The sequence below is a fragment of the Sturnira hondurensis genome, unplaced genomic scaffold, assembly GCF_014824575.4.
Source record: "Sturnira hondurensis isolate 20B ecotype Veracruz unplaced genomic scaffold, ASM1482457v3 Scaffold0006413, whole genome shotgun sequence".
Taxonomy (NCBI): domain Eukaryota; kingdom Metazoa; phylum Chordata; class Mammalia; order Chiroptera; family Phyllostomidae; genus Sturnira; species Sturnira hondurensis.
Window position 1 is genome coordinate 21,573,853 of NW_028079044.1, and position 144,179 is coordinate 21,718,031.

At 43.2% G+C, this 144,179-nt stretch overlaps 2 protein-coding genes across 3 annotated transcripts; one reads left to right on the top strand and one right to left on the bottom strand.

Annotated features, from left to right (window-relative positions):
• Window positions 1-22,797: 22,797 nt before the first annotated feature.
• On the bottom strand, window positions 22,798-89,480 carry LOC118988520 (high affinity cationic amino acid transporter 1). 2 transcript variants are annotated; one of them, XM_037048218.1, is made up of 14 exons: window positions 89,280-89,480; window positions 88,494-89,074; window positions 57,575-57,674; window positions 44,901-45,284; window positions 41,939-42,097; window positions 40,134-40,305; window positions 36,693-36,814; window positions 35,863-36,085; window positions 34,963-35,102; window positions 31,980-32,082; window positions 30,109-30,326; window positions 29,692-29,858; window positions 28,900-29,008; window positions 22,798-27,359 (listed from the first exon to the last, which is right to left on the bottom strand). In XM_037048218.1, the coding sequence occupies exons 4-14, from the start codon at window positions 45,268-45,270 to the stop codon at window positions 27,256-27,258; spliced, it is 1,887 nt and encodes a 628-aa protein (XP_036904113.1). In that variant the 5' UTR covers window positions 45,271-45,284; window positions 57,575-57,674; window positions 88,494-89,074; window positions 89,280-89,480; the 3' UTR covers window positions 22,798-27,255. The 2 variants fall into 2 exon arrangements, with proteins under 2 accessions (XP_036904113.1, XP_036904112.1); XM_037048217.1 differs by lacking the exon at window positions 88,494-89,074.
• LOC118988521 (60S ribosomal protein L17-like) lies at window positions 81,561-82,184 on the top strand. Its single transcript, XM_037048219.1, is given in 3 exon segments — window positions 81,561-81,881; window positions 81,884-81,910; window positions 81,913-82,184. Coding segments are annotated over 3 exon segments (513 nt in total). The 5' UTR covers window positions 81,561-81,610; the 3' UTR covers window positions 82,128-82,184.
• Window positions 89,481-144,179: the final 54,699 nt, after the last annotated feature.

A 144,179-nucleotide genomic window follows, 5' to 3' on the forward strand; every position in this document is an offset into this window, starting at 1 on the left:
TTAAACTAAATAAAAACAGAACAGACAAATATATGACAAAAAACAGAAGTGTTGAAGGATGGGAGGCAGGAAAGAAAAGAAAAGCAACCAGGGGTCTAAATTTAGTGCTTGAACATTTCTATCTGTGAAATCCTCACATTAAAAGGCCAAGCAGGCAGCAAAGTGTAGGTACAAGTAGGCAAGGAGAATCTAAAATCTAGAAAGAATGTAGTAAAAGCAGGTAAGAGGAATTATAAATTCTGAACTTAAAAATGACTACAGGACATATGAATCCAGCCAAGTAGGGCCCTTCCCCACCTGCAACGGGGTTACTCACCTCTCCAGAGATCTCTCTGCGTGGCCCCAACCACGCATTCTTCTCTAGTCCATGCCTTCCCTCTTTAGTCAGCTTCAAGACTTCTGTGCTGCCCTCTCCCCACAACCTTTCTGATGGTCACCATGAAGATCAACCACTTCGTGATGTCAGAGCGCAGAAAAAAAACAAGCTGCCACAGAAGTACAACATCCACTTCATGCCTATCCACAAGGAGGAGGTGGTCCAGGTGGTTTGAGGACACTACAAAGGTCATCAAATTGGCAAGGTAGTACAGGTGTAAAGAAAGAAATATGTCATCTACATTGAGGGAGTGCAGTATAAGAAGGCTAACCATGCCCCTGTCCATGTGGGCATTCACCTGAGTAAGGGGGCATTACCAGGCTAAAATTAGACAAATATTGAAAAAAATATTGAATGCAAAGTCAAATCTCGGAAATTTGGAAAAGAGAAAGGAAAATACAAGGAAGAACCTATTGAGAAAATGCAGGAATAAATATAACCTGTTACACAACCATAGTTTAGCTCTAGATTCTTAGCCTGGTGTGCATTCCTTTGAAACTTTTCAAGATATCTCTGGAATATTTTGTTTCCTTCTAGTTTTGTAATTGATATGGGACTCTGCAAATGTTTTGTTGCCATTTTGATTAATTTTATGAATAAAATGAAAACTGTTTCTTAATTCTAAATGAATAAATAAACAAATAAAAATGACTGCAGCCCTGGCCGGTTTGGCTCAGTGGTTACAGTGCTCTCTCTCTCTCTCCCCCTACACCTTCCTCACTCTCAAAAATGCAATGAAAAAAAATGTCCTTGGGTGAGGATAAAAAAATATAATTGCAAATTTTCTGTCCTTTGTTTTCTTTGTGTGTGGGCAGGTAAGAATGTAAAGGCTACACTGCTGGTGCATCCTAGCTACTACATAGGGGCAGAGGCTAGGCTAGCAAGCCCAAAAGTTTACTGAGAACTAGAATCACCTGGGCATTTATTTGAGTGCAGATTCCTGGATTCCAAATCCTGGGGATTGTGATTCAGTTGGAGTGCCGGAGAAGCCAGGAATCTGAGTTTTGACTGGTACCCACATAATTCTCATGCATGTTTGGCTCTATGGAAAAAATGACCATCCAGGGGATTCTCAAATTAAGATCTGAAATTTTAACACTTCAGAAGTCATTTTAGGGCTTCTGGTCAAGAAAGCAGCCTAAGTAAATGGTATACTATTCTCATCTTCCCATTACCTTTCAAAATTACAACCAAACTACAGAATAACTATCATTCAGAAGTACCTGAAGACTAGCTAAACAGAAGTATTTGTGTTGTAGTTTAGTTTAGTACTTGTGCTCCTCCACTCTGAGGAGCACGGGGTCCCCCAGATCAGGGTTCCTTTGCCAGGAAGAGAAGTTCCTATAACTTCTGACTTTGAAAACCAGTGGGGGTTAAGGCTGAGTGAGACAGAAGACTGCTGGTACCCCAGGAGTTCCTCTTAAAGGGCCAACTTTGGACTAATTCTGACTCACGTCCTTTGAGCTCCAGCACTGGGGCAGCAGCTCAAAATCCAGGGGACATACTAGGAGGAACTGAATTATCTAGCTTCAGGGTGAAGGCTGGAGGGGCAGCTTTCTCCCAATAGAAATGCTGGCAGAGGCCATTGTTCCTTTGATGGGCCCTCCCTCCACCCACACCCCCTAGCCAGCAACCTGGCTAACCATTCTCCCTGCTCCACCCAACCTACCAACTTAACCAAGCTCTTTCCAATGGCTTTTCCACACAAATGGCCTATCTTGGCTCATGCTGAAGATTCCTAAAATCTCTCAAAGACTGAGAGATTAGCTAGAGGTACAAGACACATCGAGGTTGGATACACAGACAACGTGTATCCAACCTCGATGTGCCTTGTACCTCTAGCTAAGTGATCCCAGGACTGGCACTGGAAACAGCCAGCCTTGGGTCCTAGCTTAGCCTCTATCAGATATCTCAAGGGTAAGGGGCCCAGGAGAAGTAGAAGGGTAAGGGGCCCACCTGTAGATTACTTTGTAGGACATTCTGAGAGGTCCTGGGCTGGGTACAGGTGGCAGCTGCACCTTTCATGAGACCCCAGAACCAACATACCTGGTTACCATCTGCAGGCAACTCCATAGCACTACCCAACACCCTGCACAAGTGACACACTCAAAGGGTAGATGCAGTAGGCATCAGAGTCCTGATAATGCGAGTCTAGGAAGCCCAGAACTATGAAACACTTTATGATATGCCCAGAGAAAAGATAAACTCTTGGGAGCAAATCAGTTGGTTATGCCTGTCAGTTATGAAGAAAAGACATTTGCACTGTGTAGACATTTGTTGGTTGTTTGTGTAGGTATGATAAGGGACTTAAGAGTAGGGGAATTTTAATTTAAGGCAAATAGTTATAAGCCAGTAAGTAATGCATATGTTAAAGCTATTATTTCAGAAACTACAGATAAGGCCCATTCTGGCTATTGAGAGAGAAAACCGACCTCCAGTGGCACAGCTAAAGACCACTGCCTGGGGCATGGCTGTAGACATCTGAGCCACTGTGTTTCTGGGAGAGACAGATGACCACCTGGGAACAGCTAACTGCCCAAGGTAAGAATACTGTAGTTTTGAAAAATGTAATTTTCCCTGAATTTCAAAACCGCTCACTGTACTATAAAAAGTACACTTCTGTGTTATAAAAAGCTGGCTTGGAAGAAAATGTAAGATGGTCTGTTAGGGTATGAAGCCACAATTTTCTCAGATTGCGGGCCATCTAAATAAAGCACCCATTAATATTCAATCCCTGTTTCTGCTTATTGGGTTCTGAAAGTGACAGGCAGCACAAATGTCAGTCTTTACTAGTTTAAGTTAGGCGACTTATAGAAACAAATTACACCTGTAAATTAGAAGAGGATTGCTAGTGTTTGCATTTCCTGAGCACACTTTGATAAAGGTACAGGTAGAAATGTATTTTCTTTTTCTTAACTTATACCATCTCACATAATTTTTTCAATATACAATATTTTATTAATAATATGCATTATTCTTTAAGTGGGGCTGTTTTTCTGCTGGAAAAAAATACTTAGAAACAAACTGTAATGTAGAATCTCATTCTGCTTCAAAGATCATGTAGCCCTATGCTAGCATTCATATATTGGCTGATGGAAAATAATTTCAGTAGCTCTTTGCTATCAATCAATCCTAAATATTGATATATAAGATAGATACTTCAAGAGAGTACTGAAAACATGACATACTATGGGACACCACTCATTTCATCTTGTAAGGAAATGAGTACAGTCATAAGGCACTAAACTGTGTAGAAGGCTTTTGCTGGAAAACTGCTTCATTCAAAATGTATTCGTTCTGCAGGAATATAGAGAAGTGCAAACTCTTCACTACTATATTATCAGAGTGGAATGCTCCTGGAGCCCCATAAGTGTATTTTAGTTTTCTATCCACATAAACTTTCACAATTCTGTACAAGGTTACATAGTACAGACTACATGCACTTTCTACTCCGGCTATGCTTTTCTCCTAGTGAAAAATCTCTTGGGGGAAAACTGCGATATGGATGCTTACAGCATTTCATAAGTGACATAGTCCTATGCTGCGTTCACGCATTCATTGGCAGAAATGTAATTCAGGAGCCCTTTCGCTATCAAACACACAACAAAAGTGGCATTTCGGGAAAATACTTCAACAGAAGGGCTGAAAACACTATTTTTAAAAACAAAACACTATCACCGCAACTACCATCATTTCAACTTGCACTGAAAGGAGTACCTGGACCTAGGGTGATGAACACTGCTCGCAGAGTTTGCTTTACACTCCCTGAATAGAAAACACGCTCATTCCTGAGTTGTTTGGAAAGGTTCTGACAATTCATTAGTGTTCTCTCAGAGAGAAATGCACCTGGTGATAGAAAGTGGACTGTAGTTTCCTATTCATTTTGATATTGACTAAACGGTTTTGCCCAAGTCAAGTGGTAGTCCATGTGTGTCTCAGCTTCCCTATGCTTTAGATGAGATAGAATACTTTGGAAGTAACTGTACTGCGGAAGTGCTTTCTACTTCAAGCTGACAGTCTTATGCATCTGTTCACTGATTTGGGGATAGAAAGGTGTTTCCAGAAGCTCTTTCACTATTAAACTCTCCACAGAGTCATATTTCACAAAGATACTTGGACAAAAATGCTAAAAAGAGTATGCGTTGTGAGAGACACCCTTCTTTTTATCTTCTACTGAAATGAGTACAATCATAAGCCAATAAACAGTGCAGATGGCTCTTGTTGAAATTCACTCCATACGGACTGTTTTGATTCCTCAGTAATTCAATAAAGTGCAAACCCTTTACTACCATATTATCAGTGTGGAATGCTCTTGGAATCCCAAAAATGTACTTTTAGAATTCTATTCACTTAGAAATTCACAATGTCGTTCAAAGTTACATAGTACAGTCTACATGCCTTTCGTAGTTAGGCTTTGCTTATTTCCTGGAGAAAATCTATGTGGGAAACTGTTGTATGGATGCCTACAGCATTTCACAAGTGTCACAGTCCTATGCTCACGTTCACATACTAGTTGACAGAACTGTGATTCTTGTTGCTATCAAAATTACCACTAAAGTAACATTTCAAAACAGAAAAGCTGAAAACACTCCATATTGCCACAGACACCATTCATTTCAACTTCTACTGAAGGGGGTATATTGACCTAGCATGATAAACACTGCACACGGAGTTGGCTTAAAACACTCTTCATAGGAAACATGCTTATTCCCAAGTGATGTGCAAGGGTTCCAACAATTCATTAGTGTCCTTTCAGAAATAAATGGACTTGGTGATAGAAAGTGGACTGTAGGTTTATATTCACTTTGATATTGACAAAGTGGTTTTGCCCAAGTCAGGTAGTACACACACAGTCCATGTACATCTCCACTTCCCTATGCTTTCACACCAGGTAGAATACATTGGAAATACCTATACTGCAGAAGCTTTTTTGAGCACAAAATGGCAAAGACTTATGCACCTGTTCACTGATTTGAAGACAGAAAAGTCTTTCTGGAAGCTCTTTCACTATCAAACTTTTCACAAAGTCATATTTCAGAAAAAAATACTTGATCAAAAGTGCTAATAGCGGTCTATATTGTGAGTGACACCATCCCTTTTGTCTTCTACTTTAATGAGTACAGTCATAAGCCATGAAACAGTGGAGATTCCTTTTGTTGGAACCCATTTCATGTGAAGTATTTTGATTCCTGAGTAATTTATTAAAGTGAAAATCCTTCACTACTGTATTATCAGTGGGGAGTGTTCTTGGAATCCTGAAAGTGTACTTTTAGGTTTCTATCCACTTAGACCTTCACAATTCTGTACAAAGTTACATAGTACAGACTACATGCATTTCCTACTTAGGCTATGATTTTCTCATAGAGAAAATTTATTGGAGAAAACTGTGCTATGGATGCTCACTGCATTTCATAAGTGTCAAAGTCCTATGATTGTGTTCACACATTAGTTGAGAGAAATGCAATTCAGGAGACCTCTTGCTATCAAACTTACCACTAGAGTAACCTTTGAGAAAAATACTTCAACAGAAGTGCTGAAAACACTATGTGTTACTGTAGACCCAATTAATTTCCACCTCTACCACAAGAAGTATATTGACCAGGCATGACAAACACTGCAGAGTTTGCTTAAAAACTCTCTTCATAGGAAACATGTTTATTCCCAAGTAATGTGGAAGGGTTCCAAGAATCCATTAGTGTTCTCTCAAAGATAAATGAACTTGGTGACAGAAAGTGGACTGTAGGTTCATATTCATTTTGATATTGAATAAATGCTGTTGCACTAGTCTGGTAGTACACAGTCCATGCACATCTCAGCTTTCCTATGTTTTAATATGGAAGGGAAGACTTGGGAAATACCTGTACTGCAGAAGCTCTTTCTACTTCAAGATGCAACAGACTATTGCATCTGTTCACTGATTTGGGGATTGAAAGGTGTTTCCAGAGCTCTTTCGCTATCAAACTTACCACAAAAGTCATATCTCAGAAAGATTGTTCAACAGAGTATTAAAACAGTCTGTGTGATGAGAGACACAATTTGTTTAATCTTCTACTGAAATCAGTACCTTATCCTGGGGTTAGAAATACCACTGAGTGTGCATGATTTGAACATGCTATGTAGGAAATAGTCTCATTCTGGAGTGATTTATAAGGGTTCAAAAGATTCATTACTATTGTATCGTGAAGAAACACACTGAGTGACTGAAAGTAAACTACTAACTACATGTTAATTTCGACACTCCTGAAACTTACTGTCCTACTCACAGAGAAGGCTGTGCTTGCACATCTTAGAGGGGTTATGTTTTCCAGCTGGAAAAAAAATACTTTGTAGAAAACTCTAGGAGCTCATTCTTTCTCAAAGGTCACACAGTCCTATGCTAGCATTCACACATTTGCTGAGGAAAATAATTTCACTACGTCTTTTGCATTTTTCACTTCTGTTCAAGTATTCCCAAATCGTCACTTTCTAACTAAGTTGGAGATTAGAGAAAGAACAGCTAAAATTACGTTTTCTTTCTGAAATGAGTCAGCAGATATGTAAGACCACGTCACTTTAAAAGTAGGGAAGCTTTCACTGAAAGGTTCCCTACTAATCATTCTTTTGCTGTAGAAAATAACAAGGAAGAAAAGACATTCATGTACTGTGCAGTACCTGACTTGAACAAAATCGTTTGTGAAGGTCAAAATGTGAAGGAGATGAACAGTTTACTTCTTTCAAACAAGTGAATTTCTCTCTGTTCTAACTATTATGAATTGTTGGAAACCTTCGAAATCACTTGGGAATGAACAAGTTCCTTACAAAGCCTGTTTGAGGAAAACTCTGTCTGAATTGCTTCCAACCGTAATTCAAGGAACTCATTTTACAGGTACACATATGCAATGCTCTTTCCACAACTTAGACTTTTCCAGCACTTCTGTTCAGGTGTTTTTCTGCACAGTCACGTTTCTGGTAAATATTATTACACCAAAAGTTTTGCCAAATCACTTGTGCCCAGTGTATGAATGGTGCACAGGAGCATGCTATCTGTCAGATGGGGGAAACTTCTAAACCATACTTTTCTCCAATTCATTTTCTTCTATGAGAATATCACAGAATAATTGAGAAATGTAATTTTGCTGTACTACATAAATTGGCCTCTACAGGTTTGTGAGGGTTAAGTGAATGTAGAAATAACAGTCCACGTTGCACGCTCCATGGGCATTCCATCTGATTACACAGTAGTGCTGAGACATCCATCCTCCAAATCACAAAAAGGAACAATATTTTGTATGAAGCGGGTTTTCAGCAAACATCATTGACACTCCTCATCATCATATTAGTGTTCTCATTTGAGTAAAATATGAAATGAGAGGTGTATCATATTGGGCCATCTCTATTCAGCTCTTGGTTGAGGAATCTTCCTAACATATCAGTTTTGTGGAGTGAGTGAGATAGAATCAACTACTAAAGTCTTTTATTGATAGCCAGTTGGTAAAGGCTGGCATAGGAATATGAGATATTTGAATGACAAGAATCTTCTATAATAGTGTTTTCTCGTGTGTTTCTGTTCCAAGAGGAAAGCGTATCCCAATAAAAATGTGCAAGTAAGTGTGCTTTGGACAAGAGAGTTTTGTGATGGTTGAAATGAGTGTGAAAGGAATGCTTGATTGTCTGTCACCTAGTTCATTTTCTTTGGATAGAAGAGTAGAGGATTGTTGGAACCCTTCCAAATCACGCTGGAAAGACGCGGAGTTAATACAACCATTTCTGTGCACAGCTTTTTGACAGTGTTTACAAGTCGAGGGCAATAGTCCTATTTCAGACTAGGAAAAGGGAATGATGTTTTTGATCATACACATTGCATTTTTCAGTTCTATTCAAGTATTCCAGAATAGTCGCTTTCTTACTAAGTTGGAGATTAGAGAAAGAGCAGCTAAAATCACTCTTACTTTCTGAAATGAGTCAGCATGAGTAAGACCATGTCACTTTAATAGTAGGGGAGCTTCCACTGAGAGGTTCCCTGCAAAGCATTCTTTCCTGTAAAAAATAACAAGGAAGCAAAGACATTCATGTACTGTGCAGTATCTGACTTGAACAAAATTGTTTGTGAAGGTCAAAATGTGGAACAGATGAGCAGTTTACTTTTTTCAAGCAAGTGAATTTCCCTCTGTTCTAACCATTATGAATTGTTGGAAACCTTCAAAATCACTTGGGAATGAACAAGCTCCTTACAAAGCCTATTTGAGGAAAACTCTGTGTAAATTGTTTCCAACCATAATTCAAGGAACTCATTTTAGAAGTACACATACACAATGCTCTTTCCACAACCTAGACTTTTCTGCCACTCATGTTCAAGTGTTTTTCTGCACGGTCGCGTTTCTGGTATATATTTCACCAAAAGGTTTGCCAAATCCCTTGTGGCCAACATATGAATGGTGCACAACAGCATGCTTTTTGTGAAATAGAGGAAACTTCTATATTTTTCCAGAGAAAGCATATCTGAATAAAGATATGCAAGTAACTGCTTTGTACACAACAGTTTTGTGATGGTTGAACTGAGTGTGAAAAGATGGCTCAATTTTCTGTCACCTAGTTCATTTTCCTTGGATAGAAGAGTAAAGATTGTTGGAACCTTTCCAAATCACACTGGAAAGACACGGAGTTAATACAACCATTTCTGGGCAAACAATTTTGACAGTGTTTATAAAATAAGCTCAATAATCCTATTTCAGACAAGCTAAACAGAATGTTTTTGATCATACACATTGCATTTTTTACTTCTGCTCAAGTATTCCCAAATTGTCACTTTCTAACTAAGTTGGAGATTAGAGAAAGAGCAGCTAGAATCACGCTTTCTTTCTGAAACGAGTCAGCAGATATGTAAGACCATGTCACTTTAAAAGTAGGAGAGCTTCCACTGAAAGATTCCCTGCAAAGCATTCTTTCCTGTACAAAATAACATGGAAGTAAAGACATTCATGTACTGTGCAGTACCTGACGTGAACAAAACCGTTTGTGAAGGTCAAAATGTGGAGGAGATGAACACTTTACTTCTTTCAAGCAAGTGAATTTTCCTCTGTTCTAACTACTATGAGTTGTTGGAAACCTTTGAAATCACATGGGAATAAACAAGTTCCTTACAATGCCTGTCTGAGGAAAACTCTGTCTGAATTGTTTCCAACCATAACGCAATGAACTCATTTTAGAGGTACACAGACCCAACGCTCTTCCCACAACTTACACTTTTCCAGCACTTCTGTTCAAGTGCTTATCCTGCACAGTCACGTTTCTGGAAGATATTATTACTCCAAAACATCCAACAAATCACTTGGGCCCAACATATAAATACGTGCACAAGAGCATGTTATCTTTGAAACAGAGGAAACTTCTAAACCATAGTTTTCTCCAATTCATTTTTTTCTAGGAGAACATCATAGCCTGACTGAGAAATGTAACTTTTCTGTACTACATAAATTGGCCTCTACAGGTTTGTGAGTGTTAAGTGAATGTAAAAGTAAAAGTACACGTTGCGGGCTCCATAGGCATTCCATCTTATTACACAGTAGTGCCCAGATTTCATTCCTCCCAATCACAAGAAGGAACAATATGTGGTATAAAGCGCATTTTCAGCAAATGCCATCTGCACTGTTCTTCATCATATTAGTGTTCTCATTTGACTAGGAGATAAAATGAGAGGTGTATCAGATTGGGTCGTCTCTTTTCAACCCTCGGTTGAAGAATCTTCCTAACATATCAGTTTTGTGGAGTTAGTGAGACAGAATCAGTTACTGAAGTTCTTTATAAATAGCCAATTGGTGAAGGCTAAGATAGGAATATAAGATATTTGAATGACAAGGAGCTTCTACAATAGCGTTTTCTCATGTGTTTCTTTTCCAAGAGAAAAGCATATCTAAAAAAAGACATGCAAGTAAGTGTGCTTTGGAAAAGAAAGTTTTGTGATGATTTAAAGTAGTGTGAAAAGAACGCTTGATTTTCTGTCACCTACTTTATTTTTCTTAGAGAAAAGGGAAAAGAATTGTTGGAACCCTTTGAAATCTTGCTGGAAAGATGCAGTTTTTATACAACCGTTTCTGAGAAAACAATTTGGGCAGTGTTAATAAGTCCAGGACAATAGTCTCATTTCAGACAAGCTAAAGGGCACAATGTTTTTTTTTATCATAAACTTGCATTTTTTTTACTTCTGCTCAAATATTCCCAAATTGTCACTTTCTTACTAAGTTGGAGAGTAGAAAAAAAGCAGCTAGAATCACGTTTTATTTCTGAAATGTGTCAACAGAAGAGTAAGACCATGCCATTTTTAAAGCGGGAGAGCTTCCACTGAAAGGTTCCCTCCAAAGCATTCTTTTCTGTAGAAAATAAGGAGGAAGCTAAGATATTCATATACTGTTCAGTAACTGACTTGAACAAAACTGTTTGTGAATGTCAAAATGAAAGGAGATGAAGAGTTTACTTCTGGCAAGCAAGTGAATTTCTCTGTGTTGGAATCATTATGGATTGTTGGAAACCTTCAAAATCACTTGGTAATGGGCAAGTTCCTTACATAGCCTATTTGAGGCAAACTACGTCTGAATTGTTTCCAACCATAATGCAAGGTAATCATTTTAGAGGTACAGAAACGCAATGCTCTTCCCATAACTTAGACTTTCCCAGTGCTTCTGTTCAAGTGTTTATCCTGCATGGTCACATTTCTGGTAAATATTATTATGCCAAAAGATCCAACAAATCATTGTGCCTAACATATGAATGGTTGCACAAAAGCATGCTATGTGTGAAATAGAATAATCTTCTATTTTTTTTCCAAGAGAAAAGCATACCTAAATAGAGACATGCAAGTAAGTGTGCTTTGGATAAGACAATTTGTGACTGTTGAAATGAGTGTGAAAATAATGCTCAATTTTCTGACACATAGTTGATTTTCTTTGGATGGAAGAGAAAAGAATTGTTGGAACCCTTTGAAATCATGCTAAAATACAAGGTTTTCTTACAATCGATTCTAAAGTAACTATTTGGGCAGTGTTTATAAGTCCAGGACAATAGTATCCTTTCAGACAAGCTAAAAGGAATGATGTTTTTGATCATACACATTGCATTTTTCACTTTTGCTCAAGTATTTCTGAATTGTCACTTTCTTACTAAGTTGGAGAATAGAGAAAGAGCAGCTAAAATCACGTTTTCTCTCTGAAGTGTGTCAACAGAAGAGTAAGACCATGCCACTCACTCTTAAAGTAGAAAAGCTTCCACTGAAAGGTTCTCTCCAAAGCATTCTTTCCTGTAGAAAATAATGAGGAAGCTAAGACATGCATGGACTGTGCAGTATCTGACTTGAACAAAACTGTCTGTGAATGTCAAAATGAAAAGAAGATGAACAGTTCACTTCTTCTAAGTAAGTGTATTTCTCCCTGTCAGAACCATTATGGATTGTTGGTAACCTTCCAAATCACTTGGGAATGAACAAGTTCCTTACAATGCCTGTTTGAGGCACACTCTGTCTGAATTGTTTCCAACTGTAATGCAAGGTAATCATTTTAGAGGTACACAAACGCAATGATCTTCCCACAACGTTGTAGACTTTTGCGGCATTTCTGTTCAAGTCTTTTTCTGCACAGTAACATTTCTGGTAAATATTATTACACCAAAAGATCCAACAAATCACTTGTGCCCAACATATGAATGCTTGCACAGGAGCATGCTATCTTTGAAATAGAGGAAACTTCTAAACCATAGTTTACTCCTATTCATTTTCTTCTCAGAGAAAATTGTAGCCTAACTGAGAAATGTAAGTTTGCTGTACTACATAATTTTCCTCTACAGGTTTGTGAGTGTTAAGTGAATGTAAAAGTAAAAGTACATACTGTGGGTTCCATGGGTATTCCATCTGATTACACAGTAGTGCTGAGCTTTCGGTCCTCTCAATCACATGGTTGGGGAACAATATTTCTTTCTAAGAGGGTACTCAACAATGCCATCTATACTGTTCATCATCGTATCAATGTTCTCATTTGAGTAGGAGATGAAATGAGATGTGTCTCAGATAGTGCCATCTGTTTTCAGGACTCGGTTGAAGAATCTTCCTAACATATCCATTTTGTGTGTGAGGAAGAAATAATCAGCTACTGAGTTTCCTTATTGATAAGCAATTCGTGAGCACTAGAATAGGACTATGTGATATTGGAATGACAAGAAGCTTCTAGGGTAAAGTTCTCTCATGTGTTTTTTTCCCCCAAGAGACAAGCATATCCCAATTAAGACATACAAGTATAGTCCAAGAGGTGCTTTGGACAAAACAGTTTTGGGAAGGTGGAAATGGATGTGAAACAAATGGTGGACTTTATGTTACTCAGTTCATTTTCCTTGGAGAAAATAGAATGAATAATTTGAACCCCTCAAGATCACTCTGGAAAGACACTCTTTCAAAACAACTGGTTCTGGGCAAACAACTTTCTCAGTGTTTCTAAGTCTAGGACAATAGATTCATTTCAGAAATGCTGAAGAGAATGATGTTTTTGATTGTACACAAGCATTTATCACTTCTGCTGAAGTATTCCTGAAATGTCACTTTCTTAATAAGTTGGAGAGTGAAAGAGCAGCTAAAATCATGTTTTCTTTCTGGAATGTGTCAACGGATGCATAAGACCACGTCACCTTTAGAGTAGAACAGCTTCATGGTACACTTTGCTCCAGAGCACTCTTTCTTGTGGAAAATAATGGGGAAGGTAAGACATGCATGTACTGTGCAGAACCTGTCTTGGACAAAACAGTTTGTGAATGTCAAAATGAAAAGAAGATGAATGCTTTACTTCCTTTAAGCAAGTAAATTTCCCTCAGGTAGAAGCAATATGAATAGTTGGAAACCTTTGAAATTACTTGGGAATGAGAAAGCCCTTGCAGAGACTGTTGTAGGCAATCTCTGTCTGAATTGCTTCTAAAGGTAAGACAAGGAACTCATTTCAGTAGTACACAAACACAATGCAGTCCATGAAACACAGATTTTCCTAGTGCCTTTGTTGAAGTGTTACTTCTGCTGTGTCTCATTTGTGGTAAATATTATAGCCAAAGATCTACCAAATCACTTGTGTCCCAACATCTGAATGCTTACATAGGACTATGCTATCTGTGAAACAGAGGAAACTTCTAACTCATAGTTCCCTCCAGTGCATTTGATTTCTAGGAGAAAATTGTAGCCTAACTAAGAAAGGTAAGTTTGCTGTACTATATAAGTTGGCCTCTACAGGGTTGTGGGTATTAAGAAAATGTAAAACCAAAGGTACACGTAGGGAGCTCCATGGGCATTCCATCTGATTACACAGTAGTGCTGAGCTTCAGTCCTCCTAATGACAAGGGTGGAGGACAATATTTCTTACCAAGCAGGTACTCAACAAATGCTGTCTACACTGTTCATCATCATATAAGTGTTCTCATTTGAGTAGCAGATGAAATGAGAGGTTTCTCAGATAGTGCCATCTCTTTTCAGCACTTGGTTGAAGAATCTTCTTAACATATCCATTCTGTGAATGAGTGAGAAAGAATCAGATAGTGAATTTCTTTATTGACAGCCAATTGGTGAGAGCTAGCATAGGAGTATGTGATATTGGAATGACAAGAAGCGTCTAGGGTAAAGTTTTATCATGTGGTTTTTTTTTCCAGGAGAAAAGCATATCCCAATTAAGACATGCAAGTACAGTCCATGATGTGCTTTGTACAAAACAGGTTTGGGAAGGTCGAAATGGATGTGAAATGAATGGTAGATTTTCTGCCACCCAGTTAATTTTCCTTGGTGAAAATAGAAGAGAACGGTTGGAACCCTTCGAGATCACACTGGAAAGACACTCTTTCAAAACAACCGGTTCTGAGGAAACAACTTTGGCAAGTGTTTCTAAGTCCAGGACAATAGACTCCTTTCAGAAAAGGTGAAGAGAATGATGTTTCTGATTGTACAGATGCATCTGCTGAAGTATTCCTGAAATGTGACTTTCTTATTAAGTTGGAGAGTTGAAAGGGCAGCTAAAACCACGTTTCCTTTCTGAAATGTGTGAATGGATGCATAAGACTATGTCACCTTTAGAATAGAACTGCTTCCAACTGCTTTCCTCCAGAGCATGTCTATGCGACAGATGGCACTTCCCTGAAGGGGGCAGAGGGCTGCAAACAGATCCGGTGTTGGCAGGAAGTCTCTAGGAATGGATGTGTTGGCAGGACAAGCGGTAGTTATGGTTCACCAACGTGGCGGGTGGCAGTGGTTTGACTCACCCAGTTTTCCCCACAGACATGGGCCACCTTCTCCCTTTATCCGGCATCCTTAGCCTGGCAAATCTGGCATGAAGGCTGCTTGCTTGATCGTGTCTTCTTCTCCCAACGTAGACAGCTGTTGGAGGAAAATGCTAATCTCCAGGAGTACATGGAAAAAAGAGACCCAGGAAAAGAAGAGGGTAAGCCGTACTAAAGAAGATCTGCTCTGGAAGCTCCAAACTGGGGACCCAACCAGCCCAGTTAAGCTCTCTCCCACATCCCCTGTTTACCACAGCTCCTCCTCTGGACCCCCCTCACCTGCCAGAGTCGGCACGATGCCCAGATGATATCACCACACAGCCCTCCAGAGCTGTGCCTCCTACTGTAACCCATGCTTCCACCTGAAGGGAGTCTTGACCGGCGCCTCCCACCGGGAGTCCTGTGCGCATGCTCAGTAGCTGCAGAGTGGCAACCTCAGAGTCCTCCGACCTTGGTGTAAGACTGACCTGGTATTGACACTTAGGAAGGTGTTGACCTTACTTAGAGACAAAAAAAAGAAATGCCCACTGCTCCTCAATGATGAATTTCACTGCAGAATTCCACTTTAGTGACAAATAGTTTGGTTTGAAATCTATGCTGAATAATCATTGTGCACTGTGCCAGAGTGTGTGGATCTTTAGATGTACGCATTTGCACTCGCAATGGTTCTGAATTTCATTTTGTATAACATGAAATGCTGACATATTTTGGTGAAGGTCAGCAGCTTTCTAACTTGTTAGATTCTTATTATCCCCTAAGAATAATAGGGAAATGAAAATGCATTTCTATCTAGCTTCCCAAGAATATTTCTATCCAAAATAGAAAAAGGGGGAAAAAAAGATACAGAGAAGAGGCACCTTTCAACCTGCCACCAAATGGTACTGTATTTAACACGGACACCAGCAACTTGTGAATGGTAGCTGCCTTTGGAATGATCACAATCAGCTCTCTGTCAGCATGCTATGAAGTCACCATAATTCCATTCACAGGTTTTAATTGTTAATGCTCCTGTCATGGGTGGGTAAGGGAGAGAGCCATGGGGAACCCTGTGGGGTTTAGCAGCTTCTCGGACATCACTCATGACAGCAAATCATCTAGTCTCATAAACACGTTTTGCTTTTTCCCAAATGGCATCTTGGAATCTCTCATTCAGCTGTTGCATCCTTGGGAAAATATGAAAGAGTGTGCCTGCCCTTGTGGAGTGAGGGTGAGGATGGTCTTGGAGTTGACCTAGGCCATTTGCCCTCTGGCCTCAAGAAAGACTGATGGGGTGTGTACTTGGACCAAGCACAGAGTAGGGAAGCTCTGGCCTTCTGTGTGATTTGCTCCAATCTGATGCTGCAAAGGGTCCCCCACTGCTGTGACCTTCAGGACCCCATTTCATAGCAACCCCCCATCCAGTTCTCCACTTCAGTTCAACAGCTCAGGCCCATCACTGTACCTGGAGACGGCTCAGGGATTCTAGCAGGGGTTTCTAGAAAACCAGTTCTTCCATCTTTGGGGACCAGTTCCACACTGTGCTAGACCATCCCGTGACCTCCTAGGAACCCAGGAATATTTTCTGCAGGATCATCGAGCAGTGCCACAGCCGACAGTGGTCCGATCTTAGACCAGGAGGTTCTTCCACACAGAGGGGCCCATCAAAGCAGCCAGCCAGTGGGCACTGGCTACTGGACTGGCATCTGTCTCTGAAATGATAGAATTAGAATGTGAAAGGTATCTCTGCAGTGCTGTGGAAGGTTAGGAGCATGACGCCCCAAAGAGAAGTAGTTTTAACAGTTGATATGGTGATGGTAATGACACCTTTGTTTCCTGTTTGTGACGGAGACCCTGCGCTTTCCTTCCTAAGGCCCCTGGAAACCGTCCTGAGCATAGGGCTATCTCTGAACATGACCAAGGCAAGTAGACCCATGCAGGGACATCCATGGTGGGGAAGAGATGGTCCTTGGAAGGAAAGGGTTGGCTTGCCAAGGGCCCTGCATGCTTGGCTGGCATGAAGACAGACCTGGTCTGTGTTCCCTGCTTGAGCAAAGGTTGGCCTTTGTGGCCTCAGGTCCATCTCATTTCTAGGAAACCTCCAAGGGTCTTTTTCCCATCCAGAGGACATCCATAGTAGGTAACCATTGAAGAAACATTTCTCTTTATCTTTTATGCTCTGCAAGATGCTGTGATATTGAATTTGGCAGTCCATTAGAATAGATCATGCCAGGTTGACAAAGTACACAGTTATGTCTTCTGTTAGTGACACCACCTGCAAACACGGGTTCCGTGGTAGCTCAGCTTTCCACCTTAGGAACTGCACCTATAAGGGCATCTGCTAAATGCAGTTACACAGCAATACAGATCTTGGTGTCCTGTTAGGATGTGCTACAGTGTGTTAGCCTAGTGCAGTCACAGGTGTAGTGATGTTGGCACCAGGTGGACTGGAACTCTGCTGTGACTGGCTCTCACCTTGGGCACTTGCACTCACTCCTACATTGCCATGGATTCATCCCTTCATCGTGGACACCCACCACATCTGGCTCTTATCCTGGAACATGATGGGTGGCTGTTGGGCCCCTCTTGCCACTCCACCCATGCACCATTAGAACGTGGACTTCTCTCAACGTGGAAGTCCTGTCATCCACCTCCCAGGCTGGAGCTGTTTGCACATACGAATGCTGCAGCCCCCCACCTGCCTCAGACAAACCCACCAAACCTCACCAACCTCTTGTGAGTCGGTGTTCTTCCCACCCTCGGTCCCCATGGCTGGGGCGGCATTCTGGCTGGGTGTCAAAGTAGGAGAAGAGCTGGTCAGCTGGCACACTGCGTATGACTGTTTGAATGAGGTCACACATTTCTTACCTGGACCCAGCACTTCCTGTGTTGCATCTTTGTGTCGAAGCATATTAAAATTAATTTGAAGGAGCTCCTGTGACATGCATTTCATGTAACATAGACTGGCTGGTTCAGGCTTCAGAAAATTTAGGCTGGAACCCAAGGCAGAGCAGCCAGGGAAGTGTTTGGCAGGCTGGGTTTCTTTTCTGTGTTTGTGAGGGTCAGCCACAAGCCTCCAGACCCCGCTGACTCCACAGGCCACCGTGTTTGCAGCCTGGGGTCCTCAGCAGCCCAGCTCTAACTTTGGGGAGCTCAGTGACTCTGCTCTGCCCAGCTGTCTTCAGTAGGCTGGGAGGGCTGAAGTCTGTGGGAAATAGGACACATAACATTGAGAACAATCCCTTCACCCTCAAATTCAAATTCAGACCTAGATGGGGGTCTGTTTCCACCCCCAGTGAAAGCTAAGTCCTGTCAGTTCATGCCCTATGGCTGCCAAGCTCTCTCACAAGAGGCAGGGGAGGTGCCCTGGTTCAGTGGCCTCGGTCACAGCAGTTCCTTACCTCATGCACAGACAACCTGGCAGGTTTTCTCACACCAACAGGGCAGCACAGGATGCTGGACAGCTCTGCAGCTCTTCCTACAACACTCCTGCAGCCAGCCCACTTGCTCAACCTGAAAGCACGTGCTCCCCGCATCCTGGCCTCTGGTTGGGTTGCAGCCAGTTTGGTCGGCCTGCCCTTGCTTAGGGTCACAAGGGAGATCCCCAGCTGTCCAGAGGATCTGGACAAGGGACATCACCCCAGCTGATCCCCCTGTGGTGGTTTTGCAGGGTGTACTGGAGTGGCAGCGACTTTAGGGAGACTGCAGCAAGTCTGCTCTTCTGAACAATTGTGGAACAAATCACCTCAAGTCATTTCCAGGCCTGCAAGGACCACAGGATCCCTACTGATGGCACCTACCTATTTATTAATGATTCATTTGACAACCTGTCTCAGCCCGTTAGTGTTTTAGGGCTGTCTCGTGACCTCCACTTTTATAGTAATCATCTTCCATTTCCTTTCCCCCACATGGGAGTCCTCACCTTCACTGCACAGAAGAGCAGACAGGAGACTCAGCCACTGGCATGTGCAGGAAGCAACATTAGAACTGCTTCCTCCTCTCTGCAGAGAGCCGTCTGCTCCCACAGCTGATCTGCAGCAGGCAGAGGAAACTTCTGAAGCCAGCCAACGCATCACCTCCTCTGTGAACCATCACCTCCAAGGAGCCTTGCACAGCCTGCTCTCCCTGCATGGGGGACATGGGTCATCTCAGCAGGAAGGAGTGATGCTTCAGCAGGCAGAAGCCCAGAAAGTGGGTACAGGCATACCTTAGAGATGTTGTGGGTTCGATTCTAGACCACAATTAAGCAGATATTGCAGTAAAACAAGTTCTAATCTTTTAACTGGTGGAGGGTCTTGCCTTCAATTTGTAAAAAACGCAACATCTGTGATGCATGATGAATCAAAGCACATGGTGTGCCTGTGCTTCTCACCTGTTTGCACAGCTGCTGCTGCCTCAGAGCACAGGCATCAGGCCAGACCTCTGGGGCTGCACCCAATTAGCGAGAGTCAGGGTTCTTTCTGCCCACTAGAGAGTTTGGGTCAAATGCTTAAATACACACAAAAACACCCCCAAAGGCTGGTATGCTGTCTTGGTTGTTAATACAAGGGGAAGTAAATCACTTAAGTTTGCTTATCTTAAATCTCTTTTTAAAAGTTAAATTAATTGGGGAGACACTGGTTTGCAAATACATACGGGTTTCAAGTGTACAACTCATTAAAACATCATCTGCACACGGCATTGGGAGCCCATCACCCCAGGTAAACTCTTTCTGTTCCCATAACCCCCACCTCTGCCCCCCCTGCACCTACCCCCCACCCCTTTTCACTTTGGCTATCACCACACTGTTGCCTGTGTCTTTTGTGTTATGGAGGTCTGTCCAGGAAGTATCCAGCCACATGCTATGAAACATAGAGACATTTACTGAAGAAGATACAAGATTCAAGAAACATTGTACATAGGACAGTGATGCTTCTGTCCTTTTCAAACTAGGCATCTTGGGACCTCACACTGTTCTCCTTCCCAATCACCATTAGCTACCCTGTTGTACTTTCCTGAATCTCATTGGTGGTGTGTAATCTCTTCCCTTTCAAAGGTGATTTCAGTTTTGGGAAAAGCCAGAAGTCATAGGACGTGGGGCTGAGTCACCTGGGTGACGTGATGTTTTACCAAAAGACTCTGCCTGAGACATAATTCATGGGTAGGTGCATTGTTGTGGTGAAGCTGCCAATCACCAGTTGCCCATAGCTGCAACCTTCTGAATCATCCAAATAGTTTCCTCAGAGAAATATTCAAGCTTAACCCAAAATTGGATGCAGATTTGTTGCTCTACTCACTCAGTCATTTTGAATGTGACGGCCACACAGTGCACATGCTCACTCAATGGCATCTACTGCCCCCACTGACCAGTACAGTGAAGTCGTCATTGTTCATTGTTCACATATTCACATTCCAGTCCACTCTCCTTGGCTGCCAGGTTACATCGATGTTATGCAAACTGTTCTTATTACACTAACAATGGCTGGACTTTTCCCAGACAGACTGTGTACCACATTTTTCCATGTACAATGCATTCCTGTGCATGATGAACACCCATGTTTTTGGCCCAAACTTTCAGGAAAAAAATCTTTCATTTTAATTTTTTAATTCAAATTTTTGGTTATTTGTATTTAGAAACAAAACTAATTATCATATTCCAGGGTATTATTTTGCATACAGATAATGTTATTGCTTTCCAGAGTAACACTTTTAATGCATAAGCATAAAAAAAGAATTAAAAACATTTATATAGATATGAAATTAGCACTACCCATGTATAACTCACATCCTTATTTTTCCCTCAAAAGTTGGGCAAAAAACTGCGCATTATTCACGGCAAATTACAGTATACTTTTTTGGAGCTAATAATCCCTTCATCTCCTTTCATCCAGCTCCTCTCTCCCCTCTGACAACTGTCAGTCTATTCCATCTATGTGTCTGCTTCTATTCTGTTCCTCGGTATATTCTGAACCAAAACAAAACAAAAAATAACAAGCCCCCTGGCATTTCTGCTGGCCCAGCTCTCTTCACCCCTCTGCACCCATCATCTGCCCCAGGGCTAACTTGCCTAACTTACCAAGCCTGCAAGGCTTTTCCAGCAAAGGCACCATGGGGGGAATGGGATGCCATGCAACTCTAAGTGGGCGTCACCCTGCAGTGTGTGACTGAGAGCCCTGCCTGGGTGCAGCATGCCAGGGCACCCACTGCACAGACTACCGACAGGCCACTGGGCACAGCTGCTGCTCTCTGTGTGGGGGTTTCCCTCTTCCAGATTCATGTAGCAGGGGGCCTCTCGCATCCTCTGTTTCCCATGACTGCACACCGCTGATACCTGAGGAGGCACTCAATGAGAAACTGCATTGTTTGAAGGAGTAAAAAAATATTTATTTATTTATTTTTAGAGAGAGGGACAGGAGGGAGAAAGAGAAACATCCATGTGAAAGAGAAAGGTCAATCTGTTGCCTCTTGAAGCCCCATCCCCCCCCAGCTCCCCACCAAGAACTGAACCTGCAACCCAGACATATGCCCTGATTGGGAATCAGCTGGTGACCATTCGCTTCTCTGGGCGACGCCCAACCAACTGAGCTACACAGGTCAGGGCAGGAGTAAACTTTAAAGCATCCACAGGAAATTGTAAAACTTTGCAGCTTCTTCCTTCCCCAACTCAGCCAGATTCCCCTGGGATGAGGTGCTGACCAAGCTGAGCAGCTAGCCAATGGGCTCCTCTCATTAGCAAAGGGACTGCCTGTTTTGGTCCCTGAACCTTTTCTCACAGAACATTTTTCAGTGACTGTATTGATACGTTTGTGGACAAGCTTGATTTGCTGAAACAAAATTCTTACCTTTGAGGAGGAGCTGGCAATGAATGGTACCCCCAGTAGGTCTTCCAACCCTGACTGGCTCTTGGGGCTGAGCCAAGCTGCGCTGTAATGGTGGGTTTGTAAGGTGGCTGCAGTTCCCCTGTCACCTGGTGAAGAGTCTACGTGGGGTTCCTCGTTACTGCAAATGCCAAGCTGTTGGCACAGCCCTAGATTTACCAGAGGTGTATTGTGACCAAACCGTATGGGCAGAAGGTGCTTCAAGTGACTCCTCCTCGGGCCTGCAGACTAGATCTCTTCTGGGGCTGAGGGTGTCTTGCCTAAGAAAGGGCTGAAAAACCCTGCGGAGTGACTCAAGGGACTGCCTTCTGGCCACCAGGTGGCAGTGTGGCTCTGTGGAAACGGGCTCCGCCTCCCGCTAGGCCCAGGCTGTTGCCTAGCAGAGGCGTGCACCCCCTTCCCCGTGGACCTGGACTCTGTGGAACACCCTGTGACAAAGCCTGGATTTGAAGGCCAGGGGCTAGGCTCGCTGGCCACCTCTGAGAAGTTGCCCTGGGGGAGCCGGCTGGGGGACGCAGTGGACCCCTGTCTGCTGTGTCCCCAGACACTGCATACCCCGGGGGGCATGTTGAGAGTACCTCCATACCTTCAGATCTGTGGTCTAGTTTGCCATTTGGCTGACGACCCTGAGAGATGCCTGGTCATCACTGTCCTATTCCCCATGACAAAGCTGTGGACGCCAGGCCCAGCAACTCTCTGCTCTTCTCTCTAGTGCCCTGGGTGTCCCCTCCAGCACTGTCACCAGCTGAGAGGACACACAGGTTAGGCCTAATCTTTGGGGCAACAGATTTTCCCACTTGATAACTGAATCACTGTGTGTCTGAGAGCTAAGGCCCATTTGAATTTACCTCCCTTGCAAGAAAATGCCCTCTTTTCAAAGGGTAATGGGGACAGAAAGATCAAGTATCAGAACAGTTTACCATGTTCTCTGCCCAGCAGGCACCCATCCTCCCTAAGGAATGGTGAGTATAGAAGGATATTCTGGTGTGACGGGTTTTACGGCACCACACCCAAGTCCTTTAGCAAATGAGACATCGCTGAGGCCCAAACCTGAGCCAAGTCTGGAAAACGAGAAGTGGGAGACAGCAGCAGAGGACCCTAAAGGGGAGTTCAAGGGGTTCTGTGGTTGTGGGCTCTCCTGCTAAGTGTTGGAATAAGGATTTCCACCAAATGGCTGAAGAGGCAATACAGCACCTGCATGTGGGGAGGCAGGGAGATCCTAAAGAAGCCAAGAGTGGGACCTGAGATTCCCTGTGGGGCACTGCCATTCCTGGGGACCTGGCCAAGAGCTGCTAGAATTCTTGAGATGAACACCATGCACACTGAAGCCACAGACAGAATTTATTAGAATTTGCGGAAGCATGGGGTTATGTACCACAAAATAGTTTGGTTGTATGACATAAAATATGGTGGGCAGTTGTTGATGTACAGTGTTGTCAGCAACAATGGGAGTTCCACAGTTTTTAAAGGAAATGGACAACATCTATGTTTTTCCTTAAAATAAAATAAAAACAGGAGCGAACAGCAGAGACCAACTTGATTTGCAGTTAGTGTCAAAATCTAAATCTAGTATCACAATGGTAAGAAACTATAAGAAAACTATTAGAAAAATAGAGCATCAAACAAGCAAAAAATATTTTACAATTTACATAATAAAAAACAGAACTTGTTTACCAATGGCTCCATGTTCAGTAGAAGAAAAAGTTTACCCAAGAAACTACAGCTCTTCAGGTTTGGCAACACGCCAACCCTCCTGGGGATCACCCCACTCGGTGCTCCTCACATCCACTGATGCTGAAAGGCACAACTTAAGCAGGAAACTTATTTTAAATATATATAACTTCTCAATGGGAAATTAAGTCCCCAAATTAAAAAGTTTGTCATCAAGAAACACAAGATCACATAACTTGTTAATAAATTAACAAAGTCTGAGTGTGTCTTCTGAGCCCTGCTTCCCGAGCCTGCTGGACTCTCACACCCTGAGAAAATGCCCTGGACTTTATGGCCAAGGGCATCCATCTCCTGTGGGTCTTCCAGCCAGCAGTTCAACATGTAGAGAGTGATCCAGGATGGCTCCTTGAGAACTGCACCCTGAGACCCTTGACCAGTCGACATCCCATTGAAAGAGAAGGCAACCCCAACAAAGCAATGGCACAAAGACTCTGGATTATAGTGATGAAGACAAAAGTCAGCCAACATTTTTTTTTTACCTAAATCCCCCATCAGGCATCATGATGACAATGATGGAGAACAGAGTGTAGTTCTGACACCACTGGATCAATAAAGCATTTCATTATCAAAAGAAAGTCCACGAGAGTCTGACAAAATGTATTCTTCCCCTTCCCAAGGAGTCTTACATACAATACTCTCATTATGCTGGCAAACAGATACATTTTAAATTATAGGTAACAATTATACATACCATATGTTTAGTTCCACCAGAAGGGAACTAACAGTTCCACGCGCACACATCACACACCATGCCCCAGCAATGAGGATGTGCCCACAAACACACCTGTCTGTCCACCCTGGAAGACAGTGGCCATGAGGCCTGTGACCGGGATGGCCCTTGTTACATGTGTGTTAGTGGGGCCTTCAAATCAGAAAAGATGGGTCCTGGTACAGAGCCAGGCAGAGGTGCCAGAAACGCTGGTGAGCTCATCTACCATGTGGGTAGGGCCCCTGTGAGGTGAGTCCACACTCACCCAAGGAACCCAGCCTCCCACTCCAACCCCAGCAGCCCCCACTGTTAGGCATTCTATTTGGGGCAGCAAAAGCCACTCGATCCAGAATGCTTAGTGGAGGGGAGAAGACCTGGCTGAATCCACCTTCCCACCCCTATGCACAGCCAATGCAGTGGCCAAAGATCAGGCAGAGCCAGGTGCCTCATCCAGGTGTGCACCTACGCTGCCCCGGCACAGGTGCAGAGAGGAGTGTGTCGGGCCTGGGGAGACAACCTATGGCGCCCAAATCACACATCAGTACATGGGGCCAGGTGGCTGATTGCCTGATAGAGTCAATGGAACAAAACTGAAGGTTGGGGAGACGGATGAGTTCTGCCTACAGCCTATATTTAGCTGTCCTTCCGTAACAGCCTGGAAAAGATGGCTCCAGCACTACTTCTTGGTTTGGAAAAACAAATTCAGCCCAAAGTCCAGCTCAAGGGCTGTGAGCAGGTCGGGTGGGGCGGCGCACATGCAGCGGTCGAGGGTCCCTCCTTGGAAGGTCCTGGGGGCCTGGCTGTTTCCTCAGAGACCCTCTTCACGCTCCCTCTGCAGCAGAGGTCCTGGCGTTCCAGTTTGCTGAATTTTTAGGAGTGATGTCACGAAAACATGCCAGTGGGATTTCGGAGGCAGGAAGGGACGTTTACTCATCACAATGGTCTTTCCATCCTGAGCATTTGGGGCTGGGGCGCAAATGAGTAGACACAATATCCCCAAAGGATGTCTCTTGTAGAGCGTGATAAGAAGTGCATTCACTTTGAGAGGCGAACCCCCACACCCTACCTACCCATGGCCCCCATACACAGAGAACACACCTGCTCTCCAGACGAGCACTGCGCGGCAAGAGGGGTATGCACACTGTGTCTGAGTCACCCTCGGGGCCCTGCTCTGATGGGAGGGTACAGGGCTTTTCCTTAGACTAAGCCACAGTTTTCTGTAGCACTGCTGGCTCTGGGCTGAAGAAAGGGAGACGCGCCTGTTGGGGGGTCTCATGCATGAGACAGTGCGGGGGGCAGTGCACTTTTTTCAGTGTGCAGAACAATAAACCTTGTTAGTGCAAAGGTCGACTATAACCACAGTCTTTTGGGCACTGTTTTGTGTGGAAATTTCAGCCAGAAGGGAAATTAAAGTTAAAAAAAAACTTAGACACACTCTCCCTCCAGTTTTTTACTTATGTGGAAAAACACCAGACAAATTGAGCAAACAGCTAACAAGCCCCAAGAAGAGAGCAGACAACCCAAACAAAATAATATTTATCAAAATAGTTTACGGCACCAATCAACATAAACTAAAATGTTTATTTGGGAAACCAAGCTTTGAACTTTTGGGGTCTCCCACCTGTGGTCTGAACCACAGTGGCCCAGCCTTGGGTTGCCTACTGCCTCCCCTCCACTGGCCGACCAGCCATTTGGCTATTTTACAAATTCTTACATTTTTCTCCAAGAGCCTTTTGGGGTAAAGAAAAGTGTTGTCCATTTACAAGGCTTCTTTCTCCTTACACAGACTTGTGCAAAGGCTGGGATGGGGTGGTGAGGCAGGTGGGGGGAGTGGGCAGGGAAGAAATGGGAAACTAAGCTTTGAAAGCAGCATTTATATTCTGTGGTGTCCAAAATACTTGTCTCCCTCAGTTCCAACAACACAGAACCTTCTGTCCCCTGAATTACACTCCAACTACAGGACTCGACTAGCATTCCTGTCTCCTCTGGCTTCTTCCATCTGGGAAGGCCACAGGGGTGGGGGTGGGAGTGGGGAAGTGTGCTATGTAGAGAGACTTATGGAGGCGTGAGGTGGAGGCAGGGCTACAAACCCATACACAAACCTGTGCATTTGGACGATGGATACAGCAGAGGGACAGCAATACAACCCCAACTTTTCTGTGGGTCTCACGGGGGTGGAGGGGGCCACGCTCTCAACAACATGCTGATGGCACGGAGTAATTAATTATTTGGCCATTTTCCAAGTTAATGTTAAGCACCAATGTATTTGCTGAGTGATTCACAGAAACTGACAGGAGGACTCAATTTGATCACACATACGAGAGGGGTCAAATAGATCATGGTAGGGGCCACAAGTGGTCAGAAGGACTGGTCACCATCACCTCAGAACAAGCAGACACCTGTCCTGGGAACCTTATAAGACCCCAGGCACTGACCAGAAAGCATCAGAGCGCTGGACGTAGTGAACAGCAGAGACCCACAGAAAAGGGTGTTTTGAGCTCTGCTCATTTGAGGCCGATGGTGCATGAACACAGTGTCACGTTCCAGTTACTCAGGACACGCAGCCAGTGGTGAGACGCCAGAGCAGCAGGAACAGGCAAGGCCAGAGGGCAAGTGTCTGATGAAGGCCCCCTGCGCACACGCAGCCTGGAGTGGAGACAGCACCCCCAGCCTCGCTCCCACAGTGGCGCTCCTGCGCTGGAGTGGGCGGGGTCTGTCAGGGTGGCACAGCCCCTGCATGGAGGGGAAGTGGAGAAGGGGTCACAGTCCTAAGGCCCCTTCTGGAAGCTACTTGGAGGGCAGGGCAGGAGAAAGAAACCGGTCACGTTTTTCCTTGTTGAGTAAACTGCTGGCTTTCAGCTCTGGGGTGAGCCTGTGGGGATGTGCTATTTTGTGGTACTTGTCTTGCATGTATGGCCGACTGTTTGGGGCTAAGCAGGGAGATGGCTACTGCAAGTCTGGGGTAGGTGCATGTTCAACTCCAGAATGGTGCCCAGCGACAGAGCCCTGGCAACCTCCTTTCTACAGCAGCACAGCAGGAGAGGACCTGCTTTCTTTGTGAAGAGGGAGGTTAAGAGGCACAGTGGCCAGCCACAGCCAAGTGGCCCTGGCCAGGGGAGCTGTCAGAGGTGACCAGGGCCTGATGAGCCTGCTGTAGAGCAAGACTGGGCAGGCCCCACACCGTGGGGTGAGGCTACAGTCCAGGTACCGCACCTTTGCCACTTGGGAGCCTGGTGGTCGTGGGTGGGTCCTGTTGCATTTGTGGAGACAGCGAGATGCTTCTGAGTTCTCTGTGGGCATCCCTCAGGGCTGCTGTCACCTCCAAGGGACAGAGCTGTGTGTCACTTGCAGTGGTCCAAATTGCCATCAGGAGTCCTTGCTTGGCCAGTGGCCAGGGATGCCTCCTCACTGTGCCACAGTCCATAGCCGAAGTAGATGGCAAAGCCTGCAGGCCAAGGGCAGAGTGCAATGAGCAGAGAAGGGGCCAGAGGGTAGCAAGGGGGAAGGGTTCCAGGCAGGCAGGCAGAGCAGCCCCAGCAGAGCAAACCTGGCCATACTGCCTGCACCTAGCCTTTCTGCACTTGGAGGAACAACATGACTCTTCAAACAGGGCCAGCAGCAGAGACCCACTGGAAAGCCTCACACCAGGAAAGCCCCTGAGCAGAGGGAACAGCTCAGTTGGGGGCCCCTGGGAGGGATATTAGTTCCTCAGCTTTATCCACTGGCCACCTGGCTGGGGGGTGTGTGGCTGCCGGAGAGGCCAGGGCAGACACTTCAGAAGCTGTACCGCTATGCTGTCCCCTGCCGAAGTGGGGTTTCAGCAGCCCCTGGGTTGCCCTGGATTTCCATGCTGTCTGCATAGTCCCAGCTGCACTTTTTCCCTGTGTAAGTGACTATCACACTGCAGGAGGCATTCAGATCACCTGGGAAGGTATGTACCATAAGAATCCAGTCCAATCCAGTGCTGGGCACTCCAAAAATCTATGGTTAGACCCAGACCTGTCCAGTGACTGTGGTCCAAGGGCCACCCTTACTCTTGTGACATAAGGAGAGCAGGCCTTAAAGGAAAGACTCGGCTACCAAAAAACCAAAAAGCAGCAAATGCCTGGAAGCCAGAAGCTTGCACCGGGGGATGCTAAGAAGCAGGAACCATGTACCTCTGGCAGGAAGAGAGCACCAGGGCCTGAAGTCTCAAGGAGTGGGCACAGTGGGCTGAGCGCAGACTGAGCCAGGTCTCTCACAAAAAGTCTCTACAGGAGTTGCCTGCCAGCTAGACACCAACTTTGAGGGAAGTGAGGGATCCACAGAGTGGGGCAGTCAAGTACCCCCTAGAGTTGGTGCAGCAACAGCTGTCTATTCCAAAGTGTGACAACACAGGACTAAAAGGCCTGGCAGAACCACGGTCCTGAGATTACTGCTCTTATCAGGGATACTGAGGGACATAGGTCAAGGCCAGTCCCCCTGCATCAGCACTCAGCTTAGACATTGAGGGAGAAAACTGAGTTCATCTCCCACAGCCCCTAGAGAGAGACTAGGCCACGGTCAGGCCCAGAGAGGATCATCAACCCCATGGTGACACCCATGCCTCTACAGGCCCGCCAGTGCCCACATCCCACATGGAGATGTGAGGCCCCAACTTTCACACTTGCGGGGAGAAGGACTGATGGGCTGTTGATGGCAGACTCATAGCCTTGGTCTGATTAGCCTCAAGCTCTTGCTCAATGACTAGTTCAGGCAAGAGGCTATTAAAATGAAAAGTACCTGAAAGGAGGAAAGGACCTACCAGGAACTCCTTGTTGTATGAGAGAAAACTGCTGACTACCTGTGTTTCTACTGTGTTTTGAAATCTGAACCAAGGGTGGCTCAGTGACATTAACCATCCAGACAAGTAGCAGGGACATGAGTGGGCAGCAGGGATGGGAGGCCTCAGGAGACACTGGAGTACGGGACATGCTGGTTACAGCGGCACCGATGAACTGACCTACCTATCAACATCCATACTGCAAACCGGACCCACGTGCCTTGGTCCAGCTGCATCATGAGATAGACGTTCACAAAGATGCTCAGGACAGGAAGAACTGGCAGGAAGGGCACCTGCAAAACACAAGGCAGCGGCATCAGTTCTGACAGGCTGAAGAGCATGGAGATGGTGCCTGTTTGAATGATTTAGCAAAACTACCTAGAACACATCATGCACCTGACACTCGTGTGGATCTCTGAGAGTTGTGTGGATGGCCATCTTTACGAGAAGAAGAGGAAGTAGCAGCAACCCCACCCCTGTGCCCCTAGCCCCTCCAACGCAAGCACACCCACATGCGGCAAACCCTAACAGGTGGGAGTTTGGGTCTAAGCAACTAACTGCCAAAGTAAGCTCTATTCCTACTTTCCACTACTGCTGTTTTTCCTCTACAGCAGGGGGCTGGGGCAGAATGGCACTTTACCTCCAAAGTTGAACTATTTTATTATTTGTATAATCTGAAAGTGCAGAAGCCTTAGTCACCTCCAAGCCTGGGTGATGATATGTGGTCCACCAGGACAGCATTTGTGAGAAGCCCTGGGGACCAGGTACGCTCCACCACCTGAGAGCCAGGGGCAAAGAGGGGTATCTTCCTCCAGAGTCAGGTCCTCAGCAAGTACTGTCTGTGCCCACAGTCCCATATTCTCCTGAGACTGACCCGCAAGTACCTCCTGCTGGACACCCAAACTCCTAAGGGAGCCCATGTAGGGACTGTCCCAATAGGTGGTCCCCTGCAGGCCTGGCAGGCGGAGTCACTCACCTTAAACGAGAGCTTGGTCTTGCTCTCAGGCTGTCTCCAGATGATGACCGTGACCACTAAGCATAGGATGGCAGAGCCAACGAGTATAAAGACTGCCCACAACTCCCCGTTTGCAAAAGCCTTCTTTCCCAGCACAGCCACGATGCAGAGGATGATGATAAAAATTGCTGGGAGAGACACAGAGAGAGTGGGAGAGGGAGCTGTGTCTCAGCCATTTCTCAAGTTCCCACAGATACTCTTGGCTCTCTCCAAAGCCTATGGAGAGGGAGGCTGTATGTCTGTAGGTATCACCAACAATGAGGACAGAATAACTGACAGCACAGTCCAGAAGTAAGACCCCCACACCCAGGGACAAGAAACCATGCAGTACCAACAGGCAGGACCCCAGACACATTACAGGGAAGGGGAGGCTCTTACCTATGAGGCTGGTTGAAATGTTCACAATTAACCCAGAGATTTTGGAGGGCTCCATGTTTTTGGGTGAAAGTATACTTTTCAAAGAAAACCTTTCTGCTTCTGGTAAAAAGCCTGTCTGGGAATCGCTGGTGCTCACCAATTCATTCTGGTCTACTTGGTCCAGCTCCTCGGTAGTTCTGGCCATCTGGTATACCATGTTAGGTTGCTCTGGCTGATACCTGCACACGAATGTGACCATTGTGGCATGCAAAAAGATTCATAATAATTCAAGTTCTTAGTAAGCCCTCATGGGTAAGTTGCCCAGGACATAATGCAGCATATGGAAAGATGATGGTCAGAATGACATCTTCTCTGGCAAAGCAGAAACACAGAGAAGAGCTGGGTCCTCTTCTGCTGCTGCTTCTGGCAAAACCCTTCTTGGTGTCTCTGTTTTGAGACCACTTGACCTCCACCGTAAACCAGCCCAGAGAAATGTCCTGAGATGGTTTCTCTAGCTCTGAGAGTAGCACTGGCCCTTGGAAACTTAAGATACTAGGCCACTTCCAGCAAAACTAGGCTGCAGGAAGCTAAATCCACAGACAGAAATAGAAAGCAATAACATTAAGATCCTATTTGGTACAGAGAACTGGAGAAATGTGTCTGCAGGCTGATGGCTTTGAGATATTCTGTTCTCAAGACTTAATTGGATCAATTTATTTTAAAGCTCCAAGTGCCTTGGTATAAATAAATCTACAGAGCTGGGTGAAAGACCCAGCCCATGGCATGATTTCCAAGGCACAACCTACCTGCAAATGGAGCTGTCATTTTAAATGAAGCTCCTTATCTTCTCACTCAAAATGAACAGAGCTCAAATCTTTTCCACCAGTCTCGAAAAATAGAATGCCTTATGAATTTTTTTGCATTTAGTCTAAAAGTAAGCATAAAGATATTCACCATATTTTCACTGATTCACTTCTGTAACACCATTTGGTCAATTAGCAAACTAGTTTTCGCAGATTCTACATGGTCACTACCAAGGCTCAATCTAGGTGTTACCTATGTCATCTGCTGTGCACATTAAAAATGGGATCAATGGCCTTGCAAGTAGAAATACCTAAAAAGAAACAAGAGGCTCTTGCCAGGTGACCAACACTAAGAGTCTCCATGAGTACGTGTTCTCATGCTGAGTGCTACCTAGGGCCATTTCTGGGACTTGGGAAGCAGAACCCTGTCCTTCCAGAGCAAGTGAAACTGGCACCCAGAAGTATGCTGTGGAGGTAGCTGAGACACCAAGCTTAAGCCCAGGGCTGCTCTACTATCTCAACCCAGGGGCTAGCCTGGGCACCCAAGCCTAGAACAGCCAGAACCTGGAAAGTCTTCCCGAACATCAGTCTCAGCCATCCCACACCATATACTGGGACTCCTTCCTCCAGGAGCAGTGCAGTGAAGCATCAGAGCAACCTGAGTTTCAAAGGTCATCCCAGTGACTTCAGTTTCACTGTATTCTCCCAATTTCTACCAGGGCCAGTCCCAAGACCCCTCTGTCCCAAGAACCTGGCCCACACTGTAAATATTACCCAAGCCTTCAAAACATCTGATCCCAGGAACTAGGCCCAGCAGTTGAGCTGAGAACCTGTCTTGACTCTCCCAACATCCAGACAGAAAAATGAGGGTGTAAGACAAGAGGAAGGTGAGGCTATCCCTGACTTTTTGCAAGGATGTTCTCTGTAACTAGGCTCTCAACCACCAGATCCCACCCTCTCCTGGGGAGTTCCCAAAGGAGTTATCAATAACCTAAAATTTATACTGTCTAAACCATTAATCTGGACTGCTAAGTGGCTAGCAGGGTTCATGGGCATTTCTGTCATGGGACCCAGAGAAGCCATACATACCGTAAGACCAACACACAGGCAGCCACCAAAGAGTAAGCCAGGAGAGTGCCGATGGACATGAGGTCCACCAAGTCCTTCAGGTCAAAGAGAAAGGCCATCACAGCTGGGGAGAAAAGCATCAGGATCCATGGATGGTCCTCTACACGTACTGACATCCAGAACCACCACCCACTTGTGATCCAGAGCACATGAGAGGTGCTGCTTTTTCTTGCACCCCACACACCCATCCCTTTCCTTGGAAAGACACTTAAAGGAAGAAAAGCTCAGGATTAAATCATATACAGTCCTCAACAGATGGTAACTTTGCAAGCTATTCCAACACTACAGACAGAGAAACTGAAGTTCAGACTCATTGGAACAGTTACCTAAGGTCACACAGCCAGTATGTGAAAAAGTCAGAATTTGAACTAGGTTCTTGTGAGTCCGAGTCCAGTGTTTCTTCCTTTCCAACATGCTGGCTCAGAGACAAGCCATGTTCATCCATCCATCCATCCACCCATCATCTGCCTGGCACTCACTGAAAGCATGGTATACACCACTGAAGGTAAGAAAAGTATCTGGCATATCATCCAAAATATATTAATTGGTTAGCAACAGTGATGAGGAGGTGGCTGAGGGCGGATGAGGCTCCTGACACAGACAGTTGAGCATGGAAATCAGTGTTACTTCCCAACAATCTCAGTGCCTTCACCATGACCACACTTTAGAAAAAACCCACATGCATGCTTATTTTAAAATCCTTTGTACTTTTTCAGAGTGTGTGTGTGTATTTGTGTGGGGACACAGGTTGCTTTCCATTCAAACAATAACTTGGCTAGGTCTATTTGGGGGTATTTTCAAATCATTCACAATCAAGGCAAGTTAAAACATAAACACAAAACCACTGCTTTCCCACAAATACTTCTCAAGCCCCTGTAAATCACTGCAGCTAAAAAAATGTAAATTGTGAATAAATAATAGGATTTAAGAGCAGAGAAGACCATCTGAGTAATTAGAGCAGTGTCCAACCGTGCATGCCACCGGCGCCTACATCCCCACTCACAGAAAAGCTTGAGACAAATCTCCATGTGAAGTCATTTTAGAGAGCCTAACACTTTTTTACACTCCAACCAAATAAAATGAAGAGAAAATCTTCAGTTTGATGAATATACTTTATAGTCACTTTAATGATTATAGTTTCATCTCCCTTCACCAGCAAAGAAAGGAAATTAAGGACAGTCTTTAATATGTTCAAATTACATGTAAATACTGAAAAAATCTTCAGTTTCCAATGCCTTAATCCCTTAAATATATCAGTCATATTCTGACAAATAGTGTTCCTTAACCTGACCACTGTGATCACTCTCAGGAATGTAGAATTATAGGACAAACTTGGTAAATAATAAAAAACTAGGTTTCTTTCATTATATAATGTTAATCAACAAAATGAAGCACACTTTGCTAAGGGCATAAGTACTATTAATAACAACTCATCCATTTAAGATAGTCAAAGGTCTTACCAATGGCCATTTGACAAATCCCTGTGGTACAAACTGTGACCAATGTCACGTGTCCTAATTTATGAAAAAACCTGCTGCCCTACTACTCACAGCCTGGAAGGAGCCAGAGTCTTTGGCATACAAACAAACCAGAAAGAAAGCACAAGCCAGCTTTACACTACGGTGTGCTTCCGACTTTCACCTCTCTGTGTCTCCACTTCCACATCTGCACAATGGGATCACATTGCCTCTCGAGTTATGAAATGCAATCATTAAAAGAGGAAACATAGATAACAAACAGCATGTGGTACATGTGCAAATAAATTTCTGTTCCTCCTCCTTAATCCAGGGCCCGTGGAATATCACATAGACCAGGAGTCCCCAGTCCCTGGCCTGTTAGGAATGGGGCCGCACAGCAGGAGGTAAGCAGCAGAGGACCAAAACTTCATCTGCTTTACAGCTGCCCCCCTGTCATTCACATCACCACCTGAGCTCCGCCTCCTGTCAGATCAGCAGCAGCATTAGGTTCTCATAGGAGCACAAACCCTACTGTGAACTGTGCATGCAAGAGATCTAGACTGCGTAGTCCTGGTGAGACTCTAATGACTGATGATCTGAGGTGGAGCTGAGACTGTGATGCTAGTGCTGGGGAGCGGCTACAAATACAGATTATCGGTAGCAGAGAGGTGTGAGCGCATGGAGACCATAATAAATCAGCTGCTTGCAGACTCATATCAAAACCCTCTCAGTGAGGGGGAAGTGGCAGTTAAGCTGCATCTGGTGACTGGCTATAAAGCCAATCCCACCCCTCTGCCCCAGTCTGTGGAAAACCTGTCTTCCACAAAACCAGTCCCTGGGCCCAAAAGGTAGAGGACTGCTGACATAGACTCAAGGCGTTTTTCAGTCCACGATGTCATCTGTCAAAATCAAGCTCTTGGTGAGGAACCTCACGTTTGGTAAGATAAATATCCTCTGGGGCTGCCATTATTTATGTACCTAAGGCAAATGGCTTCAGCAGCAGCACTTTCAATATCTCCTGGGGAAAAAGTAGTACATCTTATACAGCACTAACCACAAGGGTCTCTCGCTTCCCAGAGAATTCACGAGCATAGATACAAGGACACTAAATTTTCAGTAATAACACATAGTCTCACTTGGCTTCTAAATGCATGGAGATGTCATCTCACCAAAGTTTTCTCAGGGACACTCAGACACAGAGAGGACCAATGGCTTTGAGGGACCATGTGTGTCCTAAGCTCTGGCCAATGAGAGGATAATAACAAAATTCAAACTTTTTGGAAATTCCACCACATCTCTGTAGCCACTGGCCTCTGCTACAGGGTAGTCACCTTGCAACAAACCAGGTTCTAAGGGTAAAAACTGAATGTTAAAAAGACCAGTTAAAACTTCTCATGGGCCACAGTATAATTCAGGACATTACCCTAAGAAGTAATAATAACTCAACTGTTGAAATATTTATGTGTGAAATTATTTCCAGTTCTTACCAGCAATGGCACCTGAGGTTAATGTGGCAATTATTGGTGTTTTGGTTCTATCGTTGATTTTGGCCAAAAATTTAAATAGCAGTCCATCTTCAGCCATGGCATAGATAACTCGAGGCATGGGAAACATGGAACCCAAAAGGCTAGGAAGAAGGAAAAGGCAAAAGCATCAGTAAGATGAGCTTACCAGGAATCAAGGCACCAGCATCCAACCAAGCCCAGTTGACCTCTGGGGAGTGGGGACCCTGAGTTCTCCCCAAGGGCTCATGCCAGCCAGGCTGGGTGAGGCTCATGCTAAAGACTCAGAATTCCACATACCAGCCCCTCAAAAAGCACTTACTCTGAGTTTGTGTAAGTATAAGAATGGGAAAGGCCTAGCAAACAGCACAAACCAACTTACCGTTTTTCTGGAAGGGAAATCTCATATTTATTCTTGCAGTTATTTCCAGCTAAATCAAGCAGAAAATAAAAGAATCTCTACATCCATGAGGATGTCTCTGGTAAATCAATATTTACCATATAGTTACTGTTCATAGGTTTAGCAGGAAACAGCAGGGGCAAAGCGCCCTTCACTAAAAGGCACTCACTCCCTTTTTCAAGGTCACCTCTGCTTGACAGCCAGACTGAGGCCAAAATGCAGTGTTCAAAAAGCTGGCCTGATCCAGTAGCCAAAATTGGGAACAGAAAACCAGTCCCTTGCTGAGCAGATGACAGCCTTGGGTTCTTCAAGAAGATCAATAACATAATTGAGTCTTGGCTGATTAATAGCAATAATAAGGGAGAAACCACAGAATCAAAATTGGGGTTACTGGCTCCATTTCCAGGGAAAAAGGTAATTTTAACAGCAAATCTGCACAAACAGCTTTACTTAGCCCCCCACACTCGATGCCTGAGAATCCTCACCTGGTAGACAGAGCACAGAGGGAGCCAACAGCCACTGCGTACTTGGCGCCTTCCCATCCTACGTGCTTGAAGGCGTCAGGCAGGGGGCTGTCCTTGTCCAGGCACAAGTACGGCATCATGAGTGTGAGGGCAGCCGACACCCCGAAATAGGCGATGAAGCAAATCAGGAGGGAGGCGACAATGCCCACAGGAATGGCCTTCTGGGGGTTCTTGACTTCTTCACCTAGAAGCAGCCAGGAGTCAGCCCAGGAGGTTGAGGTGGTGAGGGGTACCCCACAAACCACAAGGCCCCAGGCCTTTCAGCATCCAAGGAGTCTATGCCATCACAAATGACCACCACCGAACTCAGGTCTATGGGGGCCAGGGTCTGCTGGGCTCTGGAAACATGGGGTGGCCCCTGCAACACAGACCAGATGACCGCTAGGCCCCAGATGGTGTTCTTGACTGTTCTGTCATGGTTCTGACAAGGAAAAGACTTGCTTCCTTTGGCGGGAGATTTGGGAGGCACGATGGAACCTAGACTTTTCAATTTGCCAGGATGACAGTATTTTTAATGGCCTCGTGTCTCCAAATGATGCACAGATGTGAAGTCAGGCTGTGGCCTGGGCTGTCATTATCTCACTTGTTCTAGCAGGACAGTTAGTCACACTCCTGCCGCAGCTTCCTGTCAGGAACTTCCCCTCAGGGAAGTAATAAGGGTGGGGAAGATTATCAGGAAGCTGCAATTTACAAGTTACTCCTGTGTGAAAGCTCGGCAACCAGCACAGGCACACAGGAAGGGAGACAGTGACCCGTGGGGTCACAGGAGGACCAGAGGTGGGTAGGCGTACCTGTGGTGGCGATGCAGTCAAAGCCCACAAAGGCATAAAAGCAGGTTGCTGCTCCTGATAGGACACCAGAGAACCCGAAGGGCATGAAGCCCCCAAAACCGAATCTCCCTGCCTTTGTGTCACTAGAAAAAAAGAGCCAAAACAAAGATCACAGCACCAGTTTCATTATTCCAGTCACCACCCGACTTAAACCCACTGCTCCAGCCCTCAGTATGTGACCCCAGACAGCTGTCACCAACCACCACATCCCAACTCTGTGGGCAATAGGATCCCCAATTTGCATGGCCTAGAGCTGTAAGGGTGTGTACTAAGCCCTTTCCAGAGGTGCCTTATAAATATTGACTTGGAGTAGGGGTGGAATGTAGGAACTGTGATGGGCTGTCCAGCAGGAAAGAGGGAAAAACCAAGAGCAGCCTCTCCTCCAGAACCCTAGAGAAAGATATGAAGCCATGCAGTGCAGGGGCCCCAGACCTAGGAACAAAATGCAAAAAGCCTCCATATTTACCAGCAATTTAGGTCTCAAAACAAGCATTTCCAAAGACACTGAGACTTGAAGAGTGGTTTGTTTTAGTCAACAAAAATGCTTCCAAAGCACCCACATGCTCAAGGTAAACAATTGGGATGCTTCATGGGTAAGGACTTCAAACATATCTGTTGAACCTTAAAGTCCTTGAAGATCCAGAAAATAGACCCAATGGATCAAAACCTGTGACTCTAGACACTAAGCTTCAACAAGGGGCACTTCACTCCTCCGGCCCTATCTGGGTGGCCATCTGTGACATCAGTCTACCTCAGGCCCTGCCTGGCACCAAGTAATCTTGAACCTCCACCACCTGAAGAGCAGCCCCACTCGTTCCAGTCTGAGAAAGGGCAGCTCCAACTCCTCAACACGGAGCCCCAGAGGACACTCACAGCTCCCCATCAGCCCTCCCCACTCAGCTGACTGCCCCTCACACAGACCACTTCACCCCTCGACCTGAGAACAGGAATGAGAGAGAATATTCCAGTCCTATGAACACCGATGCACTGAGGCCGGGTTAGCAACTCATTTTGGCAAATTCGTTTTCAGTGGGATTTACCAACTGACTAATAAAACTGACAAACAATTTGGACCCAATTACTTTCTAACAGGAAACAAGACTTTTCCTGATTCCTTAGGAATAGTTACATTTTTCAGTTCCAGAAGATGCCATGGAGCCACTGGGACTTACTGTGGTGCAGTAGCAATGTGAGGGAAACCTCAACAAATACACAAGTGATAGATGTGGGTGAAATTTCACCAGATTCAAATGGAAGCTAGTCATTTTAAAGTGCGACTGAAGTAAACCATCAAAAAAGGTACAAAAAAGGCAGCCCAGGACAGTTAAGTCAGCAAGGAGCAGTCCACAATCTACACTGTCTCCCAGGTGCCTGGCGGGCAGCCACTCCTGGGTCCATGAATCACAAAGAACTGCCTCCGAACCCATGCAGGATGGAGCCCCTCCATGCTGTATGGTTTCACTGGGAAATGCTTCAGTACTTCAGAGAGACAAACAGTTTCATGTAAGACTGTGTGGCCATCGTCAGAAACACAAATCTACAGCTGGTAAACTAAAAAAAAAAAAAAAGGGGAAATCTTACAGGTTTTAATAAAATGAGTAAGCGAGCTATGTCCCTGTCCCAGTGCACTCTACCTCTTATGGTGGCTGGCTCGCAGCCCCCCATGGCTGTGTCTCTAGGGCTGGGCAACACACGCCACTCTGTCTGGGAGGCGGTACAGCCCATCATTGCTAGGACACACAGCATGAAGATGACCAATGAGAGCAAATACCACAGCTCGCACAAACAACCTCTTCATAGAAACAAAAAAATGAAATCTTGACTGACAACCAGGAATCCTTTAATCCCTGACCTGTGAAGCAACCAGTAAGATAGGAAGCGTCTGCTCAAAGTTTTCAGTTGACTATTTCTTCAAAGCATTGTTTGAGTTGGCTTTACTCCAACCTCAGTGAATGGGCACTGAGAAATGTGGCATAAATTGGTGAGGAATGCTTGGGAAAATATATTAAAAGTCCTCATTTCTCTGTAACAGGATTTAGTTCTCAAAAGAAAGGCCCTTTTTATTTGAAATGTTAACCATATAATATGGGGGTTAGTGAAGTTTCATATGTTTAATTCAATAGCTTCCTGTTTGCACTCCGGTCATGAACTAGACACACATCAGTGCCTGCCCATTAATCAGACCACTCAGTGGATGCCTAGCTTGTAACAACCAGCAGCCAGGTTGGCATATGGCCACTAAGACCCCAGTGTCTCAGCCTCCCTTGCAGCTAGCTGTGGCTGCCTACTGAATTCTGGACAGGGGAATGTGAGCAGAAGGGACGTGTGTCTTGAAGATCTGTCCTGAAAAGCACTGGGAACACTCTGCTCCACACTTGCCCCCTCTCTGGAACAGCTGGATCATGCCAGTGCCCACGGCCCAGCTCTGACCCAGTGGATGAGGGCAACATCCTCAGAGATGACAGGACAGCCAGATGCACAATCTGGGCCCCGGAAAGCTGATGTACCACAGCACTGGCCAGCCAACCAAACTGCTCATTTCAGGACCTGAGACGTCATTTTAAAGCCATTGCATTTTAGAAAAGTCTCTTTATTTGAGCAGTTTAACCTTTAGCCGTAGTTAAAATAGACTCATAGATAAAATCAAACTCCCTGTTCTCCAGCCTGGGATCCTAAGTTTCACCTGAAAATCTGATGAGAAAATTAAAAAGATACATTATAATTTTTTTGGTTTTGTGTCCTAGATAATACCAGTTTGTTGTTGAGGGGTCACTGCAAGGCCTGAAATGGCAGAGGGCTGCGAGCAGTCCTGTCACCAGCTTCACCTGGGGTCCTGAGCCAGAGAGGCATCAGGAGGACGGGGCCACTGCTTTCCAGAGCTGACGCCACCTGAGTCATGTGTGGGCAACAGAGGCGATCACGATGACACTTTGAAAGTCACTCTGAAAACCTTTGTAAAAGCCCATGATAAAAGCTCCACATATTTCTTTTTCAGTGTTATTGAGTATTTCAATTAAAGTGGTATCACCACAGAATCACAGAGAAAATCTTTTCTGATCACAAAACTCAGAAGAAGGTCATGAAACAGAATATGGGGGAAAAGAGATTACTTGGCGAGTCTGACAGTGATCTTCCACTGTGTCCATTTTGGAACTGGAGGAAGATTTTGTTTTGCCCAGTAGCACCCTGACATACGATGTTCTGTATAGTAGAGGGAAACAAAACTTAACACAAATCCAAACCAATAAAACACCCTCAGCTACTTCACTACAAAAAAAAATTAACAAAATATCCAAATTCAAGTCACATTATAAAAGAAAGACTCATATAGTTCTAGCCAATTCCATCCCTCAAATACACAAACAGCCATGTGCCAAAATGAGAACAGAAAAAACAACTCACTTGCCGCACAAGTGACCAGTTGTGTTCTGGAAATCCTCCTCCACGAGCTGCCAGTTTTTAAGTGATCCTTTCACAAATCCTGACACCATGATGAAGCCCAGGACCAGAACGTTGACACAAGTGAATATTTTGTTGACCATGGCTGATTCTTTCACACCAAGAGTTAAAAGTCCTGAAATGTTCATATATAGGAAACATTGAGTGTTAACCTCATACCAGGTGAATCCCTCCTGGGATGGAGACAGGGGCGAAGACGACAACTTAAGAAGAAACCACATGGAATCCAATCTCGGAAGACTTCTGTGAGGGGCTGAATTCATGACCTTTCTAGTGGCAGTGAGCAAAACAACCGAAGTCCTGGGGTGTTTAATAATGGTTCGAGGATGCCATCCGGGGGCACCAGGGGATATCAGAGCCCCGTAGGGGATGAAGCGAGCTCTTCATCCCTGTACCCTCCCTTCACTAAAGTATGTTACTGAGAATGGCCCTCAGGAGCAGGATTTTATTTTCTCCAAGGCAGAGACATTTTGCTCAGTTTCCTGGCAGAATGAGCTTTTCAGATGAGAAAATTACTCAGGTTGACTTGGGGAGGTTAGCAGTATCAGCAACACTAAGTGTCTGTGGTTGTAGAGCCACCGCCCTGCACGGTCCCTTTGAATTTGGTGCATGGCAAACACGAAGTCAGACCAGCTTGTAAACTCACATAAAAAAAAAAAAAAACGTCAAGTGATAAAGACGCCTGGGAACCACATGATGGCGCAGAACCACCTTGGCATAAACGCACCATCTGTGGAGTTCTGTGGCACACTCAGCTGGGCAAGAAAAGTGGCATGATAAGGTGCCCAGGACACACGACCACCATTTATGATTAGAGATAGCTACTCTGCCATGTATGTCTTTTATACATTTTAAAATAAAAATGCTAACTTAATAGATTGAACTCTGAAATGCAAGCATAAGAAGAGAATGGAGCAATTCATCCCAGAGAACAGGACACCACACTCTGCGGTGTTTGTCCTTCCACGTCCCTCCCTCTTATGTTTATGAAAAATCTGAGTAGTGCAGACTTAACTTCTGACACACGCTCCTGCCAACTGGACCAGAAATACTGCTGAGACTGGCATGGCAAAATGATTTCAATTACACAGAGGGCAAAATGACACAGGTTGTTTTTAAAACCCATGCAAGGTTTCCTAACCTCAAAAGATAAGTTATCGCATTTTAATTTAATGTTTATGACAACAAAACTCCCACCCACAGATAAATGTCAGTTAAGAAGCAGCTGCCAATCAGTCGTGGGCGAATGCCATCTGAAATTTTTCAATTCTGCACACACAACCATGTCACAAAACATATTTACTTAAAGGGCATCGTGACGCCCAGTAGGTGTGAAAGCACCAGAGGGGTCTCAGACAGCAGTCAGCGCTCCCGACAGACCTCGTTCCTCCACACTGACCTAGCGACTGAACCCCAGCTTTCCTTTCCCAGTGGTCATCATGGGGTCAACAGAGTGTGTTCCCAGGCCATCTGCACAGAAAGCCTGCAGTACTAACAAATCTTACTCCATAGTCACATAAACACCCAAGGGTTCCCTTTTAGCTAAATGATACACAAACCTATGTGACTCTATTAGAAGCCACTAAGGCAAAAAAGGATGTCTGCACTAATCACAAGAGGAGGAGGAGGGGGAGGAGGGGAACATGGGGGAAAGGAGAAAGAAAAAAGGAAGAAAACCTAATGCGAGCCTGCCTTATACCTTGGGCCCCTCCCTCCAACCTGGTGGCTTTCTCACTGTGTGACTGTACCTGTTAAGATGAGAATTATAATCACAGCAAAGATGTCTGGGTTTTCAGCCAGCACTCCAGGGAGCTTCAGAGCCATGTGTGTTCGAGAGAACTCCCCGATGGGTTTGCCAATCAGCTCATCAAATGTTGCACTCCAGGCTCTTGCCACGCTTGAAGTACCTGTCACAAAACACACCCACCAGAAGAAAGTGAAAGAAAGCAGTTTCCAGAGCATTTTTCATCCAGCTGGACATTCACAGAACCCATGTGTGTGATCACAGACAGCACACAAGACTCTGCAGCAGCAGCCAGACCTCAGCATATGTGAACTCAGAAGTTCAGCGCAAAGTCCGAGAAAGCTTCTAGGGCCTGGAAAAACATGCATTTCCCACCATGACCCAATACACACATGTATGTGTGTTTCAAATATTTAACCAAGTTATTAACAAAAGTTTTATAAAACATGTTACCTTGGCACCTGAGAGGCACTCAGACAGTGTTTATTCAATTCTACCCATTTGATTTCATCACAAACAGAAACACTGATGGCAAGCCATGAAACGGATGGCACGATGTACTCTCCAGTTGCAGTGAGCTGTGTGCACCTTGCTCAGAAGCTCCTTTTCCAAGACCATCCTGGAGAACACTGCTCTCCCAGCAGAGAAGACCAGGGACATGGTACGTGGCTGACCCTCACCTCTGCCGTCTGCCACTCTGTGCCTGACCCTGAGCTCATACCCACAGGCCTCCAAGCACCTGCCAGCAGACAAAGTGCTCTCTATTCTTCCCGCACCCCGGCCACGAGGAATGCAAAGGGAGGCAGAACTCCCAGTGCCAACAATGGCTGACTGGGCACACTGTCCCTCCCTCCCTGCTCCCTTTCTGTCTCAATCTGAATCAAGTCTGCTTGTCCAGTGCTGTTCCTCAGGAAATGTCACCAAAATTCCAATATTCACATAGAGCATTTTTCTTTCCTTTCTCCAAGGGGCCTTGCCGGTAACTGTGGTCTGGGTGACCCCCAGGAGTCTGCCACAGTGATCTGCTGAGACTCAATTTTGCTGTTTGGTCTCATGATAAGTAACCTTCCAATGGCTCAAAAATCAAACCACATTTCTTCATGCTGAGCCGCCCGCCTATTATGAAATCTGTCCGTCAAGGCCACAATCCAGCAAAGAAACATGGTCTCCCATCTGGCCCAGAGGCTGGCTCACTGCTGACCGGGATCCTGAACCCCATCCAACTGGCTAACAGGGCCTGCTGGGCCTCCCTGACCCCGGTTCTGAGTCAGGGATTTAAAACCCTATGTTGGCCAAGAAAACTGCCCTCCCCAACAGCTAAGGCTGAGAGGTCCCTACAGTGACACGTGACATGCGCATGATCCCACACCAGCAAGTGGTGCTCTGGCAAAGATGCATTATCTGGGGTCTGGAAGTATGAGGCCTCATGCTCTCTCGTGCCTTGAGCCCAGATAAATCCTCTGGAAACACAACAGTCCATTTAAAATAGCCGCATTCCCACCAGGAAAATCCAGCATGTGCGAGTGTCTGCACTTGTTTCAGAGTTGGGCTGAGAAAACCATGGGGTGAATTTTGTTCTGGAGGTTACAAGAGTAAGCAGTGTCGGCCCCGAGCAGATGCCACAGGGCTGAAAGGAAAGGTGGCCTGGGCGTGTGGTGGCGGGCGGCCCTTGGAGGCCCAGACCCAGGGGCTGAGAGGCTGTACTCAGCTCCACACCTGACGTTCCCAGGACCTGCGTGGCTCAACTTACTACATCTTACTATCTTTTGATAATATCACAAAACGCCTGTTAAATATAAATGGAATGTTTAATGGATATTTGTATTTCCACTTTTGTGAATTGGCCATTCAAATTCTTTGGTGCTTCTTTTGTTCATGTGTTTGCTTCAATAGAATGACATGCAACCATTAGGAATAATACTATGGAAAAAANGTTGGGCTGAGAAAACCATGGGGTGAATTTTGTTCTGGAGGTTACAAGAGTAAGCAGTGTCAGCCCCGAGCAGATGCCACAGGGCTGAAAGGAAAGGTGGCCCGGGCGTGTGGTGGTGGGCGGCCCTTGGAGGCCCAGACCCACGGGCTGAGAGGCTACACTCAGCTCCACACCTGACGTTCCCAGGACCCGCATAGCTCAACTTACTACATCTTACTATCTTTGATAATATCACAAACGCCTGTTAAATATAAATGGAATGTTTAATGGCTATTTGTATTCCCACTTCTGTGAATTGGCCATTCAAATTCTTTGGTGCTTCTTTTGTTCATGTGTTTGCTTCAATAGAATGACATGCAACCATTAGGAATAATACTATGGAAAAAAGGTGAACACTGTGAAAAATGTTTACTATGTATCATTATATAAATAGACATACTGTGCCAAAAACACGCATCTCATGAAGAGAGATTGTCTTTTTCCTCTGTTGTGTCCTCAATATCTACCAAAATGCCTTGCACAGAGCCAGTGCTCAGTAAGTATTTGTCATGAATGAATGAATGAGAGAATTCATGACTCTCATTTCTCAGATTTTACTTTCTTCTTTGTGCTTTTCAATATTCCACCCATCTTTCAGTGTCCATAATGAATTTACCCTAGTACTAAAAACAAAAAACAGAAAACAAAAAACCCAAAGAGACAAAAAAATAACTAAAAGAGACTAAATCCTTTTTAAGTAATTAGAAACATCTCACCGGCTCTACGTCTGTCACATTAATGGGAACGACCTCCTTGTTGGCTTGGCTTGTCCCCACTAAGCCCTGATACACTTGCCCATGAACCCCCAAGAGCACAGACCAGAGAGGCAGCGGAGTCCATAAGGCTGCCTCCACCTTTTGTAAAAGGAAAATGGAAGATGGACAAAAGTCAGGCAAAGAGGGAGCTCTCGGGGAGAAGCTAGGGTCTATTTGAGAGCAAAGTGGTGCATCTGCCCGTGATTGGGAGGTGAAAACAACAGAAGAGGGGGACTCACCAATGATGTAGGAGAGAATGAGGTTCCACCCTGTAATGAAGGCCCAGAGCTCCCCAACAGTGACGTAGCTGTAGAGGTAAGCCGAGCCGGTCTTGGGGACACGCGCACCGAACTCGCCGTAACAAAGGCCAGCCAGCACCGAGGCCAGAGCAGCAATCAGGAAGGAGATGACGATGGCAGGGCCCGCATTCTCGCGTGCCACAGCTCCAGCCAGAACGTACACACCAGCGCCCAGCGTGCTGCCCACCCCCAGCGCCACCAGGTCAAAGGTGTTCAGGCAGCGGGACAGCCGGCTCTCTTCATGGCTGCAGTCCACCACCTTCCGCCTCAGCATCTGCTGACCCAGGCTGCACAGCACTTTGCACCCCATCCTGCTGATCAAATCTGCCGAGGAGAGAGAACAGGCATGACATTGTAGTCACCCCTTTCACCCTTCACCCCTTCACCCCTCTGGTCACAATAATAGTACAACCAGGTCCCTGTTGTCATTAACTGCTAAAATGTTTTCAGTCTCAGAATCCCCCAGTCAGGACCCCACCTAGGAGTTCTCCAGCCTGAGGCTTGCTCGGGCAGAGCACACAGAAACATGTGGGGCCAGGACCCTGATGACTTCACCCCGGGCTCTCTGAGCGGCCGCCTTCCTCTCAGTTCTGGCGGAAACTCTGTGGGCAGGAACTCTGGAGTACCGGAAGCAAACATCAGGGACACTGTTCCTGCCCTTGACAGTCATGCAATTTACCGGAAAAGACAAGATGCCATCCTAAGTGTACCACTGGGGATGCAAACCAAGCCATCCTTTAATTCATTATTAAAACCCATAGGCCAATGACAATGTTATTTAGACCTTTATGGAATCATCTGGGGGCAAGGACCAAGCTGTTTCCATTTTTAAGTTAACCCAGAGTTAGGCCCATAGCAGAAAAATGTCATATTATTAGATGTTTGGGCTTTTCATAACTGTTACTACTCCGGGAATTACTTTTTAACTCAAATGTTAGCCTTATGTGTACGAGACACTTCTGAGCACATGCTGAGAGAGAGAGCGCATATTCACATAATGGGTCATGCCACCCACTCCTCACAGGGGACACAGCCACAAGGGCCCCAGGGTGCCAGCTCAGCATTTAAATGGCCCTCCTGTAATGCAGGGGCCAACCCTGCCTGTTTGGTTGGCCTGGCTTCCACCTTTAAGGAGGTGGGACTAAAGTCTGCACCCTGAAGGGTGGGCTGCCTATAGTAATTTCCTTCCAAAGAGGATGATCTGGAAAGGGGAGAGAAATGAATGACTTTGCAGTGGAGAAATGAACAGTCAACATCAACGGTCGCAGTCCTGCTGATGGTGTGATGTGATGAGAAGGACACCTCACCTTGGTGACCTTCACACTCAAACCCAGAGCCCAGTCTCATCAGGAGAGAAACACCAGACGAGTCAGATGAGCAGCACTCTACAAAACACCTGACCAACACTCCTCGAAATGGTCAAAGTCATCAAAACCAAGGAAAGTGGAGGAAATTGTCAAAGGCCTGCGGGGCCTGAGGAGGCATGTGGGATCCTGGATGTGGGACAAGGACACGAGCAAGGGAAAATCTAAGAGAGTCTGAATGAAGTACCATTGGTACTTCATGTCTGAATGTAGCTACTGGTACCATTGGTACTTTATGTCTGAATGTAGCTACCAGGCCATTGGTACAAACAATGGCCTTTGTTTGTACCAATATCAGTTCATAACAGGAAACTGGGTATGGAATGTGTGGAAATTCTCAGTAATACCTTCACATTTTTTCTATAAATCTAAAACTGTTCTAAAATAGCTTATTTAAAAAGAAAACAGCAGGTGCAGCGATAAGCTACCATCGTTATTTTTGGCTATAGAGATGTAAAACGGTATCACTGATTTTTCATCTTTATCATCAGTTGATACCTACTGACTTAAGTTTGCTGCAATAAAGCCATTGGAGATCACATGCCAGCCAAGTCCATACCTAACCCTCCAGAACACTCAACTGCCTGTCCCAACACAGGGCCCCTGCGTGGGCCATGACACTGGCCAGGTCCAGGTCATGGAAAATGGAGGTGGTCCTTTCCACATTTCATCTAACAGCTTTTAGTTAGAATTGGGAGAGAAAAGTCATCCGATCTGGTCTCCTTGTTACACAGATGAGAAAAAATAACTACAAGAGTCAATGTCACACAAGGTCACAGAGCTCTGACGACACAGCAGCCCAAGTCCTCATCTAGGGCTCTGGCTTTACAGGTGGGAAGAAAATGATCTCACTGTGTCTTAAGATGGGGAGGCAGTGAGGAGGGAATGAGGAGAGATGGTTCATTTGTGGAGCAGGGAAATCAGACACAAAGGTTCGATAAGAGCAAAAGAGGGCAGGTAACCGGAATGAGAGAGGAACAAGCACAGAGGTCAGTGGCTTCCCTCAGCAGCACACCAGCCTGTTCCCGAAAGCTCTCAGGCCAGGAGCAGATTCAGGGGAAGCAGGTTTTGCAGACAAGAGCAGCTTGAGGGGGAGCAGGTATGTGAGGACCTGAATGGGACACCAGGGCAAGTGGAAGGACTCAGCACTGTCCCAGGGAGCTATTCCTCCAGTAACTGCCTTTTCTTTTCTTCCTCAGAGGATTTAACTGGATTTATTCTGAGAAGCTGTAAGTCACAGCAATGTCATTAGCAAGTGATTGCTTGAGTAACAAGTTAAAAGGGAAGGTACACATTTCACCACAACCCTTGACTCTGCTAGGGCATGTGTAAAAACATGATAAAATAACAACTCCTCAACATCGTTTTTTGGGGGGAGGGGAGTATTTTTAAGTACACAGGAATTTTAAAGGGAAGTGGGAGATAAAAATGCCTTACCATTCGCATTGTTTTTAAGTTGGTTGGTAGATATGGTGACAGAGAGCCTGCCTGTTCCCATCCTCTCCTAGACGTGGTTTCTGAGTAACAATAAGCACATTTTCTCCCCCAAACAATAAAAGCCAAGTGCAAGGCATAGATAATGCAATTAAATAGCATTCTCCTCCCTAGGCCTCACAGAGTAAAGCAAACTAAGGGCCCAGAAGGTAGGATGAGCCCTCTGCCTTCCACTGAAAGACACTTCTGTCCCTTCTCAAAAGTGTGCTGTTGTCTAAAGCAGAAGATTGACCACATTGGGATTCTTCACAAAAGGCCCACTGGAGACCCAACAGGCTGGGAATGGATTTTTGAGCCTTCTTAGGGTGGAAGGCAAATAGGAGCCTATGACTCACTGTTGGCAGAAGTGGCCCACCTGGGGGTGCACAGCCCTGTGTGCCTGTGTCATCGGTCCAGGGAGGGCTTTGACCAGCAGAAACCCACTCACAGAACCTACTGACTAATCCTGGTGGCTCAGTACCATTTTCAAAATAAAGTGGGCAGATTACTGAATTCTATGAATTAGAAGCTGATGGTTTCAAACATCACGTGAGAAGGGACTTCTTTGAGCTGACAAACCGTGACCAAACAGATGCAGCCCACAGGGGACCAGCCTCTGCATGAGCAGCTCCCCATGGGAGCCCCAGGGCAAAGTGCTCTGAGCACTGGTGGGGCAAGGCTGGGCAGGAACCTCATAGGAGATCAACTGCCCATCATTCTCACCTTGGTCCCTCCAACAGTGCTGCTTGCTATCTATGCAAGGAGCACCCAATTCCTTTGGAAGACACTGGGACAAAAATGCGTAAGAGCACTGCTGAGAGGTGCAGATCTGATCCTCAGGAGGGTGCCACCATCTCAAGTTAGGTGTTCACGTCTACCTTCCAGGGTAGGGGAAAATGTGACACTATGTCCTGGCTTTGTTTTTAGGAAATAGCCTTTCTGTCTCCCTGAAATAGTGCAAAACTGTGTCCTCCAAGGGGCATCGTGTGTCCATAGCCCATGCACACCAGGCCACCCCTGACACTCATGCTGAGACTCCAAAGCTGGAGGTTCTGCCAGTGGTGAGACTGCACGAAAGTTCCCCTGCAGGCAAATCCCACATTTCAGCCCCAGCACCACCAGGTTCACACAGACTTCCTGCTGTCGGGAGACACGCAGAAAGCCATCAGAAGGCTCTGACAGCATTAGCTGGAAATCAGGTTATCCTTTCTCATGGGCAGAGATGTGTACAGTGGTTGACACCTACTTTGATTTGAAGTTTTGACAGAAATCTTGCAAATGTCTCCAACCCATTGTACTCCCTGGTCATTCATCATTAAAAACACTTACCTTCTGTGAAATCCTCCTGGAAAAGCTAAGGGATATCTGTTCCTTTCCCACAGAAACCCAAACTCTAAGTAATTTTCCCCACTAGTACTTACTCTATAATAACAACAGCAATACATTGATCAATCAATGATCAGGACTTTAGAGATAAAGACTTTTGTACGCTCTGTTTTGAAGGTTTCTGGATGAAAGTGGGCAGATGTGAATGGTATGATTCTAAAAATCATATTTAGTGATAGTTTCACCACTGAAAACGTCCAGCTTAATGGCTTGAAGGGGTCTATTATATATACTCAGATAATAAATGCCATTCATTGATCAAAATATTAATATTGACATTCTACTAGTCAAAACTTTGACCCCTCCTTGAAGTGAGTGATGGTCTTTAGGATGGCCCAGGCCCTGGAGGCCTTTCACTAGGTACCTGGTGGGCACCAGCTGGAGTAACGTCTACCATTCCAACAGGATGTGCACTGCGGTCTCCAGCTCACATGCTAAGGAGAGCAGGTCTTTGCTCGGGTGCTAGCCTTTAGGATCCCACTAATGGGTGGGCAGGCACAGTCAACTCCCTACAGCATGAGCAGCTGCCCACTTATGGGTGGCTGCCCTGAGGCACCTGCTCTAGAGCTCATACAACTGTAACAGGGAAGGAAGCAGAATGCCTGTGACTGGGTGATCTGCCACCAGGTGGTAGGAGGGGTCCAAAACAGGGCATCCTAGGACACTGGCCATTGTGGGAGAGGAGAAGAAGACTCAAGGCAAGGAAAAAAAACCTGTGTTGAAGGAAGTGCTCTCAAAGCCAGATCTCCATTTACCCCCAGATGCCAGGAGGTCCAGGTGCAAGAACTTAAATTTTTTAAAAACCAGAAAGTAGACACTAAACAGGGCAACCCAAGAAGTAGGCACGGCATTGTGAAAAAGAGGTAAGAAATGACAGATCTGAACCAAAACTATGGGGTTGGGAGCGAATGTTAAAACTACAAAAACAGTAGGCAAAGTCTGTAGTTGAAGCAGGGCTGGCTCACACCCACGGACCCTCACTGGGTGGCAGCAGTCTGTCTGCCTGGGGGAGATGTGGTGGGGGAATCTGGACTCTTTAAAGCCCTCCAGGGTCTACATTTGTCTGACCCCAAACCACGAGGAACAAAATTCACTCATCTCACCCCTGTGCTTGATACAGCCTGCGTTTAAGGAATTGCCTAAATCCACAGTCCTACCCCCAGGAAGCAGTGTCAGGGTGAGGAGGCTGACAGGGTGACAGAGCTCCAGGAGAGGAATGTGGGACCAAGAGAAGGTTTAGCTGTCTGTCTCAAAGACTGCTACTTTCATGGGGCAAAAAGGTCAATTTCATCAAGTGAGGACAGAGGCAGGAAGCCTGGAAATCCACCTGAGCACATCTCTGCATCTAGTCAGGAGCCTTGGTTGTAAACACACTTGACATCTTTCTGAAATCCGCAGCCTGCAGGTACTGCGGCTTCTCAGTGGCACAGGCAGGCACTCAGTCCAGCTGGTTCAGCTGGCGGTTGAACCTCATGGTGCCCGGCATTCACACTCAGCTTAACAAACCATGAAGCTAATACTGCCTGCAGGCACCTAACTTATAAGTGGTGGAGTCTGGATCTGAAAAGAACCTAAGTCATCTAATCCCAAAAGCGCTATTCCACACCAGGTGCCAAACCAAACGGACTCAAGTTTGACCAAGCTTCTTCCCACTGCCTAACAATTCTTACTTTGTCACCTTGCCTGAAATCTTACAGATAAAAGACTGACGTGGGTTAAGTGTCAACCTCTTTTTGAATGCCATTAGCCCTGTAAAAATTAAGTCAATTAGTTATTCACGAGGTGCAGTTAATCAACATAACCCACCCACTTCCCTCCAGCCACTGAACAAGGCCCATTGTCTCAGAGGCCACAGGAGCTTTATTTGGGACTGAGGAAAAGTAGCTACAGCCATCCCTCAGTATCCAGCAGATTGGTTCCAAGACCTCCTCCCCACCCCTGTGGATAATAAAATTGAGGAAGCTCAAGTCTCTTATATGAAACCATGTAGCATTTGCATATAACCTATACACATCCTCCCATATATTTTAAATCACCTTTAGATTACTTATAATACCCAATGCAATGTAAATGCTACCTAAATAGTTATTACATTGCATTGTTTAGGGGATAACGTCAAGAAAAAAGTCTGTAAATGTTCAGTAGAGACGCTGAAAGTAGAAAGTTCAGTCATTATAGGCCAAACTACATAGTACATGTCAGCAACAACAAAACATTTTTTATTGAATACTCTCAATCCATGGTTGGTTGAACCTACAGATATGAAACTTATGGGTACGGAGGGCCAACTATATTTTGAGTGGCAAAGGTCAATTGGGACCTCAGTGGAGAGTTCTGGAAGGCACATGGGGAGATCGCAGGCTTGGAAAGGAATGCAGCGGAGGGAGAGTGGCCAAAGCAAATGGTTTTATATTGTGTTGGAGATGCCATATCTCTGATAAAAGGGGGGGGGGGAGTGTCAACATAGCATATATAGAATCCCTTAAAATAATAACATATATGAATATAAGTGTACGTAAAGAATGATATAGAAGGAGAACTAAGGTGTTTAAGTCTGAATAGGAAATGATGGGCAATTTTATTTTCAGTACTTTGATATTTTTTTCTATGAGTTTGTATGCCTTCTGAATTAAAGGAAATCTCTTTTGATGAAACTAATGAAGAAGCAAGTGGGAAAAAGGAAGGCAGAGGGTTCACAGGAAAGTCAAACCCATATCAAGGGTCCATCTAAGAGGGGTGGATAAAGGGATACATGGGGTTTATTTTGCTTTCTCTTCATCTCTGTGCATATTTGAAAATTTCCAGAAGTAAATGTGAAAAGATATTCATCTAGGACTGACCCAGAAAGCAATGAGGAAACTTTCTACAACCCACAGCCTAGGCCAGGATAAACCTACAAAGCTGTAAACCACAGCTGCATAGTAGTTAAAGTCTTTTATATACAATAGAATTAGGTTAAACCACGTGGAATTGTCAGTATTTGGTCAATTTTTAACTAGAAAAATGGCCAAGAATAAAGAGTTTGTAATGGGCAGTCGTAGGCTCACCCCTCACAAGCTGTGTCTCTAGACAAATTTCTCTGAGCTCCACTGTATCATTTGCAGAATGAGACTGAAATCAGGAAAACAATGTGAGTTCCAAAGAACAGACATAAGAACAGAGTGGTTCATAGGTTTTTCAAAAGCCAGCAGCCGCTCAGAGAGAGAACCCTGTAGACACCCACATGTTTCTGTGCTACATATTATGAGGGATGCAGTGAATTTTGTCCTGCCCTGTCACCTTTCAGCATTACACACCCTAAGGGGAGATGGGGGGAATAAAGCACAGCCAAGCCACAGGTGCCACCCGTCAGACAGTACCAGGCGAGGCTGGAGTGTAGGTGTGCGCGGAGAAGCAGGAGAGTCTCGAACGGCCAGATGAGTGATTTACACTTTGCTCAGATGTAAAATTTTGAAGCAGAGAATGGCATAAACTAAATATAGGGTTAGCCATAAAGTTCATTTGTTTTTTTTCCATACGATGGCTCTAGCAATGCTTAGTTGTCTTTAATTTCATTAAAAACAATTTTGTTAGATTTTATTGTGACAGCTGTCATATAAGTGTGCATTAAAAAAAACTTATCCAAACTGGTGGATTTTTGTGCAGCCATTTAAATATTAAGGATGGAAAAATATGCAACATTTTTGGCATATTATGCTTTAATATTTCAAGAAAGATAAAAATGCAACTGAAATGCAAAAACAAAGATTTGTGCAGTGTATGGAGAAAGTGCTGTGACTGATTGAACATGTCAAAGGAGGTTTGCCAAGTTTCTTGGTACTTCTGACATTTTGGCCATATAATTCTTCACTGAGGGGCTCTCCTCTGCATTGGAAGATGTTTAGCAGCACCCCTGGCCTCTACCCACTAGAAGCCAATAGCAGGAGATATCTGACACACTCAAAATATCCAAATCGATCGAGTTACTGATGAAAATGAAAAATGTGCCTTTTTTATGGAAAAACTAAACAGACTTTTTGGCCAACCCAATAATACTGAGAGGATTACTTTGGTCTCATTGTACAGGGCAGACTAGAGAAGGGAGTGATTCCAGAACTGCCAGATCTCATGGGCAGCCTTCGTCTATGGGACCGCAAGTCAGTAGGCTCGCCTTTGGGAATGGTATTTCAATCCAACTTATAAAGTAACATTTGCACAAGCCAATGCTACCACCTTTCACAGTCACCTGCCACTCATTCCCTGTCCCTGTGTTTTCCTCTAAAAGCCCTGAGACACAAGTAATGCACACCCCTGTGGTTACCATAGGGATTATCTCCATGTTATGTGCCGTGCACACACCACCCCTAAGCCCACAATGCCATATTTTATTAGAGGTCTTGCTGTCTTATTTGCAACCACGCTTCACAGGTGGCCAAAATTTCAGACACCCCAAGAAAAGCTTTGAAGACAGGAAGCAACATCATAGCCTCCTGCTGTGGTTCACCACCTTCCCTGTGCTCAGCCCAACAACTAACTGCCTGCCGTGCTTTTCCACTTTGAGATTGCATTTTAAGTACTACACTTGGAGAAACATCCTGATGGGTGGTCACAGAAAAGTCTCTATTAGAAAGTAGAATGGGGCTCCATTTGTCTGGAATGAGGTTGAGGCATCAGAAACCAATGGCCAGTTACAGGAGAGCCTGTGAATTCCAGAGCAATCACAGCCCAGGAGAGGACTGCTCCAGAGGGTGGAGCTGAAGCCAGAAATGAACAAATATAGTTATTTCCACTAGAGCAGAGAGCCAGGCTGTGGCATTAGGTGTGAAGGAGCCCTTTCTGCGCATCACATAGATTTCGCTGGCACACAGATCACAGGCAGTATGACACTTGCTCTGCTTTCATACAAGGCTCCAGTGCAATAGCCAACAACAGACTATCAATCCAGAATGTTCTTGTACTTGGCTCCCAAGCTCTTAATATGCCTACCTACCCTCAGTTATCCAGATTGTGATTCACCTGAAATTTCTTCTCCTCTAGTTACTGCTTTACAACTCCATGTCTTTAGAGAATCAGGAGACACAGCACAGGCTTCTGCTGCTTTTCATTAATTTTTAAAGGCTAAAAATAGACACTGCAATTTACACCCCTAGAATGTTCTCTACACAGCCCATCACCACAGAAAAACACTGTGAGGGCATCTCTCCTTGTGGAAGTTCCCTGCTGCATCAGTCACCTTAAACTCAGGCCACATTTTCCTACACAAACAACACAATGAAGCCACCACTGGATGCTAAAGCAGCTCACAAGAAGCAGTTTAACCCTCAATGTTCCCAAGCAGAAGGGAGCACTCTAGCGCCGTGCACTACCTGGCAGGTCCACGGGCAAGAGCACCTCTGTGTTGGCAGGAAGGATAAATGGATCCTGGAGAGTTGTGATCTTTTAATAGATTTAAAATAATGAGAAATTGGGGGAAAAAAGAAAAGAGCAAAACCGTTTTTCACAAACATGGATAGCAGGTAGGAACCACTTTTCAATCCTCCTCTCAAGGGACCAAGAAAGGTGACCTTGGTGGCCCCATTCACCCCACACTCTAAGGTGGCCCCATTCGCCCCACCTCCATGAGTTCCCATTAGTGTGGGTGGAGACTGGGACTTCCTCCTAATCAACGGAATATGACAGAGGGGATGGTGTCTCTCCTGCGACTACATGATGTTCTGTGAGGCTGCATCCAGCAGGCTAACTCTCCTTGCCGTCTTGATGAAGTTAGGGGCCACACAGGTGGTCTCCAGGTCTGCCAGCAGGAGGCTGGGGCCCTAAACCCTATAATCACAGGAAACGCTCCTGGCTAATAATCTTAAGGAGCATGGAAGCAGGCTCTACCCCAGCCGAGCCTCCGCATGAGAACCCAGCCCCAGTCAGCTCCTGAGGGCGGCCACGGGGAACTCAACATAGCACCACTGCACCACATTCTGACTAGAGGACCTGTGAGAAGACGGATGTGTGTTGTCATTTGCTGCTAAGTTTAAGATGTGTTATGACTAGGAGATAATGAGTCTGTATTTTTTCTCTCTTTAAACCTTCACGGTTTCAAATGTCTCTGCTTTGGTAGCTGAACTAATCCTTACTTCACCTGAAACTACTTTTTTTCTTGGTTAAGGCCAAATGATTTGAAAGTAGTTTCCTCCTTCTGCAAGAATGGCATACATTAAATAACTATTATTTCATTTTCTAAAAACTGTGTGTCTACCCTGTGCCTACTTGACTGTACTGTCCCTGCTCTCGGGGTGCTCAGAAGCTGCACAGGAAGACACAAACAACCATCCATCCCACAGCAAATACTGTCTTGCATCCACCAAAGGCTGTCTCCTTCCAGGTGCTGAGGATGCTGCCAGGAGTGGAACAGCGCCCCCTACCCTCGTAAAGGAGGAGACAACATGATCGATCAAAGTGTATAAACAGGTGCTGCAGAGACAGCAAAGCCTCCCCGAGACACACCATCTCTGTCACCATCTCTGGTCCGTATGTCTTCACCCAAGAAGAGTGACATCATGGTGGCGTCCAATAGATAGACTGTGACTTCCTCTGATTTAGCCATGGCTCAGGACCTGTGCCCAAGCACCTAAGGACACCAGGGCTTCACCACACATTTTGTGCCAGCACTGTCCACCCCTTGAAACAGCCAGCCTGACTCAGGCCTTTCACTTAGGCATGAATACTCACCCCCGCCATGCCCAGTACTAGGGAACAGAGAAAGAAGTTCTTACAACAGTCCGTTCCACCAGCAGAGACACATCTGACTACTGCAGCAAGGGAGGAAGAATGCAGAATGAACTCACCCTGATTTAAGCACTTTTACTAAATAACTTCTGAGAAAGGAAAGGAAAAAAGTATTCGAGGCTTGCAGTGGCTTCTGGTACTCCATGGAATATCCTCCTCTCCTTTCCCTGCTGGCAAGGATCTAATTTTGTTGCCTTTGTGGAAGTGAACCTAGTATTTACAAGGTTGCTTCTGACATGTACGAGGGTGCAACAGCCTCAAAAATAAGGTGCTTACTTACAGCTGTAATCCCCCTGGGAATTAGGAGCTCTGGGAATCCATCCTCCTTCCTTCTATTCAAGGCAGCTGCTTGGAGATGCTGACATGTGGCAAAGGGCAATAGCTAGATACCTGCAAAGTCCCTCTGATGAAGGAATCTATGTGGACTCCTGATCCCTGATCTTGTGGGCATTCTTAATATAGCTACGCACTTAAAATTAAGACTATAGATGGCCCCAAGTAATGTAAGAATGTGAGAGGATGATAAAAGGCAGGTGACATTCTTTACACAAACACACACACACACACACACATACCTGAAAACATGACTTCCATTTTTTGTGAGGAATAAAACAGTGAAAATGATGAAGTCTCTATGTGGCAAACTCATTTTTAAAAAATAGAATAACAACAAAAAAAGCTTTCAAGTATTTCAATAGTAGAAAACTTTTTTCCCTCACTGTGTCCCATGCCAAACTCCAATATAAGAGTCTAATAAAATGGGAGCTACTCTTAATTGTAAGAGACGCACGTGCCGAGCCCCACAGACTAGCCTCGACCATCCCCGCCTGGCTCCTGTGACCCACCTGACACGCACTGATCCTTACAGCACCTAAACCACAGAACAAGCTAGAGAAGAATGCTTAAGAGTGAAAAATAGAAGAGGGAGAAGAATACGAAGAAGAGAGAGAAGAATACGAAGAAGAGGAAAAGTTTGTGAATAGGAAAGAAATCAGAGCTTGCCCTTGACCGTAAGAAATGCAAAGTCTCCCAGCGTCAAAGGCAGAAATGCAGCCCGGTGTATCACTGGCACGCTGTGCACACCCCCATGGAGCAGCCGGCAGCTGGCACACAGAGCACAGAGCCCTCCACATGCTGCTGCTGACAGCACAGCACCCGGTGTCTGCTGACCCTGGCCTTTGTGCAAAAGGCCTTACCATCTGTAGGTGTTAAGAGTTCTGCTTGAAGAAAATGTAGAAACTTAAGAAACTCACCACTGTGAAAGGGAAAAACCTATTTTCTGATGAGATGGAAGTACTAAATGATTCTTTTTTAAAAATTTTTATTTATTGATTTGAGAGAGAGACTGATTTGTTGTTCCATTTATTTATGCACTCATTGACTGATTCCTCTATGTGCCCTAGAGGATTGAACCCACAAACTTAGTGAATCAGGACAGTGCTCTAACCAACTGAGCAACCTGGCCAGGGCCAAAAGTGCTAGATGGTTCTGAAAAAGCACAGCAGCCATAGATTTTAAAAGGTTACTTGTCATTTCACTTAAAAAGTCAACAACTGAATAAAGGTCTAAGTGAAAAATACATTCTAGCACAAAAGTGATAACCATACTACTCGGTGGCTGATGGGCAGACTGTACCTGAAATATGATCCAAGGACTTGTCACCTTGTCCCCCAACAATCGCCTGGGTCTTGGAGCAAAGATGTCTCAAGAGGGATAAGCTGGGAGCTTCAGGCTCCTGCAAGGCAAAGACGAGACATCAGACACAATCTGTTTGGGCCCCAGAATCTCCATGCCTTGGCTGTTACAAGAGGAATGACTCCATTTGACTTGGCACCAGGAAGGACGTCCCAGCTGTAATACCAATGAAGAATCGGATGAAGGCAGGGAGGCGAGGGTCATGTCACAGGGACTAAGACACGGGGTTGAGCACCACCAGGCAGGGTCATCAGCAAGGGAATTCAGAAGACAGGAAACAGGACAAGATGGCCTAAGACCCAGAGATCCTACCATATCACTTCTACAAAAAGAAGGTCATATTTTGAATAAAGATGCTATCATCACACTCACAAGCCATTTCCACAAATCTAGGGAATACAGGTGGGTATGCAAGAGTCTGAGGCCCTTGCTAGGGACCAGGAAGGGGAGTGAACCCTTTCTTTTTTAAATTATTTATGTATTTATCTTTAGAGGGGAAGGGAAGGAGAGAGGGAAAGAAACACCAGTGTGTGGTTGCCTCTCCTGAGTCCCTCGCTGGGAACTGGCCTGCAACCCAGGCATGTGCCCTGACCGGGAATCAAACCACGATCCTCTGGTTTGCAGGCCTACGCTCAGTTCGCTGAGCTACACCAGCCAGGGCTACCCTTTCTTGACATTGGTATTGAGAACTGAAGTCAGCAGGGACAGAAAACCTTGTCAGGGGTGTCAAACTAATTTTCACTGGGGGCCATATCAGCCTCACAGTTGCCTTCAAAGGGTTGAATGTAATTTTAGTACTGTACAAATGTAACTACTTCTTAACCAGTTACACGAAAGCTTGGTGCTGCTGCTGGGTAGAAACAAGGGGGTGGGCCAGATAAAACAAGGTGGAGGGCTGGAATCAGCCCACAGGCCTTGTGTTTGACACCTGTGCCTTAGCTGGTTCCTTTAGGAAATACTTGCACTCCAATCTGTACAGTCAATCGTGAGGGAACCTCACGATTCCGTGAGGGAACCTCCTGTACTGGTTGACATATGAGCACTGAGCAGACACACAGACAGGCCCAATTGTGGTCAGTGTAGGACGTGCACTGTTGACGTGCCTTGTGGAGCAGCCTGCAGTCCCACGAGGAATGGGGTCAGTGACTGGAGATGCCACGGTCTGAACACAGCGAGGTCACACTTCCTGGACAGCATGCCAGGAAGGACCTCTCAGTGGCACAGAAAGTCCTTTGCTTTCTCAATCTTATCATTTCTACTTTGCACATATGCACTGACCCAAGAGCTGGGGAGGTTTTACTAAGCTTCCTGAATATGATTTATAACTAATATGAACCCACAGAGGATTACCACTATGCCAAAAAATACCATAAAGATGCAGTTGATGGCATTTTATCTCTTCAACAGTGGGAACCCAATTCCAGCCTACACCATCCATGCATTCATTCCATGGTCATATTTCATTCTTTTCCACTTTCTACTTTGAAAATGCCTAACCCTACATAAAAGTTAAATGATTATTTGCATACTCTTCATCTATATTTTCTAATATTTGACACTTTTCCATATTTGCTTTATCTTTACAGAAATATACACTTTTCTCATTGATCATCTGCTCGTGAGCTCCTGGAACCAGATTCTCTCTCAAGGGCCTTAGAGAAATGCATCCCTGCCCACACCTCCATCAGAGCCCCATGAGACCACTTCAGACTCTGACCTCCAGAACTATAAGGTAATAAGTTTGCATTGTTTTAAGCCACTTAAAAAATGTAGAAACAAGCCTGGAAACTGTCAGAGTGCTGGGGCTGGGGACAAAGTCACTGAAGTCCTTGTGTCCTAGCCAAGAGCCCTGACTGCACTTGTACCTTAGGAAGAAAACTTGAGAGTGAAATCAGCAGAACCTAGAAGGCAACAACTGGCAGTCTTTGTTGCTGATGACCAAATTAGAGCTTTCAAGCAAAAAAACAAACAAACAAACAAACAAAAAATACCCCAGAACTTTAGAAAACTTGCATCTATCACCAAGATCTCAACAACTTCCCAAAACTTAAGGGTGTTTCTCGTGTCATTGGTGGTGATATCAACCATTGTGATTTAAAAAAATATTATATGATTAAATGTGTCTACCTGCCAGATCTGCATAACTCAGTTGAGGCAGCAATGCAGTAAAACAGGTCACATCCATCTGGGTGATAGACTGACTCAAAAGGCAGAACAGATCCGTGTAGTTTACAGCACAAAAGCTCATTGATGTGATTTCAGACTCCACAGAGGAACCCACCACCACCTGCGAGTTTTCGTGTAGTATCAAAAGAGAATGTCCACAATTATCTGGAAAGGCTACTGAAGTGCTCCTCCCTTCCAGGGACATCCCAAAGGCCATCTTTTCTTTACACACTAAAACTAAAACAACACACCATAACTGACTGACGCACCCTAGCTGGGTAGCTCAGCTGGTTAGAACATCATCCCCATACGCCAAGGTTACGGGTTCAGTCCTCTGTCAGGGCCACGTACAGGAATCAACCAATGAATGAATTCATAAGTAAAACAACAAATCAATGCTTCTCTCTCTCTCCCCCCTCTTCTTCTCTTTCTCTAAAACCAATAAAATAAAATAAAAGTTGATGCAGAAGCAGACATAAGAATCCAATTGCTTTCTACTAAGCTAAACATTAAAGAGATTTGCAAATATGTAAGATGGCAATGCTTCTATTAAATATTTCTTGGCTTGGGAAAATATTTATTTTCATTAAAATGTTATTATTATGTTAACATGAAATGGTTTATTGATGCTATGTTTAAATGGATCAATATATGAATATTTGTAATGTGATAAACATTGATACATATAACCCACTTCAGCCGAAGCTCTGGGTAGCCCTCAATGGATTAAGAACATGAGGGGGTCCTGAGACCGAACAGTTTGAGAACTGCTGCTTGTCTGGGCTGCTCAGTGACATGAGCACAACCAAACCTTACCCCTTGCTTAGTGAGGAAAGCAGCTGCTAGCTTCTCCAGGTTGGAGGGAGCAGCGGACAGTGATTCCTGATCTGTTCACACTGTCCCATTAGAAGCAGTTCACGCCCAACTTGCAAGTCTTGAAGAAAGAACAGCTGTGCATTGATCTGGGGTGAGCTTGTCAGGGTTAATGGGGCCTAATGCCTGGCAGATTAATCCATTAGCACTGCTTTGCTCTAATTCCAGAATGTTCCAACCAAGTAATTCCATTTTTTTCAGATCTGAAAATTAACTTGCTGAAAACACAGTAAAGAGAATGCTGCATACACCTCATGCCTAAAGAACTCAGTGTCGTTTATTTTAGAAACACAGCATGTAGCATTTCAACACCCCAGGTTCCCAGGGCTACACAGGAGCCACCAAGGTGTGGCCATGACACCATGTGACACTGTCACACTGATGAGAGATATGTACATAAAATAACCTAAGAACATTTGCAAATGAACTTCTACTGAACAATTTGTAAATCAAAAGAAATCAGATCTTTCCATTTGCTACATACCCTTAAGGAAGTATTTTTTAATTTTATTAAACATAATGCCCAATGCTTTGGCAACTTAAATAGGTGCTTTGCCCATGAATGAGTTTTTGTACTGTTCTTTGTTTCACAATTAACCAGGGATGCAGCAGTGAACTAACTACACCAGAATTCCTGTCTTCACAGAGTTTAAATTCTATTACTGGGAACACTGCTTCAAAAAATAAAAATGGATGAAATATTTAGTGGAGGCAGCACACTCCTGACCCCCTAACACAATTCCATTAAGTAATTAGAAATGAGATGAGCTGCAGTGTCATCCCATGGGGAGGGTTGGGAATGAAGCTACAAGACTAAGGAAGCACGTGCAGTTCAAGGCAGTCAGCTCTTGAGACCACTGCCTCCAACCAAGAACTGTGGCGAGAACAGAGTTCCTTTGGGATGGCCAAGTTCCTCCAGCGAAAAGGATAAGCAGAGTGTCAGAATTCTGGAAGGACGGTATTGGTAGTTTGAAAAAACAAGCCATAATTAAATTTTTTATCTGACATAAACTTTAAGAATTTCAGCCTCAGCTTGTTTGTTAACAGGGACCACAGCTGAGGCTGGAAAGCACGCTGAGGAAGTCACCGAACTAGCCTTCCGGTTCAAGGAAAGAGACAGATGACAGAATCAAGACCTGAAGTGCAGAATGAGCCACAGTGTCCCCAGAACCACGAGGGCAGGCCTCCAGGCACTCCCAAAGGTTCCAGAACTGTCCTCAGACCCTCACACTTTCTTGCCCTTTCTCTGTGAGCCTGCAATATGTGCACAGTGGGGCAGCACCGAGAACTGACATCACAGGGGCTGCACCTGCAACACGCTAAGAGAATGTGACTCCAGAATGGGAATCACATTCCTGTTTTCTGGGCCACAGGAGCTCAGGAGTGATCTCCTCTATTTATTAGCCTCCCAGTCTTGAAACTCTGCCCTTTGGATTTTTCCACCAATCACCAGACTCTTGTTAACTCACAAAAGGCAGGCTTGGATAACGCCAGAAACCGAAATACTTTTACCTATCGCTTTGCCCTGTATTTCCATCTCACCCCCACACTCTGACTTCCAGAGCTCTGTGGCCGCACAACGCACTCTCACTGACCAGAGCCTCAGTGGTAACGTGCTGTCTTTTCTTGATGACAGTAGACAGTACGGCTGTTTCTGGTGGCCCCCAGGCAAGCTCACAAAATGGACACCAGTGTCCACTTCAGAGCACGAGTGAGTTACCTCTTCCCCCTATTGCCAACATCCACCCTGACTCCACCTTTATTTGGGACCCACACCATTTCAGTCCAATCCCAAAGGCAGCAACAACATTTAAGCAGAAAAGCTGTTTGAAAGGCCACACCATAGACAGACATTGTGGTTCCGCAATGCTTATTAGGGGGGAAAATTATAAACTTGAAAGGAAATGTGGCCAAGAAAACAGCCAGATGTCCCTCCTACCTCCATAGGAACCCTTCAATAAGTAAAATTGCTCCAGCCCATTCCACACCAAGTGAAGGGCCACTGGCCTCACAATTTGGTGATTCCTCCACCTTTGAAATGTAAAATACTCCTTCGAAGGTGGCAGAATCCTTTGCTGTGCACTAGCAGGCCAGCAAAGGCCATTCTTCCCCTCAGGGTGGATCTCCTGGGGATGGCCCACCAGGGGAGGGGGCAGCAAGAGGCTGGGAAGGACCAAGTCAGAGGCTGCAGGACAGTATTTTTTAACCAGACATGCTTCGGGCCCCATGGGACAGTTAGCAATGTCTGGAGACAGGTGTGGTTGTCACGGTTGAGGGCTGGTGATACTGCAACAAGCGTACGGAAGCCAAGGATGCTGCTGCCCATCTCACAGGGTGCAGGGTGGCTCCCACCACAGGAAAGGCTGGAGGCACCAAGGGCAGGAGACCTGCCTTCCTGAGGGCAGCTGTGGGCCCCAAAGGGCTCTGCAGGTTTGTAAGTGAACTGCTTTAAAAATCATTGTTAAATAATGTTTTATTTTTTTTAAATCCACTACAAACAATGTCTACAAGTGAGCATGTATTCATCACAAACACTGTGTCACCACATCTCTGGAGAACTTTATGTCCCCAAACCAGGATTGAGAATAACCAGGAGGCAAACAGATAAAGAGAAAGTAAACAATTTAAAAATGCAGTATGAACAGGCAAGCTTCGCTTACCCATCCAGGTTCTCATTTCTAAGAGTGACTCGGGTATCTTGCAGAACTACTTGAGATTCATTCCCCTGCATGTAACGCAAAGACAATGAAAACTTTGGAGAGGCAACTGCTAGTTGGAGACTAAGGGACTAACCTACACAGAGTGCCCGTGACATGGCTCTTGTGAATGCTTATAGCAGCCTCCGGAGAGGACCCCTTACCCCCTCCCCACCCCCCGTTCACAGACGCGGTGTGGAAGCTCAGAACAGGTCAATAACTCAACTTCGATATTAAGGCTCCATTGCCACCTTATAAAACCCGCTGTTTTGGTGTCTAAGAGGGAAAGGTGCCTCTGTTCTTCGGTTCTGAGGAAGAACAAGGATGAGGCAGCTTCCTCCTACCTGTGAGCCATGAACCTCTTTATTTTGTCATGCCTGAGGGTTTGAAAAATGAAATTATAGGTTCTAAGAGTTGGAAGGGACTGACAGGGACCCACCATCTAATGCAGAGGTCCTCTCAGACTGTAAGAGGCAAAAGTGATTAGGGCAGGAAAGCAGTAGAGTAAGAGGAAGGAGGCCTGGTTCTAGGGGAGGGGGAGGTATGCAAGAATTCGCTGCTTTTCCATTCAGTCCTTTCCCTCCCCATTCTAAACACTGCCAGCAAATAGCCTCCAAATTCTGACTCCAGCCCAGTCATAATAAACAGACATGTGGAGTCAGGCATGTCCCCAGAGACAATAATAATAACAATAATGGCTAACTTTTATATAAAGTGCTTACTACGTACCAGTGCCCTCGCATATGGACAGCATTGAACGTCATCTCAGTTACTGCTCAGACTGAGCCTGTGAAGCTTATTCAGCTGTTAGACCTGCTCACACATGAAAAACCAGCTGTATAAAGCGGAACCTTGGCTCAGACCTTAGCTCATCTAACTCTAAATCTACCCTATGCTCCATGATTTTTTAAATCCTCACCTAAGCATATATGTTTATTGACTTTAGACGGAGAAGAGGAGGTGGGGAGAGGGACACAGCAATGCGAGGTGTGAGGAAGAAACACTGATTCCTTGCCTCCTGTGTGTGCCCTGACCAAGGATTGAACCTGCAGCCCAGACATGTGCCCTCACTGGGAGCTGAACCTGCAACCTGTTGGTGTACGGGATGATGCCCCAACCAACTGAGCTACTGGCCAGGGCTGCTTCATGATTTTTAATTTGATTGAGAGTCCACAGGAGGCCTACAATAGATCCCCTAGGGCAGGGATGTCAAACTCATTTTCACTGGGGGTCACATCAGCCTTGAGGTTGCTTTTAAAAAGCTGAATGTAATTTCAACTCCTTAACAGTTAAGGAGTCCTTATGTGGCTGTCGTTTGAAGGCAACCACAAGGCTGAAGTGGCCCCCAATGAAAATGAGTTTGACACCCCTGCCCTAGGGCAATGGGACACAATGCCCATTTTTCATTACAGTAAAATTTTAATTAGATACAGGGGCCAGCCTCCCACTTAACAAGTAGGTTCTGAAGATGACTTTAATTTCAATCCCTGACTTTAAGAAAAGCATTGAATTTATACTTTAAGTGGATGGTCTTTATGGCATCTAAATTATAATCAGTAAAGCTGTTTTTTTAAAAAAAGCAAACAAGCGCCTAATCCACAAGGGACTGCAGTTGGTTTTTCTGTCAGGTGCTGGGGAAGACACAGGAGCTTCTACACAAGCTCAGTTGCTAAAGGAGCACTTTTTCTCACATACTTTCATTCTGCCTCCAGGCAAAACTCTACCACCTCCCCTCAAAACCCACCCTTACAGCTCTTGGTGCAGCTGGTGAGATTTCCACTCCAGCTGCACAAGTCAGTTATTATGTGGAACGGGCATCACACTTTGGGTTTCAGGAATATGATTAGCTCCTGAGCGCTGCCTCATCTCTGGTTGTCCGGTTCCACTGTGAACATGAGCTCTGATTTTGATTCACAGCTTACATATTCCATGGCAACAGGGTATAGAATAATGAAATTGAGGAAGACTGCAGCATTGGCTGGTTTAAATGGCATACTTAGTTTAAGTTTTTAGCTCCCACAGGGGACAGGAAGTGGGACCCCTCTCACTCTGTGTACTCAAGGTCCAGGACCTCAGAGAGAACAGGACAACTTTTATAGGTAATCAGAAGTAAATGATTATCAGGTAGTAACAAATTTAACAGTCTCTTAGCACCAACACAGTATTTCCTTCCATCAGCCAGGTACAACTCCAGTGAGGCAGGGAAAAGATGTGCCCAGCTTGGGAAATGGAAAGGAAAGAGGTAGAGAAGGCAAATTTGGGAATGCCTTCTCTACCACTCAAAGGTAAAGAATGCTCCACTGCAAGTCCCAAATGCTCAGGAAGCTTGGTGGCAGCCCTTTGTCTGCCATGGCACACCTGACAGGTGAGTTCATGCTACTCTGCTGGGCATTGACAAGCTTTCCTGCAACTCAGGGCAGGCAGGTGTCAGCCTGCCCCATCCTCCCATGGATGGGCATGTCCCCAGGGTATGGCAGCTCTGAAGCAACTTGTAGAGAAAAAACGAGCCTTGGATATAGCCAGGGGCTACAAGGGGCAGCAAGGTTCAGGAGAGAGGAGCTTGCTTGCACTAGCCCAGCCATTACCAAAGAGAATTAAGCAAGCACTTGCAGGCTTTGGCCTCTGAGTTTCCATGCCACGTTACTGAGATTCTGAACACGAACACATCCAGGTAACTGTGATGTCCAAGGAGTGATTTATGACGCCACAGGGCTCCCATCCAGGAAACATTTGCTAGTTAGGGACTTAATTTAAAGATGGCTCTGTGTGCATGTTTTTTCTCTAAACTCACACTAGATTTCTTCTTGAGAACATTTTCATCTATATGAAACGGTCCCAACAGGCAACATATGAAATATGAAGTAATCAAGGAACACCCATGCTGGTGGAAGGAATTACAAGATGATCTAGGGCTTTCCAAAGCAGCCTATCTGCGTGCCTCCACCGTGAGTTTTTGATGTGCCCGGGCAGCATACATACACTTATTCTGACTCTTGGTCTTAGCTAAGAGGCCAAAAAGCAATGCACAGTTATTCCTAATACTGTTCCTTAAAGGAATCCACCTTTAAATAACTTAAATTTGTTTGAAGAAACTTTGTATTACTTTCATAAATGAAGCTCTACCAAAATTATCAGAAACCAGACATTAAACAGCTCCATCAGCCAATGAGAGGGTCGCCTGGTTCCTGCAGGGACCCTCACAGCCGCAGCCTTATGGGCAGTAAACTCTGGGTGTGTCAGGCACCTGTTTTTTCTAACATGCATTCACATTAACATACTATTGTGTTATAATAACAATGTCTGTACCCTCTAAAATCACCTGGCACACAACACACTTAGAGAAAAAGAATATGTAGTCCACAAGTTGCCACACTATGGCACTTGGCTCATTTTTTACCATGAGTTAAGAATCTTTTTTATTAAGTTTGTTTGGAAAAATCACAAGGCAGAGGAGGAGGAGACCAATTATTTCATACAGACTACATATGGTCCAAAAAGCCTAAAATATTTTCTATCTGGCCCTTTTCAAATCAGATTTCCTAAGCCCTGACATAATCTACGCCTTTATTTTACCAATGAGGTCACCGAAATCCAAATAACACCGAATGACTTGGATGAACTTGTTCCAAGTAATTGAAGGAATTTTACCAAAGAAACCATCAGCTTAAACACTTTCAAAATGGGTCTCTTTCCAAACATATGACTACATATTAAGAACTGAGGCTTATCTGAAACAAACCAAAATGTGGGGCTGCACACGCATCCCATTTGCCCAGAACCACTCTGGACCTTCTCCACCATGGGCTCTGAGCAGTCTGGGCACCGGTGGCAGAGGAGGCCTCCCTGCTGGAAGCCCTGCCCTCCAGGCTGAGGGCATGAGGGTGGCTCGGAGTCTGCCCTCACCACCCACAGGCTTTGTAAACAGCAACTTTGTGAACTCACCTCAGACAACCTAGTTTGAGAGGGCCATCTGTTCCCTGCAGAGGCCCTTAAGGGATGCAGCCTTATGAGCAGTGAGCTCTGGATGTCATGGCTGCTGATGCCACCTGAGGAATTCGGGCAGTCCAGGCCACTGTCAAGCACAATGCTTCTATTATATACCCACACGGCTGGACAGGGCCTTCAATCGTCTAGTGATTCGTCCTCCTCCTTCTACAGTGAGCTACATAGACCTCCCCTAGAATCAAAGGTGCCTGGACAGATTCTAGTGCCTAGTAACAACACCACACTGTATTATTAAAATACATTTTTAAGTCCTCAGTGTAATATAGTAAAATCTGAGCAGCTGGAATGTTGCAGACACTGCTAAGTCTTCCATGTGTACAGAAAACCAACAATCAACTCTCACTTTATAAATGAGAAGGCTGAGTGAGCCTCAGAGAATCTCAGTGGTCCATCTTGCTCTAAGCGGCTGATGTGGCCTCATCCCAAACCCCTTCCACTGGCCCAGTTTCCCCTCAGGATCTGCCTCTGTGGCTGACCAAGCCCGACCACAGACACAGCAAGTCCTCCAGCCAGTTTATCCACACAGGCATCCCAGTCACATCACACAAATGAAGTTAAATGAGGTAACAGGGCAAGACCGGGTGGAGGTTTTCTGACATAGCATGGAAGCTCCCTCTTCTCACTTACCTCTGCCCTGAACTTGGCACAGAAAAGAATGCCAGGGTTCCTGGCACGTGGGTGGGAAGGCCTGGCCACTTGTAGCAAGCTATGATATTGATTCAGTTGAACTAAGTACACAGTGAATAAAAACATTTCACATCTGCTCACTGATCTGATGAGGAATCAGGGGACTTGCCTACTCCTGGCTGTGTGATCTCAGGCAAGTCACTTGGCTTCTCTATGTCAGTCTTACTATCTGGAAACAGGTACTGTCACTCAGTACCTCACCTCCACCTCACCCCATTCCTGCTTATCCCATTTGTGAAGATCAGGGAAGGCAAGATAGAGGCTAAAATCTCAGATAAAATGAATTAAAAAATATGGTGGGCAAATTAACTTAACTTTTTTGAGCTTCCTTTCTTCCCTCTGCAAGATGAGGATAATAACAGTGATAGCTACTTCAGAGTTTGGGGAGGTTCAGATGAATGAATGTACACAGCACACTAATGAGCACCTGGCGCACAGTGAGTGCTACATGTTTGCTATTATTATTAGTATTAATTTCTAAGGAAATACTGTGGAGATTAAGCAGGTACTCAAAATAACTAGATTATTATATGAGGAAACTCTGTAACTGACAAAGGACTATACAAATATACAGCTTAAAAAATAAAAATAAGCTTATTGTTTGACTTATTTCCATCTGTGCTAATTCAGATGGCAGATGATATGAAGGCAATTGCCTAGAAATGCTTAAGTTGACATAAAACTATTAAAATATAAATATAACTAATATATATAAATAATACAATTAATAATGACTGAGTTTTTAATCATGGTTCGTGTACGTGTGTGTGTGTGTGTGTGAATACTGGACAATCGCAGTTTCTATAGAACTAACAACCAAAGTCCTCTGTGGGGGAGGGGTTGGGGGGTGGCAGCAACCACAGATGTCCTGGATCACAGCTGTCATTTGGGCACCGGTAACTGCTCACTGATGTGCCTCCTTTAAAGAAACGGCCACATGCTGCGGGCTGCGGGCCACCCTCTGGATGACGCCATCCCATCCAGAGGCCCGGGCATCTGTTTGACTCTCCATCCCCAACATGGAAGTTTTTAACTTGCATTTCACAATGAAATGCTTTGCTTTACCTGTTCTGCCACAGGGGCAGTCCCTCCCATGTATTCTACTCTAAATTCAATGGGAAAAGACTGCCCAGCCATCTGGACACTCACAAAGCCCAGTTATTTATCTTGCTAAAGTGTGTGTATACATTGAATAAAAATGTTTGTTTTCCATGTCCCACTTTCTGTCTCTAAAGACAAATGATTAAAGAAGAATTTCAAGGGCACTTCTTTCCACTCATCCCCTCCAACCCAGTTACACTAAGCAGCCTCACTTCCTGCCTTTCAACTTGCATTTCAGTCCACAAATCATCCACTCTTCTTTGTTGATCTTTCTGTGTGTAACGTTGCTTCAAAACCGTTCTTCAAAGGAAAGGTCAGGGTGAGACCTCACCTGCAAACAGGCTATAGGGCCTGCAGCCTGGAAGGCACCAGCTCCCAGAGCTGAGGCCACCTGTGGGGTGTGTGGCACAGTCACCAAAGGTAGGTGGGAAGAGCGCCAAGCTGGACCACCTGGCCTATCACCAATGACACCCCCACCCAGAGAAGCCCAATCTAATGGGGCCCCCAGGTCGTCAGGGACAGAGCCAGGACCTTTCATCCGAGAGCCGTGTACCAAGTGTCCACCACACACACACTGCCAGGAACTGCAGGCGACAGGAACAGCTGTGTGGTCCCTGTCCCACCAGGGCTCACAGTTAACAGGGGAGAAAAGACATTCACCCAGAAAAGGACAGATATAAAAACACACAAACAGGAGTGAAAGAACACAAACAACAACAAAAAAGGACATATACAAAAGCATGGGACTTCAGAAAGATAGGGGGTTGGGAGGCTGTAAGAAAAAGAGAGTCTGGCCAACAAGGTGAACTATTTCAGAGACAATGGGGTGAGGACAGATGACAGACCACAGATTGCTTAATTTAAAAAAGGTGGGGTGGGGGGTTGGCAACTGTGAGCAGTTTTAGTGTAATAGTAGGAGCTTGCTTTTCAGGGGGATAAGGGTAGGTGGGAAGACACTGGCACTCTCCCTAGCTGGCTTCATCATAGAGGAAAGGGGTTGCCAGCTGGCTGCGTGCACCTTCACAGGGCTGGCAGAGAACCCCACGGAGCCATGCCCCCAGGAGCAAGCATGTGGGCAACTCGGTGCTGGCAGCTGCATGCACCCAACCCATATCTGCTGAATGAATGAAAATATGAATGAATGCTGTACTTCCCTGGGAGCTTTGCTTTGAAATTTGAAATCTCCCATAACTAGACAACAGTCTTGCTTATATCTTGGCATTCCATGGCACTTACCCCAGTTGTGAAGGCTGTTTGCCCTTTCACCAGTTTGTCCGCTGGTTACCTGTCGCAGGAATCTCCCATGTCTGTGCGGGCCTCCACCAAACACATGAACAAAAACACCTGCCATCCCTCCCAATGAAGCACATGGTCCAATTCACAGACAGAGAGCTGAGGAGAAAGGCTACCACCTCCCAAAATGAAATGATGTCACTTCAGACACATTTTTTCTATACCCCTTTGTGTAACAGCTGCAACTATTCTTTAGTTACAGGAGCACTTAATCAAACAAACATCTAAGAACACCACAATTTTCTTATTTATACATACAAGTATTATTCAACCCAGCACCAATTTCCCTTGATCTGTGCTGGAAGAAATCCCAGGGACATCTTATCAAAACAATAAACTTCAAAAAAGATGACCACCTATATTTTCAAAAATACAACACTGTATCCTGTCTCTGACTTATGATAAATCCCCAGTATATTTTGAATGTTTATAAAGAAAACCTGATTTGCTTTGCCACTGTCAACTCTCCATTCTGCTAAGAGGCCCCAAACTTAGAATCTACAAACAGATCAGGGGTGGCCGCAGTAAAAGCTGTCTCAAGCTTTTGAATGTACTATAAGCACAAATTAAACCAAAGGTTTTTCCTGCCAATGCCTGAAAAGTTTTAATTCCAAATGGAGTCTATATTATTAGTACTAATTTTTTTCAAACTTGGCCCGAAGGAATGTATCTCTGTCCTCAGGTGGGGATACTGTTGCCAGCTCTGGTCACCTGCCACAGACTTGCAACTTCCAAGGAAGGACCTATCCACCCATGATTCCCCCTTCAAACTGGAGATGCACTTCCTATTATTAATGATGCCTGGAGTTGCCCACCAGGCATCATTAATGCTCAGTGCTGCTTAATGCTGCTGTGAGTGAGGTCATACACTCAGCACTGGCAGCTGAGAAACTGGATGCTTCCTGTAGGCAGAAAGGGCCACACAACTACCTCCGATGAGATGGACCAATTCGCCAAGGGAAGGAACGACTAAGGCAATTAATGTGGCCTTAAAATTGGGGTCCCTGGCATCATACCATTTTTCCTGGGGTCCCCAATTCTCCTCACTCTCTAAAGGCTGACCAATGATACTAATTTCAGATCAAACTTATATTTCATGGAGCTGCAGAATGTCAGGCTTGGAAGGAGCTGGGGGTGGGACTTCAGAGGTCCTGAGTGGGGGGACAGAGGGTAGAAGAGGAACCCCAGGGAGAGCACAGGAAGCTCCAAAAATTCAGCTCCAAGTGGGGCTCTGAGTTCAGACGAGAGGGCTGTGTCTATCCTGAGGCTGCAAGTCACTTTACAGTGCCCACGGAATGCACGAGACAACCAGGACAGGCGTCCTGCTCCTCTCTGAAACGCCAAGAACACAAATAATATCTTGGTCAAATGTGGTCTGCTCTGGCCAAGAGTCCTCCTGTCTTTGGAGAAGCTCACAAAGAAGGCTTTGTGGGCAGACGTGTCCCACACAGCATTTTTAGAAGATAAACCCCCAACACCTCTGGCTCCCACATGCTATAAATAAGGACATTCTTTGCTCCCTCTCACTGTCAGCTGGTCACCAGCTGTGGAAAGCACTATTTGTTTTTTATTTATTCTAAAACATTTGAGAGTCTAGACAAGGAACATGAGTGGTTCAACCCGCCATAACCTGTAAGGGTCTTAAACTGTGGTCATTTCTCTTCCTCTTGGTATTGCCAGACTGGAAAGTCCCCAGTCTTCCAGTCACCCCCTGTATCAACTCACCACCCCCCCCAAACAAAAGCAAAGGTTTCCTGGGGACTGGCAGACCAGAAAGCTCCCTCTTCTGTAATACAACCCTTATCGGATTTCTGTCCACAGAGCAGATATTTAAGACATCTGAACTTCAGCTGCACAATTGAAGTCTTTTTTGCAAATCTGACTATTTGCCATCCTTTGTCCTCCTTTGAACCTTCCGTGAACTCAATACAAGGGTGTGCTATTATCATACATGCACATCCACATATCTAAATAAAAAGGCTCTGCCATCAGGGCATCGGGTCCAATAAAGTGCATCTAAAGGGCTTGGGCAGAATGCCCTTAAGGGAGTCCTTGAAACTGAGACCCAGGCAAGCTGCCACCCTCCATGTCCAGGCTGGGCTCACGCAGAACACAGAACTGCAATAATCCTTCAACGCCCCCTGGGAAGGAGGGTTCCTGGTCTCAGCCCATCAAAAGCAGTGAACTTCACAGAGTCACATTTGCCCTTAGGTCTGCAATGCACACCTGGTGGCAGACAAGACCCTTCCCCTTCTCACACATTGAACCTCACCTTTGTCATTGTGCCACTAGGCAGGCAGAAGTGTGTGTTTCAGAGGAGGCAGGGAGAAGCAGAGGCAGGACCACCAAAGGACTATCTAAACGAAATGTTTCTGGCAAAAGACAGCTCTTTTTAGGAACACTGCTACAGAAGGGCTTTGCTTTAAATTCTAGTTTGGGGCCCCCACAGGCCAGCTTGCTTCCTTTTTCCTTTGGTGGGACCTGTGCGCATTTTGATGAGTATGGCTGGCTGATCCTTTCGAAAAATAACCTCTCTCAAGTTTCTTCCCCGGGGAGATAGCTTGGGACTGAAACTTGTCAGGGCCTATCCCGATTTTCCAAAACCTCAGCAGGAGCAACCCCACACAGCAGGACACTGCCATCAAGGGTCTGTTCGCAGCTACTGGCTGCCCCTGGGGGGGAGTTCTTGCCCCATCTGTGGGTAAGCACCCATGAGGTTGCATCAGATCATGAAAGACCTGGTCCGAGAGTGCTCACTCTTCCTAGAGAGGTGCTAGGAAGAGAAAGGTACTTTCCAGGTCCTGGAAAGAGGTACTTCCCAGAAGAGGTGCTCTTCTGACCAGCATGGCTCTTCCAGAATATTCCAAGGATGGGGCGCAGCTCTGGTGGGCTATCTGGACTCTTGGTCCAGGGGCTTTACTTTTTGTAGTAGTCTTGCTCAACACTTCTGGACTAATCCAGGCAAAGTGACACTTCTCAATCAAAATCTTTGTCATCACCCTAACACCAGGCCCTCGTTTTTACTATGGGAGATTGCTGTTGCACCCCACTTGATGTCCATTTTTATAGTGTGGATGCCGAACCACACAGCACACTTTAGTGAACACAAAACCGTAGTAAGTCACCAATTTACTACTCAGGGCTGGAAAACCCAAAGAAAGTATCCTAATGCAAGTCCAAAAGCAAAAACAGTGACCCTGAGTACTCGGACTGGCACAGGACCACATTAATGGGCATGTGGCTGGACTGGTGGCACAGAGGACTCTGGACTCCCAGACCATCTAACTGAGGAGGAGGCAAGCTTGGAAACACTCAAAGAGGAGGATGGCTGGGGTCCAAGGACAGCCTTGGGGCCAGACAGCAGGAGACAGAGGGCTCCAGGTTCTGTGCACCTTTCATCAAGCCGTGTCTACCCCATTTGGCTCCCCAGGACATCCATAAGAAAACCCTACTCTGCAGGCTGCCCCGTGCCTACTCAGACAACCCATGGACATACTCGGAGGGGTTCCTGCACTGGACAGCACAGTCTTCTCCTTTATGGACTTTTCCACACCTTCAAATGTGTCTAATTTCCTCACGTAGCTATTTTGATGAACTATCAAGACAGGTTCCCGTAGCTGACAGATTTTCCTCTCTGCCAAGGTGAGTGTTATCAACAGCATGATTATTCACAGGCCCAACTGCAAAGTTTAACCCCTGCAACATGCTGCTCATCTTAACACCCAGTGAGACAGATCTATTATGTGTGAATTTCTGGACTGAAAAGCACAAACAGATTATAACTGGTCCCTGCATCCAAAGATCTTCCATCTTGTCTTCATTCCAGTCTTGCTTCCTGATCCTTTACAAAGGGGATCACAAATCCCAAATTTTGGAGAACAATGTCAATGATGTCTGTATGTCACTTAACAGAAAGCCTTCTTATGAGCATATGAATGAATGAACCAGACAACCCAGCAAAAATAAAAACCACGTACAACTAAATATAGTAACACTCCATTCCTATTACTTCCTCCACTTCTTCCCCCTGTGAGAAGATACAAGAATTACATGTAGATCAAGGCAGTTCAGGGGATTTGTCGACATTTTCAGAGCATCTGCAGTAAAGCACTTGGGGACGCAGGACCACTGTCTGCTTTGCTGCCTCCTTTCTTACCTTAAATTTCCCAAGGCAATACATATACACTGGGGACAAAGCTTTGAACTGAATGACAGTCAGATGCAGCCAAGTTCTTTCCTGACCATTCAAAGGCAGGTTTCTCCCAGTGGCCAAGTCCATTGCTTCTGGGACCCATGTGAGCCTGCCCTTTTACCTTCAGCCACCCGTTCCTAAAATTTCTCCATAACCCTATGTAAGCAAACTGTAAGCAGGCTTAAACACCTGAGTGTCCACCCAATGTGGCATCCTGCTAGGTGGCATCCTGGTTTGAAGCCTTCTTTCTGTACAGGAGACCCTGGAACCTCGCCTCTTGCTCCAGCTCTGGCACTGCCACCTCCTTGTACCCCTTTAATTAGAAAGCTCCTGACATTTGCCTCTTCCATTAAAATTTCCCAAGGGAGGGCAAGCAGCAGCCTCTCCGGAGCCTGGTCGCCCTTCTCAGCCCTTGGGAGGAATCACTCAGAGTGGTAACTCACACCTACTCCTCCACCAGTGAGAACAGCACAGACAGGTAAGTGCAACCTCAGGAATGGGACGTTTCTCTGTCTCCCTCGGCAGAGATGTCCCTGAAGACTGAAGTTTAACCTCTTAGTCACCAATCCTGATTAAAGCTGGCACTTATTGAACACCCACTGTGATGCAGGCAAAGCTCCTAGATACAGAGCTCCAGGCAGACCCCCACATAGACCTCGTGAGATGGGAGGGTGCTGGTCATCCACTCAAGAATCCGAAACCACAGCTGAGTTAGTTCCTGCCTCTCTGCTTATGTTGCTCCCTCACTGTCCTTGCTGCAAGGTCGGGTTGGGGGTTCCAGTATCACTTCTCTCCATCAGTAGGAAACCCCCTTCTGCAGTCTAACTTACACTTCCTATCAGCAGGCAACTGCAAACAGGTAACAGGATGCTCAGAAATGAACACACTAGTGGGCCCCACAACCCTTCCATCCCAAGGGTGCTAAAGGCTTCACCTGCTTCATTTCTGTTGAAAAGAACCTTTAGCATCTACTCTAGACCAGGCACTGCTCGGGTAGAGGAGCCACATGGAAGCATAGCCTGGGCCCTGTCTGTAGGGGCATGCAGTCCCATGGGTGGCCATTCCCATGGGTGGCTGGGTCTTCCTCATCCATGCCAGGTTCTGGCAGTTTTACAGATGCATACTGCCCCAAGGGCTCTGGGCCCCACCCAGGCCCCCTGAGTCAGCTCTAGGGTTCAAGGAGATCCCCAGGGTACCTATGTGCAAGTCCTGGCCTGGGTTGTTTGATGGCATCTGATGTGTGACTTCAGGATTGAAAGGCTCTGTTACATTATGTACGTTACTGAACTTATAGACTCACTGAAATGTATTCTTTTCTCTATTCTTAAAATGCCTTTTTCTATTGCCACATCTGTCCAATTCATGTATTATATATGCCTACTTGCATGCATTTTAGATACTGATAGAGCTATAGTAATAATGAAGAGGCAAATCACAAAAGCTGCGGAAGAGGCACACTATACTGTGGTCCTGGTTTGTGTGCTACATTTCCAGAAACAAACTATAACATGGTTAGTCCTGTCCCTGGATTTACATTTTTTAAATTGGTGTACCGTTTGCATGTGTAGGCGCAGGCCTTTCCTAAGATCCAGACCCAGCAGTTATGTGGCCCTCAGGCCACAGAATTTTGGGGGAGCTTTTCCCATGCCCAGACAAGTAGGAAAGCCCTGGTAGCTCCAGACAGTGTAACAGCAGGACCATTCCAGAAGAAGGGAAGAATACTACAATTTCTGAGTCATCTACTCATTTAAGTCTGGGGCAGGGCTGCTTAAGTGTGGAGGGAATGCCTCTCTTCCTCTCTCCTGGCTCCCAGGGCCTCTCCAGGGCAAGTGGTATTTTCTTGCTACCCCATCACACCCCTCGTAAGAAAGAGACTCCTGCTGGACCTTTGGGGGGCCAGCTGGGGTGTGAGAGCCAGGCAAATGGGATGTTCCACACACATCTTCCGCCAAGTCAAAGGCTCTCCAGGGAGTTCCTTCAGCAGGAACTCCCTTGCAGATCCTCAAGGCAGGATGTTAACAGGCAGCCAGAGCCACAGGAAAGTACCCCGAGTTTGTATACAGTGTGGGAGCATGTTCCAGCCTCGGCCCCCAAGCCCAGGCATGGACCTCACTCAAAAGCCCAAAGAAGCTGCATGTGCTCACTCCCCAGACCACAGGCCCAAATCTTCCAGTGACTAGGCCTGAAACCTAGTGCAAATCACCACTGCTAGTTTTCCCAAATTCTGATTGTATCAAACTCAGACTAGGGAGATAGTCTTCCCATTTCAGTACGAATTACACAAAAAAATTAAGGAATATTCATGCCTAATGTCTCCCAAAATTGCTGGTTAGAGAGAAAGACATGTCTTCCAACCAAAGCTTTAAAAAAAAAACCAAACTAGCTGCTAAAAATGTGAGGTTATAGGTTTATGGGTGATGTGTTATACAACGGCAATGACAGATTATGCCTTATTTCACAGAACAGTATAAAATCAAATTCTGGAGGAATCTTCTCAAATACTAACAGTGGTGGTGATATTTGTAACTTAGAGATTAATTTTTAAGAGACTGTAAATTAAGTACTCTGAAGTCTTCTTTAAATTGTATTTATTGATTTGAGAGAGAGAGAGACATACAGACAAACACTGATTTGTTGTTCTACTTACTTATGCATTTATCGGTTTCTTCTTGTACGTGTCCTGACCGGGGATCAAACCTGCAGTCTTGGAGTATTGGGACAATGCTCTAACCAATTGAGCTGCCTGGCTAGGGCAATACTCTGAACTCTTATAATAAACATTTCTATTGAGAAGTATAGTAAATAAAAGAAACTTACAAGAGACAAGAGAAGCGATTTGTACAGGTTCAGTAAAGGGGGCACTTATCTGATTCCAACTGTTACATCCTTGTGCTCTTGTTCTGTAGAATCAACTCCCTTTATTTACAATTATTTTAAGAATTAGACACACAAAATTGCTAAAGCATATGTTTTCTAAGAAAAACAAAAAGCCATTCAAACACATCTCAAGCAATTTTAAATGTATGTAAAATCTATTCAAACTTTCAAAGAGAACTATTTAATGTTATAGTTGCTATTGCTAATAGTAAGATTTAAATATTCTATACAACTTGAATCAGTCAAGACTTTAGAGTCCACAAATGTTTATTTCTATAAGAGTACTTTTTCACCCTCTTCTTTCCACAAACCCTTAACTCTGAAAGAGAAGGCTCATCTTTCAGATAGGTTCTCCCCCAAAATAGAGTAAAAGAAACTAAAAAAAAAAAAAAGGTCAGTTTTGAAATTAACAAGCACTTGGCCCATCTCTGAAAAACCACACACAGACTTCCCAGGCTCCCTTCACATCCCCCCTGTGGGAGGTGACTCGCATGTGTGTCCCCTGAACCATCCTGGATGCCTCACGAAGGACAATTAATGGCCACCTGAGTCAGATACCCTCAAGTCACCACAAAAAGAAATCTACACCCTCCTAAAAATCTTTGTCCAAATTGGTCTGGACAGAGAATTATTCCCACCCCTCGTGCAGCCAGCCTGGCCTCTAGGACAGCACGGTGGGGGCAGGTGGGGAAGCAGGCCAGTCTGCTCCCACCCCACAGAGCTTGCAAACTGGAATGCCCCCCAGGGCTTTTGTAACTCAATAGAAAAGAATCAAAAACTCTCATTTTAATCTCTATAGAAATATGACTGTTCCTGTGTGTGTGCTTAATTGGAGTCAATGTATTTGCTACTGAAGATTTCGACCACAGAAGTATGAAGGCCATCACCCTGGGGAAACCCAAGTGGAGATGCCCTGCACACAATCTGAAGCAAGGCTTCTCGAAGACTGGGCTTCTAGCACCCCGTGCTGACAGTGAGCATGCTGCTGCCTGGCTCTGAGACCTGAGTGCCTGTCTTCTTCTGAAGGAGACACGAGTAACCTCACTCACCAGGGGCAAGTAAAGCAGCTGTGACACTCATCCCCCCAATATAAAGTCAGAGGCCATTGCTGTTTTCAAACCTAAGCCATAGTGCAGGTCAGAATGAGAGGCTGTGTTTGCAGAGAAGTTGATACATTAGAAATGGGGACAAGTTCTATCCAGTATCCAGGTAGTACCGATGCCCCCAAATGAGAAATCCCAGGCAAATCAGGCAAAACTTTCTCACAAGGGAACAGGACAAGCTGGTCCAATGGTACATGAGCTGCAGAGTTTGTGAGAAGTTGCCTTTTTACCCCATCTGTGAAACCACCCACCAACCAACCCAACTTCTTAACAGTATGACACTGATTTCAACAGACCGGATTATTCCTATAACAGAAATGTCAGAGCTGCTCATTCATGGAACGATTTGTACAAAACACAAAATGGTGGTACACCTTTGTCTCAAGAAACAAAATAAACTGCAAAGTGAGACACCAGGGCAGCATTACAATAGAAATTTGAAATAGTGCCTTGTTCTTTCCACCTGCCAAAATATTACTACTTAGCTGAAAGACAGTCCTCCTTCAAAATATCTTTTTATTCTGCCAATTATGAAAATATTCTTTCAGCAAACATTTGTTGAGCGCTAATTCAGGAATCACATACACAGCAGTGAACAAAGTACAGTCTATTTTAACGGTGTTTTCTTTCCATGAAAATACATATATCTCATTAAGATAACACTTAGTATGAAAAATTCCACCCAGACAGTTTTCACTTTTGACAATAAAGCTTTTCCTATAAGATCAAATGTCCCTGGAAAATGCCATTTTTATTGGCGTCCAGATATTCCATAAAGAATGGCATCATAATTTCCCAAAAGACCTTGCTAAATGCTTACCACCAGATAAAAACACAAAAGAGAGACATAGTTAAATATAACATGTTAGACCTAGATTTAGGATCCCCCCAGAAATTAAAACAGGAAAAAAGAACTCACACCTGGCCAGTGTGCACCAACACAGACACCTCTCCCCGTGCCACTGTGTAAGGCCTAATTTCTGAGTCTCCCTCATTTTATAGGTCCCACTGACTCTTTGATCTAAGAGAACATTGTCTGCACAGAACAATTTCAATTTCCCTTCTTTTCAGGAAAGGAAATGTTTGCACTTCAAAGGATTCTTTGAAGAGCAGCCCTGCCATCCTGGCCTGGCCAGGTCAGGAGCCCCTGACCACAGCAGGGGGTGCAGGCTCTGGGCAGCTGCCCACCCCAGCACTCTCAAGGCTAGCTCTTTCAAGGGGAGGGTCTGGCGCAGGGGAAGAAAAAACAAACACATGAAATATACTTGAGGCTTTTGATCTTGACCTTCAGAAGTCCCTTTCCACATACAATATTCATTCCCAGCTCGGGAAAACTGAGGTACAGAAGACAGGGAACAGTGGACAATGCCACGGCAGCCTCTATGAACAAAATTATTCCCAAAACCAGACTCGCTGAGCGTCTAAGACCCCTTCCAGACCAGGAAGAAGTGGAGCCCCCCTCAGTTATTGCAGGTGATGACAAAGGGGATGACCTTAATACATGAAAGGCAGAGGAAGAGCCACACTTCAAACACAATTCTGGAACCTTTTCCTAAGAAACTTTTAGCAGATACTCACCCACAAAAAGCAAAATTCACAACTAAGAATTTCACCTCTTCTTTCTCCACTGGCCCTCTGGTAGGAGGTCAGCAGGGTCATCAAAAGTAGCATTATATAACCAAGAGATATTTGCCAAGAGCCAGCACTATTCCTTCCAACCAAGTCCCCATGTCCATCATGGCCCTCTGCTGAATCTAGAAAGCCAGGGGTATAGAGCAGATAAGAGAGGACCTGCAACACTTTTTCTCAGCTCTTGAACAAGTCCTAAGTATTTAATAATGACCTCCACCCTTCCCCACCCCGAGTGGTTCAGTTCGCCTGCTCAAGTTGGCAGCCACCTGAGTGGTGGGCAAGGGGCAGGAAGGTTGGCTCCAGGTGGGAGCCTGCTCCCTCCTCCCCACAGCCCGGGGTTAGCTCCAGGCTGCTGCCTGGGTGTGTGGGTGCAGGTGCCAGGGACCAGGTCACCCTGAGCTGAAGAGTCTTCCAGCACCTCTCACAAGCCCTTCACCTGGCATGGCACTAACCCTTTGTATTGGAATTGTGAGTGCTTTTTCTTTTTTCCTTCTTTTACTTTTCTGCACTTTCCAAATTTTTTTTACAATGAGCATTCTAAGTTTCAGAAACAGTTTTGCTTAGTGAGATAGAAAATTTGACCATAGTTCATTCCTTAGAAAGATCTACTGCCACAAAAAACAATATATATATATATATATATATATGTATTGTTTTATATATATATATATATATATATGTATGTATATATATATATATATATATGGCAGCAAAAACATTACTTGAATTCAAAGTGGAGTATGGATGGTGGGCTAGATAACAACGTTGAGTCAATGTTAAATTTCTCAATTTTGGCCCTCGCTAGTGTGGCTCAATGGATTGAGTGCTCGCCTGCAAACCAAAAGCTCGCTGGTTCAATTCCCTGTCAAGGCACAAGCCTGGGCTACGGGACTGGTCCCTGGTTGGGAGTGAGCAGGAAGCAACCAACTAATGTTTCTCTCCCTCTCTTTCTCCCTCCCTCGCCCTCTCTGTGAAAATAAATAAATAAAATCTTTTAAAATTTTTCCTGATTTTGATAAGGAAAATCACGTAAGTGAGCATCCTTGTTGTTAGAGAGACAGTGAAGTATGTCCAGGTAAATAAAAAGATGTTTTCAACTTACCTTCAAATGGCTCAGGAAAAAAAAGATGCATGTAAACGTACATGTGTAGATAGATTGATCAATTAAGCAACAGAAAGAAAGAAGGAAGGGAGCAAAGTGTGAAAAACTGGTGAATTGAGAAAAAGGTCCATAGGAATTCCTTGTATTACTCTTGCAATACAAGGAATTGCAAGAGTCTCAAGTCTCAAGTGTTATCCAAAAGAAAGTTGAAAGAGCTCTTCTCCCAAGTGCCTGAGATGACCTCTGAAAATGGTTCATTATTCACTTGATCCAGAAAATCCCACAAAATCATGCAAATCAAGAGGTTCAAATCTTTGCATTCACTTTAAGAACACTCCTGAAACTACCCAGGCCATCACGGGTATGCACATCTGCAAAGCCACCAAGTACCTGAAGGATGTCACTTTACAGAAGCAATGTGTGCCATTCTGTCATTACAGTGGTGGATCTGGTAGGTATGCCCAGGCCAAACTGTGGAGCTGGACACAGGGTCGGTGGCCCAAAACAAGTGTTGAATTTTTGCTAAAAATGCAGAGAGCAATGCTGAACTTAAGGTTTAGTTGTAGGTTCTGTGGACATTGAGCATATCCAGGTGAACAAAGTTCCTAAGGTACAAAGCAGAATTTACAGAGCTCACGGTGGATTAACCTACCCACACACAAGCTCTCCCTGTCACACTGAGATGACCCTGCTGAAGAAGAGGATTGTTCCTAGACCAGAAGAGGAGGTTGCACAGAAGAAGATATCCCAGAAGAAACTGAAGTAACAAAAACTCATGGCTCAGGAGTAAATTCACCATAAAATAAATGCGAATAAAATTTTTTCAAAAAAAAAAAAAAGAAATGAAAACTAAAAGAGAAAAGGACAGCACAAAAGGCAGGAAGGGGTGGGGTTTTCCCCACTTATCTGTCAGCACCTGCACTGCACCTGGGCCTGTTGTGGAGTCACCCCAGGACACAGGTGGCCCAGGTGTTCTGAGGGTGTCAAAGAAGTGCTTTCCAAGGAAGGAGGCACTTCGGCACCTCACCACACTATAGCAATCAGCAAAAAGGAGGTCTGGGGGCAGGACCACTCCAGCCCCTGGGCCTGAGAAGGACGAAGTACAGCCTGGAAGTAAATTTTCTCCATAGACAGAGTCCAGTCCCCACAAGACCACCTGCACAGGGCTTTCCCCACATGGAAATGACTGGGTATAGACAAAAGGAACAGGGCTTACCTTTGCAAGAAGTCCCTCCATTCAGTGCCACCCTGGGGATGTGAATGCCAAACTACTGACCAAAAAGGAGGCAGCCCAGCCTCTGTCTCACATGCCAGCACTGGGTTCTGGCCACTACCGGGCACCGCTGTCCCAGGGACACTAGTGCCCACTGTACTCAGGGTTCTGCTGTGGAGGCTTATTGAGGAAAGACCTGCATTCAAAGGTCACAAAAAGAAATTTGGGCAAACAGAGGGGAAAAGCAGGGCGTTATCCAGTGGCAGACCAGCCAGCCCCTGCACCTCCGGGACTCACTCCGAAACAAAGAGGGGCATGGAGGTGAGCCTCTTCAGGTTCTTGTGCTGAAACACAGGAACCTGGCCCAGCCTCATGCACCTGGCTTGCAGAACATGGTCCCAAGGAGGCCCAGGCCCCAGGGGAGTCTGACGCCCACGGCCCTACAGCACACTTGGTGGGTGGGACTCAGGCCAAGCCGCCAGGTTCAGCTCCTTTCTCTGCCACTCACCACCTACCTGTGTGGCTCCATTTCCCCATCAGTCAAAACAGCAGTGCCAACCTCTCAGCAGTGGTGAGGATTAAATGGAAGTATATGATGTGCCAAGTACTCAGTGAGTCCTAAGTTTGTGCTTGTGATTCTTGATGTCACCCAGCCCAGGGTACTCCCTCCCTTCCAATTTGTGTGCCAGTTTCAGGTTAATGGTCCTTGGTGGGAAATTGGAAGATATGAGAAACAGAACATGTGCACACCAACCTTGTAAGATCAAGTCCAGTGTCTTCGTCATAGGTAGGATGATGGTAACAGAACAATGTGGAGAAATACCAGTGAGACAAGGTCTTGCTCCCCTCCCTTCTTACTGCTGCTCAGGGGAACCTCTGCCCCCCCCCCACCCACCCAAAGGCATTAGACGACTGGGCATGACCACCTCCAGGAAGAAGGAATCAAGTGGAAAACAGAGAGCTAGGCTTGGGGCTTTGGTTTTTCAACCCAAAGCCCTCAGGGTAATTTAGACAAAATGGCTGGGGTCCAGGATGACTAGGACGAAGGCAGATGCCTCCCAAAAACACAAACACACACACGTGCACACTTCCCCACACACACGCAGGCAAGAATGGAGACTGTGAGCTCTGTTTGTCGGAGGTTCAAGAGGCACAACCCAAGATGTCTGGATCTGAGACCTGAAGGAACCTACCGCCCACACCCAGGGAAGCACCTGTTTCCAAAGAGAGAGTGGCTTCAAGGTCACACGAGCAGTCAAAGCCAACTTAGTCCCAGGGTCTCTGGTTCCTCCCCAGTATTCCCTCCCCCATCGCAGCAAAAAGGCCACGAAATGCCCTCCTTGACCTCAACTGTGAAAGATCATTAGTAAAGAGAGCCCTCCAGGTCTACAGCGACAATGGTGTGAGAACTAGGGCCACATCCATGGATCCTGAACCAGAATGGGCAGACGCAGAGGAAGCTCGACGTTCCCATGTTGGCACTACTCCGCCCCTACAACGCAGACACGAGTCCAAGGGAATGGAACTACATTTTAACACCCTGGCAGAGTGAGACAGCAAGGTAAAGTTGTCATACAAATGATTTATTTCCATACCTAAATCACAGAACTGAGCTTGCTTTCTTTAACGAACTAACATTTATATCAAGCACTGAGTCAGTGCCAGAAGCTGTAAAGTGAGTTTATCTCATTCAAATCCTCTCATTCCTATAAAGAAAGCACTAGAAGCCAACTGTTATGCAAGCAATAAGGAAAAGAACTTCATTGTGGTTCTGGGAGGTATCTTAGAACAGGCACTCATCCCACCAGTGGAGCCCAGCCTGGGACCACCAGGATGGGTGAGCCTTATGCCAGAATCTGTGCTTGTGTCCAGAAATGTCACCGCTACAGCCTGTGTTCCTGGGATAGACAAACCCTGAGCAATTTTGGGGGGATGGGGTGGGGAGGAGGCATGGCATCTCCCCTGACCCAGCCATGCATGGTTCCATGAGTGGCTCAGAATGGCCACACCGAGCAGAGGCTGCCCCCTACAGCTGAGACTCCGCACTGATTGCCTCTTCAGTGTGGGGCTCACTGCCCACGGAGCCCACAGGGAGTACAGGATGCGTGCCTAAACAAGTGAAACGTGTGTGGTTGTTCTCACAGTCAAGAACCCATCTGACTGAATCTTACGAAAAAAGGACTGCAGTAGGAATATGGAATGTTATGGAAACAAAACTACCTGTCCCCTCCCTACAGAAAAGGGAAGAAAAAATACACCCAGGACCAAGGAAGAGATGATACACAGTCCTGCTTAGGAAAATGAGGCTCCTCCTCCTACCTCCGTGCAAGTCCCCTCATCATAGCCTTTAAAGCTTTCCCTGAGCTGGACTTCCATTTGCCATCATCAAAATAGCTGGCTGGCAAAAAGAACTTACTTCATGAAAGGAACCTAAATGTATTGATTTAATCCCTTTATTCTTTCACAATATCCTATGGACTTCACGTTCAATAGTTTCACTATTGTGAGGCTGAGAGGGAAGGCTTCCCCAATCTACAGACAGAGCAGGTGTACCAGGTTAGGAAGGCCTCAAGGAGACAGCCATAACTTCTAAGGTTGTGCTGTTCTGAGTGCAGATGCCCCCTGCCCTCAGCTCCTGGAGCAGTCCTTGTCCCGGGGCAGCTCATGTCAGGTACTCTGAAGCAGTGAGGGCCCCTTCCCTCAGCACAGAGCTCTCACTCCAGGCCCTGAAGCGAATGTACATCTGCTAATAACAATAACCAGAGGAACAGCCAAATGAAGGACAGTGGATGTGGCCGGATGGGTGAGCCTTATGCCAGAATCTATGCTTGTGTCCAGAAATGTCATTCCTACCACCTATGTAGCTGGGATTAACAAATCCTGAGTGACACATGAGGTAAATTCTTTACCTACAACTCAGCCAATACCAGGTGTCTGAAGGAGCACCTTCAGAGCAAAATGAACATATTTAGTTGTCCACCAAATTGTTTAACCAACTTGCTGCTTGACCTTCTAGCAGATTCTCAGGTGGCAAACACACTAACCTTTCCACGATAAATTATACCTCCCTTTGAACTGCAACAGTATTCTCAAAGCTGCTTTGGAGTGGAGATGGGGAGAGTAGGGTGAAGTCAGGGTGGATTACGGAAAAGAAGAAAGAGTATTCCTATAGTTTACAGGGCTGATAGTCTGACAGTGAAGATACCATATTCCTTGACTAGAAGACCCTTAAAGCTTCGGGGTAGATGGAACCTTGGCCTGGGATCCAATGCCCATTTCCTAAGGCCCAAGAAACCCCTGGAAGGTAGAAACCCATCAGGTATAAGGAAGCATGAAAGCCAGGTTAGAAGAAAGATGTCACCAATCTAGGACAGGTGGCTACCAGGCAGTCACGAACCTAGGAAGGGCCCCCAGGAGGGTACATCTCTTTCAGCTCTGTCTCTTGAGTACATAAATGGCAGTTGGACGTAAGTCCGTCCCCACCTGCTCTTTCCTCAACTTCCCCCATCTCACTAATATGGTAATGAGACTCCTCTTAGAATCACAGTGGGCCCCATTCACACCTCACACTGACTGCACTGGCCAATCCTGTTGAGTCTGTCTTTAAAATCTAAAGAGGAGAATTCAACCTTCTGACATCTCGACCATGTCCCAGTTGAAGCTGCCCTCATCTCTCACCCAAATTACTTATGGTCACTTTCTCCTGTGTGGAAATAGCCTGGACTAAGGGTTTATTTCAGAATTAGTTACAAGTCTCTAAACTGGTCTCCCCACTTCCATGACTGCCCCTCCCCCTCATCTCTTCTCTACACAGGGCTGCAAGTCATTACAAGAGCCTCTGGTGGTCCTCCGCCCTCACTCAAAGTAAAAGCAAAGTCCTTGTGGTCTATGACACTCACAGTGGTCCTCACCCCACAGTGGTAGATGGCCCCCAGGCCAGAAGAGGCTGACCACACAGTTAAAACATCAGGGTCCCTCCACAGGTCCTACTTGGTGTGAGGACCAAGAGCCAGGCAGAATGATGAACGTTTCAGAAAATGCCTCTGGCCCAGACAACTCCAGGTTAGAGAAAAATATTTATCTTCATAACCAAAATATACTTATACCTGTTCTAAATCTTTATCTAGGATTAATAAAGCAATGCCTCCAAATATTTAGTTAGTAATGAAAAGGGATTAGACACCGTTTGACAATCCGATATGGAGTCACTGTCAGCCATGACATTTATGTCAAGGGGCAATATGCTGAAGACTGAGGTAATGGAGTATAACAGAAATAACTTTTGGCCCTGGCCTGTGTGGCTCAATGGATTGAGCACAAGCTGGAAACCAAAGGGTCACCAGTTCGATTCCCAGTCAGGGCACATGCCTGGGTTGCAGGCCAAGACCCCCAGTTGGGACCACGTGAGAGGCAACCATACATGGATGTTTCTCTCCCTTTCTCCCTTCCTTTCTCTCTCTCTCTAAAAATAAATAAATAAAATTAAAAAAAATAAAAGGGACAGAAACAAATGAATAGTTAAAAAAACATCTTTTTTTAAAAAAACCATAAGTGTGGATACGTGAATAAGGACTCCACATGGACACTAATATAAGAGGCACCCACCCATTGTGGGCTAAAAGAATTTACAGCTCTGACCATCCCCCACGTGAGCTTGGCTATACCACAGGTCATGCTTGGAGCCCAGTGGGACTTTCACTCCACCAGACACTGCTGCCACTGTAGCTGCCTGGCTTGAGATGGATGCCCACCTCCCCATCCCTGGAGTCTACCGGTAATCTGGACTTTGAGCTCTATCACTGGAAGGTCCCCCTTTCTGCATGTAACCTGGGAGGAACCCCACTAGCTTATTGGGGAGGTCCCCCGTATTAAACCTGGCATCATAGAAAGACACAATGCATGTGCGTAACTCCTTTCAGGGTTGCTCCCTTGTTCACAACAGGGATCAATTCAATTAGACATAAGGCTGGGCCCTCCAACATTGTTACATATTTTTACAGGCCTTAATAGAAAGAGACTGGAACAATCAATAAAAGATGCATTTAATCCTCTCAAGGAATGGAAACTTCTACCAAATGTAACTAGAATTCAAACTCCCAAGGTCTGCAATCTTGTCCTTTAAGCCTTTTTTTCCCTCTTCTAAAGTGAATAATTATAATACCTAAGAGTACCCATGTGGCTCAAATCCAGACTCCAGCAAGTGAGTACATTTCTGATCTCTATGAAGTCTTGTACTATTGGTTTAGGCAAACTCCTTTGACATCCTTTGTCATCCTTTGACATCCTTTTAAATGTTCAGCACATGAAGATTATGTTTAATTGTGATACATTTTATGATTTTATGTGATAAAATGTATCACAATTAAACATAATCTTCATGTGCTGAACATTTAAAAACTATTCTAGTCCATTGTTGTCTTTCTCCCCTAAATTTCTATTCTGATTGTGTGACTTAAATAAGGCCTTTTGTATTAAATACAGAGGTTGTATTCATTTAAAAATAATAATTTCCACTAAGACCAGCTAAAGAATCAGGGATATAACTGTACCACAGTTTCTTTTTACCCAAACCAAACATAAAAGGCAAGAGATGTTAAGGCAAATCATAGATAAAGTATAATTCATATTAAACAGAATTAGGAACTCAGCCAAAGGCCAACATACACAGTACTATTGGGTCAAATTTTTAAGAGCACATTTTTGGGACATACACCTGGGGCTGAAACCCCAACCTTTCCTCTTGTAACTAAATCTGTAATAAATCCAACTCCAGGTTACTTCCACATGAGAGCTGGTCCTGCTTACACTCCCGGTGTCACATCCACTGAAAACGGAAAAGAGCTACAAGCCTGTGGCCAAAGTACCACAGTACGTACAACTGCTCTGTGTACAGGACGGGTTCTGGAAAGACTGCCTTACCTGCCAGCCAGGAAAGGTCCCACTAGGCAACAAGCACCACGCTGAGAAGACTTGGTTGCGGCTTTGATGACGGAAGAAATTGCTTCCACTTCAAACTCACGATGCTTGAAGAACTCGGCCTTTTCGGGCCAAGCCGGGTCCCAAGGAAGCCCACCCAGGTGAGACTTCGCCGAAAAAAATTCCCTGGGGCCCTAGGTAAGGGGTGCAGACAGGCCGGGGCGCATCAGGGAAATCCAGGGGAGAAGAGAGGTGGGCGCTGCAGCCGGCGTGCGCGGAGAAAGGGGGGGAGGCCGGTGGCGCTGCGCTATCCCCACCCGGCCACCTTCCGCGGGACCACTCTCGGGGTCGCCGGGTGGCTCGAGACCGCAGCGGATGACTCGACTTGGACCTCGTGGCAGGGTATGGTGCTGTGCCCCGCGCAGCGTCCGGGAAGTTCCCTGGGTGCTCCAACCCATAGACGCCTACCCATAGACCACCGGAGAGGGTCGCTGCGCTGCGGGAGTCCGCAGCCGGACCCGAGGCACCAGGTGGCCCACTACCGCTCACTCGGTGTTGCATCATGCAGCACGCTGCGCTTTATGCTACAAAATGGACTCCGGTGGCGGGAACGCCTCATGGGCACCAACCACGCACCACCGGGCTGCCCTACCCTCGCCACCCGGAATTTGTCAGCACCCCCTCGTGGGAACCCGCGCAGCCCTCCCACGACTCCACGAGGTCCCGGGGTTCTCTCCAAGGTGACCCGGATCCAGGAGCTGCCCAGGCGTGGCAGGGCCGGACACTCACCAAGCCGGTGGGCGGCGGGATGCAGGCAGGACCGTGGCTGGATGGACCGAAGTGCGGACCGAAGCGTGCGGGGAGTGGAGTAGGGCTGCCGTTAGTGGATGCCGGTGGCTCCGCCCGCGCGTGGAGGGCTTACACCTGCCTGCGCTGATGGAATGAAGGGTGGTTGGCGGGAGCCGAATCCGCGCCTGGTTTTATCAGCCGCCGTCGCGTCACAACGGAGCACCAATGGGAATCGCGTGGCCGTGGCACCAATCAACGTGGGATTGCCCCAGGGCAGTGCCTATTCACCCGGTTGCTATTTCTCTGCCTCTTGGAGCTGCAGAGCCGGGGCGGTGTCGGTGTCGGGACTGCATCCCAGGGCACGGACCTCGCCAAGCCCACTGACACTGGTTTTCCTCTTCCAAAAGTAAAAGATCCGGGAGGCACTTCAATGCTTTCTTAAAAATTATTATACATCTTCATTTCTTTTATTCTATTACTATGCCCTTGCTTTTGGTAGAGAACGTACTGGCCCATTGTCAGGAAAGGCCCCAAAGCCTCCATCTGCTGGCGCTCCTGGCAGGTGGACTAGCACACCTGGCCAAAGGGCTAGTCAAGGGGCTTTCTTCCAGAGGCACTCTCCCGGATATCTGTCACTCCCGCCCTGCACAACTCACCAGCCACCTCTTTGCTGTCTCTCTGTGCTCCAATAAACCAAGCAAGGACCATTATCTATAGAGATCCAGTAATCTGTGACAGGAGAGATGAGCTGTTGAGATTCATCCAGCCGGCCTCCTGACTTTGTAAGAAAACTGAAAACTTATTTGTCCGTGTCCATGGCCTGTACATCCTTTCCACACCTGGTACCTGTTCAAGTCCTTGGTCAAAAATGGGGACACATTGTCAGCCACCACACATGACCCTCTTGTAATCACACTAGCAACTTATACAGCATATGATCCTATGTGCTATCTTGGGAAAAGGTTTTAATGAAAGGAAAAAGGGGGCTAATATTTGTAAAGCACATTGAACTGTGCTTGGCATTGTAATAAGCAACTATATATGCCTTGTTTTAAAATAATATGTTCTAGTTTTGATTGTGCAGTGGTGAAATGATGCTTCCAAATGACGCTGAGAAGGCCTACCTTGCTGGGGCTTTTCCTGAACCCCACACAGCCTCCGTCACCTATGGGTGCTGCCATCAAAGGATGTCCTCTTCTCATCCAGTTCAACCCAAGGACTGGCTCCTTTGCCTTTGGCACCAGATCTGGGTTTCATTCTGACCCCTACCACTTTGTTCACTGTGAGGTCTTCTGCAACCTATTTCACCTGTGCTTGGAACTCATAGCAATTTTTTAAATTATATTTTATTGACTATGCTATTACAGTTATATCACTTTTCCCCCTTTACACCCCTCCACGCAGCACCACCCACTCCCTCAGGCAGTGCCCACACCATTATTCTTGCCCATAGGTCATGTGTATAAGTTCTTTGGCTGCTCCATTTCCTACACTGTACTTTACATCCTCATGGCTATTCTGTAACTACCTATTTATACTTCTTAATCCCCTCACCTCTTCACCCATTCCCCCACACCCTCTCTTATCTAGCAACCATCAAAATGCTCTCCATATCCATGATTCTGTTTCTCTTCTTGTTTGCTTAGTTTGTTTTTTTAGATTCAATTGTTGATAGATATGTGTTTATTGCTATTTTATTATTCACAGTTTTGATCTTATTCTTAAGTCCCTTCAACATTTTATATAATAATCATTTGCTGATAATTAATTCCTTTAGTTTTTTCTTGTCTGGGAAGCTCTTTCTGCCCTTCCATTCTAAATGATACCTTTGTTGGCTAGAGCAATCTTGACTATAGATCCCTGCTTTTTGTGACTTTGAATATTTCTTGCCCACAAAGTTTCTTTTGAGAAATCAGTTGACTATCTTATGGAGATGCACCTGTAGGTAACTAACTGCTTTTCTCTTGCTGCTTTTAAGATTCTCTCTTCATCTTTAACATTTGACATTTTAATTATGATGTGTCTTGGAGTGGGCTTTCTTGCATCCATTTTGTTCGGGACTCTCTGTGTTTCCTGAACTTCTATGTCTATGTCCTTTCATTATTTTTTCAAATAGTTTTCCAATTTCTTGCTCTCTCTCTCTTCTCCTTCTGGCATGCCTATGATGTGACTGTTGGAATGCTTGAAGTTGTCCCCGAGGCTGCTTACACTTTTCTCACTTTGGGGGATTCTTTTTTCTTCTTACTATTCTGATTGTTTTTTGCTTCCTTATGTTCCAAATCATTGATCTGATTCTCTGCTTCATCAACAGTAGTCCTTGCAGCTGACTGACCTGAGTAAATCCTCCCACTGACCTGCCAACAGCAATCAAGGCTCAACTACAAGAGAAGAGTATACTCAGACCACACGAAGGACACACCCTGAGTACCCAGTTTGGGTGATAGGGGAGGTAGTGCCACTGGACCCTACAGGACACCTATTACATTAAGCCACACTACCAAGACAGGGAGTCATAAAAGCTCCATCTAATACATAAAAACAAATACAGGGAGGCTGCCAAAATGAAGAGACAAAGAATCATGGTCAAAATGAAAGAACAGATCAAAACTCCAGAAAAAGAACTAAATGAAATGGAGATAAGCAATCTACTAGAGGTAGAGTTCAATACACTGTTTATAAGGATGCTCAAGGAACTTAGTGAGGATCTCAATAGCATAAAAAACATCCAATCAGAAACAAAGGATACACTAATTGAAAAAAGAACAATTTACATGGAAACAACAGAAGAGTGGATGAAACTTCTATATTCTTATCATAAGGCTATCCTTTAGTGTTTGAAATATAACTATGGAGTAAAAAAATCTTCTTGGCAATAAATAGAATATATTAGATTGTAGAGTTGCTCCTTTTGAGTAACACAGAGAGGAAACATAGAGTTAATATTTGCGAATTCTGAGAGCAAGTTTTCCAGGCCCTAATAGGAATATGAGTAGAACTTAAGAAAGAGGATTTTTAACACTGTGCTCAGGTTAGCAATCCCACCCAGCAGGTTTCATTTTCAGAAAGACAGCAGGAGACCCTCCATGACAAGGCCCATAAGCAAACAACTTCCCATAAAAAAGGATTCATTGTCAACTAGGAAAAAATCATTATGTTCAAGGACTCTGCAAACTGTTAGAGAAAAAGCTGAAAAATTGGTTGAATATTTTAAGTAAGGTTAAATTTTAGCTACGTTAGGATTCACATTTTGGGTCCAGAGTTATAGGCAACCTTGATTAGAATCAAAGAACAATTGAGCCAAGATTCCAAAGATGATTAGACTTAAAGCCCCAGAGGGCACCATCTAAAGTTAAGATTGTTGGACAAAGTCCCAGCCTAGCACATTAGGTAATATAGAAAATGCACAGAATCAGACATACAGATGTGGTTTTGAACTCTGTATTTTCTGTCAGCTGCTGACCTAGGGAAATTGTGTTTGTCACCTCTTAGCCTCAACTATAAAGAATTTTACTGCCTATTGGATAAGTAGAAACTTCATAGTGAGAATGAAAAAAATATTCAATAAAAATCAAGCTGGAAAAATATATACATAAGGCACTCACAGAAATTAAATCAAAATGGATTGAAACCTTAAACACAGACCTGATACTGTACAACCCTTAGAAGCAAACAGACCAAAAACTTCTCAACACTGCTCTTCACAATGAGTTTTTGATATGAAACAAAGCACAAACAACAAAAGAAAAAGTGAACAAATGGGAGTATATCAAACTTAAAAGTTTTTGCATGTCAAAAGAAACAATAAACAAAATGAAAATGCTACCATGCAATGGAGAAAAAACCTTTGCAAATCATATATCCAACAAGGGGTTAATACCCAAAATATACAAAGAATGCATTTCTCATAACAAAACCAAAAATGAATGATCTGATTTTACAATGGGCAGAACTAAATAGACATTTTACAAGAAGACATCCAAATGGCCACCAGGTACAAGAAAAGATACTCAATATTACTAATTACCACAGAAATGCAAATCAAAACAATGATAAGATATCACCTTATACCTGTTAGAATGGCTATTATCAGAAAGACAAGAGAAAGCAAGTGCTGGTGAGGATGTGGAGAAAGGAAACCCTGGTGCACTGTTGGTAGAATTATAAACTGGTTCAGCCACTGTGGAAAACAGTGTGAAGGTTACCTGAGAAATTAAAAATAGAGCTACCATATGATCCAGCAATTCTACTCCTGGTTAATTATCTGAAGAAAATGAAACATTATTGTGCAGACAAGATATGGAAACAGCACATGTCCATCAACAGATAAATGGATAAAGATATGGTACATGCAAGGTCTGTGCACAGGAATTCAGCCATGTACTATGAAAAATAGAGATATTTATTAAAGAAGATACAAGATACAAGAAACATTGTACATAGGACGATGATGCCTCAGTCCCCGGCAAAGTATGCACCTTGGGACCTCACACACTTCTCCCAATCGCCATCAGCTGCCCTGTTGTATTTTCCTGAATCTTATTGGCAGTCTGAAATCTCTTCCCTTTCAAAGGTGATGTTAGTTTTAGGAAAAGCCAGAAGTCATAGGGCACCAAATCTGTGCTATTAGGGGGCTGAGTCACCTAGGTGATCTGATGTTTTGCCAAAAGACTGCACAGGACCTGATACATGAGTGAGTGCATTGTCATGATGAAGCTGCCAATCACCAATTGCTCGTAGCCACAGCCTTCTGAGTCATCCAAATAGTTTCCATGGAGGAACTTTAAAGCTTGATGCAAAATTTGGTGCAGATCCATTGTTCTACTCAGTCATTTTGAATGTGATGGCCACACAGTACATACACTCACTCAACAACATCTACCTTCCCCACTAACTAGTACAGTGAAGTTGTCATTGTTCACACATGCTCATTCCAGTTCACTCTCTTTAGCTGCCAGGTTACATCAATGTCATGCAAACCATTCTCCTTATATTACCAATGGCTGGACTTTTTCAGATAGACTTCAGATAGCCCTCTGTATTCATGGTTTCTGCATCCAAGGATTCAACCAACCAGGGATGAAAAATATTGGGAAAAGAGTTACACTGTTGCTGACATGTACTACTGTGTAGTTAGGCCTATGATAGTTGCACCTGTACTAAATATGTACAGATTTGTTTTTCTTGTCATTATTCCTTAAATAATATAACAGCTATTTATAAAGCATTTACATTGTATTAGTTATTATAAATAATCTAAAGAAGATTTAAAATATATGGAGAATGTATATAAGTTATATGTAAATACTATGCCATTTTATATAAAGAAGTTGGGCATCCTCAGATTTGGTATTTGCAAGGGGAAGGGAGTAAGGGGGGGACCTGAAACTGATCCCCTATAGACACAGAAAGATGCCCATGTATACAACAGAATAATACTCAGTCATGAGAAAGTAGGACAGCCTGTCATTTGCGATGACATGGATGAATCTTGAGCACATTATCCTAGGTAAGGTAAGTCAGACAGAGAAAAACAAGTACTATGTGTTATCACTTATATGTGGAATTTTAAAAGACAAAAACCATAAGAACAAACAATAAAATAGTGGTCACCAGAGGATAGAGGTAGGAAGACAGGAGAGGTGTCATTAAAGGGTAGTGAATGAACCCTAGAGTACAGTGAATAGAGATAATAATGTATTAGAATTATCAAGGTTGTTAAGAGACTAAAACTTAATTATTCTTCTAACTACTAAAAAAAGTATAATTATGTAATGTGATAGAGGTGCTGATTATCACCTCTATCATGTAATATATAAATATCAAATTAATCATATAATATGTTATACATTTTAAATTTACACAAAGTTATATGTCAAATACATTTCAATAAAAAAAGAAGATATACAGATAGAGAATAAGCATGTGAAAAGATATTTAACATCACTTGTTTTCAGGAAATTGCAAATTAAAACAATGACATACTAGTGCACACATATTAAATAACTGAAATCCAAAACACTGACAACACCAAATGCCAGTAGGCATGTGGAGCAGCAGGAGCTCTGACGCATTGCTGGAGAGAATGCAAAGTGGAACAGCAACTCTGAGGGGCAGTTTGGCAGTTTCTTACAGAACTAAACACAGTCTAACCATATCAATTCAGTAATCATGCTTGTTTGTATTTACCCAATGAATTGTGTCCAGAAAAAAACTGCTCATATGACTGCTTATAGCAGCTTTATTTGTAATTGCCACATTGGAAGCAACCAAGATGCTCTTCAGTAGGTGAACAGATAAACTGGTATATTATTTATTGGTAAAAAAAAAAAAAAGAGATGAGCTATAAAGCCATGAAAAGATGTGGAGAAACTTTAAATTCATATTGTTATATGACATTCTGGGAAAGGCAGAATTATGGAGATGGTAAAAACATTAGTGGTTGCCAAGGTTTTGTGGGGGCAGGAGGATATAGGAATGAACAAGTGAAACACAGGAGAGTTTTAAGTCAGTGAAAATGATCTGATTGATACTGAGTGATGGCTACATGTCATACACTTGTCGAAACCCACAGAATGCCCAACACAAACAATGAACCCCATTGTAAACTAAGGAATTTAGTTAATAATAATAAACCAAAATTGGCTCATCAATTTTAACTAATGTACCATACCAATGGAAAAGGTTAATAAGGGAAACTGGGTGGCAGAAGGTAGCACATGGAAACTGTACTTTTCCCTCAAAAAAAATATATATATTCTCTTAATTATTGTTGCTATTCAGCAGATCATGGGACTGCTCCACTTGCTGAAGTGTTTCAAGGCAGTTAATTGGATAGGGTAAGTGCATAGGCTCTGGGAATGGAGAATGTGGCTTTAGTTTCTGGCTTTGCAACTTCTAAGCCACAAATACTTAGGCAAATTACCTCACTTTTCTCCCAGGTTCACTGTCCTCATTTCTAAGATAGGGATTGTAGTGCTTATGATAAATAAATGACAACATTCATGTAAAGCAAGTGGCAACATATATATAGGACATGGCAAAGGCCCAGAGGGTGTTCTTATTGACTTTGACACTAGACTGATTTGTGGGGTCTCACAACATGTTAAGATCATTTGCTTTACTTTTTCCATTATAAAGGATATTCTTATAATAAGACATTTTGGCCCTAAATATATTATATATTATATATACTCAGTGTAGCAACATAAAAACATCCCTAAAAGGAATTTCAATTTTTTTGCATACTTACCTCAATTTTCTACATTGAAAATTTATAATAAACTTAATAGATGGCATTAAAATAAGAGAACCATAGCCCCAAAATAACATAAATTAGAATTCTGCCCCCAATCCCATCCTCCTCCTCCAAAATCTGTATAGCCAAAGTGCACCCATATCTTCACCTTCAATTCCCACTCTCCCTTGGGTTTTGTCAAGAAAGAAGCTCGGGCATGACATGCAACCATTGACAAGATTTTTAGGCCACTAGCACTAGGTAATCAGGACATGAGCTTTGAAAAGATGATGATGAACTATCTTCCCTTTAAGCATTCAAAATAAATATATTAAAATAAGTGTGAGGAAGCCCAACAATCTGTTTGTTTTTCTATGCTGTCTTGGTTCCCTTCAATGCTTTTGTCTTTAACGTCACATTCTTTGCAAAGAAAATCCTTTGGGGCCCCAGGCCCCAGTGGAGCTGGAGCCCCATGAATGGGCATGGTCTGCAGGCTGGTAGCCTAACCAGCTCTAGATATTGCACTCTTTTATGGAGACTCTAAGAGGTTATATAACTTGATTAAGGTCACACAGTTGACTAGTGATGGAGTCCAGATTCACACTCATGTCTCTCTGGTGACACAAGTCCATTTTTCTACTCCATTGTGGGAAGTGACAACCTTCACCTGAGTCAATTCTCTTCACTCACGTCCCCAGTTTAAATTTGCTTCAAATTTGAAGGCCAATGGTACACATTTCTTAGTGGGTTTCCATGGTGTTGGAAGTATTTTATTAGCTTTTAACTAATTTTCCATACATTTGCCATGTTCTTTAACATAAGAATACCATATCCATTAACATTTAAATTTATGAAATGCATGAGAATATTTTGTAATAGGTAGTATGTTATGGACTGAATTGTGTTCTCCTAAAATTCATATGTTGAAGCCCTAATTCCCACTAACTGAGAATGTGATTTTATTGGGAGAGAGGGCCTGTAAAAAGGTAATTAAATTAAATGAGGTCCTAATCCGGTATGACCCATATCTTGATAAGTAAAGGAGATTAGAGCATAGACAAAGACACCAGGGGTCTGTAGGCACAGAAGAGAGACCCTGTGTGGACACAGTGAGAAAAACATCATGTACTAGCCAAGAGGTAAGGCCTCAAAAAAACCTGAATATGCCAAGACCTTAATCTTGGACTCTCAGCTTCCAGAACTGAGAGAAAATAACTCTCTGCTGTTTAAGCCCAAAGTCTGAAGTGTTTTGTTATGGCAGCCCTAGTAAACCAATATATGGTGGTAATCATATATAAAAGACTGACCATCCGAGTTGAAAAAGATGTGAGCTGAACACCACCATAGCAGACCCCTGGTTTCACAGAAGCAGGGAAGCACTGTGCTGTCTCAGGCTCTCAGGACCAAGTAAAGGCACAGACAGGTGCTGGGACTGACAGTGCAGGACTCTTCCCACGTAAGACTGAGGCCCCCATTTTCATTTATCAATGAGTTGCTATTATAGTGTTTTCCACAATTGCTCTCCTCCCTCTGGGCTCATGTGCATACATGGAAGATGAGAAAAGCTAGGTCAACTCCAGGTCAGCCTTGTCTACCTCATTTGTAGTTTAGTAGCTGTGCTGCCAAACAAGCAGTCCACTTCTCTGAACTGATGTGAACACAAAGCTATTAGCTTCAGAAGGTTGTCACTTCCCACAGTGGAGTAGAAAAATGGATTTGTGTCATCAGAGAGACATGAGTGTGAATCTGGATTCCATCACTAGTCAGCTGTGTGACCTTGATCAAGTTATATAACCTCTTAGAGTCTCCATAAAAGAGTGCAATATCTACCCTTGACTTACTGTTGTGAAGCTCAAATGAGATACTGTGTGGAAGGAGGGGGATCAACAAAACAGACTCCTTTCTGCCCTGCCTTCTTTCCTCTGTCACCTTACTATTCCTTCCTCTTCCCCTCTGGTGGGAAGACAGGAAATCAAAGGAAGAGAACCAGGCCCCAGCACCCAGGTTTCTGACTCTATTCCATTGTTCTTTCCATCAAATACACCCCTCTCACTCAACCAGGGAAGGCCTGTTTGTGAGACACAAGGGCTCTGGGTGCTACCTGCAGACAGCTCACCAAACCATCATCTTTTGTGGGGCTTAGTTGATTTCTACAAATAAATTTTATTAGGCAGAAACTGTCTCTTTCTTTGGATTTCTGAAAAAAGGTGGCCACTTGGGTGATATGCCAGCTTTAGCCAAACCTAGACAGAGTGGTTCTTCAACTCTGGCAGTATTCATTATAGATAATTCTTTCTTGCTGCACTAAGATTTAAAAAAAAAAGTATGAGATCTCAGCCCACTCTGTTACTGGACAGGGTCTGGGCCTAGAGTAGGTCTGCCTTAGGCTTGCCAGTAGTATGTGGGTTCTTGATTTCATGTAGGAAAGATTTCCCAATGTGAGTCGAGGTGATTTTGAGAGTATGTTTATTAAAGCTGGGGCAGTGAAACAAAGGAAGGGTTTAAGATAGAAAAAGCAACACGAGAGAGAAAGTCAAAAAAGGGGGGCCTTGGAGAGAGGTTCAAGGGTTCCTGGGATAAGCTGCTACTGCCCAGTGCTTCCCTGGTTGCAAGTCTCATAAAGTCCCTAACAGTCTAGGAGAAACGGAGCAGAGGTTCAAGGCATGGGCATGCTCCAACAAGAGAGCAGTCCATTTGTCCTTCGTCTTGAAGCTTTTTATCTTTCTTTGGCTGCAAAAATCCTAGAGGAACTCTCAAGGGAAGATCTTAGAAGAATATTCATTAGTGTTTCAGGTGTGTCCTTCAATATGTTCATCATCAAAATGTGCATATAAAGGGGTCTGAGGTTATTTTCTGGTGAGTATGATTCTTAAAGAACATCATCAAGTATGTCATTGAAGAGGGACAGAGACCTAGGTTCTGTCCTAGGGTGGTCTGGAACATGCAAGCCATTTGCTCCTAAGTGTCCTTGGTTAGAGAAGATAAAACCTTGTGATTTATTAGCTGACTGTAAATTGCTCAAATCATTTGACCTTGTTTAATTCTTTTGTCTCAGCTTCCCTTATTCCACTTGTCAAGAAATTTTCCTAGCTTCTTATTCTCCTACTTCAACCTAAACACCCCAGAAATATCTACTTGGTTAAGCAAAACTACAACCCATGTGCAAAGACATTTTGGGCTTCCAAACAGCTTGCCTATATTCCTTAGTCACCCCATTCTTACCTTGAGTGACTCTGACCTCACAGTCTTGGAATGAGGTCTCTTTATTTGCCCCTTACACTGGACATACCTCCTATGACAGTGGACAACAAGCCCAGTGCAGTGGCTGAGAACACAGAATAGAGACGGAACTATCTTTGGGATTTCCAGCAGGTAATTGACCTCTCTAGGCCTCAGTTTCCTTATCTAAAAAAGGGGAAAGGTAATGAGCTGTAAGAGTTTAGATAAAACTTGGAAACCCTCTCTCAGTGCCTGACACATAATAATGATGACTCTATCAAAGCTACATATCATTAATATTATCATCATCAATAATTTTCACCTGACACATGCTCTGCTAACACAAGGAAATACCAGTGGAATGCCTTCATCAGTACCTAGTTATTTTAGTCTTTGACTACTAACAGGCTAGTGACGAAAAAAGCAAGCCACAAGGGCAGTGGTTTTTATCTTGAAAATCACTGTGAACTGACAGCAACCCCCACCCCAGATTCACAAGCTGGTAGTATGGACAAAACAAGGGGTGCTGTAATAAGTTATAAATTCCTAACTGGGCAGGTTATGGTGAGTAGGTATAGCCTGAGCCTGAAACTTCTTTAGTGAAAGGTTTTTAAGCAAGCTCTGTTCATTGTTCCTGTGGATACAGGTTAACACACTTTGAAATGCCAGAAGTAATACCCCTTGAAATCATGACCACCCTCAAGAGAGCACATACTCCTAGCTAACCTGTAATCCAATCCCCCTGGCTTTCTGCCACCTTTATATAATCTTTCTTACTTTCCCTCCTTAATTTCAAATGCATAAAAGAAACTGCAAAACTGCCATTTTCTGGGGCATTTGAGATCTTGTTGCTGGCATATGTCATCAGTTTGGCTCAAGTAAAGTAAAAAAATTCTCTACAGGTTTGGACCTTTGTGACATTGATAGTAAGACTGTGCTGACATGACCAACTGCGAAAGGTTTGTTATAATTCAGGGCACTGGCTACTATTGCTCAGGCAGGGTATTACCTGCCACGGGGTTCCTCACTCTCTCCACTATTGACATTCAAGGCCAGATTATTCTTTGCTGGGGGGTTGCTTTGTGCATTGTAGGAAAGTTAGCAGGATCTCTGACCTCTACCCATCAATTGTGTCCTCCCACAAAAATGTCTCCAGACATTGTCAAGTGACCCTGAGAAGTAAAAAATCACCCTCCTTTGAGAGCCACTGTTCCAAAGGGACAACAGACTGTCTTGCACTGGGTGTCAAATACTGTCTCTCGGGTGAAAGCAGATTACCTGATTCCATCAGGCAAGATTGAGCTCCAGCTGTTTAATGTCAAATCATTGTTTGTAATCTAGCAACTGTTCTGATCAGTTGGTGCCTATGCCATATTTTTATTAAATGTGCTTAATATAATTCCTGCATCATAATGAGCTTTAGGTTGAGATTTCTTTTAAAAAGTAAAGATTAAAGCAGATCTTTGTTCATGTAGCAAAGATGAAATTCATTCAAAAGGCATTATGGTGCCTGAAAGTAGTCAGATGGCAGTTATATTACCTCAAAGACTTCCCACAATGTGCCAACATGGTCAGTTCCCCCACCATTATTTTCTTGCCCATCTTTCCCAATCATAGTACAAATGGTGTTTCAGACTGCTTGACCTTAATGATAACCACAAGCTACTTAACTACTTCTGGACTTTTGTAGAGCAGGTTAAAAGAGGCAATTCTCCTCCAAATGTCTTCATGCTTCAGTCTGAAGCACACCACATCTGATGATGCATTCTTAGGCTCCAGGTGATATGTGCATACCATGTTCCCCTACAGGATTGGTTCTGACTTTGGGTTCCAGAGGGCTTGTAGTGAGGATGGTGACCTGTTATCAAAACAAAAGACATCCTGAAGTTTTGCCATGGTATTTGATCTGTGTCCAGAAGAGTACTCTGATATAGGGAGGAGGGGAAACAACCAGATAACTGGAATATGAATGAATTCAGATGGAGAGAAAGATGAAAGGTAAATTAGATTGGGTTACTCCCTAAGATTAATCCATTTTACCAAGTGAAGTCATATACCTGCCATAAGCAGCAACACCATTGTTGCAATATTGTTAAAACTATTGGAATAATGGGTCACCTGCAGTGAGCCTTTTCAACAAGACCAATTTTAGTAGAGGATTGTTTTTTGGTTAGAGCGCTGGGCCAGGCGTCTAGATAGGAGCAGAAATTAGGTGTGGTTTATCATCCAGATTCTTGGTTAAACTGAATGGGTTTATCAGTATCTCAAAACAAGGCCCTGGAAGTACGTGAAAGGCAGCAGAGAAACAGGAATGCTAAGTCACAATGTGCTAAGTCACAATGTTTATCACCAAAGATGTGCCCTTGGGGTTGCTTGTCCAGCTGATGGCCAGCTTGTCAGAGGGGCCTCTGGGTCTGACCACATGCTATTTGCCACCTGGAAAATTGTCCCTCCTGACTTCACTTACCTAACATTCTATTCATTTACTTACTATTTGCATGGCTGGGAGGATGTTACTTAACTTCTCTGTGCCCCAATAATTTTGGACAAAATCATTCCTATTTAGAAGTTATGGTGGAGCTGAAACAAGATAACACATGTCAAGCACTTAGCACAGTGCCTGGCCCATAGCAAGCATTCAATAAATGTTAGCTGCTGTTAGAGGAATTGTTATTAACCTTTCACATGTCGTTTCTCCCAATATACCTCTGTTGATGCTCTTAACCAGGTCATTTGCCCATTATGAGTTTCCATAGCACATGGTATGAAGTATACATGTTATCTTTAGGGGCTGCCCCAAAAGTCTTCAGGAATACACCTGAAGATTCTTAGTGCAGATTCTTAGTGCAGCTCCAAGACACTCCCACAATTGAGACCAGCCTGGATAAAAGCTCAAATATCTGGGTGCAGTTATTAATGCAGTAGTCAACAGGGACCAAAAAAAGCCTATTTGAAAAACTGATGTATTGTTATGGAGATTGGGAGAAGGAGGATCTTTCTCTCTATAAGATCTCATGTGCTAAGAATGATGCTTTTTTGAAGTTAGCAGGGGGCCATCTTTGCCAGCAGGGAAGCCTGCCTGAGAATGAAGAAGATGTGGAAGAAAGCAAAGGTCAGAGGTAGAGCAGGTTAGGGAAATGAGGATGCTGGGGACAGGGAGAGAGGATTATATAGTTGGAACCCTGAATCCAGCCACACCTAAAAGTAGATGTTCCCAGGGCTACTTGCTGTCAGTTAGCTTGAATTTGGTTTTTCTCACTTGTTATTAAAGTCTAGATTAGCACATCATAATTTCTCATTTATAATGCAGATCACACTTCATCCTAATTAACCATTTAATTGTCTGTCTCCTCTCAACTAGGCTGAAATTCTATAAAGTCTAGGCTCTGTCATACCCGTCCACCACTGTGAACTGAGCAGAGTGTCTGCCCAGAAGAGGTGTTGACACAGTTGTTAAATTATGGATAGATTAGAGGTAAATTAGTAACCTGGGGGGACTCCAGATGAGAATCAAAGTTCTACATGATGCAATGGTAGAAAGTATAAAGACCCACTATCTTTTCTCAACTTCTACCCAGCCAAATACAGATTAGAAATATTATTACCCCAAAAGATGGCTCCCCATTTTATTATCTCCCATTCTTTTCATTGCTCAGAGAAACAGATGCTATGAGATCATTTTAGTATATTGGAAATCAGGGTCCCCAACCCCATAATAGAAGGCTTAATTCAGGAGAGGAAAGATGGGAAAATGTCAGGAGAGGTACTCTTGTGCACATAATATTTATGAATAATAATCTCATCAAACTATCAACTTTCCAAAAATTTCTAAGGATTACTATTGGTGTTCTTATTAACAAATTCCCTAAAACAGTAAGAGACATTGGGTATGAGACTATGGAAGGGATAAGCTGTCCTTGACTTCTTTGAGATTCCTGCTTCCACAGGTTACAACCAACCATAACTTTGTTTTTGTTTTTTTTTTTTTATCCTCACTCGAGAACTTTTTTATTGCCTTTAGAGAAAAAGGAAGGTAGAGAAAGAGAAATAGATAGAAACATCAATGTAAAAGAGAAACATTGATTGGTTGCCTTCACATATGAGCCCTACCTGGGGATTGTACCTGCAACCTAGGCATGTGCCCTGACCCTCAATCAAACCCTCCACCATTTGGTTTACAAGACAATGCTTCAATCAACTGAGCCACACTGGCCAGGGCTCACAACCAACTATGATTCCAAATGGGCAAGAACAGAAACAAAGAAACACTTCTCTGTGTTAATCAAGACTCACTCAATTGTACATTCCACCTGGCTCCAGTGATCTCTCCAGGCACAACTGTCCTGTGCTCCAATCTTATCTCGGATAGGGACAATAAGCTTAATGCCCAGTTGTACTAAATCTGTCATGCAGCAGTACAACACCACACACACAGACAGACACACACACTGCCCTGTGCTCTCCGTCCTGGAGAGACTTGCCATGTCTCATCCTTTCTTTTGATTATTCTCCTCCACCTGCCTCATGAAATCCTGGGAGCTAACCTGAAAGAAGCAATATGAGCAACCCAGCTCTAATGAGAAATTACCTTTCCCTTCAATACTGACCTTGAACAAAACTTGTGGACATGGACTTTCTCCCCTTAGGTTTAGTTCCTTTTCAGAAACTTCTAGTCTCTAATGCCAACAAGCTTCAGACAGGCCAACACTCTCCAATTAGATCAGGCTAGATAACTCAGCATACTATATAGCTGAGATTGCTGCTGGACTTATTTCAAGAAGAAGATCCTATTCTTATTAGATTTTCTATTTAAATGTCATCAGAATTATTTGTTAGTTGTCCTGAACAACTGTTACCCTACCATTGATCATCAGGTTGGCTGGGTAGTATTCTAATTGGTTATCACAAGGACAAAAAAGTACAAATTTCTCCTGTTGGGATTTTCTTTCTTTGGGGGGCAGAGGAGCTTGTATTTTTCTACCTCTCTTCCCATGTAAAAATATTAAGTTTGGGGGGCCCTGTACATAAAACATTGATGTAACAGTTAATGCAACTGTTAACTTACTAATTTGCTCTTGGTAAAATTTTTTAAGTGAAGGAGAAATATGTTAATTGACTCTGCAGTGACCTAAGTATATTGCAATGGTGCCTAAACTTCTATCTGTGCCAAAGATTCCTCCTCATTAACTGGACATGTTGCAATCAGAAGGAACAATTATATGCAAATAGATATTGGCTGATACTCCTGGCAGAATTTCAACACATTCTTACCCTCATTTAACCATAATGAGCAAGTGAGTGTGCAGACTCATGTTGTAGCCAAATTCCCATTCTCTTCCTAAAGATGCACCTTCTAAACAGTGTCATCACTAGCCCCTAATCTGCTCATCTTTCCTCCCAGCAGACCTTGTTCAGCCCCACTCATTTCCAGCAGTGCCTTTCATTTGCCCATTACAAAAAAAGTTACTCAGGAAACAGCAACTCAAGAGCCCTCTCCTCCAACACACATACTCCCTCACAATAAGCCAATCTTTCCAAACTGACATGAGCACTCTAAGAAACATAAAGAAATGAAACAGGTAACTTAGAAACATTGTTTACTCTTACAATTATTGTGATGTTGTGTTTCTGGTCCTGAAAATTAGGCATAGACAAAGCACCAAGGGCTAAGTAAACACTTGTCAGATTAAACCAGTGATAATTGAGAAGACCAAAAGACATTAATTCTGACAATACATCTGTTCTACTGTTTTGTTTTGCTGTCCCAGAGTGTATAACAACATGGAGATCACTAATTTTGCAGATTTTCTTATGTGTGGCAGATATTTGAAATTAAGAATGAATGAACCATTTTCTCCTACCCACAGGCCATTGGCTGGGAAAAGCAGGCTGTTGATCAATACCGGCTGGAATATGTGTTCACTCACCTTTTCAAACTCTCCAGGAACCCTAGTTCCCATGCTGGGAACTTCCTGTGCTTCCTTCCTTCAAACACAAGCAAGGATTATACACATCCTTGCTCTTTGCCAGGTGTTCAACAAGTGAGTATTTTGGGATGTTACTAGAGTATTATTTATCATATGTACATTTTAATGGAGCCTCCTGGAGAGATGCTTTAAACCAAATAAATGCCATCATTTACTTACACCCTCTAAATCCTTCAAAGCACAATTCCATTCAACTCTCAAAGAAATTTTATGGTACAAATTTTCAGATTTCCTCTGCTACAGAAGAGGAACCAAAGTCCTGAATGTTTAGATGATTTTTTCAAAGAATCTTACATTTCTAAACTGAGGCCTGTGTTATGCGGCCCAAAGAAAAATAAACTCTTTTCTGCCTAAAATCACACACTTGGTAGGAAAAAATATTTGAAGAAATAATTGGAAAAAATCCAAATTGGATAAAAATTATCCACTTACAGATCCAAGGAGCTCAGCAAAAAAGAAACAGGACAAATGCAAAGAAAAACACTATAGTCTAACTGCAGAAATCCAGAGTAATTCTTTAGAGTAACCAGAGGACAAAAAAGACGCACACAACTGGGGAAAACACAAACGCCCAGCAGATACAATGGAGACCACAACACAGTGAATGGCTTTTAAAAAATGGAAAGAAAGAAAATCAAAAATCAAATGGTCAACCCAGACTTCTGTATTCAGCAAAAATATCCCAAGGGTGAAATAAAGACATTTTCAAATAAATGAGAGAATATGTTGTCAGCAGACCTGTACCAGCATTTCTTAAAGCTGATGATTTTTTCTGGCTGGAAGGAAATCGTAACTTTGAAACTTGGATCTACAGGAGGTAATTCCAGGTCTACAAGTAGCATTTTGAGTGGTGAATAAGAGAGTTTGGGTGGGGGAGCTGAAACTAAAATATTTTAAAGTAATAAAATGATGTCATATGTCATAAGGACAGAGGAATTGTTTTCTTTTTGTACTGTTTAAGAGTTTTCCATAGATGATTGTTAGTGTCTTAATGTTATGATTTTTGCTGTATAAGCATTCTAGAATCTAGAATCTATTTTTATCTATTGTTTCTTATTTTCTCTCTGTAGTTCTTTTTGTCCTTAGCTTTTCCTGACTAGAGAAAAGTGAGTCACTCATATGATTTTACAGCTGCTTTTAAATTCAATTGCACAATTTATCCCAAATTTATTTTAATATAGGAAATTTAATGTAATGCAATGAAGTAAGAATCTAAATCTCTCCATCATATAGCCAGTATATCAATATCATTGGTTGAATAAGTCACCCTTTTCTATTGACTTAGGCATAGACATCAGTGTGGGTAATATGAAGTAAGATATTCTGAAGTCCTTTATTATATGTTAAACTTATGTTTATAGGGTCTGCCTCTGAGCTATTTAGGCTCTCCTGTTGATCTATTATTGATTATGTGTTATGCCATTTCCCTTGAACAGCTTTATAAAGGATGGAGCTCCACATTGATCAGATCCATTCTTCCCATTTCTCTCAAATTGTTATTCTTTTTTAAAATCATTTTTATTAATGTTCAAATACAGCTATCTCCATTTTCCTACCACCACTTTCCCCTGCCCCAACCCACCCCAAATGAAGTAAGCCAGATGGTGAAAGACAAATACCATATATGATTTCATCTGTGGTAAGTGGAACCTAATCAACAAAACAATCAAATTCTTACTCTTCGCACTGATTTATTCTTGGAAAAGTTTTACAACATTTTATTCCTGCCACACACATAACTCTGAAATACTGAATAGAATTTCTTTTAAATAACAAATTAATTTGAGGAGAATTATACCTTTGCTGTGGTCCATTTTACTACAAGGAATATAAAACCTTTCTGATCTTAATTAAGGTTCAAGCAAGGTAAAAAAGCTGAGAGCTTTCCAACATTAGTAAATCTAATAGGAGACATTCCCTCCTGCATTCAACCAGGATCTCAAGAGCAGTATTTGTTAGAGTTAAAAAGAAATAAGAACCCACATATAAAGAGAACAATGGGAAACCTGCCTGTCTTGAACTGCTGTTCTGTAGAAGTTAAAAGCCTGTCTAAGAATTCATAATCTCAACCTGGCCCCGACATACATTTTGGTATAAGTCTACATTATTTGTGGGTCTGAATGACATCAAGTCATAATTAAATCTATAGCAAGGCCTTCAGGGAGCTAGAAAAAGCAAACACAAATCCTTTCTGGAGGAATTTATTGTCAACTAACATCTCAAATTCTCACAGGAAAAAATGTTTAAGGAAAATGTGTGACTCATAAGAATAATTTTAAAAACTAAATATAGAAGAAAATGCACTATTACTAAAGTAAGGCATGAAAGAGACAAGTAAAAATAAGTATGCATTAACTTCAGATAGAGAAATGCTGCATCCAAAATAACAAATAATCATATTCAACATTATTAAATAAAATCAAATAGAAGTTGAAAAAATGGAATGAAACCCTAAAAATGAAAAATATAATCACTGAAACTAAAAACTTAATTGATGGCTCCCATTTGTATTGCTATTATAAAAAAACCCAGCAAATAATAAGTGTTGTCAAAGATGCAGAGAAATTGAAATCTTTGTGTGTTACCAGTGGAAATTTCAAATTGTGCACCTACTATAGAAAATAACATGACAGCTCTTCAAAATATAAAAGAGAATTACCATGTGATCCAGAAATTCCACTTCTGGGTATATACCCAAGTGAATAGAAAGCAGAGACTCACATAGATGAGTTCACATTAACAGCTGCATTATTCACAATAGCCAAAAGGTGAAAGCAACCAGTGTTTATGAATGAATGGATACATAAAATGTGGTACAGTATAGCACAATGGAATACTATTCAGCCTTGAAAAGAAGGGAAGGTCTGACACTTGCCACAACATGGATGAACCTTTAAAACATTATGCTAAGTGAAATAAGCCAGCCACAAAAAGACAAGTGCTATGTAATTCCACCTGTATGAGGTACAAGAAAAGTCAAATTCATAGAGATAGAAGGTAGAATGATGGTTGCCAGGAGCTGGGGGAAGCAGGAATGGAGTTTTATTCAATGGAAATGGAATTTCTGTTAGGAAAAATTAAAAGAGTTCTGGAGACAGATGATGGTGATGATTTTATAACAATATGAAAATACTTAATGCCAATGGACTGTACACTTAAAATGGTTAAAATGGTACATTTTAAGTTATGTATACTTTATAACAAAATTAATTATTTAAAACCTTAAATGAAGCTTCTGAAAATACTAAACTAAATTATTCATACATATTAGTCTGCTGACAATAAAGTAGCCACAATGAAAATTATCTGCTTGAACACAAGCAAGAGATGGTGAAAAGTACAATACAAGGCCATGATTTAAGGGGGAAAGGGGAGCTCACAGATATGATCCTGTTTTTTTCTTTTGAACTTTAAGGTTACTTTTTCCTTGGGGACATTTTCCACTTTTATAGGAGGTGGGTCACTGTGAGGTTCAGTGTCTCTTCACAGCATCAGAGACTGACTAAATAATAATTGGGGTGCTGGTGCTGCCAAGGTTGAAGGGGGTTTCAGTGATGCTTTCCTGCTTTGAGCTGCAACCTTTAAGACTAAGTCCTAGGAATAAGGGTGAAATAAAGGTAGAGTCCCTTCTGAGTCCCTTTGAATCATTTCAACTCCTGAAACTACATTAAAATGTTTTAAAATTGTTATTGCTTCCAGACACTTGACAGAACAAACCCTCAAATTATCCTACAAAATAATTCATAACTATAACTCTCAACACTCAGTAAAACATTTTTAGAATAGAAAGAGACAAGGCATGACAGAAAATCAGCAGAAACAACAAACCAGCAGACATAACAGCCTACCAATACCAAATATTGGTAATATAAGATTTTAATTTTAAAATAACCAAATTTACTATATTCAAGATAAATCACAAACAAGATAAAGCTTTTTGACAAAGGATGAGAAACTATAAAAAAAGAACCAAATGGAAGTTCTAGAACTGAAAAAGTCAATGACTATATTACAGAACTCCATGGGAAGATTTGATAGGAATTTAGACAGAAAACTAAAGAGAGAATTAGTGAACTGGAAAATAAGTCTGAAGAAAATATCTAGAATTATGTATTTGTAGCACAAATTATGGAAAAATCCAGAAAAGGAATAAGAAAAAAAGAGGATAGAGTGAGAATATTTAATTGAAGTCACAGAAGGAAATGACATCTGCAATGAGATCAAAATAATATTTAAAAACAATTTTATATTTATAAAACTAGTGAAAGACATCAATCTCAGATTGAAAAATTTATGCACACTCAAAGTAAGATAAATCAAAAGAAAACTATGCCTAGGCAAACATAGTAAAACTGTTACAAACCAATGAAAAACATAAAATCCTCAAAAGTAGCCACAGAAAAAAACAGTTTACTTCAAAGGAACAATAATTAGACTGACATCTTATTTTTCAATAGAATGGAGTAACCAATGGCAATGAAATATCATTAAAACAATAAAAGAAAATAACAGGTATCTTAGAATTTTGTAAAATTATCCCTCCAGAAATACTATGAAATAGAAAATAAACATCTGGTCCTGGACAGTGTGGCTCAGTTGATTGACATGTCATCCCATAAACTAAAGGCTGTGAGTTCAGTTCCTGGTCAGGGCACACACCTAGGTTGTTGGTTTGGTCCCCGGTCAGTGCACGTAGGAGAGGCAACCAATCGGTGTTCCTCTCTCACATCAATGTTCCTCTCCCTCTCCCACCCTCTTTCCAAAAAAGGAAAAAAGAAAAAAACATGTCCTGGGGTGAAAATAAAAACAGAAAAAAAAATAAACATCTGAATAAAAGGTAAGATAATTCATCACAAGAAGTTCTAAGCTAAAGAAAATGCTAACAGGTATTTTTTAAGAAGGAAAAATGATCCCAAATGAAAAGCCAAAGATGCAGAAAGGAATAAAAAACAATGAAAATAGTGAGTCTTTTGTAAATATTGAAGTGATTGTTGATTTGGTAAAAATAATGTCTTATAATTTTTAAATATATAAACTACATATAAAATATATAAAAAACAGTGGCATAGAAATCAGTGTGGGTAATACGAAGTAAGATATTCTGAAGTCCTTTTGGAGGAAGGTAAAATAATTATTAAATAATGAGATGGCACATTTATACCCAAATATATCAATAATTGTAATAAATATAAAAAATCAAACTCTCTAAAAGAGAAGATTGCTGAACTGCATTAAAATAAAAACAACTCCCATTTATTGCTTGTATAATAGAGATATAGAAAACATAAAATGGAAAGAAAAAGGATGGAAAAAATACACCATGTGATCACTCATTAAAAGACTAGTAGCTATATTACTAACAAAGCAGACCAAAAAAGGCAGTACTATGGGCATAAAGAGAAATTTGTAATAATAAATGGCCTAATATTTCATCAAGAAGATATGATGATTCTAAGTTTATAGGTACCTAATAATATAATTTCAAAACATGTAAAGTGAAAATTGACAGATCCCAAAAGGGGAAGTTCACAACCACAGTAGGATATTTTGCATACCTTTTTCAGGTATAAATGTAGAACAAACAAAAATTTAGTTAGGATACAGAAAATCTGAACAACACAATTAACCAACTGACTTAACTTTCAAATATAGAATATTCAGGCTCAATGTCTTTTCTAAATTTGTTGAGTGAAAGAGCAGATTATTCATTATTTTCAAATGCATAAGAAAATTTATAAAAATTGCTACAGAAGATATCAAAGAAGTGAAATCATACAAATATTGCCTCCTACTAACCTAATTAAAACTAGAAATAAATGACAATCTGATGATTAGAAAATCTTTACATGTTTGGAAATTATGAAAGAAACATCTAGAAATACCATCAGCCAAAAAGAAATTCTAATGGGAAATTTCAAATATTTTTACTAAAAATAATGAAAATATTACATATCAACATTTGTAGGATGCAATTACAAATGTACTTACAGGGTAATATGTAAGCTTACATGAATATTTAGGAAAGAGGGAAAATGGGAATTCAATTATCTAGGTAACTATCATGAGAAATAGAAAAAGAACAGTAAATTAAACCCAACTAAGTAGAAGGAAGACATAATAAATATAGACAAGAACTTAATAACATAGAAAACAAAGAATAAAATAGAGAAGAGTAACACAATCACACGTTGATTTTTTTTAAAAGATTAGTCAATGATACTAATGGCAATATTAATTAAGAAAAAAAGAAAATATACAAATAATTAAGGAAGATATAAAAAAACGAAATACCACAGGACTTCTGGTCAAGATAATGGCATAGGTAAACATGGCTCATGTCCTTGCACAACCACATCAAAATTATAACTAAACTATAGAACAATCATCATTCAGAACCATGAGATACAAAGCTGAATTAAGTCCTACACTGATGGGGTTAAAGAAGAAACCACATTGAGACTGGTAGAAGGGACAGAGACTCAGAACAGGCTGGCCCTATACCCATGTCTGGCTGATAAAAATTGGGAGGGCTATCTTAGGAGCAAGGGAATCCCAGCCCCATACCAGCCCCCAACCAGAAGTGCCTTCTTGGCAATTCCCCTCTAGTGCCAAGAAGGAAAGTCTCCATAACTTTTGGCTGTAAAAACCAGCAGGTATAGAGGTTGTGGAAGACAAAGGCAGTTCCTCTTAAAGGCCCTGGGCACAGGTTTTTTCAGACTCACTCCCCCTCAGCTCCAGCCATAAGGGTAGTACACAGAAAGGTATTAGAGACACATGAGGGGGAACTGAATTGTCTGACATCAAGACAGGAGCTGTGAGACAGCTTTCTCTCAGACAGAATTACTAGCAAGGGCCACTGTTCCTTTTCTGAGACCTCCCCAAACATAGCCAGTGAGCCAGCAGGCAGGTGCCATATCAGACTCCATCAACATGGCTTGCACTGTTTGTCCCACCCTGGTGACTCTCAGGGGCCCTGCCCCACACAAATTTCAGGTCAACCCAAGCTGTTTCTAGTGCTTTTTCCATATGAATGTCTTGTCTTGGCCCACGCTTTTAGTTTTTTCTAAATTCTCTGAAACAAGCAGCAACTGACTTCAGTGAACCCTGTACTTCCCACTAAGTTGCCCTAGGCCTGGCACTAACAGCAGTTCACTTTGGTTAACAGCTTTGCCTCACCTTGGCACTTCCAAGCCTAGCACAAGTAGCAGCCATCTGCAGGTCTCTTTATAGCTTATGCTGTGTGACTCCAGACAGAACACAGGCCAACAGCAATCAAGGCTCAACTACAACAGGTGGGTGGGTGCACCTTGAGTACCCAGCTTGGGTGATAGGGGAGAATGTGCCACTGAACTGTACAGGACACTGACTACATTAGGCCACTCTACCAAGACTGGGGGATATAGAAGCCCTATCTGATACATAGAAAAAAACACAGGGAGGCTGCCAAAATGAGGATGTTACCAGACAAGCTTATGCTGTTCCAGAAAAGTCAGTGAGGTTCTATTGCTCACTGCCTAGAGGCATAACTTTAAAGGCAGGAGTTTGGAGAAAATGAAAGGGTTGTTTATTTAAAAGTTGTATAGTTTAGAAATGGTGGTAGTTTTCTGCCTCAGGGCCCTGCTCCAATACAGCTGTCAGCTGATTTATCAAAAGAAATGTTGTAAACTAGAATGGATTGGCAAAAAATATTGAAAGCGATGAAAAGCAGGAACCTACAACCAACGTTATCCAGCAATACTATCATTTAGAATCAAAGGACAGACAAAGAACTTCCCAGGCAAGAAAAAGCCAAAGTGGTTCATCATGACCAAAGTAGTATAATATAAAATGTTAAATGGAATTCTTTAAGAAGATAAAAAATATGAACAATAAAATGTCTATATGTGTGTGTGTATCACTAACTGATTCTAAAAAAGCAAAAAATAACCCCACAAGAAAACACACAAAAAATGAATCAAAACACCAAGCACATCTGAAACAGAATCATAGATACAGAGAATGTCTTCATGATTGCCAGATGGGAGGAGGTCAAGGGGATGGGTGAAAAAGGTGAATGAATTAAGAAGTTCAAATTGGTAATTACAGAATAGTCATGGGAATATAAAGTACAGCATAGGGAATAGAGCAGCCAAAGAATATAAATACATGACCCATGGACATGGACAATGGTGTGGGGATGACTCGAGGGAGTGGGGGGGGGGGTGCTATGCGGAAAGGGAGAAAAATTGAGACAATATTAATAGCATAAACTATAAAATATAATTTAGAATGGGTTGGTAAGATGGCAGAGGAGTGAATGGAAACCACACTAACCTCCTCCCAGGACCATTCTGGAATTACAACTAAACTGTGGAGAAATCACCCAGAACAAACAACTAAACAATAGTGAGAGAGAAGCCTAACAACCTCAGACAGACAGAATAACCAGCTTTGGCACAACCTGTCTGGTAAGGAGTGTGGTAGAGACTTGAGAGGGCTGGTTGGGAACCCACAGGCAGCAGCACTGGAGGGATAATTAAGTGGCCAATTGGATCCCCTCAGAACAATGGGGTCTAAACATTAAGTTGGGATTCCCAGCCTAGAGCACCAGGGCCCAAAAAATATGCAGATAACAACCAGCAGCAAAAAGTGTCTGAGTTGTTCTCTACCAGAGACAGACTGCTGGAGATACAAAGAGCTGTTTAAAGGGCCAATGCTCAAATTTTCACTTGCTGCCAATTATCTGGAGCTCTGGCAAAGGGGGGTGGGGCAGAGTGAGCTATAGATGCCTGAGGAGAGACTGGGAAAGGAAGCATTGGGGAAAGTGCTGAGAGAATAGACACTGGGATCCTGTTGTTGAGTCACTCTCTATATGGCAGCAGCCATCCTGCTCAGGAATACCACTCCCCTGTGAGTGCAGCAGCAGCCTGAGAGGAAACAACAGCCCCACCCCCAAGAGAGACTGTGCCCTGACTCTGTGGTACTTCAGCCTGACTGCTGAGTGCAGAGTGACTAGATTAACAACTGGACGAGACAGCCACAGACAGTAGATCCCTAGCAAAGTGAGGTAGAGTGTACTAGAAATGCTTGAGAAGATACTGGGGATGGAGGCTTTGGGGAGAGAACTGAAAGAGTAGCTACTGGGATTCTGGTGCTAAGTCATCACCCATACTGCAACAGCCATCATGCTCAGGCAGTCCACTCCCTTCCGAGTGGCAGCAGCCTGAGGGGAAACAATAGCCCAAATCTCAGGAGGGATTCTGCCCCACCTCATGGGGCTTAAGCATCACTGCTGAGTGGTGAGTGACTAGATTAACAACTGAGGGGGTCAGCCAGGGACAGTAAATCCCTGGCAGTCTCAGAGCAGGCTGTGTAAGGTCATACAGGGTCAACATCTGACATCACCAGTGGCTAATCCAGGAAAAAAAAGTGGTAAATACTAGAGACTACCAAGATGAAATCAATGGTGGTCTTCTCCATGATTAGTGATAGTTTTTTTCATAGCTTTTTAACATTCATTTCTTGTCCAGCAAGTTTGTGCATATTAAGTCACTAGAGTTTATACTATAGTTTATTCCTCTTCTTTCTTATAAAATATTAATCTCTTTACACCCTTATTAATACTGTTCATTTTCTGTGGATAGTGGGATTGAAGGAAGGGAAATATTTTTGAGAAAGTGGATTTGTTCCCTGGGCTTTGTGGTTTTTTCCTGGCAGCACCTGCACAACAGCACACAAGACATGGCAGGCAGAATGACCCTCAGAAAACCAGCTGGAGGGAAGCACCCACCAAAAAATAAAGACCCAACAACAACCAAAACTCAATTATATCCAGAGAGCCAACATAAACAGTATAAATGGCATCCCAAAAGCATCTAGTTCAGGTGATTAAGGAGAATGAACCACTGAATCTCACAGGCCTCCTACCATAGAAGTTCACACCACAAACTCAGAGAGTCAGAACAAATCAATTTGAAAAGCAAAGGCCACCAAGAAGAGTCTCACAAACAATGGAAAGACAAAGAAACAAATCCCAAATGAAAGGAAAGAAGGAGTCCTCAGAAAGAATGCTAAATGAAAGAGGCAAGTTAACTATCAGATATTGAGTTCAAAGCAATGGCTATAAGGAAGCTCCATGAGCTCACTTACAATTACCAAAAACTACAGGGAAACTATGAGGGACTTATTGCAAAATACATCAGCATAAAAAAGGATATAGAAATTATCAACAAGGGCCAAGAGGAAATGAAGAACAATTTTGGAATTGCAGAACACAGTAGAAGGAATCAAAAGCAGGCTAGACGAAGCAGAGGATCAAATTAGTGAGTTGAAGGACAAGATAGGAAAAAAACTTCCAGAAAGAGCAAGAAAAGCAAAAAAAAAAGACTCAAAAAGAATGAAGATGGGTTAAGATAACTGCAGGACAACATGAAACATAATAACATCCATATAATAGGGATACCAGAAGGAGAAGAGCAAGGGATAGAAAACCTGTTCAAAAAAGTAATGATGAAAAACTTCCATAATTTGATGACAGAAAAAGCCACCCAAATCCAGAAAACACAGAGAGTCCCAATCAAGAGGAACCCAAAGAGGCCCACTCCAAGACACATCGTAATTAAAATGGCAAAATACCAAGGCAAACAGAGAATCTTAAAGGCAGCAAGGGAGAAACAGGAAGTAACATACGAGGGATCCCCAATAAGGCTAGCAGCTGACTTCTCAATGGAAACACTACAAACCAGAAGAGATTGGCGAGGAATATTCCAAGTAATAAAAAGCAAAGGCCTGCAGACAAGACTGCTCTACTCAGCACAGCTCTCAATTAAAATGGAAGGCCAAATAAGGAGCTTTCCAGACAAAGGAAGACTCAAAGACTACACCTCCACCAAACCATCACTGCAACACATGCTAAAGGGCCTGCTTTAAGCAAATGAAGAAAAAGAGTGAGAGAGATGAACACAGGTATGAAGGGAGTAAAATGGCAATGAATAAGTACCTACCAATAATAACCTTAAATGTAAATGGATTAAATGCTCCAATCAAAAGACATAGAGCAGCTGAATGGATAAGAAAACATGGCCCAAACATATGCTACCTACAAGAGACTCACCTTGGAACCAAAGAACTATACAGACTGAAAGTGAAGTGATGAAAAAAAATATTTCAAGCAAACAGACAGGGGAAAAAAGCCAGGATAGCAATACTTGTATCTGACAAAATAGCCTTCAAAACAAAGGCCATTAAAAGAGACCCAGAAGGACACTTCATAATACTCAAGGGAAGAATCCATCAAGAAGACACAAACATTGTTAATATATATATACACCCAACATAGAAGCACCCAAATATATAAGGGGATTCTTGCAGAACTTCAAGAAAGATATAGACAGCAACACAATTATAGTAGGGGATTTTAACACTCCACTATTAAAAATGGATAAATCCTCCAAACAAAATATCAACAAGGATATTGCGGCATTAAACAGTGCCTTAGATCAAATGATACATAGGTCACTGATCATGTGCCCTGACTGGGAATCAAACTCAACTGATATATATATATATATATATATATATATATATATATATATATATATGGAACTTTTCACCCCAAAGAAAGCAAAATATATTCTATTCAAATTCACATGGAACATTTTCAAAGATAGACCACATAATAAGGCACAAAACAAGCCTTAAAAAATTCAAGAAAGTTGAAATCATATCAAGCATATTCTCATACCACAAGGGCTTGAAACTACAAATCAATCTTGAGGATAAAACTCAAAAACATTCAAATTCATGGAGACTGAATAACATGTTATTAAACAATGAATGGGTCAACAATGAGATCAAGGAAGAAATAAAAAAGTTTCTGAAAACAAATGAAAATGAACACACAACAGTCCAAAACCTATGGAACACAGTGACGGCAGTCCTGAGAGGAAAGTTCATAGCAATATAGGTCTATATATGAAATTTTTTTAAAGATGTGAAAAACACTGAAAAAATTCTTGTCATGACTGTTGTGAAACTCTGTAAATATACTAAAAATCCCTTCATTGTTCATTTTAATTAAGTGAATGTTATGGTATGTGACATACCTCAATAAAGATGTTAAGAAAAAAAACAATCAAATATAATTTTAAAATGAAATATCACAGAGCCCAAAGATATTAAAACAAAATACTATGAACAATTTTACAACAATGTTTTTAAATTTTAGAGGAAATGTTCAGCTAAATAAAAGTACAGCTCACCAAAACAATATTCAAAAATAGAAAATCTGAATGTCATATAAATATTAAATAATTTGATCTATAATTAAGAACATAGATTTGTCAATATATTCTTCCAGACATTTAAGGAAGCAATAGTGCTAATTTATTACAATCTCTTACAGACAAAAAAATAAGAATACTTTACAATATTTGGATGAACCTTGTTAAATGGCTGTTTGTGTAGGTCAAAAAATGACTGAATAGCAGCAATTTCATATGAGTCCATCTAATAGTTGTATGACCCAGCATAAAATTAATACCAAATCCTGATAGGATATTATCAGAAAGAATAATGCATGACTAAGTTAGGTTTGTTCCAGAAGGTTAACATAAAGGTTGTAAAATCTACGTAATTCATCAAATTAACAAAGTAAACGGGGGAAATGAGACAATCTGCTCAATAAATTTTAAAAAGACATTTGATAAAATTCAACATTTCATGGTAAAGAAAAGAAAAAATCTCTCAACAAACCAGGAATAGGAAGGAACTGATATAGTGTTTCTATTAAAACAAAACAAAACAAAATAAAACCTACAGCCAACACCATGTTTATTGGTCAAGTGTTAAAATGTTTTCTTCTGAGATCAGATAAGGATGCCGATTGTCACTACACCTGTCATCATACTGGATAATCTAGACCGGGCAGTCAAGTGATAAAAAGAAACTACTTTATATATATATATAAATATATAAATATATAAATATATATATATATATATATATATGTATAAAATAAATGAAACTACTATTATTCACAAATGACACAATTGTATCCGTGAAAAATTTTAAATTACCCATAAGTATTAGAATTGGTGAATGTAGCAAGGTTGATAGGTTTAGCATTGATTGATAAAAATCAGTTGTATTTCTGTGTATTGGCAAATGAGTTTTTTCTCCAAAATTTTTTTTATTTAATTATTTCTCAAGTACAGTTTTCTGTCTATTACTCCCATCCCATCCCACCCCCCCTGCTCCCCCCTCCCTCCCAGTTTCACCCTTCTCGGTTGTTGTTCATGTATCCTATATATATGTTCCTCTAAATCCCTCCCCTATTTCCCCTGAAATTCCCTCCCCTCTCCCCTCTGGTCACTGTCAGCCTGTTTTCTAATTCAGCGTCTTTGGTTATATTTTACTTGCTTGTTTGTTTTGTTGTTTAGCTTCCTATTAAAGGTGAGATCATATGGTATTTGTCCTTCAACACCTGGCTTATTTCACTCAGCATAATGCTTTCCAATTCCATCCATGATGTTGCAAAAGGTAGGAGCTCCTTCTTTCTTTCTGCAGCATAAAATTCCATTGTATATATGTACCATAGTTTTTTGATCCATTCATTTACTGACGGGCACCTAGGTTGCTTCCAACCCTTGGCTATTGTAAATTGTGCTGCTACAAACATTGGGGTGCATAAGTTTTTGGGGATTGGTGTTTTAGGGTTCTTAGGATACAACCCTAGCAGTGGAATTGCTGGGTCAAAAGGCAAGTCCAATTTTAGTTTTCTGAGAAAATTCCATTCTGTTTTCCATAGTGGTTGTACCAGTCTGCAATCCCACCAACAGTGGACCAGAGTCCCCTTTTCCCCACACCCTCTCCAACATTTGTTGTTTATTGCTTTGTTTATGATAGCCATTCTCACTGGTGTAAAGTGGTATCTCATTGTGGTTTTAATTTGCATCTCTCTTATAGCTAGTGATATTGAGCATCTTTTCATGTGTCTCTGGATCCTCTGTATGTCCTCCTTGGAGAAGTGTCTGTACAAGTCCTTTCCCCATTTTTTTTCTCCAATTTTTTTATTTAATTATTTTTCAAGAACAGTTTTCTGTCTATTACTCCCATCCCATCCCACCCCCCATGCTCCCCCCTCCCTCCCATTTCCACCCTTCTCAGTTGTTGTCCATATATCCTTTATATAGGTTCCTCTAAATCCCTCCCTTATTTCCCCTGAAATTCCCTCCCCTCTCCCCTCTGGTCACTGTCAGCCTGTTCTCTATTTCAGTGTCTTTGGTTATATTTTGCTTGCTTGTTTGTTTTGTTGTTTAGCTTTCTGTTAAAGGTGAGATCATATGGTATTTGTCCTTCAACACCTGGCTTAAGCCCAAGGGCACACCTGCCCGCCAGCCAAGCTACCAGACTGGGGTGCGGGCACTCACCCACCCGACAGGCTGCCTGGGTCCCACGGGATCTGGTACTGGTCCTTCCCAGTCCTGTGGCTGGGTGAGAAGCAAGTCAAGCTGCCTTCACAGGAGAATACCTCAGTCCACTTTCCAGTAAAAAACTTCTCCAGAAAGCGTGCCTCTCAGCCCAGCTCAATCCCCAACCTGACTGGTTAGGACAATGCTCCTCTCAAATTTTCTGGGCTGGCAGACTGGTGGGTTGGCGACCACAGAGATCACAACTGAACATGGCCCCCTGTCTTTGCCACCCTCCCTGCACACCTAGGCAGACAGGTCTCTGCCACCCAGCCCCGCCTAGATGGTGAGGGAGGCAGCTGGCCCAATGCTCCACTGGGTGCCGGGCTCCCTATGAGTCCTGCTCGGCTCTGGCCGAAAACTGAAGCCTCTACATCCCTAATGCAGGGGCAGCGGTGGCTCTGAGGCGTTATGGGCTGGCCCTGCCTCTGCTTTTGTCTTTACTCACAGGTGCCAGGCTCCCGATGAGTCTTCTGTGACAGACACCCCTGTCACTGGGCGCACACATGGAAGCCTCTGGGCCCTGACTGCTGGGGCAACCGCGGCTCCAGGGCCATTCTGCGCCAGCCCAGGGCTGCCACTGGCCCGGCCGCCTCTGTCCTTACTCGCGTCCCTGAGACCCCAACGACCTGCAGCTGTCTGGTTCGTCACTGTCTCTGGTCTCTTATTTTCATAAATGCTGGGGAATTGTTGGTTGGGGAATTGATTGCGCTGTTCTTCAGTAAATCTGCCAGGATTTTCTCCCAGGGGTACGAGAACTGGAGTGGCTCCGTCCTACTCCGCCACCATTTTCCTCACTCTCAGCAAATGAGTTTTTTTTTTAAAAAAAGACTTTATTTGTGTATTTTTAGAGAGCTGGGAAAGGGAAGGAGAAAGAGAGGGAGAGAAACATCAATGTGTGGTTCTCTCTTGCACACTCTCTACTAGGGGGCCTGGTCTGCAACCCAGGCATGTGCCCTGACTGGAAATCAAACCAATCATTCTTTGGCTCATAGACCCATGCTCAATCCACTGAGCTACACCAGCTAGGGTACAAATGAGTCTTTTAAAGTGAGATTTTAAAAATAATGCTACTTAAAATTTTTTAGAAATATAAACTGCCTAGGTATAATTCTATTAAAATGTGTACAGGAAACTATAAATGAATTATTAAGATAAGAAGGAGGGCAATAAAAAGATAAAGAAGGCCTAAATAAATAAAGGTCTTCTTGGGGATATACAATGAAAGAATCAATATTATATGTCAGGAGACAATTCTCCATGGGTCCTTCATATATCTGTATCTATTGGAAGAGTCACTGGTTTACCTTCTCAGGATGTGTGTATTAGACAGATTCATTTACTTCCCATTATAGAAGATTTGAGTTCCCTAAATTCAGAGTTTCTTTCCTTAACACAGCCCACTAGGTATTTAGGAGTCCTATCTGCATTGTTCTGTGGAAGCTGGGACTCTGAACTGGCAAGTAGTACACTATTACACTGTGCCGGGAGTAATAGAGTCCTTTGTCTATGATATAGGGGTGGTGTGTTTTCTGCCAGCATCCATAAAACTGAGATGGGCTAACTTGTTAACTTTCACACAAGGCAAAATATCAGACCCTTCATAGTTCTTGACATTGTAAAGACATCTGTTCTCCCCAAAGTAGTCTGTAGAGTTCCTTAATTTCAAGCAAAGATAGCAATAGAACTTGTGTAACTTGACAAGCTGATCCTATAATGGTACATCATAAATCAAGAATAACCAAGACATTCTCAAAGAAGAGAAATGCCACTGTACATGATCTACCAGATATCAAGGCTAGTTAAAAAGTTACCAGAGTCACAGCAGTGTGGTATTGGCACCAGCACAGACAAAATAAAACAATGGAAAGAACATCATGCCCAGCCACAGTCAGATATATATGGACACTTGGTACAACACAAATGATACCACAGTGTAATCAGAAAGGGAGGTTTATTTCACAAATGGTGCTGGGACAATAGAGTGTCCACATGAAAACAAGAAAACACAGAGCCAAATCAAACAAATTTGACTACATAAAACAGTTCCTTATGATGAAGGTCATCATAAATTAAATTAAAGGTAAACAATGGGCTGATTTACAATTCTAACAAAATATACAACAGTAAAAGAAAATTCAAATTAAATAATAGGATCCTACTTTTAATACATTAGATTGACAAAGAAAGAACTTTTAAAAGGTTATGCACTATGTGAATGTGGATGGGGAGATAGTCATGCTCTCCTTCACTGTTAGTGAATGTGCAAGTTGGCAAAGTTGTTTTGGGAGGCATTTGGCAGGATCTAACCAAATTTTAAATGTATGCCACTCTAAACAAAGCATTTCTACTTTTTAAAATCTGTACTGCAGAAGATTCAGATGTGGGCAAATGTGTGTATGCAGGAGGCAGTTTATTGCAGTACCATTTGTGATAGTCACAGAATAGGACTGAATGATGTCCATTGGCACTCTGCATGTGTGCACATTGTGTGTACAAAGGAAGAGGAGTTGCAGAGAATAAAGAGAGTGCAATAAAGATTCAAAATGCTTTGCAATTATTTTGGATGATGAACTATTTTTCTTTTACTTTTTTTTTCAGTGACCCAGAGAAATAACAAGACAGCCTGGTTTTATGTGTAAATATACTCCAAGGGAGGCTTATGTTTATAACCTACAATTCTATATTGTTTACATGTCTCAAGGGAATTTAAAAACAAAAAGGAGAAAAGCAAGCTACAGATCTGTGAAATATGTTCCCATGAGGATAAAAGATCTCTACAAAATAGGTTACGTTTGTTTACATATTATAAATGTCTGATAAAAAAATATACAAGGAGCTGTCAATAGGGCCTGCCACCTATGAGTGATGGGGAGGCTGTGGGAGGTGAATTGGAGGGTTTTTGATATATATGCTTCAGTTCTTTTTGTTGTTTTTACGAGCTTCAAATTTAAAATAAATGAATAAGTATGCCAATAAGGGGAAGGGAAGAAAAGGCTGTTGCTTTCGATCTCAGAAGAAGGAAAAGGAGGTGTTTTTGAGATTGGGTGAGCATAAGGGACCAGGAAGGTAGTAGGGAATGTGGGTAATGGATGTCCTGTGTCCTGGGGGGGCTGGAATGGGATACCCTTGAATGGACAGTGCTCACCTTACTACAGTGGAAGATAGAAGCAAGGAAGAGAGAGTAAGAAGAAATAATGGCTGTCACTGAGAAGGGAAACAAAAGCCGAGTTCCAGCCAGAGAGTACAGAGAATGTACTGAAAAAAAATACCACAGAGAATGGAAAGTATTCTCATTTTAGATGTGTACTGCTAAGCTGTATCAGTGATTGCAATTGTGTGAAAACCAAAATCATTTTCTTGAGTTATAAACATAATCTTAAACCATGGCCACAGGCCACCTGGGCCCCAGCAAATGTGACTGATAATGAATGACCTTTCAAAACAATTGGATCTTTTTGTCTCTATTGTGTTACTTTTTGCAGCAGAATTGGGGGTTATCTTTTGTCACAGAAGGAAGTGAATAACATTAGAGAAGAGAAAATGTATATTTCTTAAATTTGTGAGTTTAATGTGTAGAAGACTGACCTGAGAAAATTGCATTGCGAGCATGCTGTTTCTGTGAAATATCCTTGACACCCAGGCAAAACCTAGACAGTCTTCCTGGATGTGCTGGATAAAGGAATCCTAAGAGTGCATACTGAGTTCAATCTAGCTCAGCTGGAATGAATTAGTGTTTGGGGGAGAGAAACATAATATGTAAGCATCTTAAAGAATAGCCAGGCTCTTGATGAAGGAGACACACATGGTGTATCTTGCGGTATTTTGCCTTATTCCCTTTGAGTAAGAATAAAATTTTACTATTGACTTCTGGTCAAGATGGAAGCATAGGTAAGCATGGCTTGCCTTCTTGCACAACCATATTAAAATTAAAACTAAAATATACAACAATCATCAGTATCATCAGAAATGAAGCTGAATGGAAGTCTGACAGCTACAGAATTAAACTACATCCATTCAGACTGGTAGGAGGGGTGATAATGTGGAATGGGCTAGTCCTGCATCCACATGTGGTGTATAAAAATTGGGGAGGGACATCTCAGGAGCAAGGAGTCCCAGCCCTCCAGCCTGGGTTCCACTGCCAGGGAGAGAAATCTCCATAACTTCTGGCTGCAAAAACCAGGAGGGATTGAGTCAGTGAAAGAAACTTCTGGAATCCCAAGCAGTTCCCCTAAAAGAACCTACACATAGACTTTCTGTACTCAGAATCATCTCACTGAGCTCCAGCACTGGGATAATAGTTTAAAAGGCCCCAGTGGCACATGGGGAGGAACTGAAGTGTCTTGCATTAAGACAAGAGATGGGAAACAGTTTTCTCTCAGACAGAAAGGTAGGCAGAGCCCATTGTCCTTTTCTGAGCCCTCCCCACCACAGAGACACATAGCTGGCAGGCCAGTGCCATATCTGAGACTCCATCAACCTGGCTAACACTGCCCAACTCTAGAGGTTCCTTGAGACTCTATCCCACCCAACTTACAGGCCCATCCAAACTGTTAACTGTGACTTTTCAATGTCTGGTCTTGGCTCATACTTTGCAACTTCTTAAATCCTATCAAACAACCAACAATCAGCCTCAGTGAGCCCTCAACCCCCACAACTCTTGCTGAGTGGTCCTAGGCCAAGCACTAATAGCAGTCAGCCTAGATTCACAGTTTGGCTTCACCTGGGAATCTCCAAGCCCAGCACAAGTAGTATATATATCAGCTGTTTATAGCTCATGCAGAGTAGCCCCAGGCAGAACACATTAGGTACGGACCTTGGCCTGTACCACCTGGGAATCCCAGAGCCAACATACCTAGTAGACAGCTACAGACCACATCAGAGCACCACCACCCTGCCCTTGCAAAGCTAATCCACCAGGGAGGGCAGAAGTTTGTGGTCACTGGTCACAGCCAGTGCTTGCAGCTGAATGGCTTGGGTAAATCTTTCCCACTGAACTGCCAAAAGCAACCAAGGCTCAACTACAATGACAGGGGAGGCTGTGCTACTGGATCCTACAGGACACCTAGTACATTAGGACACACTACCAAGACAGGGAGTCATAACAACTCTACCTAATATATAGAAACAAACACAGGGAAGCTGACAAAATGAACTGACAAAGAAGCATGGTCTAAATAGAAGAACAGATAAAATCTCCAGAGGAAGAACTAAACAAAATGGAAACAAGCAATCTACTAGATGCAGAGTTTAAAATACTGGTTATAAGGATGGTCAAGGAACTTAGTGAGAACCTCAAAAGCATAAAAAAGATCCAGTCATAAGTGAAGGATACACTAATTGAAATAAAAATCAATTACAGGGAAATAACAGTAGAGTGGATAAAACCAATAATCAAATCAATGATATGGAACATAAGGAAGCAAAAGACAACCAATCAGAACAACAAGAACAAAAATGAATTAGAAAAAAATGAGGATAGCATAAGCAGCCTTGGGGACAACTTCAAGTGTTCCAATCTTTAAATCAGAGGAGTGCCAGAAGGAGAAGAGAAAGAGCAAGAAACTGGAAATGTATTTTTAAAAATAATGAAAGAAAATTTTCCTAATTTGGTGGAAAAAGTAGGCACACAAGTCCAGGAAGCACAGAGAGTCCCAAATAAGATAGATGCAAAAAAGTACCACACTGACACACATCATAATTAAAATGTCATATGTTAAAGATGAAGAAAGAATTTAAAAGCAGCAAGAGAAAGGGAGTTAGTTACGTATAGGGGTATTCTCATAAGAGACTGTCAGCTGGTTTCTCAAAGGAACCCTTGCAGACTAGACAGAATTGACAAGAAATATTCAAAGTCATGAAAAGCAGAGGCCTAAAGCCAAGATTGTGCTACCCAACAAAGTTATCAGTTAGAATTGAAGAACAGATAAAGAGCTTCCCAGATAAGAAAAAAACTAAGGGAGTTCATCATCACAAAACCATTATTATATGAAACATTAAAGGGATCTATTTAAGAAAAAGAAGATCAGCGAACCAGAGAATCGCGGTTTGATTCCCAGTCAGGGCACATGCCTGGGTTGCAGGCCAGTTCCCTGCAGGCCAGCTCCCAGCAGGGGATGCACAAAAGGCAACCATACATTGATGTTTCTCTCCTTCCCCTCTAAAGATAAATAAATAAATAAAATCTTAAAAAAAAAAAACAAACAACTCAGGCTTGGCATCATGGAAATGTTCTGGTCAACCCTGGAGAGATCACTGAGCAGTGCATTCAGTGTGAACACCCAGATCTGGCCCAGTCAGTCTCGGCTCCTTATAAAAAAAAAGAAAGAAAGAAAGAAAAAGAAGATCAAAACTATGAACAATGAAATGGCAAAAATACATATCTATAAACAATTTAATCTGAAAAACAAACTTGGCAAACAAGAACAGATATGAAATTATGGATATTGAGAGCATTTAGATTGTTGCCAGATAAGAGAGGGTGTGGGGGAATGGATGAAGAAGTAAGGGGATTAAGAAGTACATATAGGTAGTTACAGAATAGACATGGGGATGTAAAGTACAATGTAGGAAATGGAGAAGCCAAAGAATTTATACACATGACCTATGGGCATGAACAATGTTGTGGGGATTGCCTGAGGGAGTGAGGGCTGCTCGGTGAATTAGGGCAAAGGGGGAAAATTGATATGACTGTAACAGCGTAATCAATAAAATAATTTAAAAATAAAATTACTATCAATATAACTTCTACTCTTCCAAAACTTTCTCTGGTTGTTTTTATGGTGCACTTGCTGGCCTATTTTTGATGCACAAGTGTGCTGGGGGCCAGATCTTCCTCTCCCACTGTGTTCCAGAAATACATGAAGGGCTTTGGAAACCATGCAACACCAGATGTAAAGTCCAATAAAGTAGCCATATGTTTTGGAAAATATGTACGTTTTGGGAGCTTCTTCTTTAACTGGTTCTTATCCAAAGCAACATACCTTTAGGACCATTTGTTCTCACACTTGTTACCTGTCCAGTCAAGCAGGCCTAATTTGGTTCTCAAAGAAAAGTAGGTAATATGAGATTTTAAAATAGGGAAAGCTAAAAATCAAAAGTGCAGTGAGAAGTCAGTGGGATTGCATGAGACTGTCAGTGTTAGTACACATGAGGGCACCAAATATTTGGATGTATCCATGATCTTATAGTGATGAGATCATAAAGCCAGGAATTTTAGGACCATAGTAGATTTTCCTTCCTTTTCAAAGGTGAACTCTTAGGAAGAATTTTGTGTCTAACGAACAACATGGATCTGAAAGCTGTTCTCCCATAGGATAATAATGATTCACTTTGAGGTTTTGGCATGCCCTCTCTCTCCAAGCATCAGTAGTTTCATCCAGTCCAGCTTCCAAATGCTGTCCTTTCTTGGTTAACTTGATATTGTCTGTACATTGATGGTAGCAAATCAATACTACAGAATTTTATTCCACAGAGTTGGAATAATTAAAACAAGTCATCATGGCAAAGACTTAGTGAAAGAAACTTTCTCATCTATTGCTAGAAGGTGTGTGGATTGCTATAATGTGTTTGGAAAGCAGTCTGCCAATACCTATGACAGTGAATAACTCTTCTCTCCCCGATAGCAAAAAGCAGCACACCAAAAGTGATTTTAAAAGTAAAGGAACAAAAATAAAATTTGAAGAACAAACTGATAAAACTCTAAGAAGCAATTGCCCAGAAAGTGCTATGAATTCTTAAAAATATTCAAGGAGGTAATTAATTCCGATGTTATAAAACTCTGACAAATCATAGGAAAAATGGAAACTTTTCAATTTAATTTTTGGAGGCTAGGTTTATCAAGAAAGCAAGACTAGAAAGGAAAACTTGACTGACCATTAAGGCAAAAATCCAAAATAAAACACTAGCAAGTTGAATCAGTGTATTAAAAGGGTTAGGCAAAGTCGAATGCTTTCAGTAATACAAAGTAGCTTAACATTAGAAAATCTATTCATGTATTTCACCACCTGCATGTATTTATGGAGAAAGCTATATATCCTGAAAAGTAATTTGATGAAATTTAACAATAATTCCTAATGTGCCTTCAAAAAGCTCTTTAGTAAATTAGGAATACAGGGACCCTTTCTTGAACTGATAAGCCATGCCACTGTATTTTCTGTGTTCAGATCTCTGTTCATCTGCAGAGATTTTCCAAGTGCTCTCCTTTCCTGCTGTGACTAACAGGAACCTTGGCAAGAAGCTTGAAGAAAGGGAGAGCACGAGGCCAGGATATTTGTTCCTCTGTCTCCCTCCCTGCAAGGTGACCTGAGTTGTCACTGTAGTTCTTAGGGGAGCTGACTCTGCCAGACTCTCACCCTCTGGCTCCTGGGCATCACCTCCTCTATTATTTCTTAAACTTAGAGGCTGTGAAAGGGCAGCTGTTCCTAAGCTCTTGGTTGCTGCACTACCCTTTGAGGTACCCTGCACTTAGGCCTTCATCAATAGAGATTCATGTTATTTACAGATGTTCTGTCCTATAGAGTCATCAAGAACATGAACCAGAGAGTACAGAACTATTGCTCCTAAAGGAAATACAAGGTTACGTTCCTGCAAGACTCTGTTCACAATGCTTTTGTCAATGATGAATACAGAATGTTGTTTTACATGTGTTTCTGTTTAAAGGCATCTTATGTAATGTATGCTGTTGATTCATGAATGTTGAACTCACAGCCAATAGCACTATAACTCACACACAGATTCGCTCTATAAGCCACATGGCAGCCTTTTCACATTTAGAAACACTAGGCAGCACTTCAGCATTACACTTGGGGGCCATTTTAAACATCGAAATTGCCAACAAAAGCACACAATTATGCAAAACATGTCATTAAGTAGACTGTGAAAAGAACATCTGCTTACATCACAAGAGCTGAAGCAAGATGTCAGTGTCACCTTGTTCAGCCTCGGCCAGGAAGCTGCATGTCAGTGACAAGTTCTCACTACTCTACACATCTATGAATAACTGAAAACATCGCAGTATTGATTTTAAGATTACAACTAAATCTTGGCAAGTAGACAAATCTGCAACTATGAAATAATGAGCAGTGAGGATTGACTGAAATGGTTACAGTTAAATCAAATTATTATGCTATTCCAAAATGCCATTGTTTCTTATTAGTAGTCTGATTTTATAGGTGTATATGCCAGAAATCTGCAAGTATATTGAATCATAAAAATTAGAAGCATTGCCATTAAAAGAACAAGGAAGGGTTTCAGTACCATTTATTGTGCTAGAAATCTTTAGCCAGCATAAGAAGAAAAAGAAGTAAGACATGAATACTGTGAAACAAAGATAAAAATGTCTTTGATTTAGGAATACATGATTATTCACTCATAAAATCCAAAAGAATAAATTATAATTTATTTAATTAATAAGACTGCATCAGTGTGGATGGGTATAAAATCAATGTATTAAAAGTAATAGCTTCCCTATATGTTCATCAAAAGCAATTAGAAAATATAATAGAAAAAAATGACATTCACAGCACAAACAAAACCTCTAAAAATCCTAGGAATAAACCCAATAAGCAAAATCTAACACTCATTAGAACAAATAATAAAACTTACAAAAAAGCAAAAAGGGCACCTGAATAAATAGAGAGTTAAGCCACATTCTCAGTTTGGAGAGTAAATATTTTTAAAATATCAGTTGTCACCTAATTAATCTATATATTCCTTGCAATATCAGTCAAAACTCACTTCCTCAACCCATATCTTACAATCCATGTTAAATGTTATCAAAAACTCATTTGGAAGAGTCTATGCCAGGTTCTCTAGGTCAATTTTTAAATGGAAGACCAATGAGGGAATCAAAGTGCATGACAAGTTACAGTAATTTTAAAAGGATGACATAAAAAGGAAGGAATAAACAGATCGATGGAACACAATAGTAAGTCCAGAAATAGACCTATGTATGTACAGGAAATCAGTAAATGACAAAGGTTGTACTTTGGACCTGTAAGTGAAAAATTTAATACTTGCTATTGGAAAAACAAATGGTACAAAAAGGTATTTGCAACATATGTAGCAAAAGACAAGGGATGAATAGAGAGAATATAAGTAACTCTTACAAGTCAGTAAGAGAGAAGAAAAAGAAAAGTGAGCAGTAGACAGACAATTAAGAGGAAAGTATATATATGATGAGCAACTGATAAAAAGATCCTCAATTTCAGTAGCAATTAAGGGGAATGCAAATTAAACAAGGATGACATATCATATCCAAACAGCAGTTTGGCAAAAAATTGAAGAGACTGTTAGTAGCAAGTGTTGGGAAAGTGTGGGAAATGGCATTTTCCTGCATTATGGGCAGTTTAGCTCTTTTGAAGAGCAACATGGCAATATAAATTAAAAAATTACATAAACATACCTGATGATCCTAAAATGCATTTTTATCTATCTAATATAGAGAAATACTTTCAAATAAGCTCATAGAGAAAAATTGTAAACCAACTCACAAGTTCACTAAAATGTTTAAATAATTGGTTACATTTTCATGCTATCGATCACTGTAGCAGTTTTTTTAAAAAGCTAGGCTAATAAATACCAGCACTGAAATATCTCTGACATAAACAGGGTGAGAAAAAAGTAGGTTTACAGTTGTGAGTATAAACACAGTTTTTTCTTGTTATCATTTATTAATTGCTGTATGATGCTGTCTTATTTTCCATAAGACCAAGTGTAAACCTACTTGTAAACCTACGTTTGCCCACCCTGTATTATCAGATGCAAAAAGCATACTGCTGAAAATATTACAATACTATGTAATATGTGTAAAATAGAGAAGAGTTTGTGCAGACAAGCTGTTTTCATTTTTATCTTTATGTGGGAATGTATGTAAGCATACAGAAAAATGTGTAAGGATACACTATAAATTAATAAGCAGAAACTTCTTATAGGGAGGTGGATGAGATTGGAAAATGGTCATCCAAGATACTCTTGCTTTACTTTTAATTGTTTTATAATTTTTAATATTTTAATTATAGTAACAAATTACAAAATTTTTTAACCAACTTAACCATCTTTAACTGTACAGTTCAGTAGTGTTAAGTGTGTTCACATTGTTGTGAAACAGATCTCCAGAACACTTTTCATCTGGCAAACCGAAACTGTACCAATTAAACAACTCCCTACTGCACTCCCCCTGCTCTGTCCCTGGCAACCGGCACCCTACTTTCTATCTCCATGAATTTAACCACTTTCAATACTTTATACAAGAGGAATCATACATCATTTATCTTTTTTGTGACTGGCTTATTTCCCTTAGCGTAAAGGCTTTAACATCTTTCCTTCCTTTTTAAGGTAGAATGATAATTTCATTGTATCTAAATACCATGTTCTATTCATCCATTTATCCACAGATGGATACTTGGGTTGCTTCCACCTTTTGGCAATTGTGACCCATGCTGTTAAGAACATGGATGTGTGCACATCTCAGTCAGACCCTGCTTCCCTTTCTTTTGGAAAGAAAGAAAGGTATGATGGCTGGATCATACCGTATTTCAATTTTTAATTGTTTTAAGAACTGTCAGACTGCTCTCATTTTGTTGTGCACATATTTCACAAGAAGAATATATTTATGTTATATTTATGTAATTAAGGGTAAAGGAAGAAATTAGTCAGTATTGATGTGGTTCAAAGGATACCCAACCCCAAGTAAACAGTGGTTTGGGAGACAGCTGAGAAGGAGCAGGCTGGGTGGTCACTGGCCTACTGAAATGCTTATGAACTGAAAGTGTTGGAAAGTATGGGTCTAACATTTCATTAGTATCACTGCTTGTTCTAGTGTTCAGAAATATGCACTAGCTTTGCCTTGGGGCAGCTTATATTCTCCAAACTGACAGATATCTAGTGTGGCCCCCTGACTTGCCTTGGCCAATGAAACATGAGCAAAGTGCTGAGAATAGATTTCACTTTTGACAGCCACTGCATGGTTTTCCAGTCCTCTCTCCCCTCTGGTATGATAACCAGTACTGTCTTGAGTGCAGGATGCAATGGCAGCTGTGGTCCCAAAGGGAGGATGTGAGCAGTAGAGCTGCAATCAAACATTAATTCACATAAAACATGAGCGAGAAGTAGATTTTGAGGGTTGAAACACCTGGATTTATTTAGATGCCACAGGACAATGTGATCTGCCTATCCGATGCAAGATGTTTATGTCAACTTCAAAATTGACATGAGGACTGTGGACCTCCAGTGAAAACAGGAATCTGTAAATACAAGGCCTCTTCTCCCCCACTAGCTTCCATCCCTCTTCTGAGTATATGTACTCACAGCCTCCACGCCAGGGGAAATGCCAGCACCATAGACTGTGTTGCACCCAGGGAAGAGGCCACACAGCCCAGGATGTGGCAGTTCAAAAACCAGCCAGAGCCCTGTGAACCTGCAGGAGACCTCAGGCTCTGCTCTGGTCCCTCCCTGGGGTCTAGACAGAAGCTAGGCTAGATTTAGATGCAGGAGGAAGAAACCACAACATGTTCAAGCAGAGAAGTAAGGTCTCCATCTCAGGACTTATCTTCAAAGTGCAGCTTTGAGGGAATTTAGCAGAGTGTGAGCTGTGAAACTACTGCTCATGGGGATCCATCAACCCCATTGTTACCTTTGGAGAAATAGCCAGCACAGCGTGTCACAACTGCCCCCAGAGTCCCCTCTCTCAACAGGAAAAGGAGAATCACTTCATTCTGATAAAGTAATACTTCTCTGCTTTCCTTGTAGAGTTGTGCCTCATTGGCTCCAGTCCAATTCCAAGTGAAGGACAAAACCAGACCCTGAGTTTAACTTCAATCCATGGGAATGGCCAAAATTTTTCTTTTTTATTTGTTAGTTGTCTCAGTTTTTTTAAAACCAGAATAGTTTTGACAGAAGATTATACAAGAAAAATGTATTTGACAAGTTGTGGCAAAAGCAAACTGAATCATTACAAGAATTAATCATTGCTGGCCAAAAAAGAGTCTAATGTTAACTTCATGGAAGCAGCTATGAAATCAAGGGCATTGGATTCTTCTAGCTAATTTTCTCATTTTCTGGCTTATCTCCTACTGACATGAAATGCTAACACATTTGTCAAGAAACTGATGGCAAATTCAAACAGAGCACAAATTCATAGGACTCCAGGGTTGCTGAGATCCTTTGAAACAGACTTCTTAAAGCAAGTGTTATTTCTCGAATCTCAGTAAACACATCCCAAGAACACAGTTTTACTATCTCCAAGAAGATGCATCATATCAAAGATGGGACCTATGCAAATGTATGTTTTCTCTTGAGATTCCCGAATGTAATCATCTAGTTTTCCCAAAGTGCACTTGTTAATTAGCATTTTCTTAATTAGCATCTTTCCATCATTCTTGTGAGAGCATTCGGGGGTGAAGAAAGTTACTCTGGGGGTTAGAAATTTGTAATTCTAGCTCTGACTTCAGCCCTGACTAATAGGATCTTGGGCAAGTTAGAGCATCTCTGGCCTTATTTGTTCTGTCTATAAAATGAGAGTAAAATAATTAAGGCTCACCTCTAATTATCTGATTTGTGAGGACAAATGTCATGACCACATCAGCATGAAATTTGGATGAGATTGAGACTGAGAGGTGCATCAGACATACTTAATTGGGATGGTGAAAGAAGGGAGTGAAAGGAGCCAGGACAGCAGCCTCCTCCCCACACCTGCCTGAGGGCCTGAGCAGTGTGCAGTCAGGGAGGAGAGGCTGGCAGCAGGGCCATTTTGAAAACAGAGCTGTTGTTTGAAATCATCGTCTACTTGGTTATATTTCAGTTAACTTTCGATGAACTACATAAGATGTGCCAATATAGCATGCATCATGATTTTAGATAAATGATAGATAGGTAATATACTTCGGTTCCCAATAGGTTTTCTTTTGTCTTTTTAATTTTTCCAGTTAGAGGAGCTTTTTGGATGGTGTTGAGGAGAGAGTTCTGAACCAAATGGATCTAAATCTGACATTTTGATCAATGAATCCTTTCCATTTCCATCCTGGCTCTGGAAGGGATAGAAGAGGCAGGCCCAGTGAATATCTCTCTCTAATTATGAGGACACGAGAGGACATTCTGGTGTGGGTTTGCTGTCCCTTCACATTTACTCAATTTGACACACATGTAAAATTGACACTGTCAATGGGCAGAGCACTGGGTACTTTCTTAGAGGCCTTGCAAGCTTTATCAATTGACACTAACATACATGTAAATTAATATAATCAGCATTATTTAAATGTCATTTCTTTCAGAAAAGCAAACAACAAAAACTTGAAACAGTAATTGCCCCCCACCCTCCACCACAAAAAAATGACGGGCTTTAAAAATCATAAACAGTCTTCATCATTTGGGAAACGCTTAGTTTGTGGTTTTCATTTATATCTTAATTTTGTGAACATTCTTTAGTTTATTTACATAAAATCAACTTGGGCTTCTCAACTCTGCTGAGGAAAAGGAGTGAAGAACAACTGTAACCACCAGCAAGTGATCCAGGGGGAACAGACTCTGTAATTACATCACTAATTTTCAAAGACACATCCATCGCACTTGAGGTTACAGAATGTAAAAATGGTATTAGAAAAAACTCGATTTCAAGTGCTAACAAAAATGAACACAAAAGACTTTATTCACAGCACTCTCTAATCCCTTTGATTTACACTTTGAAGAAAGTGACGGTGTCCTCTAACAACAGGGCCACTAGCGTGCTGATTGGGTGGCCTGCCCTGATGTGCACACTGGTGAATGGATGGCAGCTCTCTTCCTCACCACAGCCACAGCTGACATGGCGCTCACAGGGAATGTGCTCCGAGGAAGTGGGGCCATCCTTGCACGGCTCCAAAGGGGCTGCTGCTTCTGTCTCAGCCTTCCTCTGACCAACACCTTCTTGCCAAAGGAAAGAAGCATTATTGCGGGTGACACAAAACAGTAAAAAATCAGCCCAAGGTTTTCCTCAAACCCTTCTGCTTCCTGAGAGGTATTTTCTGGAAGTCCCATCTAGACAACATAGGACAACTCTTGCACCAGTTACTGCGTGGTCATGGGGAGACGAAGCATTCTTGTTACTCTTGGAATTGTCATATAGAAGAGACAAGGAGGGTGTTCAGGGCACCTTCTCTGAGGTGGCGGCAGTGTTTTATTTCTTAACCAGAGGATGAAGACATAGGAGCCATTGTGTTGTTCTTTATTTTTTGTCATCTTAACTATCACATATATATTCTTTTTAAGAAAAGTAGACTCACACTGATTGGTGTGGCTCAGTGGGTTGGATGTTGTCCCACAGACTGAAGGGTCACCAGTTCGATTCCCAATCAGAGCACACCCCTGGGTTGTGTGCAGGGTCCCTGGTTAGGGATGCATGAGAGGCAACTGATTGGTGTTCTTTTGCACATTGCTGTTTCTCTCCCTCTCTTTCTCTTTCCCTTACTCTTTTCCAAAAAATAAATAAATAATTGTTTTTAAAGAAGGAATAAAAATAGACTCAAATATGACAGTGTTGAGAATAAATCAGTCCTCTTAAGCTAATTATGTCTGTGTACCCTTTTTTGCTTTAGGCAAGAATTAGTTTATGCAATTAAAATTTTCACCACTCATTAAACATTAAACATTTTTTAAATTATAAAGATATACACAGAAACAAATAGCAAAAATGAAGCACCAGTGTCTCTTGGGTCCCTGCTCTAGCTTCACTCCCCTCCCCAAAGATACCCACTCTCTCTGGTTCAGTGTATATCCAGACCATTTTCTACATTGCTAAGTACATGTTTATACACATTGCATTTTTAAATGTAGGGTCAGTTTTGACCTATGCATCTTTTCTGGGCATTGGTTGCTTAAGGTGGACAAGAATAAAGAACTGAAGTCTTGAGTTAGAAAGGATAGGAATGTTCAAAAGGGAAACTTTGATGATTAGAGTGATAGATATGATCTCAGTGGGAGATATTTGAAGAGAACCATGACTTGTTTAACTTGTCCTGTGGTTCAACCTAAAAAGGGTTCTGCTTAATCCCATGTGTAGTGATGGAAGATACAAGTGTCAAATCTTGGGAACCCTGCCATTTTGTGGCTCTTTGGGGACAAAAGCTCTTCTTTCTCCCCTTGGGAGTAGGAACCACCTAACACAGGGCAGACCTATGATCACAAACTATATACAAACTGAACTTAGAGCCAGGTGCCCCGCACTTAGACTGCGGCATCTTCCATCTCCAGTTGCCTCCAGGCCCTTCCTTGAGCTTGTGTGTGTGCTTTCTCCCCCTTCTCTTCCCTCTTTGTGTCAGAGAAGAATTGTGCATTCCTTCAGCAGAGCCAGTGCTTCAGGCTTCACTCTGCAGGGGCTTTTTTGGAGAGCTATTTTCTTCCTAGATCCGTTTCCCTCTGAGCCACAAGGAGCAGAAGGTCTGCTGTGCCTGTGGCTGCCCTGTCCAGGCTGGCAGCAGTCTCCTGCTTGCAGTTTTATGGTTGACTGGCCTCCCAGTGCCCTTGGCTGCCACCTGCCCAGAGTGTACTTGCTCAGGGTCATAGCTGATGGAGGGACAAAGCCCATCCACACAGACCCCATTGGCTTTTGCCTTCTTCTCTGTTCCTCTATTCCCTCTTGTTTCCTAGAGAAACAGGGAATAACTAACAATCCTTGAAGCCAAACTGCATTTCTGAATCTATTGCATTCCTCAAAGAGTGAAGAAGAAATTAAGAATTGGGCTTCAAAAATATCATGTAGGAGCAAATTATGCTTCTGTCTGATTGTGAAGCAGCCCAACCAATCCATATGTTCAGTTTATGACATATGCTGAGAAAGGATATTTTCCAATGTTAAAAAAAAATACAAATATCTTTCTCCTTAAGACTACAGCTCAGGAGNAATCTATTGCATTCCTCAAAGAGTGAAGAAGAAATTAAGAATTGGGCTTCAAAAATATCATGTAGGAGCAAATTATGCTTCTGTCTGATTGTGAAGCAGCCCAACCAATCCATATGTTCAGTTTATGACATATGCTGAGAAAGGATATTTTCCAATGTTAAAAAAAATACAAATATCTTTCTCCTTAAGACTACAGCTCAGGAGACCTCGTTGGGGAAGGAATATCTAGTATGTTTCTGGTTCCCTGAATAGAATTATAATCCAGTGGCCAAAAATAATAACTCTAGGTGCACATAATCTTATGAGAATACAACAAACAGAATCCCAGATTCACAAAACATTAAAAATTAAATAGTAATTATTAGCTTTACAAAACATTTTGGCATTTCATGCTGCTGAGGTTTGTTGTACTGGATATGGCCGACAATAAATGGCTCTCAGACTACAGAGATTTCCATGGTAAAAGTTCTGAGACTCATATGCAGATATGTCAGACTGTAGAGCAAAGTGGACCCTTGGAAACTAAGGGCTATCAGGGTTTCGTGATCACCAAAGATCATGTGCTGAATTGGAGTTGATGTTTTAAGCTGATATTGTTGGAAACGTCTTCCACATCAGACTAATGAAAATTACAGCTCCTGGAGTTGCAGTGAAGTGGAGGGTTAGGCAAGATACCACCACAGCTTTACTAGTCTTATCGGATTGTCCCCCATGCAATGTTGGAAACCCCCAGACAGGAAACCTTTCCTCAAGCCTCAGGGCGTAGGGCAGCAGGGTAAGACAGCACCCCTTGGGGGCTTACGAAAAACACTGAGCCCAGGGTCCCATGACTAAAACTCATTCAGTAGGTCTGGGGTGGATAGAGGCTTCAAAAATTTTAGCAAACTTGGTAGATAATTGTGAAGCACACCAATACTTGAGAACCTCTAATAAAGTGAAACAATTCGAGTTTTGAAACTAAATGGACATGAGCTCACGTCTGACCTTGAGCAGGCTGCTGTTCTCTGAACCTTGGTTTTTCCTACATTCTGGAGCTGTTAAGTGTTTATTTCGGGGCTTGCCACCTAGTGGATGATTAATAATCGTTACTTCCTGTATTAGTCCGCTGGGGCTACCATAGCGAAATACCACAGACTGGCTGGGGTTGGGGGAGATGGGGGTGAGGGAGGCTTAAACAGCTGATATTGATTCTCTTGCAGTTCTGGTGGGTGGTGTTGGCATGTTGGGCTAAGATCAAGGTGTGGGCATGTTGGGTTCTCCTGAAAGCTCTCTTCTTGGCTTGCATATGTCTGTTCTCTTGCTGTGACCTCACATAGCCTCTTCTCTGTGTGAACGTCCTGGTGTCTTTTCCTCTTTTTATAAGTACATCAGCCCTATTGAATGAGGATCCCATCCTATGACCTCACTTAACCTTAATTAGCTCTTTAAAGGTCCTATCTCCAAATTCAGTCACATTGGGAGGCTAGAACCTCAACATAGGAATTCAGGGGGCCACAGTTCAGTCCCTAACACTTCCCCTCACCCTACCCTTTCATGTATGTCCCATCCCCTTCCATCACCATCAGCAGTTTACATGTGAACCATCCATAACCCCACAGAAAAATTTTACAGCACTTCTTTGGTGAAAGCACTGGTTGAAAGTGGAGGTGATGATGGGGAGTGGGTACTGTGTGAAAGGCACTGGCTCCCTGAGACCCCAGTCCCCAGAACCCTGGTCCAAGAATATAACAGAGACTCTGTGCTGAGCTGAAAGGTCTCATTACTCTTGCTAGTTCATTTAAAGAAAAAAGACCTAGATGGAAAGGCACAGAAACCCCCTGTGTCTAAATTCTAAGTCCCTGCATTTCCACATTCCAAAGAGCTCTTTTCCCCCTTAAGATAGATCACAGCAGAGAAAAAGAAAAGCCTTTTCAAATTTCCTAAGAGGAAGGCTTAGCTTTGTGATATGTTATTTCCTGACACAGTGGTTCTTACCACTTGTTTTCAGAGTCCACATTATGCAGTGTCTGTCATGGAGGCTCCGTGCTAAGCCAGCCGCCGTATGCCTCCCCACTTGCCTCAGAGGCTCCTTCATGGTTGCTCACAAAAGCTCCAGCAGCCAGAAGCCTCCCGATAGAATCTGTGATGTGAATTTTGTCTGTTCTGACTGTACACGGCAGCACCTTCCCCTCAGAACCCATCCCTGATGGAACCCGCAGTGCCCCGAAATAAGTCCGTGCACGAGTCACTCAAGGCAAAGCTGCAGACCTTCAACCGCAGCATTGTCCTCTTATTCGTATCAGAATGAATTAAAGTGTCTGGCCTAGACTATGAATTTTACCTCTTTTCTAATTACATTTCTTGACTCTCTGTTTTTCTTCTTATGAAACTGAAGTAGCCTTTTAAAAATATGTGCACTTATTATGTGTCTTCATTTGTTTGATTTAAAATGTGCCACTGTAATTACTGCGAATTGTAAATGGCAGAGTGAATGAAGAGGCAGGAGAAGCTGTGTGTCTATAACAATGTTGTGAGTACCTTTCTCTGCTAACTCAGGTGGCGATTAAGGCTCCAAGTGGGGTGCTTCTGTCATGTTGTTGGCAGCGCCGTTTTGATCACCTCAGTAACCTCAAGCAGTCAAATGACCCACACTCCTGGCCCTTCTGGCTCTTGTTTGCCCCACCTTTAGGGAAGGGGATTCTTAATGTGTATTTAATTAGTAAATCATGATGGTATAGCATTAGTTAGGATCAGATTCATTGGTAAGAATAGAAAACCCAAATATCAGTGGCTTAAAAAGAGTTTATTCCGTTCTTATGTAAAAGTCTTCAGGCCTTTAGGTGTTTCCTCCAGGGCTGGTGAAAAGGCTTTGTTTCATAAAATCTCAGGGACCCAGGTTCCTTTCATATATTATGCCACCATCCCTGAAGAAGTTTCCTCGTCCCCATGTAATGGGGGGAAACACCCTCTTGGGAACAAGGGAGGGTTTGAGCAGTGCGTGTGTGACTGGAGACTCTGCCCCCTTGCTGAGCATGGTAACCAAAAGAGGCAAAGGTGGCAGACACTGGCCCTCATTGTTTGGAAGGCTGGACACTCCCACTGGCTTTTGGCATGCATAGGATTCTGAAAGAGGAGTTTTAAACGAGCATGCTGGAAAGCAAAAATCAGTTGGTTCTTTCCCCTCTCCCAGGAAGGGGGCATGCCAGCAGTGGCTCGTGCAGGCCTATGAGTGGAGGCTTGGGGCACAGACTCTGAAAGATGTCTGGAGCTGAACAAGTGATTGGAGACCTGCTAAGCCACCTACATTTACAATACTTTAGGGTGGGAGAAGAAGTTCTTGGTACAACCTTGAGCTGAGCTGGAAGAGGGTGACAGGGTTATTCTTCTTTGGGTGTCTTAGAAGAGATGGGCTTTCAGACAGAAACTTGCCCTTATTTCCAAAGATCTTAGTAAAAATAGCACTGTAAACAGATTTTTGTTCTTGTGTTTTTAGTTCTCGAACTTACATACTAGTTCAAATGCAAATATTTAAATAGTTATTTTTGATGTCATACTCTGACTTTTCTTTTCCCCTTGCTTTTGTTACCCAGATATTTGAGGCAGAAACTTGATATTAAATAAAAGATCCCTTTCTGTTCCACTGGACTCCATCTTTGGAGATTTGGCTGATAGGTGGTGAGTAGTAGGACCTCCTCTTCTCACTGGTTGAGCTCAATAACACTCATAATCCCAGATGGCTGACATTTCAGGCCACAAAATGGAATAAGGAACAGAGAAGAACCAACAGGGGTAATGGTGCAGGAATTGTTATGGAAGGTTCCTGAAATCTGTGCCCCACATAATCACCTCTACTTATACAACCAGAATTTAGTCACATGGACTCACTTCCTACAGAGGAAACAAGGACATATTATCTTAATGTGGGTAGCAATGTGCACAGCTAAAATTTTATTACTATGGAGGATGGGGGACATGACACTGGGGAATCATTAGCAATTGCAGAACATACCTGAAAAGGCATAGCAAATTTGTGGGAACAACAAGAAGATTGATGGTGCTGGATCATAGCAGGAAGGAGGTAACATGCTAGGTCAGCTACAGATAAGGGAGCGGGGGGCCTAAATTGTGAAGAGTCTGAGTAACCCCAAGACTTTGGACATTGTCCAGTAGGCTATTTTATTCATCAGAAACCTTAAAAAAAAAAACAGATGGAACTCTTGGAATGAGTGAAGTAAGATTAAATGCGAGACTATTTAAGAGGTGGGTAAGGTTAAAGAAAACTAACAAGGGTGGTGATGAGCCCCCAGGCCAGCAACAGCAGGAACTGCTGAGACAAGTGGGTAAGTTGCAGTCATAGGAAATGGGTCTCAGACAAAAGCTGTGCCTTTGGTAGAGGAACACTGTCACTGCCACGTGTGGCCTGAAAATAGTAGAACTGGTGGCATAATTTGCAGGGCCCAGTGCAAAATGACAATGAAGGCCTTGTTCAAAAATTAGTAAGAATTGCAAGAAGGTGACAACAAAGCACTAAATCAAGCACAGAGACTTCCTGAAGACAGAGCCTTTTAAAAAAATCCTAGAATATAGATTTTATTTTTTTTAAATATATTTTATTGATTATACCATTTACAGTTGTTCTATTCCCCCCCTTCAATCCCCTCCACCCACACCCTCCCTCCCCCACCATTCTCCCCCCCTTAGTTTATAACCACGTGTCTCAAGTTCTTTGGATTCTATATTTCCCCCACTATTCTCACCTTCCCCCCTATTTTCTGCCTGCCATCTATGCTATTCTCTGTGCCTTTTCCCCCCTTCTCCCCCTCCCACCCCCCTGTTTCTAACCCTCCATGTGTTCTTCATTTCTATGGTTCCACTCCTGATCTAGCTGTCTTCTTGGTTTGCTTTTGTTTTAGGTGTGGTTGTTAATAACTGTGTGTTTGCTGTCCTTTCACTGTTCATCTTTTTCATCTTCTTTTTCTTATATAAGTCCCTTTAGCATTTCATATAATAAGGGCTTGGTGATGATGAACTCCTTGAACTTGACCTTATCTGAGAAGCACTTTATCTGTCCTTCCATTCTAAATGAAAGTTTTGCTGGATAAAGCAATCTTGGCTGTAGGTCTTTGGATTTCATGACTTGGAATACTTCTTTCCAGCCCCTTCTTGCCTGTAAGGTCTCTTTTGAGAAATCCGCTGACAGTCTGATGGGTACTCCTTTGTAGGTGACTGTCCCCTTATCCCTTGCTGCTTCTAGGATTCTCTCCTTCATTTTGGTCTTGGCTAATGTAATTATGATGTGCCTTGGTGTGTTCCTTCTTGGGTCCAACTTCTTTGGCACTCTCTGAGCTTCCTGGATTTCCTGGAAGTCTATTTCCTTTGCCAGACTGGGGAAGTTCTCCTTTATTATTTGTTCAAATACGTTTTCCACTCGTGGCTGTTTCTTTCCCCCTTCTGGTACCCCTATAATTCGGATGTTGGAACGTTTAAAGATGTCCTGGAGGTTCCTAAGCCTCTCCTCATTTTTTTGAATTCTCATTTCTTCATTCCTTTCTGGTGGGATGTTTTGTTCTTCCTTCTGGTCCATTCCATTGATTTGAGTCCCAGTTTCCTTTCCATCACTATTGGTTTCCTGTGCATCTCCCTTCATTTCAATTAGTTTAGCCTTCATATGTTCCTCTAATTTGTGACTATAATCAACCAGTTCTGTGAGCATCCTGATAAATAGTGTCTTGAATTGTGCTTCTGAGAGGCTGGCAATTTCTCGGTCACTTAGAGTTATTGGCTCTGGGACTTTGAGTTTTTCTTGTGCCATCTTTCGGGTTGTTCGTGCCTGTTCCATAGCAGGATCAGAGCCCTAAAGTGTTCACTAGAACAGGGCAACTCAGTCGCTGGGTTGTGATGTTGTAGGTGGGGGCAGGGTCAAAGAGGGACAATGGCTCTCACTGGTCTTGCAGGGCAACTAAGTCACTGGGTTGTGACGCTGTATGTGGGGGCGGGGTCAAAGAGGGACTATGGCGTCCTGTCTGCCGCCTGCCGCCACGGCCCTCACCGGTGCCGCAGTTGCTTCCGTCACCGGGCCCACGCGTTTCGTCCCACTGCACGAGAGTGTGCCAGCGCCATCAGCCCTCGCCCCCTGGGGCCTGCGTGGTCTGTCTCACTGTGCGCAAATATGCGCCCGCGGTCTGCCCCACACCCCAACTGGTTCCCGTCTGCCTGCGTGCCTGGGTCGGGGGCCCTGTCCTGCCCGACCCTGCTTGCTGCTGGCTCCACCCCTCTTACCGTCCCCGTTGAACGGTTAGATGTAGTCGGACTTCCGTATAATTCAATTTTCTGTCCTTTGGTTGTGTCTTTGTTTCTCCAAACCTTTGTTGTATTCAAACTTGGTTGTGGGAGAAGGCACAGTGTTTCCACCTATGCCTCCATCTAGAATATAGATTTTATTTCCACTGCAGTAATTACTTAAATATGATGAACATTATTTTTAGGACTCAACATTACTGATCAATTAGGGGGGCACACACAAGTCAAAGCATCCTCACATAAAAAGACTTTGTGTCTCCTGGGAATTAGTATATTTAATTTCAAATTTTGCACAAATTTTAGTCTCCGTCATATTTACACACCTATCTCTATTTTTTATTTTTACTGAAAAAATAGAACAGTTTTCAGAGGTTCATATTAAATAGATCAAACTATTGTCATTGAGGACACATTGTGGACACATTGCAGAATTAATATATAGAAGAGAAAATATAATTTAAATGAGTAACATCAAGTACCTAGTAGTTCATGTAGTTACACAGGGTCCTGAGGGACTTACAGGTTGCAGGCCATGAAACTGGCCTTGCCTGGCAGAGAAGCTGAAGGAAAAGTGACCTACATTTCTTTCTTTCAGACCTCTGACCTTTGTCTGTGCCTCCCAATGTCCATAGCCACATGTAAGTCAAGGAGTATGGTTGAGGCAGTCCATATGGAACACGCACAGTGCTTCTGGAGGAGCAAGCAGAGGATGTCTAGCTTGGCTATGGAGAGCCACTAGAGAATTTTAAGTCAAGTGACATCGTCCAATGTATTTTTAGGAGGAACTTTCTGGCAGCAGTGTGGAGGATGGATGCATATCCTACAGGCAGAAAAACCATTTAGGAAGCCCTTATAATAGTC

Excerpts from the sequence above, each read along its gene's own strand:
- LOC118988520 (XM_037048217.1), bottom strand. The coding sequence starts at position 45,270 with ATGGGGTGCAAAGTGCTGTGCAGCCTGGGTCAGCAGATGCTGAGGCGG. Across the intron at positions 36,086-36,692 it reads TGACTGCATCGCCACCACAG|GTGAAGAAGTCAAGAACCCC; the intron begins GTACGCCTACCC and ends GGCTGCTTCTAG. Across the intron at positions 29,859-30,108 it reads CATTTCAACCAGCCTCATAG|CAATTTTTATCATCATCCTC; the intron begins GTAAGAGCCTCC and ends TGTCTCTCCCAG.